At 43.4% G+C, this 127,229-nt stretch overlaps 2 protein-coding genes across 8 annotated transcripts; both read right to left on the reverse strand.

The window, feature by feature from the left end:
* Positions 1-8,186: 8,186 nt before the first annotated feature.
* LOC115098270 (protein-glutamine gamma-glutamyltransferase E-like) lies at positions 8,187-57,936 on the reverse strand. Of its 7 annotated transcripts, XM_029614763.1 has the most exons (7): positions 57,680-57,935; positions 57,302-57,555; positions 30,875-31,016; positions 28,568-28,886; positions 27,591-27,751; positions 9,585-9,718; positions 8,187-9,025 (listed from the first exon to the last, which is right to left on the reverse strand). In XM_029614763.1, the coding sequence occupies exons 4-7, from the start codon at positions 28,803-28,805 to the stop codon at positions 8,860-8,862; spliced, it is 699 nt and encodes a 232-aa protein (XP_029470623.1). In that variant the 5' UTR covers positions 28,806-28,886; positions 30,875-31,016; positions 57,302-57,555; positions 57,680-57,935; the 3' UTR covers positions 8,187-8,859. The 7 variants fall into 7 exon arrangements, with proteins under 7 accessions (XP_029470623.1, XP_029470628.1, XP_029470627.1 ...); XM_029614768.1 differs by lacking the exon at positions 30,875-31,016 and having other exon boundaries at positions 57,680-57,936; XM_029614767.1 differs by lacking the exons at positions 30,875-31,016; positions 57,302-57,555 and having other exon boundaries at positions 57,680-57,936.
* A 602-nt stretch (positions 57,937-58,538) lies between these two features.
* LOC115098269 (protein-glutamine gamma-glutamyltransferase E-like) lies at positions 58,539-113,151 on the reverse strand. The gene is made up of 13 exons (XM_029614761.1): positions 113,030-113,151; positions 96,433-96,606; positions 92,960-93,184; positions 91,413-91,531; positions 86,994-87,122; positions 85,015-85,192; positions 79,092-79,227; positions 75,232-75,335; positions 74,686-74,928; positions 69,656-69,982; positions 68,035-68,195; positions 61,070-61,203; positions 58,539-59,444 (listed from the first exon to the last, which is right to left on the reverse strand). Exons 1-13 carry the CDS (start codon positions 113,031-113,033, stop codon positions 59,273-59,275), a joined length of 2,106 nt encoding a protein of 701 aa, XP_029470621.1. The 5' UTR covers positions 113,034-113,151; the 3' UTR covers positions 58,539-59,272.
* Positions 113,152-127,229: the final 14,078 nt, after the last annotated feature.

A 127,229-nucleotide genomic window follows, 5' to 3' on the forward strand; every position in this document is an offset into this window, starting at 1 on the left:
GCCAAACTAACCTAGAGCCTGGCAAAACGGAGTCAAAAACCCTTCGACATAAATTTCACATTCTTACCTAAATAACTATGTAGTACAGCACACCCTGGAGCAGGGGTGAGCAAACAGAGCTGCAGTCACCCTTCCACCACTGCAATCAGTTGAACCCCCCACAAGTTTGGTTACATCTTTCATCCACACACACACACACACACTTTGTGTCCTAGAGAAAGACACCTACCCCCACACACACACTCTCACAGTCACAATCAGGCAGATGCAATATGGACACGTTAAAAAGTGCGTTCAAACTGGTCGCACAATTTTTTTAACACCTGGAAAATCAACTCTCCTGGGCGCCCGATGCAATAAGCAAATGAGCTGCTGCTCCAGAAAGGACGCGCTAGGGATAAATTGTGTGTCCTCGGCGCATCCATGGCATCGGGCGCCCAGGAGACGTGGCTGTGCATGGGTTAGGAAAACAGATACGCAATTTTAAAGTGACCGCTTTTTTCCTGCAGCAGCGATTTTACTGGCACAACATGCATGCACAATATGCACGGTCCTAAGCGTGTACATTGTGGGTGTATATTGTGTGCCCTGAATTTTTTTTTTTTTTTTATGCCAAGACTTTTTTTTTTGCACGGTGTTGCTTTCTGTGGTTCTTCCTACTTAGTATGGTGATGATGCTAAGTAGGAGAAACCACAGAATAAGTTTTTTTGTTTTTAAGCTGGGCCCTTGATGTGTGGGAAGACGTTACGCCTGCTCCAGGGCAGGCGTAAAATGTTACTGGTTAAAAAGTGCACCTTGGGCACAGGGGGATTTTTTTGCATTGCAGGGTAATAGCCAATAGCCTCATCTACACGGCATTTACATGCGATGAGCGACACACTTTTTGGACGCACCGATCCCCTTATTGCATCGGGGGTTAAGGATGTGCATCCAACCACTCATTAAGCTGTGCGCTAGGCTGGGCGCACATTATTGCATCGGCCTGAATGCGTGCGGGGCCTGGGTCTCTCTGACATGCACATTCCGCGGTTATGCTATTGCTCATGTGCGCAAACAGCGAATGCCCCAAGTCATATTGTACATATTGTATATAGGCTATATGCCACTTCTATATACCCACATTTAATATTTAATTTTAATTTTATCCATATGTTACAATGTTCCTTATATTGTTTAATCAACTGTTATCTTGTTACAATGTAAAAATAGGGCAGTTCCGGCTCTATTCAACCTGTTATCTGGAAACCGATGTGATATCTCGATCGAATGTCGGTATACAAAAGAAATAAATAATAATAATAATAATAATAATAATTCCAGCACTGCCAAGTAATCTCCATTGTAATGTCCCTTTATTCCACAAGTACAAATAATTACAAATATTAATGTGAATCCATCACTCATTGTTTCTTGGACTCTGAGGCTCAATTTCATCCAAAAATTTCAATGCCCGACAGGGCTGAGTTTTGGTGAAATTTTTTCCTCTTCAGGAGCTCCCCATAATCCTTACAATGGATACTATTTTATTGCACAAGAACATAAAAAAAAAAATGGCGTGAGCTATAACAGTGGTTTACACATGAAGGTGTAATTTTATCCTGAAAGACAGTTTTACTGCACTGTTTTTACACATTTTGTGCAATCAGTTTTTCCCCTCCCTGTCATTTATGGTGCGTGGTTTACCTCTGCTCCCTCCCCCTGCTCCCCTGTAGCTGTCACTTGCTGATTGTGCTGTAGGTTCTGTGCAGTGACCTCACTGAAGGCAGGAAACGTCTCCAATTGCACCGGTTGGCTGGCCCTGCAGTGGCTTTTTTTTTTTTTTAAGGGGGTTTTGTAAATGCAGCATAAAAGAAATATTTTGCTCCTTTTTGCTTATTTAGTCCAAATCTCTCTCTCCCCCCCCCCCCCCCCACCATTAAATTCTTCGGTGCAAAAATTAGCGAACGTGGATACGTTTGCAAATTTTTCTGCAAAAGCGTAAAGCAGAGCGCATGGGCATTCTTTCACGTCTTCTAGTTACACACACTTAGGCCCATGCCTGCTTTCTTACACTTGCAGTACAACACAGTATGGGGTGGATTTTCAAAGGGTTACGCGCGTAACATACGCGTATATCCCAGGGCTTTGAAAAAGGGGGCGAGAAGTGGGTGGGGGCAGGGTGCTGATCTGGGGTGGTCTGGGGGCGGGACTGAGGCCTCCGGCAGACGTAAATAGAACATAGAAACATAGAAATGACGGCAGAAGAAGACCAATCGGTCCATCCAGTCTGCCCAGCAAGCTTCACACTTCTTTTTTCTCATACTTATCTGTTTCTCTTGGCTCTTAGTAACCTTAGGTTCTATTTCCCTTTCACCTCCACTATTAATGTAGAGAGCAGTGATGGAGCTGCTTCCAACTGAAATGTTAAGTTTGATTAGTTGGGTAAGCGGCAGCATAGCTCTCTGCCGTTGAAGCAGAGATATGCGTGAAGTATTAGTTTTTCTTCTCCCCTGCCGTTGAAGCAGGGAGCTATGCTGGATATGCATTGAAAGTGAAGTATGCCTTGAAAGTCACATTAACTATCATCAAATATTGAAAAGCCTAATAAATGGTAATTGAATAAGCCTAATAATTGGTATTACCTATAGCCCATGAACCCATCCCTGTTTTTTTTTTTTTGTTTGTTTGTTTTTTGTTTTTTTAATTTTGGAGATGGCAGCCCTCCATCCTTCCGCTCCGTGAAGGTGGAACACCAACTACTGGCCACTGGCATCCCGCTCCGTGAATGCCTCTGTGGCTACTGCCGCTCCGTGCAGTGTTTTGCTGCCTGCTCTTTATACGCGTCCTCTAGACCTGATGGATCCACAATGTTTATCCCATGCCCCTTTGAAGTGCTTCACAGTTTTGGAATTCACCACTTCCTCCGGAAGGGCATTCCAGGCATCCACCACTCTCTCTGTGAAGAAATACTTCCTGACATTGGTTCTTAGTCTTCCTCCTTGGAGCCTCAGCTCGTGACCTCTGGTTCTGCTAATTTTTTTCCGATGGAAAAGGTTTGTCTTTGTCTTTGGATCGTTAAAGTTTTTCAAGTATCTGAAAGTCTGAATCATATCACCCCTGCTCCTCCTTTCCTCCAGGGTGTACATATTTAGATTCTTCAATCTCTCCTCGTATGACATTCGATGAAGACTCTCCACCTTTCTGGTCGCCCTTCTCTGTACCGCTTCAATCTTGTCTCTGTCTCTTTGTAGATACGGTCTCCAGAACTGAACACAGTACTGCAGGTGAGGCCTCACCAAGGACCTGTACAAGGGGATAATCACTTCCCTTTTCTTACTCGATATTCCTCTCTCTATGCAGCCCAGCATTCTTCTGGCTTTTGCTATTGCCTTGTCGCATTGTTTCGCAGACTTCATATCATTAGACACTATAACCCCAAGGTCTCTCTCCTGCTCCGTGCACATCAGCCTTTCGCCCCCCATCGAATACAGTTCATTCGGATTTCCACTCCCCATATGCATGACTTTGCACTTCTTGGCATTGAATCTCAGCTGCCATATCTTCGACCACTCTTTCAGTTTCCTTAAATCCCGTCTCATTCTCTCCACTTTTTCCGGCGTGTCCACTCTGTTGCAGATCTTAGTGTCGTCCGCAAAAAGATAAATCTTACCTTCTATCCCGTCCGCAATGTCGCTCACAAAGATATTGAATAGGACTGGTCCCAACACCGATCCTTGCGGTACACCACTTAAAACCACTCTCTCTTCAGAAAAATTTCCATTTACCATCACACATTGTCTTCTGTCCGTCAACCAGTTTGCAATCCAGGTCACCAATTCGGCACTCACTCCTAAGCTTCTCGTTTTATTCACCAGTCTCCTATGCGGAACCGTATCAAAAGCTTTGCTGAAATCTAAGTAGTTGACATTGAGCGCTCTTCAGGTGGGGGGGGGGGGATTTAGGTAGGGATGGGGGGCAGGTTAGATAGGTGAAGGGAGGGGAAGGTGGGGGGGGAGTGGAAGGAAAGTTCCCTCCGAGGCCGCTCCGATTTCAGAGCGGCCTCGGGGGAACGGGGAAAGCCATTGGGGCTCCCCTAGGGCTCGGCCGACCCTGGATTTTATAACATGCGCATGGCTGCGCACGCATGTTATAAAATCGGGCATAGATTTGTGTGCGCCAGGTTGTGCGCACAAATCTATGCGCTCGCGTAATTCTGAATTTCCGGGCCTATGCATATAAAGAGAAAAAAGCAGCGTTTGTTCAATTCCCAACTTTTTCCAAGCCTACTTTCCCAAAGGAAAGAAAGGTTTAAGATTGCTGTTGTGTGAGTGTCCCTGATAAGTTTTGTGCTTACTGACCTAGTATCCACAGCAAATGATCACGGCAACTCAGGGGGGGACATGAGGACTCTGACAGGGGTGGATGTTTTTCAGACCCATGCTCATCCATGGATTCTGCCTGTGTGTGTCCCATAACATAGGCTTCATTAGTTCTCGCTGGAACATCTGGTTTTTATGATGGATTAAATACATTATGATATATACATATATATTTAAAGATTTTAATTCAATCAGATTTTTTTTTTTATTTCTAAAGCCTTTTCAGCATAACCTGGACCAGCGTGTGTTAGTGCTGTGCTGCATGAAAAGATGGCAGTTTTCCCTCATGATCAGAGATGTGACAGCATCTTCACCGTATATTCGTGAAACAACTCAACAAACCAGGAGAATCTCCGCTTTTGGTGAATTGGTTTGATAAATGTTTATGAAGCAAACTTGATCAAATCTGCTTTGGAGTTTAGGAAAACTCCAAAAGTGAATTAATTTCTTCAGTTGTGCTGTTTTTGGTTTTTTTTCTATTTCAAATCGAATTTTCAAATTTCATTTGCATAGAAAAATATGCATGCATCCTTTGGTGATCACACGGAAAGGGATTTAAATTTTTGAGCAGTAGTGACAATCATCAAGGCTTGAACCCTTATAGACGGGGGCTCTGGCAACATATGATTCCGCCTATATTTTTGTGAATTTAGCTTTGCTCCCTAGATCTACTTTCTAACAACTTAAAAAAATGCTTCTCCCCTAGTCTTTTCCCTTCTTTTATCTCCTGACAATCACATCCCTCTGCAAACTTCCTTGTTCCATTGATATAAATTTTTTCTAGTGGAAATTCAGAGCTGGTATGCTCAACTCTTCCTATTGAGGAGAATGAATGAAAGATTTAAATGTTAGATTTTTTTTTTTTGACCTGACAGTTTCTTCCTGCTTCTTTGGACCTCCAGCACTGTGACCCTTTTTTTTTTTTTGCAACTATCTGGGAATATTTTGCATTTCTCCTTCCTCACTCCAAAATTACCTAGTTTTACCATTGTGGTGAAGGCCCTGAGCCAAGGACCATGCACCAGGGATCCTTCCAGCAGCCTGCAATCATGGGGACCCTAAATCCAGCCACCAGGTGCCATCCTTAATGATGACCATGACTCTCCCTGTGGCAGCAGTGAATGCTGCCTCTACAGCAAAAGACCTGACTTGGGGATTGAAGTGCATGGCAGCACATGGCATTTACCATCTGAGCCTCTGCACTGGTCCTATGTTTTTATTCTTTTTAAAGGTTATTAAATTATGAACGCTTATGAACTGCTCAAATGAATGGCACCTAGGCCTGAGGCCTTGACCAACCGGTGCCACTACTTGCAAGTTTCAAACCTGCCCAGCATCAACCCCTTTTGTGTGTCAGATTTATTCTGAGCTTCCCCCAAATTAATTGGTAAAAATGCAGATTTTCCCCCTCAGATCAGCCTGCTATGAGTTTTGATTTCAAACCGTTCTTGCACCTCTACTGCTGGTCTAGATGCTTGCATTACAGAGAAGCGCCCCCTGCTGTTCTAACCTGTAATACCAGTCAACGCTTAGAAGACATCACAAATACAATCCCAACCAGTTTGCCCTTCTCTGGCATTATCCTAATTTCATAGGGTATTACAATTTTTGTCAGTGCCACAGTTATTTGAGAGATTGTGGGTACTTTTGAAATAAAATGTAATTAAGGAGTGCTGAGCTGGGATTGGAAATTATTCCTCACATGGCTACAGAACATTTGTCCTAGCCCCGTGGAAATTTGGGCCACAATTTTTTTTTTTTAAATTCTGTGCAAGATTAAAATATTTCACAAACTGTATTTGTTTAAATAAAATACAATCATTGTCTTTTGAGTGATAATTAATTTTAAAGGTAATACTTGTTCATTGTAATTGCATTTTTTCCTTGCACGGGTTTCAGTTGCTAATTTATTTTGCACCCCTTGCTCAATGTAAACCAGCATGATGTGATTGTATCTTGAATGCCGGTACATAAAAACCTTAAATAAATAAAAATAAAATAAAAAATTACAGAAAAAATATTATTCAAAGATATTAATTTATAATTGTTTTGTGTAGAAGCCCCAACCCCTGGCATTCACCCTCCTGACTCAATGCTCCAGCTCGCCATCTCCCTCTTTCCAGGTTTGACTCCTGCCTCATCTCTTCCCCCTCTTTGGTTTGACCCTTGCCAGTGGAGGGAAAGGGAGGGAGGGAGGGAGAGATCAACTTCAACATTGCTAGCTTTCTCTGCCATCCCCCCCCCCCCCCAGTAAAATCTCCAGCTTTCTGGCAACACTCCCAAAGGTCAAACTCCCTCCCCTGACCATCTCTCCACTCTCCCCCATTCTCTCTCCCCACTTCCACCAAGAGCCCCAAGCTCACTGGCACTCTGCTCCAACAAACCCCTCAGCTTCCTTTCTAGCTCTCTTTGCCCCAGGCTCTACCCCCCACTGCTCTCTCCTGGCTGACACTGCTGCTGCTGCTCCTGCAGCCTCTTGGCTTCTGGCTTGCGCGTGCCAGTGTTGCAACCTCCTCCATCTTCCAGCTGCTGCTGCTTCCTCCTCCTGGTCCCTGGGCTGAATGCGGTGCAAGAGGGGAATGTTGTGCAGATTCTGCATTGCGCAGAATTCCCCCAGGAGTACTATACTCTCTATGCTCAGGTCAAGCTGTGGGTGACCAAATGCCATAACCTTCTCACACCTGCTTCCTGGCCCATTATTAACAAGAAGAGAGGTACGATTTCCTCCAAAGTGAAAGGAATAAGCAGTCATTGATAAAGAAGCCACTGAGATATATAGAAAGAAAGGTCAACAACTGGATAAAAACCATGCCAACAAATTTAACATTTTGTAATATTTTGTAGAAATGTGGTAGGCTGCTTAGATCTTTCATTATTATTGTCTGTGGGAATCACAAGTACTGTATGTGTTTTGATTTGTCCCTTTTTATTGTACAGAAGGAAGTTTTCAGTGTAACTCTAGAACACAGGGAAACTAGAGAATGGCTGGAATCATCTGCGACTGTGGAGTGACCGGTCTTGGTCCATGAGCAGTTGTCTACTTTCAATTGGTCATGTTCTGTCTTTTCCACATCAATGGACATGATTGAGTGGGCCAAGACCGGTCACTCCGCAGTCGCAGATGATCACAGCCATTCTCTACGACCAAGGAGCTTGGAAATAAAACAGCTGGTCATGTCCTGTCTTTACCGCACAAAGGGCTTGGACTGAACTTCTTCAGAGTTTGGAGAGAGCTCTCGCCTTAGGAAGTGCAACAATGTCTTGGAGCTCACAGATGAGGAGGAGGAGGAGGAAGGGGTAGATCATTAATCCTTTAGTTATTGCACAGCCTAACACGTACCTCTGCCCACCCCCCCAACTCCTCACATCTGTGTAGGGTGGTGTAGAGAAGTTTGAGGAGCTGCCGCTGGTGCTGTCAATATGGTATCTTGCATTGAAGTCTCATGTGAGAACCTGATCTCACCAGCATTACTGCTGAGGCAACAGGTGCTATCCCTGCCACAGAGATCACTCTTCCTCTCTCTTAGGGCCCCAGTACATCAGCCCTGTCACATGCCTGCACCCCAGTTTCCATCAATGGGTAGAAGGCTTGAACCCAAGTCTCCAATGCAGCAGTTCACGGTGTTGAAATGAGTCACAGAACCAGCCTACTCCACTTTAGTTTTTAACTTGGATTTCATAATGTATCTTTCTGTAATAACTCACAGTAACAGATACTAGCAATGAAACTAGGAGTGTGTGTGTGTGTGTGTGTGTGGGGGGGGTGTTCCTCTGTTACTGGAGTGGAGAAAGTACCTTGTGAGATCTCAGAGCTGGTAACACACAGGCAAAATATAAATTAGCCTTTATTTCTGTTGTAAAACAGCAAACAAGCCCAATTAGGAAATACAAATCAAAAGAAGCAACAGCTCTACAACTAGATCACGGCGAGCTCCTGGAGGGAGAGCTTTGCCATTCTCGGCTTTACACCAGGGCTTCCCAAACCTGTCCAGGGGACCCCACAGGCAGTTGGGCTGTCGGGATATCCACAAGGAATAGGCATGAGATACATTTGCATATACAGAGTCTCCATGGAATGTAAACTCGAATATCCTGAAAACCCAACTAGCTGTGGGGGAAGGCCCGCTTTATGGTATCTGTAGTCCTGCTTCTTCAATCTGAAATCAGCACTATAGGGTACCCTAAAGTCTCCCTCCAGGAACTGGATTACTTGGCAGCTGAAGAAAATGGAGGTAAAGGAAATTGATTTCTGCCAGACAATGCATTATTTTATTATATACCTATTGGAGACATCATGAGGAGCAAAATATTCCTCTGAAGGTATGGCCATTCATCCTACACAAAGAGACTACTAAAAAAAAAGTGCAAGAAAGAGTCAGGGAGACGTTTAGTAATGGTGCTTTGTGTGTGTGCAAACTATGCAAGTAAATAGTAAAGGAAAAAGCATCATTTCATTTGGTAGTGCAGAAGTGAAAAAACGATTGCCGCATGACTGAAGGATTATTTGACACCCATGCTTTCGGGTGCCACCTCGATGCAATGAAATCCCTTAACGTTTGAAAACTTGGTGCAGCAGAAGTCAATGAGCAGTTGCCGAGTGCCAGACCTGTAAGGAGTAATTTCGATTGGCATGATTAAGACTTCCTGGGGCTTCACACATCCCACCCTAAATGGAAACAAAAAAAAAAAAAAAGAAAATTAACATTAACAAAAGCAGAATCCCAGGCTTTATCCACCAGGACACCAAATCTGCACGAGTTCCATGTCTGCTGCAGGGAAATGTGACAGTCAAAGGGTATTAGGAGTTGGAAAAAGAATGAATTTGTTTTCCTGGCGATACCCCTGCAACCCATTCTTTGGTCTCTTCCTCTCAGGGTTTGGATTCCTTCACTGCATGCTCGATTCCAGCAAAGAGATCCCCATTCCAGGGTTTGGCTTCTTCTAGAGGATCACACGTCCTAAGGCTTATACATTTGGCGCTTTTCACAGGCAACGAGAGATTCCAATAGGACATGACTGTGAAACGAGTCCTTTAATAGTACTCCAAGCTTTTCCCTTAAATGGGAAAAAGACTTGTACTACTATTTTTTTTTTTTTAATTTAACACATTTCAGAGAAATGACCTCTTTTTCCCTAATTTCTTGGGAAGCAAAAAGGAACCCCTCCCCCACTTCCTGGTGAAATTCTCAGTTTAGAGTAAAAAGGAAGATGCCCCTTTTACCTACCTCAAGATGACCTGGTCTTTAATCAGCCCACTGCCTTCGGCCGTCAATACGCCCTCGGATATCTCCTTGTGCAGAGGATTCAGGAAGGAGACCTCTACTATCATTGTTTTGTTTACCATGGCCTGCTCAGTCACCTGCAGACAGAAAGAGAAACTTGCTGCTCATTTAGAGCTCTTGCCTGTTTCTGGTCCAGAAATGTACTTAATATTATCCATAACTTGATTACTGTTAACGCTGCATTTCCTTTGCTGGACACCACTTTCTCTCCCCTCCCACAAAGAGAGAGAGCATACAGGATATAGCAGAAGAAGAACCGAGACTACAGAAACATCATGGGAACAGCAGTCATGTGAAACGATTACAAAGTATCCTTTCTTGTGGACTGTGATTCAACTGTATCCCCCTTTTAATGAAGGAGTCTTCCATGTGAATCATTTGCAATTCACAAAGTATCTTTCTTGAAGTCCAGCTCTATTGCAAGTGTTTTATTGTTTCATTACAAGCACTCTGTATATATTTTGACAATGTTTTATGTCGATATCCATATGTTGTAAATGCATAACACCACAGAGAGTTTTAGAAGCAGTGTGAATGAGGAAAGATTGACCAGGGCAATTGATCAATATATGTGTGTGTTATTGTGCCAATTTTATTCTTTGAATAGCTTTGATATTCTTTGCCATTGTGTAATAAAGCTTGCAACATTAAGCATCTTTCAAATCATTTAAAACATTAGTGGTGTTACCCTATTTTAGGGTTCTCTGATGGATATTTATATCTATATATAGATCTATCCATCTATCCCTACACAGAGAGAGAGAGCGAGAGAGAGAGAGATTTAGCAAGCATACTAAATCAGCAGTGGCAAACATCTGGGCCCAAGGGTCACATTGGGGGGGGGGGGGGAAAGAGTGTGCCTTTGGGAGGGGGGCACCCCTGTTGAGTTCCAGCTTGAGAAGAGAGGGGGTGGGTCTCCTCAAGTTCCATGCTGTTACTGCTGAGGGCCGAAAACCAATTTTGCTGCCCTCGGTCAGATTAAAACCTCCTGCAGGTCGCGAGCCATAGTTTGTCCACCACTGCACGAGGCTGATGATTTACAGTGGAGCAGGGACAACAGCAATGGTCCTAAGGCTCAATGCATGCATCAGAAAGCATGAGGGAGAGGTAATACAATTCTGGTATTCAACCAGATGATACCCATCCCTTCAGCCCGTGTTTTCCTGCTACACTCGTTTTTGGACAGAGATAAATGATACCATAGTTGGTTCAATCCACTGTAGGCAGGGGGACTTTTTCCCAAAAGCTTGATGTACCACCAAAGTTCAACTTGGCATGTAACTCACATTACCATGCTGGTTTTAACACAGCTTAGTCTGCAGACCATAAATAGGCTGACTCAGTAACACATACTGTGAATTACCTGGTGCTAACGCGTGTTATTAGTGAATAGGCCCCATTAGAAGGAATAGGAGCCACGGTAAATAACGCACATTATTGAGTGGTAGCGCACTTTGGTCTATCAGTCTGAAAGGCATCCACTGAAATTAGGAGAATTACTAATGCAAAACTGGTTACAGGGGCACAATACAGTTTTTCACCTCTGAATTATCATAGCGAGCAAGTAAACAAGTAGGAATGACTCGGTGGAGCCTTGGTTTTCTTACAACCCAACCAGCTACATAAATTATAAACATATGGATATACAGTTGCAAAACTCCTGAACGTATTCAACACTCTGAAAGCCCACATCCCACCTATCGCTCTCCCTAGTACTTGGAACCACCTTGCATCAGTAACTCGAGCAGTGCCAGTATTCAAGGCTTAAATTTCTGGGAAACTAAACAAAAAAAACCAAACAAACCACATTTTCAACTGGAGATGGTGATTGCAAAGAAATACATAAACTAAAGATAAATGTGTGTGAAGAACTGGGGTCCCTCCTATCTCATAAAGAGCCTAACGCACTAAGGGGGACATTTACTAAAGGTTCTCTCTCATTTTGTGTCTATAGGAAAAACGCTTAGTAAAGCAGGCCCTAAGAGACGTCGATACAGTCTCTCAACTGCGGAGGATGAAAAAATACACATCTAACAGTATTCAATCAAGGCTACAATCATTTACAAAGGTGTCCGACTTGTTAAATTGAGAGTTAATTTTGATTCCAAGATGTGTTACCACCTCTTTGGGTTTTTTAAAGAAATCCTCAGAGCATGAGGCAGCACAGGAAGCAGATACTCCCCCCTGAGCATCGACAAGACCACAAACTTACCTGCATTTAGGTCTGTGGCAGACACCGATTCAAACTGGAAATGACGCTTTTGCACCCTACAGACATAAAACCACAATTTAATTCCGTAACTCGCTGTAAGGCTTGCTAGTGGCACCAGGGAGACATTTTACAGCATGAAGGGCCACACTGACACTGGAGGGATTCCGCATGTCAAGGCGTGAGTGCCAGAATATTGTCCCTCCCTCTACTGCTCAAGAAAGATGTAAACCAGGGCAAAACTGTCTCCCTAAAATCAAGGTCCGATAACTATCCAAGCAGTAAAGCGTGGTCCAAAGGGTTGAACACAGCTGACAGGTCAAGCTGCACCAAAAGGGCATCTCTGGCCTTTTCTTCTGCACTTTACCCAGCAATGTTAATAACACAGTTTGTGCCGTGATCAGCCCAGATTCCTGACTGAGCTGGATGAAAAGCATGATATTGAATCAAATAATCCAGCCCTTGAGAATACTCCCACTTCTCAGTGATTTCAGACAGAAAAGAAATATTTGACACCGGGTGGAATTTTGTAACACCCCCTTTTTTCAGAGGTACCCTTCTTAAGATCAGATGCAATCACTGTTTTCTTCAGTGAGACGGGTAACATACGCTGCTCCCTTGATGAAATGACTTCAAGAGAGGGATAATAAAACCCAAGGTGGAGATAAATACATAAGTATAAGAAAATATATGGCTACTCTCCTCGCCGACAACAATAATTAAATATAAATGCTGTTAAAGAGCGTTAATGGAAAGGGCTGGCTGTTCATGTACCTTCATAATGGGAACATGACCTCCCGTTTCACCCCAATCTAATCCTATGTTCCTGGTGATTCAATCACAGAAAGTATTTTTTGTTCCTTTTTTAAATGTATGCACTTAAGAAATAACTTCTCTCCAACAGTCCATATATACTGGAAATTCAGAACTTATCTTGAAAATATCCCCGTTCCCCAACACGGCATGTTTCCGAGAAATACTCCAGCTTTAGACGGAGGTGAAAGGCACTGTCCTCTAGGATTTTCTTTGTAAATGCTGGACTTACACAATTTAGCATTCAAATCTGTGGGCTTTCGAAATGTTCTTCGCCGTTTTGAAAGAGGAACAGTGCATATGCACATTATTTAACAGCTTTTGTATAAGACAGGTATCACATCCTGAAGCAGGAATTTTACCAGTTTTATTGTGGCGGAGTCAAGCTTACAAGTGGTAAACTTAATAGCAGCACCGACTTCTTCTAGTTGTAAGGCAGATCCTCTCCTAAAAACCATCCATGGGCTTCCTTGGCAGGGGAGAAAGTCTGCTTTCCTGGGATTGTCAAGACTGGCCCCCAGGTTACCCTGAACCTTCTGCTTCATTGCTTCCTGATTTAATGACCCTGCTAGAAGAGGAGCAGTGGCGAAGGCTTACAAGTTTTAAAGGCTGAATGGATCATACTAATTCTGGGGTCAAAATACATGGTCAAAAAATCCTTGCTGGAAAAGGGACAATTTGAAGACAAACTAACCATCTCTGAGCTACACAAGAATAGGCCAACAAGAATAATTTTCTTGACCGATTGTCCGCCAATGCTAATTTTTTTTTTTAATAAACTCCTTCTTAGCCTCCCTGATTTTCGACTTCGATGAACCCTACACTACTCTTTATTAGATACAGTTCTGCCAACTCCTTTCCAAATGATGAGATTTCTGTTTAAGCAAGAAGAGACCAGTATGAAACAAGACAGTGTTTAGCCACATTCACAGCACATATTCTAAGTGGGGCAACCTTGCTCCTTCAAATTCTCAAAAATTAGCATTCCATGGTTGAACTGCCTCCTTAGTGGAGGTGCCCTTAAAACTTCCTCACCAAGTCACTAAGACTTTTGGGCTAAGTCTGTCTGAGAAAGGTCTTCCAAATCACAAACAAAACTCTTCGCTATCACTAATGATGAAACAGACTGATTGAGCTCTAGACCAAACTGAATTGTACAATGATCCATCCAAGATACTGGAATTATGTAAAACAAATTAGCCTTGATCATAGGTTCACCCGCTATGAAAATCAAGTCTAAATGTCCCTGGCTATGGATAGAGGATTTAATAAACTGGGAGAAACTTATAACAGTTACGTAATCCACAAAGTTTTTAAACATGCCTTTAAGAGGAGAGTCCACAGGAGGTGCCTTTCAAGTTGAGGAACTCTGGATACTAGAAGAAAAGGAGTCAGGTTTTCATCTGAAAGGCATCCAGCTAAAGAGCTAATATCAATTGGAGCTACCACCAAATAATTAGCATAGGTAATTGCTGGTCCTCCTCCAATTCCATTTGGTCTGGACTAAGCTGTGGTTCAGTGATCATATCTCCCTCTCTCACCCAAGTTTAGGTAATAAACACCATGTATAAATCATACTGCAGAATCCAGTCTGAAAAGAGTGGTGCTTTGCTAACAAATCGATCTAGCATTAATCAAACCCATGCAAAGCAGTGGGTTATTGCCCACCTTGGTAAAGGTTGGAACAGGAACCAGGAATGGCAGCAGATATTAGAAATACAGAAATATGACGGCAGAAAAAGACCATATAGCCCATCCAGTCTGCTCATCCATCCAATTCCCATTGCTGCTTCAGAGATCCCCTGTATTTACCTCATGCTTTCTTGAATTCAGATATTATTTTCATCTCTACCACCTCCACTGGGAGACCATTCCATGCATCCACTACCTCTGTACAGAAATATTCTCTAAGATTACTCCTGAGTCTACCCCCTTTCACCCTCATCCCAGGACTCCTTGTTCTAGAACCTCCTGTGCATGAAAACCTCTGAGATATTTAAATGTCTCTATCATATCTTCCCTATATCGCCTTTGCTCCAAAGTATACATTTTGGATCTTTAAGTCTATCCCCATATGCCTTTAGAATGAAGACCACTGACCATTTTAGTAGCCACCCTCTGGACTGACTCCAACCAGATTTATAACCTTTTGAAGGTGCAGTCTCCAGAACTGGGACCTATACAGGGGACAATAGCACCATTCTGAAGAGCCTTGTCCTGTTCACCCATATTTCATCAGGGAGTCACTCCATCACCTTAATCATCTTTGTTGCCCTTCTCTGTACTCGTTCTAATTCTGCTAAATACTTGCTTAAATGGAAGTGATCGCCTTGGAAATGATAATCAGTGAAAGTGGATGGATTAGCTCATTGCAAGAGCAGTTTTTTTTTCTAGCAGAAGGGGACTGCTGTGACAAATGCTATGTAAAGTTAGTTCAGGAGAAAAGATGTCATCTTCAAAATCTAATATAAAGAGGATCATTGGTGTTTACACACCAAGTATGAAAATGTACTTCAAATCTATTTAGAGCAGAACTTCCCAAATCTGTCCTGTAACATCGTCAGACAAGTTTTCAGGACATATGCACTATGAATATCCATGAAATAAATTTGCATATAATGGAGGTAATTTTCAAAGGAGCTATGCATGACAAAGTAGCATATATCATAGCAATTTTCAAAAGCCCATTTATGCAAAGTGCATTTACGCATGTAAAACCTTTTGATAATTCAGTCTTATGAAAAATAGCAATTTTCAAAAGCCCACTTACAGAAACATAGATACATGAGTCAGAAAAAGACCGTATGGCCCATCCAGCCAGCTCATCCATCCAATTAATTTAGTATTATAATTCTCATCACTTCCTTAGAGATCCCCTGTATTTATCCCATGCTTTCCTGAATTCAGATACTGTCTTTGTCTCTACCACCTCCAATGGGAGACTATTTCATACAACCACCATCCTCTCTGTAAAGAAATATGTCCTAAGATTATGCCTTTTGCCCTCATATGACCCCTCGTTCTAGACCCTCTTTCCATTGAAAAAGGTACCTCCAGTGAAAGGAAACGTTTGAGATATCTGAATGTCTATCATATTGCTCCTATCTCGCCTTTCTTCTAGGATATATATGTTTAGATCTTTAAGTCTATCCCCCATATGCTTTAGAATGAAGACCACTGACCATTTTAGTAGCCACCCTCTGGATCAGCTCCATCCCGTTTATATCCTTTTGAAGGTGCAGTCTCCAAAATTGTTCACAGTATTCCAAGTTAGGACTCACCAGGAACCTATACAGGGGCAATATCACCTCCCTTTTTCTGCTGACCATTCTTCTCCCTATGCAGTCAAGCATCTTTCTGGCTTTTACCATCACTTTATCCACCTTAATATAATCAGATACAATTACCCCCAGATCCCGCTCTTCCTTTCTGCTTAGAAGAATTTTACCTCTCCCTTAGGTTTTTGCAGCTTAAATGCATTTTTTTCTGAATTTCTTTACATTAAATCTTAGCTGCCAGTCTCTAGACCATTCCTTGAGCTCCTCCTCATGTTTTCCACACATTCCTGGCTATCTACCCTGTTGCAGATTTTGATGATATTGGCAAAAGGACAAACCTTCCCTGACACGCCTTCCACTATTGTCATTCATGAAAATGTTGAAAAGGACTGAACCTTAAGGGACACTGCTAATCAGGGCCAGTGGAAGAACTAGGCAACCGCTTAGGGTGCCAGAGGTTTGGGGGCAGCCCAGCAGCCACCTACTGCTTCCATTGGACCTGCTCAGAATTGTGAAAAAAAAACCCTATGTCCTGATTGCCAACACTGGTGGGCAGCTACAGACTTAAGCAATTGGACCTCCTCCCTCTTTCAGCCCTCGAGGACCGGAAGAGGAAATGTGTTGTGGGCCCGCATGGGCAGGAAGAAGGATGCCCAATCGTTGCAGCTGGAAGGAGCGGCCAGAAGAAAAAACCGAGTGGGTCACAATTGCAACATCAGCCAGGCCACGTGGCTGAAGATAGGCAGCATCTTTGCTCAATAAGGAAGTCAGTGGAGGCCTGTGGAAATCCAAGAAGAAAGCTGCTACTACTCCCTACACCTAGGAGGGAAAGTGTAAAAAAAAAAAAAAAAAAAAAAGAGTGCTTGCGTGTGAGTATGTGTGAGTGCATGTGTGTGTGAGAACATATGAGAGAGAGAGAGCGCACATGTGGAGGAAAATGAGTATGTGTTTGTGTGAGACAGCATGTGAGGAGGAGAGAGTGTGTGGGGTGAAAGCCTGTGGGGGGTGGAGAGAGCAATTGTGTGTGAGAGCAAGAGGGGGAGAGAGGACATGTGTGAGTATATGAGAGAACATGTAGGGGACACAGAGTGTGTGTAAGAATATGTGTGAGTAAGCGAGTATGCATGTTTTAGAGCGTGTGTATGTGAGAGAGAGAGGAGAAAGTCTGTATCGCAGTCACTGCCTCCTCCCACTAATCCATGACAAGCTCAGACTGAAAATAAAAAAGTTCCCACGTATGGAGAGCGGGAAATTCTTTTATCCTTATTTTTAATTATTGGGTGGTGTTTGGTATGTCTGCAGTTTTGAAACATTTTAGTGGTGTTTGGGAAAGCTTTCAAAATTTGCATTAATCTTTAATTATTGGATATTCTATTCATCAGCTGTTTTGAAATTATTTTATTTGTATGCAACAGAGTGGACACGCCGGAAGGAGTGGAGAGAATGAGATGGGATTTAAGGAAATTGGAAGAGTGGTCGAAGATATGGCAGCTGAGATTCAATGCCAAGAAGTGCAAAGTCATGCATATGGGGAGTGGAAATCCGAATGAACTGTATTCGATGGGGGGGGGGGGGGGGGGGGGGGAGAAGGCTGATGTGCATGGAGCAGGAAAGAGACCTTGGGGTTATAGCGTCTATTGATATGAAGTCTGCGAAACAATGAGACAAGGCGATAGCAAAAGCCAGAAGAATGCTGGGCTGCATAGAGAGAGGAATATCGAGTAAGAAAAGGGAAGTGATTATCCCCTTGTACAGGTCCCTTGGTGAGGCCTCACCTGGAGTACTGTGTTCAGTTCTGGAGACCGTATCTCAAAGGAGACAGAGACAGGATGGAGGCAGTTCAGAGAAGGGCGACCAAAAAGGTGGAAGGTCTTCATCGGATGTCATACGAGGAGAGATTGAAGAATCTAAATATGTACACCCTGGAGGAAAGGAGGAGCAGGGATGATATGATTCAGACCTTCAGATACTTGAAAAACTTTAACGATCCAAAGACAACGACAAACCTTTTCCATCAGAAAAAAATCAGCAGAACCAGAGGTCACGAGCTGAGGCTCCAAGGAGGAAGACTAAGAACCAATGTCAGGAAGTATTTCTTCACGGAGAGAGTGGTGGATGCCTGGAATGCCCTTCCGGAGGAAGTGGTGAAGTCCAAAACTGTGAAGCACTGCAAAGGGGCATGGGACAAACACTGTGGATCCATCAGGTCTAGAGGACGCGTATAAAGAGCAGGCAGCAAAACACTGCACGGAGCGGCAGTAGCCACAGAGGCATTCACAGAGCGGGATGCCAGTGGCCAGTGGTTGGTGTTCCACCTTCACGGAGCGGAAGGATGGAAGGCTGCCATCTCCCAATTAAAAAAAGAAAAAAAACAAACAAAAAAATAAAACAGGGATGGGTTCATGGGCTATAGGTATTACCAATTATTAGGCTTATTCAATTACCAATTATTAGGCTTTTCAATATTTGATGATAGTTAATGTGACTTTCAAGGCATACTTCACTTTCAATGCATATCCAGCATAGCTCCCTGCTTCAACGGCAGGGGAGAAGAAAAACTAATACTTCATGCATATCCAGCATTGCTCTCTGCTTCAACGGCAGAGAGCTATGCTGCCGCTTACCCAACTAAACAAACCTAATATTTCACTTGGAAGCAGCTCCATCACTGCTCTCTACATTAATAGTGGGGGTGAAAGGGAAATAGAAGCTAAGGTTGCTAAGAGCCAAGAGAAACAGGTAAGTATGAGAAAAAAAGAAGTGTGAAGCTTGCTAGGCAGACTGGATGGGCCGATTGGTCTTCTTCTGCCGTCATTTCTATGTTTCTATGTATGATTTTATAATTATGATTAATGATTTATATATATCTTGATTTTATTGATTTGTTTCACGAAAAATGGAAAAACAAAAATGTCACCATTGTTACACTGCAAAGAGTCTGGTGTGTTGCGTATTACAATTCAGTTTTTGTCTGCACATTTCTATTTATACTTTATGTGGCTTTATTCTGTATTTGGTGAGGGTTTGGGTTCTGCATGCGAGACTGAGGTGAAGCATTCATTTAGCATATGGTTTCTCTGTAGGGATCTGTAGTAGCTTGGCCTGTTCTGTTTTCCTGATTGGAGGTGTATTGATACTTTAGATTCTGGTGTAATATTTGTGGTATTCCTTTTCATAGGTAGGGTTGCTATTGTTTGAGTGTTGGCAGATAGTACTGTGTTGATATGGGAGGACCATGCCCACACAAAACATGTTACAATAGGTCTAATGTCATATGAATTCCAAATTGTAGAGTTTTCTTGTTGGCATCACAACAGTGTATGTAACTATCACAACTATGTATATATTGTTTTTACCGCAGAATATCATTTTTCATGTAAAATCTGTTGTTATAAATGCATAATTTAAGATTGTGTATGGTGGGGGGGGGGGGGGGGGGGCACCAGGCTGTAAGGTTTGCCTAGAGCGCCTAATACCCTTGCACCAGCCCTGCCACTAGTAATGCCTACCTCCTCAGAGTAAATGCCATTTACCACTATCCCTTGTCGCCAAAGAGGGACAAGACTATAGATTGATTTAAAACACATTCTTAAACATTATAAAATGTAACTCGTCCCACAATAATAAAGATCTATACGAACTACAAACCTGAGATCAAAAAGTGATGTTAGATCTTCTTCGTAAAGAATGCCCTTGAACACATCCACCAAATATCTGGTCAGATACCCCAGGAAGCACTAACTCAAGCCTTAAAAACTTCAGCTACACAGAAAAGCATTGTAGCAATATCAGGAAGAGAGCAGTAGACACCCAGCTCCCTGAAAGAAGTGGCTGGAATTTTCATAATGCTACAAGGCCTACGTATCAGGGTCCATAGTGGGAGCACTCTTCACCCCGGTGAGCAATCCCCCATAAAACCACAGCAATAATTCAATAAGAAAGCAAAAAATGGGCTCCTCTATAGGAGGTTCTACAACCCAGATCTGTTGCTAAAAAGGGAATCAACCCACAAGAGAAGAAAGGAAAAATCAGCAGGCTCCAGCACAGGACTGCACGCTGAACACTAAGGGATGCAGCTAAATGGCTGGAACTCAAGGTTATAACGCATCTATCAATAAAGAGAAGAAAATGAAAAATGGAAAGAGAAAACCACCAAGAAAACACAACTTACTTAACTAACAATTGCTAGGAGTCGACAAAAGTGCCCCGCCCATGAAAGGGCACACAAAGGTGGCATGGTCCTTCGGCGAAGCACCAATAGCAATGCACCATCTTCACGGGGGGCTTTAACAAGCCAGCATATCCTTGTGTGATGATGTCGGGCTAGGTGGGCAGAGTCCAGTGCTCCGAGCCCTTCCCAGACTAAAGTGTTGGTACAGACAAAAAGCAAGAAGCCCCAAGGCAAGCACAGTCTCTCCGCAGTCTAGCTACAAAATACCACATGGCACTGAATGGAACGTCACTGCAATCTGTTATATTTTGCACCGTTTGGGCCTATACTGTGGTGTTCTGGATGTATGTTGTAGGTCACACACTAGAATAATGATCGTCTTTGGATGATAATTACTATCATGATAAATTAACAGACTGTGCCAATTATATTGTACTACTACTTGTGCTTAAATTAACGATGTAAGCCACATATGAACCTCACTAGCAATGAAGACAAAAGGAATAAACTGAATAAAGTCCATACTTATGAAAGGCGGTATCATCCATAGGTCAAGCAGATGATGGCATGCAGGTCATATGCAACCACACCCGCCGGCAGAACGTGCATTTGGGATATGACTGGATGTAATAAAGCAGGAAGAAAACCGCATTCAAACAACAAAACAAATCATCATAGGTGAGGTGCTCAGATCAAATAAAAGGAAGTACAAGGAAGTAGAGAAGACCAAGTACCCTTAATCATATATTATATGGAGCCCAAACATCAGTGATAAAAATGTTTTCCATTAAACATTTTATACCTATATGATCGAGGGTGCTTCATCTTTTTCCCTTACCTTTTCAGCTACTACTTTAGAGAACCAGAGTGCCCTCTCTTACCTCTATTTACTTTCCTAACAAAAAAGGTTCCTTGTCCTTATAAAATCTTCACTGCTCTTCTACTTCCCGTAGATTTTCCCATCCAGCTAATGACTCTTTGAGGTACCTCCCCCCACCCGTTTTAACAATTGTGTACTTTTGCGGAAGTCTAAGACCCTCGCCTTTGAATGAACCATCATTTCCTGCGCTCTAATACTGAACCACACCATCCGGTGATCACTGGATCCCAGATGCTCATCCACTGCAACATCAGAAAGATTGTCCCCTTTGGTAAATACCAGGTCCAGTATCTCCCCCTCCTGTGTGATTTCCAGTACCAGTTGTCAAAACTGGAAAATGTCAATGAACAATATTTGCAAAACATTGATAAATTCTCTTAAGGTGTGGAATATCAGCAGTTGTTAAACTCTTAAGTTTAACAACTTAAGAGTTGGCCCTTCCCAGTTTAACAACTTAAGAGTTGGCCCTTCCCAGACTCTTGTCTGGGAAGGGCCAACATTTTAGACTGAAAAAAACAAACTGTTTCAAAGATAAAAGGCATAGTTTATTATATCCAATAAAGATAAAAGGCATAGTTTATTATATCCAATAAACTATGCCTTTTATCTTTGAAACAGTTTGTTTTTTCAGTCTAAAATGTTGGCCCTTCCCAGACTTAAGAGTCTGGGAAGGGCCAACTCTTAAGTTGTTAAACTGGGAAGGGCCAACTCTTAAGTTGTTAAACTTAAGAGTTTAACAACTGCTGATATTCCACACCTTAAGAGAATTTATCAATGTTTTGCAAATATTGTTCATTGACATTTTCCAGTTTTGACAACTGGTACTGGAAATCACACAGGAGGGGGAGATACTGGACCTGGTATTTACCAATGGGGACAGTCTTTCTGATGTTGCAGTGGATGAGCATCTGGGATCCAGTGATCACCGGATGGTGTGGTTCAGTATTAGAGTGCAGGAAATGATGGTTCATTCAAAGGCGAGGGTCTTAGACTTCCGCAAAAGTACACAATTGTTAAAACGGGTGGGGGGAGGTACCTCAAAGAGTCATTAGCTGGATGGGAAAATCTAGGGGAAGTAGAAGAGCAGTGGAGATTTTATAAGGACAAGGAACCTTTTTTGTTAGGAAAGTAAATAGAGGTAAGAGAGGGCACTCTGGTTCTCTAAAGTAGTAGCTGAAAAGGTAAGGGAAAAAAGGTCAGCATTCATAAACTACAAAAGGTTGCAAACAATAGGCAACAATAGCAGTAAAAGCTGAGAGAAGTAGGGAAAGCAGTCTAGAAAGTGAAGACGCAAATTGAAGAAAAGTAGCTAAAACAGGGGGACAGAACCTTTTTTTTTTTTTTTAAGATATTTTAGTGATAGGAGGAAGTGCAAAAGTGGCATTAAGAGACTTAAGAGGCGAAAGAGAGGAAAATGCAGAGACATACGAGGAAAAAGCAGAATAGTTTAACAAATATTTCTGCTTGGTGTTCGCTGAGGAAGAGCCAGGAGTAGGACCATGGAAAATGGGATTGGAAGGGAGGTAAACCTCAACAATATTCTGAAGACTGCGTTTGTCTAGATAAAAGCGAAGGGACTGGACAGGGTACATCTGAGGTTATTAAGGGAACTTGGAGAAGTCCTGGCGGCTCTGCTGGCTGAACCTTTTCAATGCTTCTGTAGAATCAGGAGTACTTCCGGAGGACTGGAGACAAGCAGGTGGTTCTTCATAAGCCATGCGTCAATGGAATAGCTACTAGAGCAGAGAACAGTGCAGTTTCTGGAATCCAATGGGTTTCAAGATGCGAGGCAGCATGGTTTTACCAGAGGTGGGTCTTGTCGGACAAAACTGATCTGTTTCTTTAACTGGGTGACCAGAGGGCAGGATCAGGGGAGAGCACCGGATGTGGTGTACTTGGATTCAGTAAGGCCTTTCACATGGCTGCGCATGGCGACTTATAAATAAACCAAGTGTCCTTGGTGTGGGCCCCTAAGGTGACTGACTGGGTGGTTAGAAACTGGTTGAGAGGGAGATGACAAAGGGTGGCGGCATATGGCGTTCGCTCCAAGGGGAGGGGCATTAATAGTGGTGTGCCACAGGGGTCATTCCGTGGACCAGGTCTTTTCAACATTTTTGTAAGTGATGTTGTGGAAGAGCTCGAGGGACAAGCAAGAAGGTGTGGAAAAGATGAGGAACGATCTAGTGAAGCTTGAGGAATAGTTAGAGACCTTCATTTTTGGTTTTTAATTTTTTCCTGGGAATTTATCAGGGTTTATTTTCACAAGAATAAAAATAAGAGAAAAATCAGTGGAAAAAGAAATCGCTCATCATTTTTTCAGATGATTATCGGAGCTTAGTATGGTGGACAGAAGTGAGGATAGGCGAAAAAAAGAGAGGAGGGAAGCAGAAGGGAGAGGAGGAGGTATGGGACTAGGGGTGAGAGCAAGAGGGAGTGGAAATGGGGGAGGGATATTGTGCTGAAGGGGAGGATGGGGAGAGAGCAAGAAGGAGTGGGGATAGGGAGAGAGCTGGGATGTTGAAGAGAAAAAGGAGGGGAGGTAGGAAAGAACGAGGAGAGGTCTGGGGGCCAGGAAGAGAAACAATGAAGGCTCTGCAGCCCCCAACGTAATTTACGATTCTATATTGGGGGCTAAGTGGGAAGGGGGGGGTAGGATATGGGTACAGATAGGAGTAGTGGCAGGAGGGAGAAGAGGGGATGGGAGCAGGGAAAAGAACAAGGAGGGGGAAGAAGGGAGAGCAGGAAGAGGTGGAAAAGGGAGCACTTCTCCAACAAAAATGAGGGCCAGGCCTCTCTTCTCAGCCCCCTCCTCTTTCTTTCTGCTCCAAGCCCCTCTCCAACATCCCAGCTCTCTCCCCCACCCCCTCCTCGCTCCTAACTCCATGCCCGCTTGCTCTCGTCTCCTGTCCCAACCATCCGCTCACCGACCTTACTCTTTTCCCCTTGCCCCACTTCCCTTCCCTCCATTACCCTCACTCGCCGTTATCCACACCCCCACCATCCCCTCATTCCTTCACTCCCACCCCATCCCCACTGGTGCTGCCGTAATGCCACAAAAGGCCCATCCTCACCCGGCCATCAGCGTCACTTCCCACCCGAGCCCTCCTAAACAGTCACGGTCCTGCAAGGCTTCGGTCCCTCTTCGTACTCCGCAGCTGTTGGCTCCTGACGACACCAGCAGCCGTGGAGCGGAAAAAGGGACCGAGGTGCTGGGTGAGCGACTGGGCTAACAGGAGGGGGCAGCAGCAGGAGCAGCAGCGGCTGTCACGGCGGGACAAGTACACCAGGCCAAATGCTTCAGTAGGTATGGCAGCTGTGTGACGCCCCCTTGACACCTATGAATTTACAGGGGAAAATTGGTTTAAACCGAAAATGAAATTCCCTAGGAATGGCCTAGAGCAGGGGTGGCCATCTCCAGTCCTCAAGAGTCACAAACATGTCTGGTTTTCAGGATACCCACAATGAATATGCATGAGATGAATTTCCATGTCTTCCGTAAGCAAATATATCTTATGCATATTCATTATAGACATCCTGGAAACCAGGCCCATTTGTGGTCTTGAGGACTGGAGTTGGTCACCCCTGGTCTACAGTCTGGCAGCTAAGATTCAATACTAAAAAAATGCAGTCATGCAACTGGACTGCAAAAACTCAAGGGATGAATTTTCAAAGGAGTTACATGCTTACAAGTAGCAAATATAGTAGCTATTTTCAACAATCCATTTACATGTGTAAAACCTTTTGACAATTCAGCCCTATGGAGTGAGTTTTCAAAAGGAATAATGTGTCTAAAAGTAGCAATTTTCAGAAGCCCATTTACCTGCTTAAAGTCCATTTATGCACATAGATCTTTTTGAATATTACCTCTCCAAGGGAACTGTATGGTGTTTGCGGTGCTCTGTGCATAAAACAGGAGTGGGATCTGGGAGTGATCATAGTGGTCAAGGCAGGTAGATAATGTGACAGCAAAAGCTAGAAAGATGCTTGGGTACATAGGGCAAAGAACGGTCAGCAAAACAGGAGATGATATTGCCCCTGTATAAGTCCTGTTTACAATTCTGGAGACCGCACCTTCAAAATTATGTAAACCGAATGGAGTCGGTCCAGAAGGTGGCTACCAAAACAGTCAGTGGTCTTTGTTATAAAGTATATGGAGACAAACTTAAAGATCCAAACATGTATACCCTAGAGGAAAGGAGGGTTAGGGAGATTAGACAGAGACATTTAAATATCTCTAAGGTATCAATACACAGGAGGCAAGCCCCTTTCAATGGCAATGGTTTCATCTATCATAATTCCTTAATCTTGAGTTTCCCACTTATGTGTTACAACCACTGCAGATTGCTCAGAATTCAGCATCAGTATTAGGCAACATATCACTCCAGTTTTGCATGAATTACACTGGTTTCCTATCAATGCTAGAATCAAGTTTCAAACTGCTACTATTGTTTAACAAGTTCTTGGAGAATGCTAACTTCCCATTGGCGAGTACCCCATTGAAAATCTATTGTCCTCCATGTTTGCTATGTTCATCTCAGGTTGTCCCTTCCTTTAAATCAGTATATCTAGAGGAAACATGAAAAGGCAGATTGTTTTAATAGCAGGACTAGCACTCTGGAATACTCCACCTAACAACTGAGAAATTATTTTCTGTATCAAAAAGAAAACTGCTAAAAACTCTTTTGTTCCAGTTAGCTTTTAATTCTTGAAGCTGATGGTGACCCAGTGAAAAGGCTAATTATATGTCTTTGAAGTCTGAACTTTTGTTACTTGGCTGTTAACCATGTTTCTGGTCTGTGTTTATTATGTTTCGGAGTTTTATATATGTATTTTATTAGACATTTTCAAAACAGTTTACAAGTGGTATATAAATTTTTCAAATAGATGCATGGGCTCCAGAATTAGGGGTCACGGGATGTGGGTGAAAGGAGGCAGATTCAGGAGGAAATATTTCTTTACAGAAAGGGTGGTGCACGCATGGGACAGCAGAGGTGGGAGAGACAAGGACAGGATCTGGATTCAAGAACACATAGGACTAGTTAAGGGGGGAATCTCTGAGGGAGCGGTAGGGATTGAGGAGCTGAGCAGTTGGTGTTAACTGGCAAATAAGATAGCTGCATGGTCTTTTTTCTGCTATCACATTTCTATGTTTCAGTGCGCATAACCCGATTTTGCGCAAACTTTTATGCACGCTGGAGAGCGCCGTTCCAGAAGGGGATACTTAGGTGCATACTTTCTATTTTCAAAAGCATGCCTGGAAGTTAACCCATACATGTTATGCCCTGGAAAGAGCACCTGTAACTTTGTGAGGGTTATTTTGCTTGTGATGAAGTTTCAAAGTGAAGTCATATGCATAAGGATACTGATAATGTGGGGGTAAAGTCTGTGTACAAAAATTACACGCAGTCCTTACCCCTACTTGCACAGCTATAAAAATTATCTTCAGGAAGGGCAATTTTACAACATATGGGTATCATATAACAGCTACGTGTATAAGTTATAACAATTTTCAAAGTGAACTTATGTGCATAAGTTTGCTTTGTACGCACACAAACTCACACCTGCTCTTTGCAATGCCTAACTTGTGCTTGTGAATTTGCACAGATACTTTTTAAAATAAAAAGGTATGTGTTGAAATCCAGACTCTGTCCCATGGAATGCCTCTTTTTGGTGCACACAGAAGTACGCATGATATCTGATTATGTGCACAATTTTACAAGCACAAACCGCGGGCAATTCTATAACAAACCATTTAAGTGCATGAACAGCTTTGAAAATTCACTTCTAATGTGCATAAACTAGCTTGCACATATTAACAGTGCTTTTAACACGTTAGCACTTGTGATAGCCTCACTGTAAATCTGCAACAATTCTGCAATAGAGCAAAATACTGTAATAAATTGTACTATTCCTAGAATGTGAATTCCTGTGAGGGTTACTCAACAACTCTGGGAAAATGCGAGACAGTCCCAATGTATGTAGACTTACAATTTATCTGAGGAAAGCAATGGGATAGTAGTTTAAAACCAGATTAGCTCACCTTGACTGCAAAAATTTGACATCACTTGGCAATCCTAAAAGGAATTCACTTTCTGTGTATAATATCAGAATATCCTTAAGGCATACATTGGAACAATTGCTGGAGTTCTTAGTATAAGGTTAATGTGGAACCCAGTTCTGATCGCTAGTATTTTAGAATAAAAATCTTCCCTTGGAGTAGAGATGTCCAGTCCCTTCACCTACCATAATTTCTAAAACCATGCTTATCCCAAATGCTAAATTCTTGTATTACAAAGGAAAGAAGCTCTTCCAGGATACAAATGAATCCCCTAAGCAGGTTGGCCAATTGTCTTGTTTTTAGTTAAAAAAAAAAAAAAAAGTCCTTTGTTTCACCCTTTTCAGTAACAAAACTTCACCTAGTCTAATGCATTTCAGTGGGGCTTTATAAGACCCTCTTTCTTACCCCACATATTCCAAAATGTATCTCCAAACAGCATTTGAAGGTTGACCACCCTACACTGGACAACTACACAAAAAATAGCCCAATTTACTGATGTCAATACATTCCTGCCATTCAGTACCAATATTGGTGGTTTACCTTGAAGCAGAGCTTGGGGTTGTCTAGCACAATATCCCTGTGCACCACCACCGCGTCCCCTTTTTCCTGTCCGATACATACAGCTCTGACTTCAATCATGTTGTCTGAAGTCAAGCAATCTTCATAATCGCAATAGCCTATAGTTACTGGAATTTCTTTCTCTGTAAAGTGAAGCACATTCAGAATATACATCATTCCTTTCACGTTCCAGACTCTGCTGTAAGGCAGAAGAACCCAAACACCTCATCAGCTCAACTAATGCCATACAGCGCCTATGGAAACAGTAGAATGCCTCTGAACACATCAGTATTTAAACTATGTACCTCTCCAAAACCTTTTCACTGTTTTGGAAGCACTGGTATTTCTTGGCTTGTTCTAATTTCATATTCTAACTGGAACGCATTTCTTTATCTCTTGTGATGTCTGTTTCTCTGCAGTACCCATGACATATTATTTATTCTCTCTTTCTTTTTCTTTCATTCCTTGCAATATACCCCATGCGAGCTATATTCAAGATGCCGGTTTCCCTGGTTTTTATTAATCTCTGATCAATTCTCTGCTGTAACTCTTATTGTCTGTGAGTGGAGTGGAGTAGCCTAATCTATGAGTGGAGTGGAGTGACCTAGTGATTAGAGTAGCAGGCTAGGAACCAGCAGACCAGGGTTCAAGTCCCACTGTCACTCCTTGTGACCTTGGGCAAGTCACTTTACCCTCCATTGCCTCAGGTACAAACTTAGATCATAAACCCTCTGCATGAAACCCACTTTGAAGTGCTGCAAAAAGTGGAATATAAATATCTAAATAAATAAAAAAAAGAGTTATCCTCTCTATAATTCCCTTTTCCTATTGTAGGGAATACTGTCTCACTTTTCATAACCTCAGCAATCATCTAGCTACATGTAGGCTAAGTGCTCTTATGCTCTTCTCGTTTATGTTATGTTAACTTTTTCTGTTAACCTTGTATTAAAGAAAGTTACCTTCATTAGGCTCAAAGGTAATGGACCTTGTTTCATTTAAGAGTTCACGCATTCGTTTCCTGGTGTAGATGATGGAATGAGCGGTGATGTTCAGCTGTGAGGTATTGACAGTATCACTCAAATTTTTAAGGATCATTTTGACGTTGATATCCTGGCCAACTGACACGGGTCCAGCAAGCTTGACTGTTCCAGAAACAGTGGCATTTTGGCACAGTGGTCTATAGAAGGCTGTCTGCATTTTCAACACAACTTTGATTGTGGTTGCAAAGTCAATAGTTTTTAAGGACTCTTGGTTTGCAATGCCTTTTGTTCAGGATGGCTGACAATGAGAGAAACAACAGTAAACTAGATGCCCTTCTCTTTACTGCACCACTTTCTGCAGGAAGTTTGTCAACATACAAGTAACTGGGCCACACCATATTCATTTAGATTACAGGAAGTCAGGTTAAAGAAAAGAACACATTGTTCACCCATGAATGTTTAAAGATATCAGTGAAAACTGTCAATCATCATCATAGAATTCTGGCACATTTCCTGTGGATTAATATTATGTGTTATATGTACAGTCATCACTAACGTATAATCGATACCAATGCACAGGAATGCATGAATTTTGCAGCTTCCTGTGCTCTTTCATACACTAACAGCTGTATCCCTCATAGTTTATCAATAACCCTTCTACAGTCATGATGTACTTTGAAAACATAGAGGAGGATAAAACATCTGAGTGAAATCTTCCATGAGTCAGAGGCTGAGGAGGGTAGTGGATGGAAATAACTCCAATTCCTCAATATCATAAAAAAACAAACAAACAAACTGGAAACAGAGCTCAAATGAAATATGCAGGCTCTGAGAAAATGCTGGGCAGTCAATTGTGGCATCTCCAGCAATCCCTAAAAGAGGTCAAAGGCCAAGCTACCTACTGAATTCTTTTGACAATTTGGCCCATGAGACAGAGTAGTAAGGTGGAGTCGAAGATGTTGAGGCTGACTGATATTTTCTCAAAGCCCTACTAAACTTGTTCACTTCTCTTTTTAAAATAGTGTTTCTATTGAAAACATTAAAGATCATTGCAATGTACATTATACAAAATGAGTCTCAAATACCTTGTCTTATATGGAAAACTGGCAACAGGTCAATGAAGAGAACAAGAGCTTTCGCGAAAGCCCCAACTTACCCGCAGGCTCGCGGAACTTCACAGCTGCGCTCCCGCGAGCCTGCCGGTGCTGTGACTGTGGCTCTTCCGGTTTGCGATCACGAACCGGAAGTAGCAAGGGGGGAAAGGTTCGCGGAAGCGTAGCAGTGAAGCTCCACGAGCCTGCCGGAAGACTTGGGGTCTGTTGGGAACACTTCTGGCGCCGTTATTGCCGCGATCCTACGGTGATTGTATAAATCTGGGGGAGGGGGAAATCTGCGGAAATTCTGCATTCCGGCGTAGCGCAGAATTCCCCCAGGAGTAGAACATGCACTGCCAGCTGTATTATCAAAACTCAGTACTAAAGAACAATTCTGAACTAAGATTCTTCCCTTTATCTGTGACTGACCAGAAGGAAAATTGTTCCAGGCAACAATCGCCATGGTTGCCTTGCCACCCAAGATAAAGTTATCCATTGTACTAGACAGCTCTTTTTGCCTGGGGTGGGTCATCATTTCAAGAACGGACAATACAGGAGCTTCTCTTAACTGACCTCCCATGAAATATGTTCAACTCCTACAAGAATATCAAGATGTATAAACCTGGCACACAACAGCATATGAAGCATCTGGACAGCAAAGTTCATAGTGGTAAAGGGCAGAAAAAAAAGCGCAGGAAATGTTTAATTCTAATTATTTCCTTATTCGCAGCAAATGTACACTGGGAAAAGAAGACGTTTACAAATGTTGATATGTATCAATTGTAATGTGTAATCAAAGAAAAACAAAGTAAAAGGAATAAATGAAGGCAAAGTTCTTGGGTGATAATTTTACATCATAAACATGCATCTAAAATAATTCATAATTTCAAAATGAATGCTCTCATAAAAGAAAATAATTTTGCATTTGTTACTGAAAGTTCCAAACCTAGGTCAGTCTATAGCATTTAAAATTACATTACCATTGTACTATAAAATCCTTTTATGGCAGTAGGGCTAACTAGGTTCTTCAAAATATCAACTCACCTGTTTCTTGGCTGTTTTGGAGTTCTTTTAGTCTGTGGTGTTTTTAGTCTGAGATTTTCTCTTTCTTTATATTAATATAATTTGTTTACGCTTTTATACCTTTTTTTTTTATTTCAAATAAAAGCTGTGCACCTTTTCCCAGTCTCACCTGTTTGAAAAATCTTCCTTGCCAAGCCTTCAGCTCGTTCTATTTATGCTTCACAAATGGACTGCCTGCATCACCTTTTGATAGTCCCACACAGATTTACTCAGCTTCACAATGGTGGGTGTGGCTAAGTAGGAGGAGAGATCTAAAACGTAGAAATTAATATCTCCTAAGGAATGAAATAAAAACCAGGACAAGAAAAAGGGGATTGTTTTTCAAACTGAATTGACAATTTTTTTGGCCTAAGGCTGCTTATGAGATCATAGTGTGTGTATCTATGATTGTGTGTCCGCCAACAACTTTTGTGTTTTCAGGATGTGTCAGGGGACACCATCAGGGGTATTAATTCCAGGTCTATAAATGTGCATGCATGTTCCAAAAAGCAGGCCCCATGTACCTTCTTGTTATAGTGCTATTGTCAACTCTGTAAAAACCATTTTTAATGTCACAGAAATGATCAGCTATACATTTGGATATAACAAAAAATGATTTGTGTTATTGTCTTCATTTGTGCATGGATGAACCATGATGTAAAAAGCAAACCCAGTATATATAATTATGTGTTCTACCTCTAGTTTTTGCTTTCCTTTTACTTCCTGGCTACTCTAGCCCCCAAGTTCAGTCTCCCTGTTATATGTAACTGTGCTTTCGCCATCCTGTTATATGCTTTATTTTGTTAGTCCCTAAGTTCCATGTAAACCGGTTTGATATGAATCTTGTCATGAAGGTCGGTATAAAAAAATGTTAAATAAAAAAAAAAAATAATAATAATGTTTATGTGCTCATACAAAATGGCCACTAGTGGTACCACTTGTGCAAGTTCATTCTCCACCAGATTTGGTTTTAGTGATTTTATGTCCTTGCCCACTTCTTTCCTTTCTTTGCAAGGTCTTGTGGTTGAATATGACTATTCTTTCTTAATAAAGTAGGTCACACTCTACTGTTGATTACATCTAAAATTAATCTTGAACTCTCTCCAAAGACCTCACCTACTGCATACAGGCGTATCCTTCCTGTATCAAGCTACTAATTGCATACATAATTTTAAATCTCCCACCTCTGCAATTACAATGATTTTGCTGATTGGCAGCCCTTCTATTCAGCTGTGCCTCGCCTCCTGAGATTATGTGTCCTTTATTTTTTTTCATATGGTTTTGGTTTGCCAACTATGGAAGAGTTTTGATCAGTTGACTGGGACTTAAAAAGTAGGTCTTAGAAGACTTCAGGTGAGTCACAAACTAAAACCCAAATAAGAAAGTCAAAAAGAAAACAAGTTGCCGCTGGTATTCTTACTGTAAAGTGCCAACTGAGATTAAAAGAAAGATGTACCTTAGGAAGACAATTCTCAAAGTGATTTATGCGGGCAAAAAGCGTTTTAGCCACATTAATCAGCTGTCTGAAAATTACCCACCCACCCTCCATACAGCTAAGCCCTTTTGCAGCACTGCGCAAACTTATTTTTACCCATATTTAGAGGTGGCACTCCAGGGGGATGCATTTAGATCAGAGGAGGAAAGGATGCACGTAAAAACTGCATTTTCAAATTTTCCCATGTCCTTTTCCATCAACCTTCTATCTGAAAAAGAAAGTAGTAGAAATGACCATGGCTTTGCCTTGCACCCCTGTTCCAGTTTAACCCTTGTTTTACCTTATTCTTGCCTGTGTGATTTACCCCATTCCTGTTTCAAAGGGAAAGTGCACGTGCATACTTTTGCTTTGAGAATTTGTGCAAAAGCCCACGGGTAAAAAAATTATGCACAGTCTTTGTCCCAATGCAGTTTGAAACTGTTTCCTTTGTGCACAGAATGATATTTTCAACATGTGCACGGCAAAAACAGCAGCACCACTCATCGTGGATGGATCTTTTTACAATTATTTTTACATTTGTCCTGTTTGTCTGTCTTGAACAGATTATAAACTCTGCAAAGATTGTCTCGTGTAATTGTTCAGCGCTATAGAAATGGTAAATCATAGTAGTGGCAATGTGTGGGTTATTTTATTTTATTTTTTTTTAAGAGTTCTTTCATTCACATCCTTGCTAGGGCCCTGAATTTGTCTGAGTGGCTATGTTTGGAACAATGTCACCGATCATGCCACAAACACTGGATCTGATTGAGGAAAACTGAAAATGATCTCATATGTGATCAAGCTCAAGTAGCGAAGTAAATACTCATGAGGCAACCTTGCACTCCATGTGGAATGAATCATCATACTGCTCCGTTACACATCATGCAGGAAGCATCACCAATTCATCTAAATTGCACATAATGAATTTTTGTTTAAATTACTGATGAAATATAATGAAACAATGCTTAACCTTTTCTTAAAATAACCCTCTGCAATTCCTTCCCCTGGAATTATCTGAAGCAAGATGCAGCAGGAGGAATTATTTTGAGATTGTTTGTGTATGATAAGGAGTCCCATTATGATTGCACAGTGTGCTTATTAGGCATAAATTGCACTTTACAGTTTGTCATATTTGACACATTTTCTTTTTTACACATCCCATCTCTGTTGCTATTTCTGCCTCGTCTGTTTGATGTAGTGAAACTCAGAGATATATCAGCATTTATATATAGCAAGTTATACAAAATATTATTTTCAAAACTTTTTCCCCCATTTTGACTTGGTTTCCAAAATCTTTTGAAACCATGGTTCAGCACAGAATTATGGGGCAAGAGGCTCATAATATTTGACAGCTCCCATCCCTCTTCTCCATCTTATATGGGCCTATAGCTTCTGTGGCCTACGTCTAAAGACGTCATGGCAGTCTAATCAATTTCTCTTCTTTTTCTGTTGATACAGAGGTGTATCGCAAGAGTCGGCAACCTGTCTCATTCTGACAAAGAATGACTATTGTGCCTCAAACGTTTGTCTTCTACCTAGGAAAAAAAGAAGTCAGAAGTCAGGCTGAAAGTCTCATGTTAATGGGATGCCTTCTTCAAGTCAAAGTATTTGCTGTCATATTATCAGATTGCTCACCCTGCACTACGCACTCGACAGGACAACCATACTGCAGTTTATTTAGATGTTTCCTTTTGCATCTTTAACAAATGGAGGAATCTTTTATAATAGCAGTACTAGGGCCAATCGAGTGTCTCAGCTGTGGTGCTGAGCACTACCATGCAAAGATCCTGGGTTTGATTCCTGGGTCAACTCCTCCACGCTCTGTGCTGGCGATGCTGCAGAGGTAGTGCTCACAGACCCTGGGGAGATGGATTGTGCAACAGTGACACCTAATGGTCGGCTGTAGAGCCCATGATTGCAGTCCCCAGCTGAAGAATATTGCGGCAGAGGCTGGGCGGAGCTATAAAATAAGGAAAAATCCACAGGTACTTGCACATGAAGGCTTATGGTGCCAGATCAAAGCCCCAGGGCTCTACAGAATCTTCTGCCTGGACGGCCATCTCCCTTGAGCCAGCAGGTTCTGGGGCCCAGCAGGACTTCTTTGGCAGGGTGCATGGCAGGCAGTGGTTGGGGCAGGTGGAGAACAGCAAAGCAAGGGCAGAAGTCAGTCCAGATCAGCAAAAGATGATCAGTCCAAGGCAGGCTGACTGGGAGGCAAGTTAAAGCAGGACAGGGAAACAAGGCTGGGCAGGCAGAAGCATGGAGAGACAAGACAGGGTACCAGGTAAATCACTCAGGCAGGAACAAGGTAAAACAAGGGTGAAACTGGAACAGGGGTGCAAGGCAAGGCCATCAGGAGGCCCAGAAAGGAACTAGGGAATGATGGTGCTGGAGAATGTGCTCTGTGCTGAAGCTGCCAATGAAGCCCTGCATGCGCTGGGATCCCAGAAGAAAAGTTGACCCAGCGCCATGAAATATGGCGAGACTAATCTTGCTGCCAACTAAGGTTGCTCAGTAAACCTTCACTGAACTCGGAGAGATGGGTCTATTTGGTGCAATCACAAGACCACTTATGTGTCATGGCCAATTCAACTCTGCTTGTTGATGGAGAATAGCATACTTAAGCAGTTGGAGCAAGGTAATCTGAACAGGAAAGGAATCACTGCCTTAGGAGTTAAAGGCAATGATTTTTTCCTGAATTTTATGTCATTCAGTTCAGAGCAAACACCAAGAGGCAGGGCATTCCACCAAACAGGTGCTTGAAAGCTGAACTGATGCATGGCGTGTCACCTCGGGTCAAACTAAGATGGATGAAGGGATCATTAACAATTTCTACTGAGAAGAACAAAGTGTTTTCATTGGAGAATAAAGCACTAGCAGGTTTGATAAATATAAAGGGAAGCCTCTACAGATGAATAAAAAGATAAAGCAAAGGATTTCAAAATTGAATCTGGCATAATACAGGAAGCCAATGTAGCTTCTGCAAAACAGATGAGACATGATCAAATTTCTCCAGGCCAGAGATGACTTTCGCTACTGTATGTAGTAGAAATTGTAATGACCTCGTCTGGACCAGGGTAAGCCCAAATATAAGTTATTACTGTAATCAACGAGAGCAAATAGCGTTAATTAAGGCCTACAAATCTTGACAATCGAATGAATATAGCGCAAATGATGCATACAGCGCGAAAAGAAAAAAAACAAGGTTCGACCAGTGAGGAAATTTGTTGTAGCATACTTAGCTTTGAGTCAGGTTTTACACTAAGGGCAGACGATACCTCCTTGAGTGGAAAGGCTGTCCTTGACATATAAGGAGCCACAGAAGGAGCCAGCTCCCTTCTATTATTATTTATTACATTTGATTCACTGCTAATCAATCAAAGTCATCCTAGCTTCAGACATAAGTGGATTGACTTTGAGTTTATGGGACATCAGACATTGAGCAATGTAAGCGAGACACATATTGAAACACAGCAATTCTTCTAGACATCCAGGAGCGGTATTGAGCTAGCACTTGAATGCCATTTGTAAATATACAGCATCTATACCTGTCACCTTGGATTAGAGTGGCCAACGGAGCTAAGAGCACATTAAAAAGTAGCGGAGTAAGTACCGAATCCAGAGGAACTCCACAGAGTAAGGGCTTGTGTTTTGACAACATGGAGCCCCAGTCAACCTGAAACAATCAGTCCATAAGATATCATTTAAACCAGGCCAGAACGGTCTTTCCCAGACCTATGTCAGACAGTTTTATGGTTGATGGTGTTGAAGCCCGCGCTCATATTAATAAATGCCATTAGCAAGTTCTTCCCACAATTAGCCAATAAATACCATGAGCGAATACATCCCATTCCATGAAGTTAGCAAGTAGCACATTTAAGACTAATCGGAGAAAATTCATTTTCACTCAACGTACAATAAAGCTCTGGAATTTGTTGCCAGAGGATGTGGTTAGTGCAGTTAGTGTAGCTGGGTTCAAAAATGTTTGGATAAGTTCTTGGAGGAGAAGTCCATTAATGGCTATTAATTTTACTTAGGGAATAGCCACTGCTATTAATTGCATCAGTAGCATGGGATCTTCTTAGTGTTTGGGTAATTGCCAGGTTCTTGTGGCCTGGTTTTGGCCTCTGTTGGAAACAGGATGCTGGGCTTGATGGACCCTTGGTCTGACCCAGCATGGCAATTTCTTATGTTCTTATGTTCTTATGACTCAGCTTTTAACCTAATGTCATTTACTAAGGCCGCTAACTCGGTCTCCATATTATGATCATTTCAAAATCTTGATTGACGAGTAGGACATTGGCCTTTGTGACAAAATCATTGTGCTAGTCAACAATCAGTTTTTCTAAGTAATATTGGGAAAAAGATATTGGAATGAGTAACAGAGTTGATATAGTTATTTTTTAGACTGTAAGTAAAACTACTTTTAAGTGTCCTCAGTGTTATCCCCCCCTGTAATCAACTTTACATTGCAGGGTCTTCGCCAGTCCTTACCTCATGTATAATGTGTTACCCGTGAAAAGTCAAAAGTAAGTTGCAGTGCATCATTAAATCAGTGCCATGAACATGTGCTATATAGCTAACCTCTCAATCCACCACCTATCTTTTCACATTTTTCAGATGCACTTCACTGTCAGAAGCCTGAATTAAAGACATGGCATCTATTCACGCTCTTAGCCTCTGCTTACCTGTTTTAGAACAATGTGGATTTCCAAGATTAGCATAATATCAAATTCTTTATGTTAAAAAGAATTAAAACAATCCTGTAGTATTTGGGAAGGAAGAAAAATGTTTCCAGTGCAAGGGTTAGAAGTGTGTCTGTATTTAGAAGAGATAGTGTTATGGCAGATCAGTGTGAGTGGAGACTGTCTTTGGAGACGCCATGCCTCCATAGAGTCATAGATGACAGGTAAAGCCCATTATGACCCATCCATCCCTTCCTCTCCCTCGGCGTTCAACCAATGCTTGTTCCATGTGTTCCTGATCTCTGATTCTATTCTTGTTTCCACTGCCTCCGCAGAGAGCCTTTCCCATGCGTCCACCATCCTTTCTGTGAAGAAATACTTCCTTAGATTACTCCTGAGTCAGTCTAACCCCTTTAAGCCTCATTCCATGACTTCTCATTTCCAGAGCCCACTTTTCATTGATAGAGGCAACAGAATATTAATAATTATTTGAAAAGGAACAGAAAACAAAACTGAGACTATCGTGATGCCTTTGTATAGATCTATGCTACGACCACACCTTGAGTACTGTATGCAGTTCTGGTTGTCCCATCTCAAAGAAGACATAACGGACATAGAAAAGGAACAGAGAAGGTGGACAAAAATGATAAAGGGGATGAAAAAGCTCCCTTATGAAGAAAGGCTAAACAGATCAGGGCTCTGTAGTTTGGAGAAGAGTTGAACGAGAGGGGATATGATTGAGATTTAAGAAATCACGAGTGGGGTGGAAACGGTAAATAAGGAATGGTCATTTACCCTTTCAAACACCACCAGGACTAAAGGACACTCCATGAAAGTAGTAACTGGCAGATTTAAAACAAATAGTAGGCAGTATTATTTTCACTCAGCGCATTATAAAGGTATGGAATCTGTTGCTAGAGGATGTGGTCAAGGCAACTAACAGTGGGGCTGTAAAGAGTTGGACAAGTTCCTGGAGGAAATGTCCAGAACAGTTATTAGCCGGGTAGACTTGGGAAAGTCAGCGCTTATCCCTGGGAGTGAGATAAAAGAAATAGATCATCTGTCGGGGATCTGCTGGGTATTTGTGGCCTGGACCTCCCACTGTCAGAAACGGGATGCTGGACCTTGGTCTGACCCAGCATGGCACTTATGTATTTATTCCTTGGATGTATTCAAATATCTCCAACATATCTCCCCTTGCCTTTCTTTCCTCCAGGGTATATAGATCTTTATCTTATGATAAAGACCACTGATCATTTTAGTAGCCACCCTCTGGACTAGCTCTACAGTCTCCAGCACTGTACACACTTCTTCAAATGAGACTTCCACAGAGGTAATATCACCTCCTTTTTCCTGCTGGCTGCTCCTTTACTTATGGACCCAAGCATCCTTCTGCTTTTACCTTCACCTTATCTGTTTGGCCACCGTAAAATCATCAGATATGATCACCCCCCAGATCCTGCTCTTGTTTTGTGCACAGAACTTCACGCCTGTTCTGTACTGCTCATCTGTGCTTTTGCAACTGAAATGCACAACCCTGCATTTCTTAGCAGTAAATCTTAACTGCCAGGCTCCAGACCATTCCTCAGGCTTCACTAAATTCCTCATGTTTTCCACACCTTCCAGGGCGGGGGGGGGGGGGTGTCTTACCCTATTGCAGATCTACAGTTTTTAAAACTCTGTCTGAGCTTTACTTCCAAGATCTTGCTCCACCAGAAACAAATACATTTGCAAATGGTCCATAGCCAGGCTCTTCGGTTACAGTTTAAATGTTTTAGAAGCTAATGCTCATATCATTAGATGTCAAATACTAACAAGATCTCACATTTAAAGAAGGCAAAACATTGGAAGTACTTTTAACTTCTTGTTAGAGAATTATATTCTAATACTCAGGTTTCAAATGGTATCTCACAAGGATGCCTTACAACACAGTCAGCACATGGCAGTAAACGGTGCAAAGTTTCAAGATAAGAGCAATGCTTGTCAAGTTCAGGACTGGAAAAACAAAACATAGTTCATAGTGGAAGTCAGGGAAAGCAGGGGTGAAATAATTTTAAAGGAAGAATTCATTGCTTGCCTTTTCATGGAAATGCTTAAGGCGGGGATAAAACAAACAGGTACAAAAAAAAATAACTGAAGCCCTGATTGCAATATTATTCAAATAAAAAAAAAAAAACAGCACCACAGCAGCAATCTCAGTATTTAGCATAACTTAGTGTCCATTTAAATATGGTCAAGACATTGGATGGTAAATCGTTTTTGCCAGAAAATGCTTTTCAGGCTTAGAACATAAGAAATTGCCATGCTGGGTCAGACCAAGGGTCCATCAAGCCCAGCATCCTGTTTCCAACAGTGGCCAATCCAGGCCATAAGAACCTGGCAATTACCAAACACTAAGAAGATCCCATGCTACTGATGCAATTAATAGCAGTGGCTATTCCCTAAGTCAACTTGATTAATAGCTGTTAATGGACTTCTCCTCCAAGAACTTATCCAAACCTTTTTTGAACCCAGTTACACTAATTGCACTAACCACATTAGCTTTGGGGCTAATGTGATTTATAGAGACTCTTTGGGTCTTAATTTGCCATCATTTACTACTTTGCTACTTGTTGTCCTTTGGTTACCTTTGTTTCACAACAGAGATAGTTAATATTTATTTTTTAAAATTGGGACCGAGTCACATCTTTTCTGACTGGGTTTCCAGCACCCATTTCCCAGTCAACAAGGAAACAAAAAAATCCTCGCATGACAGAATCCACCCTAGCGAACCATTCCAGGAATATTCAGCCTTGTTTTTATATACGGCTCCAGACATCGACGACGCCCTCCCCAAAGCAAGAATATATATAGAAAGCACCCTTCTCCCCCTTAATTAATATCTTGTCACCTGAAATAGCTTCCCTTCCTATTCCTTTCCTTACCAGTGAGAACAGCAAATGAACGAGAGTGATGTCAACTAAATAAGAGCAGTTCTGAGTGTGGCACACCCACGCCTAGTATCACTGGCATCGCTTGCCCCATATCATCCATTAAGTGACTATTAGTCATCTTTTATTTTCCATTTCATCTTATCCTGCTTTCGCAGTTTCCCTTGGGGGTGTTAGGATTTGTAAGTATGTGGACCCTTTGACGGAGGCGAGAGGTGGAACCGCCCAGGGGGAGGAGCCTCACTGAGCCTCACCGTTGGGAGGCGGAGTCTCGGCTGCGGGATGGGTTGCAGCAGCGGGTAGAAAGAGAAGAGAGAGTGACCCCTGGAGGCGGGCCACGGAGCGGCAGCGCAGCTGCTGACGTCAAACTCAGCTCGGGAACTGGAGTAGACAAATATTAATGGTGCTACCCAAGTAGCGGGGGTGCTGGTAAAAGTACAGTCACTAAAGTACACTGGGTCCTTAGAGATGGTATATGAGAGGGTCCCGCAGTGGGAGGTCATGGTAGTGGTCCGCAGAGTGGTGTACACCAGCGAGGGTTCTTTTTTAGATGTCACGGCAGTGGTCCGCAGAGCGGGGTACACCAGCGAGGGTTCTTTTTTAGATGTCACGGCAGTGGTCCGCAGAGTGGTGTACACCAGCGAGGGTTCTTTTTTAGATGTCACGGCAGTGGTCCGCAGAGCGGGGTACACCAGCGAGGGTTCTTTTTTAGATGTCACGGCAGTGGTCCGCAGAGTGGGGTACACCAGCGAGGGTTCCTTTTTAGATGTCACGGCAGTGGTCCGCAGAGTGGGGTACACCAGCGAGGGTTCTTTTTTAGATGTCACGGCAGTGGTCCGCAGAGCGGGGTACACCGGAGAGAGTTCCCACGTAGAGAAAAACACAGGAACCGCAGCGTAGTACTCACAGGGACTGAAGGCAGTAGCAGGTCCGGAGAAGCCTCAGGGAGCGAGGCAGGCAGGAATCCGTGTGAAGGCCCTGCGAGGAGCAGATAGCCAAGAGACGAGATAGGGCCCCCAAGGAGCAGGTACCCGATAGTCTCCAACACGGAAGCAGGAACCGGAACAGGGTTGCAGAGAGAGTAGATAGTTGTAGCAAGTGAACCCGTTGCCAAGTCGCTGTCTGTCTGGGCTGGTGAGTTCAAGTATCCAGGTTGAGTGACGCCCCCGAGGTTCCCGCCACGACGTGGTTAAAGCAGGTTGGGGAGCGCACGCGCGCGCACCTAGGGAACCCCACAGGTAAGATGGCGGTCGGCGGCATCCATGCCACTCGAGGAGGCCCGAGAACGGAGGGTGGAAGGCCGGTGGTAGCTGGCAGAGGCCGCGAGTTCCCCTAATGGAGCTAAGGCAGCAAGCAAAGAGGTGAGCAATAGCGGCCGCATCCACCTGTGGCCATGGAGCATAACAGGGGGGTAGCGACGGGAAAGAAGATGCGAACGTGGGCGGGGTGGAGACACGGTGATTCTTCCTCTCCTTCCTGCTCCGTTGCGTGTCAAAGCCAGGGAAGCGCTGCTCGGTCAAGGGTTACTTTTTACATTTACAGGCTATTCCCCCCCCCCCCCCAGCAGTGAGTGATTCACCGAGCTGTGACTGACAGTGAATCACAACCTGTCTCCTGATTGCATCCAGGCTCACCTCTGACCTATGTCGTCGGACGTGGGATGATGCTCCGCCCATGCTCAGCGACGCGGAGACGTCACAGGCTGCCTGCCGTTTCCGGCCCCACAGTGACTAACATTTATTTATTTATTTATGAACTTTTCTTTACCGACATTTGTAAAGCACATCATGCCGGTTTAAAATGAACTGAAAGGAGGAAATTACAATAAACAAGGGGAAGGGAGATTGGACAGGCAAGAAAAGGGAGAGGGGAAGGGAGAAAGTAAAAATAGATGGAAATAAAAGGAAAGGAGATGGAGAGGCAATAATATAACTGAGTACATATAGGAACTGTGTACAGACTGTATACAATACAAAAGGAACTATATACATCTTATGTATCGCTATATACATCTATGGACATCTTATATCAGTAATGTCTGCTATCATCAGGATAAGTAGGTGGAAAAGTTAAAGGAGGATAAGGTTTTGAAGGGCTGGGGACGGAGCTAAGGGTGGAAGCAGGGGGAAGAGGGCAAGCAAGAAATGTTCAAGGGGAGCAGATCCTGGACGTGCTGTTAGGGGACAGTCTATGTTTGGTTCTCATCAGGGTAGGCCTTCTTAAAGAGCCAGGTCTTGACTCCTTTTTTGAAGTTGTGTAGGGATGGCTCTAGACGGAGGAAAGTGGGGAGGGAATTCCAGAGGGAGGTACCAGCGATGGAGAAGGCCCTTTCCCTGGTGAGGGACAGATGCGCAGATTTGAGGGATGGGGTGTGGAGGGTGCCTGCGAGGGCAGTTCGTGTGGGGCGGCCAGTGGAGCGAAAGCGCGGCATTTCATCAAGCCAGATGTGACTGTGTTTGTATAGTGAGCTATGAAGGATGGTAAGAGTTTTGTATTGCGAGCGGAAGGAAATAGGTAGCTAATGCAGGTCCTTTAAGATAGGGGTGATGTGGTCCCTTTTGTGAGTATTAGTTTTGCGAGTAATAGAGCGCATGCTCCTGGTGGCTATAACTATTTCGGTCTCAGATGTCTGGATACTGGCACTTTTCCTGGCCGTAAAGTCTACATAGGGTTTGTGTTTATAAACAATGGACTAAAATAATTTGAGGATGTCAGATACCACCATTATTGTAGATAGTAGTTTTTTTGTTTTATTTAAGAACTGTAGTGTGCCGTGTTGTGAATGTGCGCCTCACACTGCCTGAATGAAATTGGGGAAGGGGCAGAGCAGCTGATTGAAGTCGGTGGTGGATGGAAGGCCCCTAGCGTTGGTGAAGGACAAGATGCTGTGAGAGCAGCAGGATCGGGAACTGCTCTGAGGGTTGGGTCCTAGTGTGAACCGGACTGGTTCTTCTGCTCAGGATGATGGAATGAATGAACACATCTCTCTGATTGATGGGCTGGCGGCCTGTGGTTGCCATGGGAATGTGAAGCCATGTCATTGTGGCTATATCATCATCCTCATTTATTTATTTCATGTCTGGGTTCAGTGGCACTAAAGCATAGGTGTCGTTTTGGGGTGTGCTGATGCATACCGCCCTATTTCTTCCCTTCGCCAGTGTGCTCGCTAACGGTAATAGTACATGTAAGATTTTAACCTGGTTTTGCTTGCTTATAGTGTTTCTCTTAAGGGGCGCCATAGGTCTTGTGCTGGTATGCCCCTTTTGTCTACTACTGACTTCCCCCCCACCACCCTGCACAAAAATAGAGTATGCAATAAGAGTCAGCAGGCAGTCTCTTTGTGGAAAATTCATGCTGCAGCTTTATTTATCAATCAAAAGTACAATCACACCATAATGCATCTTAACTGACTATCTAAGGTTCAGCTTACAATATATATTCAATCAATTAATCAGTCATCCACTTGCAGCCAGCACAACTGCCCGGCTGCCATCGACCTGCCAGACCGACCTGGCCATGCCTGTCCACCATTATTTTCAACGCTTTATGCGTGCAGCCTGCCAGGCCTACCCAGCTGTCTTTCTGCTTGCATTTACCATTCTCACAGCCTGCCAGACCAACCCAGCCATGCTCTTAAATGCTTTTAAGAGTGCAGCGTGCCAGACCGACCCAACTGCTTCAGCAATCAGCACTTGCGTTTACTGCTCTCGCAGCCTATCAGGCCAACCCGGCTGTGCTCTTAATTGAATCTGGCCTAATTCAGGGAGACCTTAGAGGATTGTTAGGTTCCTGTACATTTGTCCGTTAATGCTCCCGTCACGCCGAACCTGCGATCTGCAGCATCTCCCATCAAGGGATAGGACAGCACCGTCATGGGGCCACCATCTGGATTAAAGCAAACTTGGAGATTCCCAGTAAAAAGCTAATTCTTCTTCCATGGACTTGGCATTCTTCACCTGAAATGTGCCTCCCCTGGCCCCTTGCATGCCATTCTAAATCCAAAGATAACTGCCCTGTCACGACTGCACAGCTTTAGGATCTGGGTATTCATGTATACCTACATGAATACCCAGATCCTAAAGCTGTTTATTTATTTTTTATTTTATTTTTTTATAAATTATTTTTTTATTTTATTTTATTTTTTATTATTTTTTTATTATTTATTTTTTATTATTATTATTATTATTATTATTTATTATTTTATTTTATTTTTTATTATTTTATTATTTATAAATAAAGCTATTTATTTATTTGTGTTTTTCTATACCGGCATTCCGTAAATGCCGGTATAGAAAAACCACAAATAAATAAATAAATAAATGTAGCTGTGGGCTCATTGCAGGTGAAGATACCAAAGTATCTGCATTTTTAAATGGTCTGCTGATGGTGCAGTGGTAGCCCTTGAGCTCTCTCTTGGTAATGCATGCCTGGGTACCCATCACCACAGTTAGCCCAGGTGTGCTTAAACTTGCAGGCATGCAGCCATGCACATTGGCCAAAGTTGAACTGCCAACAGGTATCTCGGCAGCTGCTGCTCGAGGGCCCAGCGTACTAGAGAGCTCACGCCGCTCTCTTCCATAACCCTCAGGCTCGAGGGCCCAGCGTACTAGAGAGTTCACGCTGCTCTCTTCCATAACCCTCAGGCACGGGCTGGGGTGTCCCAGTCAAACTTGACCCTGACTCCCGCTGTGGAGTCATCTCACTGAGCCATAGATCTATATCCCTAACTCCCCAAGTTGCCGATTTGCTACAAGCCAGCTTCTTTCTAAACCTTTCGTCGTAGTTTAAGCAGGCCCAACCGTTATAGGTTCTGTGGGCTCTAATTATCATATCGGAGCACCTCCATAGACCTGAATGCAAATCAGACCTCCTCTCCCCAATAATGGTGGCCAGGACGTGAAACCCCAAGATTTATTTATTTTATTTATTTTTTATTTTTATATACTGACATTCTTGTATAATATACAAATCATACCGATTTACATTAAAACAGGAGATGCAGGAAAAAAGTTACCTTTGTCAAATACATTTAACATTAATAACAATGAAAATTGTTAACAAGGGATAACAACTATGAAAAAAGAGAAAGGTAAACAAAAGTGGAAGAAACATAGAAGTTAAAAAGAAAAAAAAAAACAAACGAAAAAAGGTAGCCAGAAAGGGTTGCACGAAGGAGTGCACAAAGGGGAGTGCCCCTTCGGCGCGTGACGCCAGGTGGAATGGCGCCGTTTACCAGCTCGACGCTGGGCTGGATGACATCACAAGGGGGCGGGTCTCATGCGCACTGTTTTTCTTCATAGCGATCTCCATTCACATTTTAAAGCTGATTTTTTTCATTTTTTTTGAGCTTTTCTCTTCAGTGAAGCATCTCAAAAGTGCCCGGTGCTGGTGGGCAGCCCCCTCCGCCTCAGTGCCAGGTGGAATGGCGCCGTTTACCGGCTCGACGCTGGGCTGGATGACATCACAAGGGGGCGGGTTATTTATAGATTTGGATACTCGCTGTCTTTTTCTATCCCCTCACCCGCTTTTTTGTCTCTCAATTTCTCTTCGCCTGCCTCCTTGGGATCCCTCAACAATAGCTTAAACGCATCCGCATGTTTACCCTTCCATATCTTTTGCTTTACCTTATCTGGGACATGGACCCCCAAGGGTGTTATCAAACACAAACCCATGCTAGTGTTGCCCCCATATGCAGGCTCGACCCCGATGCCACCTACCAGTGGCTGCTACAAGCTGTAACCTCAGATTCAGAACTGGATGATGAATCATTAGAGCTGGAGGGCTCTGACCGCGAGGAATCCCAGACATTGAGTGCTCCTCTAACCCGTTTTCTCTTTTTACTGCCCAAGAGCTTAAATAGCACTTTCATCCCCTTCCTTACCTTGCTCATGTACCATTTGGCAGTTCTTCTCATCCTCCGCACCGCCAAGCCTTGCCCCTTTCTAAATTCCTATACCCACACACCTCGCTCACAGAATCGCCCCTTTCGTTGTCAGACCTGTAAAGAAACTCTTCGGTATCTCTCTGGACTGGTGCGGCATACCGGGTCAATACTTCCTGGTTCGCTGTGCCTTTCTGCACCCTCCTCCTTTTCACTGGTGGTTGCTCGTTCCGTTCTGTTGTGGCTTCCATCTTCTCGCGGACCCACTGTGTCCCGTGTCGCACCGCATCTCGTCTCAGCTTAAGGATTTCTGCTGGAGGTCGTCAGCTTTGCTGGCTGGGAGCCGGCCTGAATTCCTGATTCGCTGCACAGTCCCGACCTTGCCTACCACTGCTCTTCTTGTTTGCTGCACTCTTAGGCTTGGAGGGAACAGATGCAGTGGCTCTAGAAATGGGGGGCACCATTCCTTGCTAGGAACCGGGAGGAAGACACAGCGGAGGAAAGTGACCAAACATTTTTTTTTTACATGCTATCCCTATTGCGCGGGGCCGCCCAACAGAGGGGGCGGCCCCGCGCTCCTAGTTCCCAGCAAAGTGAACATTTTGACTTGTGTGCCGAGCATAAACTTTCAGGCCTTTGAGTTTGCCTTCCTAGGATGCCATTTTAAAGGAACTAGCCTTTCTGTGACCACATAACCAGCACTCCCTGTGCTTTTTCCCTGTTTCAAAATGGCCCATGAGTTTATTTAAGTCTGCGTAACAAGCCAGTTGGTGTTTTAAGCCTAGGTGAACTTTGGGCGCCCCTTGTTTAGGCATGTGGGGAGCCTATACAAGATTTTCGGGTGTCCTTTATGTCAGGGCTCTCACCCTGAGGAAGCTGCTTTTGGCGAAACAAGGGCCCTGTCGGGGCATTTGACATCATACCCGGGAGGAACACTGTACCGTCACGGTTTCAAAGTTGGTTTACGAATAAATAAAAACTGGTCATATTTGTTGCTGTATCAGTCAATTGTTTTCGTATTTTCTTGCGCAGTGTTATATTGATTTGCTGTTTGTTACAAATTGATATCTTTTCATGGCATGTAAAGGTTTAGAGTGTTTACAAATCTTTGAGTTAATTCACGTCGCAACATATTGAAAATTGATATCATTTATAACAAATTGTTATATGACCTTGGTATGTAAACAATCATTCTGTGCCACAATATTGAATCAGCATTCGTAAACAAGCTTTGTATAGGCAGGGACTTGTCTGTATATGAATGGCAAACATATATTTTTATAGGGACACATGTTAGGTTGATTTATGAGCTATATTTAACAGTACCTAAGGTGTTCATTTATCATAATTGTTTATTAATAAAGATTTGTTTTTTAATTGTTACTAGATCATGTACATTAGTGCTCTTTTTTCATTCCTTTCTGAGTGGTTTTTTTGTCTGTTTGTTGAGCACCTTGTACGATTTACATTTTACCTGCTCTTTTGTATCTCTCTGTCTATCTATAATGACGACGTTCTGCCCCTTCTTTCTGGCACCTGAGAACGCGGAGCCAAGTTGGCAGTGCACATCCGTTCTGTCATCCTTACAGAAGCAGAGCAGAGCCAGTAGTTGCATGGCTCCCAGGCCTTGGAAGAAGCAGAGAGCGTTGGAGCTGCTTCTCCTGAGGCAAGGGCAGTCACGTGGCTTTGATTTTTATGCAGCTTCCCGGCACAATTTAGGAGGCCGTGAAGGACAACTGCCGAGTAAAAAAAAAAGTCATGGGGTGGGATGCCTGTCAGCATAGCGCCTGCATGTACTATGCAAATCTTTCTCATGCATATTCATTGTCGATATCCTGACAACCTGGCCTGTTTGTGGCACTGGAGGACTGGAGTTCGCGATTCCTGTCCTAGGCCCTGCCCCCTCTGCTGCAGGTGACCACACTGGTGAGTGTGAAAGGGCCAAGAGGGTAAATGAAGGGATTGGGGGGGGGGGGGGGGAGGGGAATGAGTGATGGGATGTGAGAGGGCAAAAGAGAGAGTGAAGAAATCGGAGAGGCTGTGTGAGTTGTGTAGGGAAAAAGAGCAAGTCAGATGATCAAAGGTGCTGTGGGTTGTGAGTGAGAAGATTGGAGCGATTATGAGACGTGAGTGAGATGATAGAGAGTGGGGGGTCAGTCTGTGAGTGAAGTGATAGGAGGGAGAGAGAAGACAGGGAGGGAGGAGAGCACTTGGTGTTGCTCCCTTCCTTCCATTCCTAAGGAGGAAAGAGCAAACTCATGCTTTTTAATTTCAGGTCCCCATACCCCTGTCCAAGGAGACAGAGAAGAGCAGACAGTGCACCCCAGCCTGCTCCCACCCCCGCAAAGCAGAGGTGAGCCAGCCCATTCTGTCTGGAAGAAGAGGACTGTACTTTACTCGCCAAGGAGGGAGAGGAGGAGAGTTGCTGGAGCGAGTGGTTTTCCAGGGAGATCTGGGGTTCAAGGATCGCCCGGGTCAGGGGTTTAGACTTAGGGTTTTTAGGACTAATGGGGGGAAGGGGGGCAAGGATCACTGGGTAATTTATGGGGGGGGGGGCCTGGAGGATCAGGATCATCAGGGCACAGAAGAGGAGGGGTTAGAGAGAGAGAGAGAACCTGCATCCCCAGCCTTCCCTCATTACACATTTTAAGAGTGTGTAGTGTGTGTTTGAGGATGTAATGGTTAGAGCATTCATACCTGGCCCGGGTCCTGCCCCATTGCACAGGTCACACCTGGCCCTGGCACTGCCCATCTCACCGACCCTTCCCCTCCCCCCACCGTAGTTCCACTTCCTTTTTGTCTACTAATTAAGCCCTGCGGCTTTTGATGATTGATCCTCTCCAGTTAAGTTGTTCCCTACTTATTCCTGTACATTTTAAGCACAGGGTATTGAAGATACTTTTATTCTTAAATCATTCATTCATGGAATGAAAAGATTTATGGGGACAATTTTCGACAGCTCATAGTGCTTGCAGGCCTCCAGCCATATTTTAAAGAGAAACCCTATGTAGGGGTTTCCCTTTGAAAATGTGGGCTATCTGGTTACACTGGTGCTCTCTGAGCACATACATTTTAGGTGCAAATGTACTCACGGAAAATCCATGCGATTTTACCCAGCCCCTCACATTATGAAAAGCATGAATCATTTTACCGGCAGTGAGGGGAGAGCCGTTTTCAGTGGGGCTTTTTCGGGGAGTAAATGATTGTTTGCTCCCAGGAAACGTTAGAAAAGCATTCTCTTGTTTTTAGGTGCAGGGCTTAACTTGTAGACAAAAAGATAGTGTAACTGTGAAGGGAGATGGAATGGGAGAGGAGCAGGACCAGGGCCAGGTGTGAATTCTCTCTCTCACACACACACATATCTGAATCAAAGCCATGTGGCTACCCTTGTCCCAGGATAAGCCGCTCCAACGATCTCTGTTCTCTGCTTCTTCCAAGGGCTGCACAGCCATAAACGATCCATGCAGCCCCCGGCTCTGCTTTGTTTCCTCAGGGGAGCCAGAACTGATATAAGCCGCCAGCTCTGCTCCACTTTCTCAGGTCCCAGAAAAAAGGTGGCAGGATGCTGTTCTGGGTTGTTTTGCCAGACATTAAGCCCTTCGTAATGGGCACAAAAAGGGGTTGAATTAGCACACATTTGAAAGTTGTGCCATTTATCAAGGTCAGGGTTGGAGCTTTGACAACTGGCACTCCTGCTCACAAGTTTCAAATGTGTACTAATTCAACCCCTTTTTGTTCTTTGCTCTGCAGTGGCTGCTTCAGTATCACCCCTTCCCCTTCCCTTCCCTGCAGTACAGGAGGAGGAGAGGGGGAGGGGGGACAAGAGAAGAGGGGCTGGATTAGGGAGCAGAGTGGCAGAGAGGAGGGGCTGGATTAGGGAGCAGAGTGGCCGAGAGGATGCCAAGTCGCCAGAGGGACATCAGCAGAGAGTTTTTAAAGGGCAGAGCCCTGACGTCAGTGGGAAGGGCCGGCGGCATCTTCGCCGAAGGTGCGCGCGCGCACCTAAGGTAGGAAGTCAGCCGGGGATGGTGACGGCGGCGTCCTGCATGCCAGTAGGCCTGTGCCGGCACTAGGAGCAATGGAGGCCCTCCAGCCTCGGGGAATGGCGCCGGAGGGCTTGACCCTCTGGCAAGCAGTGGAGTGTACACTGTCAAAGCTCCTGAATCTGAGGGCTGTAGTTCCAGTATCCACGTCTCAAGAAAATATGGCTCAATATTCCATTTATTTCATTGTGCCCAAGAAGGAGGGCTCTTTTCATCCCATCCTGGACCTCAAAGGGAGCAACTGTCATTTGTGGGTGACTCATTTTCGCATGGAAACATTGCGCTTAAGGATAATGGCCAGGGTCAGGAGAATTTCCGACCTCCTTGGATCTGTCTGAGCTATACTTGCATATTCCCATCCAATTGGAGCACCAATGTTTTCTGCGTTTCGTCATGTTGGGGTGTCATTATCAGTTTTGGGCACTGCCTTTTGATCTGGCCACTCCAACCAGAACTTTTTCCAAGGTTATGGTGGTTATGGCAGCAAAGTTGAGAAAGGATGGGATTCTTGTGCACTCGTATTTGGTTGACTGGTTGATTCAGGCCAAGTCTCTGGAAGAGAGCTGACTGGTAACCCGTAAGTTGATCTCTCTGTTGCAGCACCTAAGTTGGGTAGTGAACTATCCAAGAGCAGTCTTCAGCCATCTCAGTCATTGGAGTATCTGGGAATGCATTTCAACATGAAGCAGAGCAAGGGTTTTCTACCAGAAGCTCGTATTCAGAAGTTGATGTCACAGGTGCGACTCTTGGTGGACACTATATCCCGACAGTGTGATCCTATCTACAGGTACTCGATTTGATGGTGGCAACCATGGAAGTGGTGCCGTGGGTGAGGGCGCATATGCGTCTTCTTCGGTACTCCCTGCTGTCTTTTGGAACCCGCAGTCTCAGGACTATTTGATTTCGCTCCTTCTTCTGATGGAAGTCTGCTGTCACCTCCAATGGTGGTTGTAAGAGGAACATCTGAGAAAGGGAGTTTCCCTGACAGCACTGGATTGGTTGGTCCTCACGACAGATGCGAGCCTCCAGGGTTGGGGAGCTCACTGTCAGGAATTAATGGCGCAAGGGCGCTGGACTCTCTCTGAAATATCAATTGGCTGGAAGCCAGGCAGTCCGGTTAGCATTCTTTCAGTTCAGCAATAGGCTGAGGGGTCAAGTGGTCCGTGTAATGTCAGACAAGCAACGACAGTGACTTACATCAATCAACAGGGAGGAATCAAGAGTCAGCAAGTATCGCAGGAGATAGACCGACTTATGGAATGGGTGGAAATCCATCTTCAGGAGATTTTGGCTTCGCACACTGCAGGAAAAGACAATGCAAGAGCAGACTTTCTCAGCAAGGAGAGTCTGGACCCAGGAGAATGGGTATTGTTGGATAAGGCATTTCAGCTGATAATGAATCGCTGGGGCCTTCCATTTCTAGACCTACTGGCAACGTCTCGCAATGTGAAGGCTCTTCAATTCTTCAGTTGCAGGAGGGATCCAAAGTCCTTGGGTATCGATGCTCTCATGTAGTGTTGCGATCGTCGCTGCTCGATGCCCTCACTCCGCCCTCCTTACCACTGTGGCAATACCCTCCGGGCCTGATGGACAGTTTGTTACCACAACGTCTTCTTGCCATCTTCCTCTGGCGTTCCCAGAGTGGCACGACGCTGTGGATCCGCCATGTTCCTGATGACATAGGGCGCGCGCTCCAAAGTATGTACCAGCAAGGGCGCGACCCTCGGGGGCGTCCCCTTGAACTGACGTCATCAGCTTCCGATATAAAAGGTCTCAGAAATTGCTAATGGATCGAGTTAGCAAAGGGTTTCGTTACTTAAGCTACTCTGCCTCCTTGGACTGACCAGGGGTACCCGCTCCTCGGGGGCCTCGCTCTCTTTTCTCTATTTCAGATTGCAGATAGGAACCGGTACTTGCTCCTCGAGGGCCCATGTTCCTGAACACTCTGAAGATTCTTTACTGCCTGGAAGCTATTACAGATACAGACAATTGTGAGTTACCATTGCTCTCTCAGAGCTTTCCCTGGAACCAGGTACTCACTCCTCGAGGGCCTAACGCTTTCCAGCTACTGAGCTTTCTAAAGACCTTATGTGAGATCTATCATCTAGTTCTGGCTATGAACACAGTATACCTGTCTACTCACTATCTATAGTTTTTCTACAGCTCAGCCACCCTGGGATTATGGTTCCAGTACCTGAGGGACTTCAGTCCTGCCGGGCATATTAACTCACTACTGCCACCTCTGGTGGTTCTACTACCTGCCTAATAAAAGTTTTCTGTGTCTGTCTTCATACTCAAGCCTAGCCGGTGGTCCCTCTCAGGATATCCTCCTGGGGGCGCTGTCATCTGCCATCAGCCCAAGGATTCACCTATCTACATTCCTCTACAGCTGAGTGTCCTCTCCTAGCACTCCGCTGGTAACAGATGGCTACTCCTTTTCTACCAGGAGTCTTCAGCAACCGATTCATAACAGCCTGCTAACTCCATCTCCTTCTGGAGCTAGTATACAACAGATTGCTACTCTTAGCTCTAACATAGAGCTTTCCTTATAAGATTACTAACTCCTCCTCTTCATAGGAGTTTAACTATAACAGAGTGCTAGCTCCTCCCTCCAGAGGAGCCCGCACATAAGAGATTGCTACACTCTAGCAGATCCACTACAGATTGCTAACTCCTCCCCTCTGGAGGAGCAGATCTATAACAGATTGCTAACTCCTCCTTCCACAGGAGCTGTTTCATAATGGAATGTTAACTCCCATCTGATGTCTCCGCCCATCCGGCATCAGATCCATAACATGTAGGTCTCGCCAGAGGACAAGCTGCTGTATGCCTTTCCCCCGTGGCCCATGTTGAGAAGACTAGTTTAGAAGGTTGAAGGCCACAGGGGGATGGTGCTCTTGGTGGCACCAGATTGGCCCAGGAAACCATGGTATACAGATCTGTGAAGACTCCTGGTAGACTCCCCCTCCATCTTCTGCACACAGGAATCTGTTGCAGCAGGGACCTGGTGTAGCTAACTTTCCCTGGGAGCATTGAAATGTTAATGCACGTGATGCTCCTGGGGCTTAGGCCTTAAAGTGGCCGATGTAACCCAAGAGTTTCCTTCCTCTCTCCCCCAGTAGTGAAATCTGTGGGGATCTATAGAGATTCTCTTTCCAAACTCCGTTTTCTCAGATGGCTAAAGGTTAGAAATGATTACACTACCTAGAATGGTGTGGATGACAGAAAGACACAGTCAATCTTGCTTCCTCAACAAAAACAGCTTCCTCAACAAAAACAGCAAAAAGTCATAGAGGGCGTGCCAGTTAGGCTTTTAATGAGCCAAAAGCTTCATTGAAAAGAAAGGTCTTAAGATGCTTCTTAAATGTTTTCAGGCAAAGGGATTCCACAGCACTGCAGCTGCAAATATTCTGTCCCGAGTCTGCCCGTATGGCATGGACTGTTGGAATGTCAAGTAAACTTTGCCTGGAAGGGCTCAAGTCCCTAACTGGTTTATACATTCAGAGTAAAGAACTAATTCACAGAAGCCTGTCATGCATATGTATTTTAAGCACATAAGCATCAAAATTCCCATTTTTTTCCTGACCCATTTATTTCTTCCAAATATTTTAGGTATTTTCCCCTCTTTGTATCTCTTAGCAGTGTAAATCCTTCATAAAATCCGGATTAACTTGTAGCATTACTTGGATATATGATTATTCAGCGTTTGTTGTTATAAATTGCCTGCCCAGAGGAAAATAGCGGCCATCACAAATTGCAATATTCTGAGCCTGTTGCAAGGGATGGCCAGGAAGGGCCTACTTCCCTGAGCAGTGGGAGGGAGGGGGGAAGGGAAGGTGCAGCCCCCGCCTTTCTGAGGCAGTCTGTGAGCTCAGGGAAGGGGAGGGTGGGTACCAGAAGCAAGCCTTGTCCTGGGTGCCATTTTGTCCGGCAGCTGCCCTGGATCCTTAAATATGCTCTGGATGTTTCATGTACTTCAACCACAATCCTGCTTATAAAACTTTTCCCTTGGTAGCATAAAGCTATAATAATTTATTTTGGGAGTCCATATGGGACCCGGCCGATTGTACAAACAATATTCTTCATTAAAAAGAAGCGCGTGTGGGAGATTTATTTATTAATTTATAATCCTCCCAATTACCAGACTGCTGTTCTAGGCGGTTTACATCATCACATGCACAAAAAAACAAATAAAAAAACCATCATAGATCTTATCTTATTACTGATTGTGTGATTCTTTGAAAGAAAATAACCCTTCGTTCCCCTCTACCGATCGTTCCCTCACTGATGACAGGAGACCGTGTAAAAATAACGACGACACAGAATCTGGTGGCATCTTCTAGAGCGGTGGTTCTCAACCTTTTTCCCCATCGTGACATGCCTGACAGGCCACGCTCACGTGTGCGACACGCCGCTCATTACAATTCTCAGCAGAAATAAAAAATAAAGGTCCAGAATTATTTTTATTGTTAAGAATGACACAAGGGGAAGATAAGTACACTGTCTGAATAGAAGTTGCATAAATAAATACATCCTCCACCAAAGCAGCACCAATTTCCAGCTCTCAAACAGTAACCACCTCACAAGGCAAAATTGAAAATATTACACCGGGTCTTAAAACTCCAATACTTCTCCTATTAGGAAAACAGACCAAGCCAGGTTGATATAGAGCCCTACACAGAAAGTACACGCCAGCAGAAAACCTCACCTGCATCACATGTGCTGACTCTCACTTAACACAGAATACATAACTAGAATCATACAGACAAAAACTGAACTGGAAACCGCAACAAGCCAGAGACTCTGTATGCAGTGCAACAAAGGAAAAAGAGAAACTTCACCAGTTCCTCAAAGCAAATTAAGAAATTTAAAATCAATAGCAGTAAAACCTTACTAACAAAAAGAACAGATTGCAAAATAGATGATGAAACTCATAACTCATATCAACAATTTCTAGATACCAATAAAATATTTCAAAAATAATAGACACAAAGCCCCACTAATGAAAAATAAGGATAAAAAAATACTTTGCTCTGCATACCTAGAATGTTGGATATCCAGGTGCCCTGAGATTGTTTTGATTTTGCAGGAGGAGGGATGGTTTGCTTGCAACTTTCTCCTCTCTCTCAGTCACACACAAGCTCTCTCTCTCGCACTGGCTCTCAATCACACACATATACCCATGCTTTTTCTCTCTTATTAATATAGGCTCTTAATCACATATTTACACACATGCTGTCTGTCTTTTCACACCTACACACTCACAGGCTTTCAATCACACACATACATGCTGTCCCTTTTGCTCACATACATAGACTGTCATTCTCACACTTGCACACATGCTGTCTCTTTCTCTCACTTACACACAGGCTCTCTCAATTAAATACTCACATGCTGCCTCACCTACATGGCTCTCATGTTGCGCCGGAGGTGGACCCTTGGGCTGAGGAGGGGTTGGCGAAAAACACGTAGGATCCCCACCGTCGGCAGGCGGAGTGGGCTGAAGGCCGGAGGCCGGCTAGCGCTTCACCAATATCAGCCCTCATTCCCCGCGGGTTGAGCCTTTGGGTACCGGGGCCGGCTGGACTTAGGTGGGCCTCCGTATGTCGTCGTTGATGAAATGTTTGAGAGGTCAGCCCAGAGGCAGCAACAGTAGAATAGAGAAGTCTGTACTGTTCGAGGTGGAGTCCCGGAGACCTGGGCGCCAATAGAACCAAAGTCAGACAGGGGGCGCCCGAGCAAGAACAGGCCGAAGCCTGAATAAGCCAAGTCCAGGACATAGACTGAAGAAGCATTGTAGGGCAAGCTGGAGTTAGGGCTGGCGGCAATCAGGAAGCAGTGGCAAGACAAGGAGAGAAACAATGGCGTAGTCAGACAATGCAGAGGTCCGACCTTGGAGAGAATCAGTAGTGTAGTCAGACAATGCAGAGGTCCGGGCTTGGAGAGAGTCAATGGTGTGGTCAGGCAAAGCAGAGGTCCGGGCTTGGAGAGAATCAATAGCGTGATCAGGCAAAGCAGAGGTCGAATCCGAGAAGACAATCCAAAGGTAGGTTAGGAATCAGGAACGCAGGAACGAGGAAACAAGGAACAGGAATCAGCAAGGATCAGGACCCAGGAACGAAGGAGAATCACCAGGAGGCAACGATAGTCGACCAGCGAGGAGACCTCTTGCAAAGGCAATCCTTAGAAGCAGAGCCTGGCCTTAAGTACTGGGGCTCTGCTGACATCATCATCCAGGGCCGTGGCCAATTCCCACCGTGGGCCTTCATAAGGCTCAATGGTGCGTGCGCGCACGCCTAGGGAGGGGCGCAGCGCTGGAACGCGGCGTCTCTCCGCTGGCCACGCGGAGAGGCCCGACGCGGAGCACAGGAATCAGCAGCTAAAACTGAGGCACTGGGGACGGCAGCCCACCGCCACCAGGGATGAGGAACCAGACACTGGATTCGTCTGAGAGAGGTGAGGGGGCCGGGCCGTGGGTCTGCCACGGCCGGCATGCGTAACATCTCAATCACACACAGACGCATGCTCTCTCTCTTACTTATACACTCAGGCTCTTAATCATACATACACATGATCTCTCTCACTTACACATACATGTTCTCAATTATACACTTACAGTCATGCTATCTCTCTCACAAAGGATCTCAATCACACACATATACTCTCACACAAACAGGTTTTCAATCACTCACATGCATGCTGTCTCACACACACACACACACACACACACACATAGGATCTCAAACACATATGCTTGCTCACTCACTCACTCTCTCATTAGTAACAGCAGCAGCCTCCTCCATTTCCTGTCTTAGCGGCTGCAGCAGCCTCATCCACTTTCAGCCCTCACGGCCTCAAGAAAGGATTGCTATCCGCCGTGGGGGGCTGACGATGCTCTTCTTTTGCTCCGCGCTCCCCTGCTCTTCTTCAGGACGCACCTCTCTTCTTCGGGCCAGTGATGCACGCGCTAGCATGGTCTCTTCTTCCCACGTGCGCAGCTGCTGCATACCACTTCCTCTTCCGGGTCGCGGGGGCAGGAAGAAGAGGCCATGTTGGTGCCGCTGACTCCAGCTCTCCTGCTGCGTTCCGCCCGGGCTATCAGCACTTTAAGCCTGGGCGGAGGATGACTTCCTATTTCGCTGGTGCAGGGGGGAGCAGCTGGGTCAGCGGGGCAGTGGGAAGTGTGGCGACACACCTGCGTGTACTTGGTGACACACTGGTAAGTGTGGCGACACACTGGTCGAGAACCTTTGTTCTAGATTAACAGATTTATTGGGGCCTAAACTTTCAAGGGCAAGAAAGCACTTTGTCTAATATTTCTGTTAGTCTATAAGGTGCCATCAACCTCTGTATTGTTTTTGCTATGACAGATTAACTCCACCACCCATCCGGATGTGTAAAAAGGAGACAGAGGCACATGCGTGTCTCTTCTTTGATTACCCACTATCTGCCCAGTTTAATGGTTGCAAATCTATTTCAATACCCTTATGGATGGAGGGGATGGAATAGGAAACCCCAAATGCTCTAGCCATAGCATATCTCACCAGGAAAGAGGACAGGCCCCGGCTGAGGATGTTACATCTTGGCTAATTAATGACATCAGCTGCACCGCCCTGAGTTTTGGTTCCAGTCTTACTGTGCAGGAACTGAATAGGGAGCAAAGGAATTCCAACCGGTAACTGGAATGCTGACGACCCGGAAGATCTCATTGTTCTCCAGGCACACATAGCATCACCTTTCTTTTGATTTCTATGTCCCACAGCTAGAAGCAAAGGGTGGATTAGCTGCGGCACAGAAACTGTAGCAAAGTAAAGAAACAAATTGTGGCATAGTCAAGAAAGTTGGCTCCCAGATCTCTCTGCACCCAAAATTTCACCAAGAATCCAGCCTGCCAGTCTGACATTGCTGCCTGGATGCCTTACCGTCATCTTCAACCTTCCTTCCTCCTTCTTCCGTTTTCTTTCTCTGTGAGTAAACCCTGCCACTCTCCCCAGAGTCTGCAGGCTTCTCGTGCCACCTTTCCCTCTCCTTCCTTATCTCTCCCTACGCTCCTCCTGGCAAGCTCTGATCATTCGTACCACCTTTCCCTCGCCCTCCTTATCTCTCCCTACGCTCCTCCTCGTAAGCTCTGATCATGGGCCAGCTCACTGGTTGTGCGGTTCTCCTCCATTGCCCCCCCCCTCCAGGCTTTGCACTTTCCACCTTGCTGTGCTGCATGCCTGGAACAGACTTCTCTGCGCATATTTCAATCCAGCATTTGAGGCTGCTTTTAAACCTTCAAACCTTGCTCGCCAAGTTCGTAACCTGGTTGATTTTTAGCCATTTCTCTGTAATACATTTCTCGAAGCCTCTTATTTCTCGGATACGTATGTCCTGACTAGACTGTAAGCCTGTCTTATGTGTGTTCATAGTACTAGGCTGCACATGTCTAGTCGTGCTATAGAAATAATAAACAGGAAGACAAATATGGCACAATTTGGTACCTGAGACATAAGAAAAACTGCAAGGCTTCTGCCCTTGATGGAATCTGATCCAAATGTCATTTTCCATCTGGTTGGCATCATTCCATATTAATGAAATGTGTGCCAGTTTGCTATTTTACTACTACACTGCTACTACTACTTAACATTTCTATAGTGCTACTCTATGTATTGTACGTAGCACTGCAAACGTCTGTATTTACAACATATCGGAATGGAATAGCATTATTTCTGCACGGACACCATAGCAAGTACAGTGCTAATATGCTGTAGTCCATAATGCACAATTCAGAAATAAACGTCAAGAGAGAAAACACACCGTTTTATTCATTGTAAAGGTGTAAAGCTGCCTGCTTATATTTTCATCTGGCAAGAATGAGAGGCAGAGTGGGATTTTGTTTCACTCCTTAGGCTTTAGAATAACCTATTTTAGAGAATGTGTAGTATTTATTTTATTTAGCACTGATGGCTTATATATATGCATCAATACATGGTAGACATAAATTAGCAAATATCTCACTGGAGACACAGGGAGTGCCCACTGCATACTGGGAGCTCCCTCTCCAAGCCTGATGAAAAACAATGTTGTAGGAATATCTGTGAGACCTAGGGTCAAGGGAGTCTGAAAAAAAGAGTTGTAACAAATGTAAATCCAAGTGTGAATCTCTGAATAGTAAAAGGAACCTGTTAAAACAACAACAACAACAACAACAAAACAAACCTGCCAAGGTAACACTTTCCTTCATGTTTGGCACCTGTTCCCATAATGCTTTCTTTCCTCACTAATCAGACGTGCAGGACAGAACAGAATTCTGCTGTTCCCCAAAGCAGCCCTGATTCTGTGTCAGGCTGTCACCTATTAGGATCTTCATCCCGATAAGGAAATTGGAGCATCGAACTGGATATAAAGAGGTAACGCACAATAAGCTGTAGGACATGATTATTTGGGTTGCATTAAAAAAAAACGAGAGAGGTTCACGTATTTCCAGCCATTTTGTTTTTTTGCCCCCCAGTACTTCACCAGCACAATGTAGACTACAAGATTTGGCAAGGTTTTGGAGCTGTCTCCACATCAACAGCCAAAAACGTCTTAATGTTCAAGAACTTGCTGCAACTGAAGTTGGCTGATAGCTGCTTCCTGCCTGCGCTGGTGGGATGGAGTTCAACGGGGATGATTAAAGTTTCTTTGGCCTTCACAGATCCTTTCCTAAAGCATGAGAAAGACAGAATGCTGTGAATTGCTGGTGAAAGTATTCTCCCCTCTCTCTCCCTCGCAGTCTGCCTGTGCTGCTGTCTGCATTTTTCTCTTCAGGCACTTTTATCTCTTGAGATTCCCAAACTCTTGAGCCAGGAATTCGTGGGACTTTGCATTTAACTAAATGAATGGTCTGCTAACTCTTCTCAGATGGGATATAGAGCAGGAGCCATAAAGGTTGATTAAGGAAATTTGTAAATCAGATTTTAAAAAGATGTATTATTTAGGTCCTGAGCCATTCTAAACACAACAGCGCCCTCTGCAGGCCATAGACTTCAATTTCTTTTTATGCTGCACTTCTGCAGTTTAAACATTAGGAGGCTGATGTACTACTCCACGGAATTCTCTGCAAGTTAGTGGCTGTTTTGTGAAATTTTGCTACGGGACCTTTGCTCCAAGCAAAAGCAAAAGAGCAAATGGGAGGGATGGGGGGGGGGGGGTGTCAACCAGTGCCATTTTAGAACATGGTGCCAGTGGAGCAGAAGTAAGTGGGGATCGCTACTGCCCCCCTCCCCCCAAGACCTGCCTCATATATGTTCGGGGTGGGCTTGGCTGGAGACTTTGGGGCTAATTCTATGAACAAGGGGGTGGCGCTTGGAGAAGCAGAGCTTATCAAACCTCTCAGGTTTTTCACTGCTTTTTTTGCCCTGCAAGGTGCTTTGGGGTCAGGGTGGAGGAGGGTCCACTAGAATCAGCAGGGATTTGATGCTGCCGGGGGAGGAGAGGGCTGAGACAGATCAGCAGAACCCTTTAAGACCATGCATTGTTATATAATATTTTTTTCTTGTGAATTCAGGCCTGTGCATCTTTTTTTTCGTGTGCCCATTTTCTAATTACCCAGTAATGGGCTACTTTGCATGATTTTGCATTGTACTAGCTCATTACTGAGAAATTGAAATACTTTCAAATGTAATGAGCTATGCACAAACAATTACTATTGCAAAGCCCACTTTAGCCAATTCTTTTTGCAAAAGAGGTTTTCACAGAAAAACTGCACAAAATATCTATTTTAATGTTTTCCATGTGAAAACCCCATTTGCAAAAACTTTGCAAAGCTTAATACATTAGCATCTAATTATTATACTCACTATTTTTTTAACTAAACAATAACCTTCTTTTTAAGGATGTATAATAAGTCAATTTCTTTGCCCCATGAACGATTTTTTGAGAACGTGGCAAGAGCTGCTTTTTCTACAGTAAACTTTCATTATAGGGTATAATGCAAAGTGTCTCATAAGTTTTCATGTAAAAGGGAAAACCCATTGGCTGGTATGACATCTGGGAGAAATGAGAAATCTGAGACACATGGCAAATTTTTGTGAAAAAAAAAAGTAAATTCAATTGGTCATTAATATAATATGCCGCTGAGAGTTTAGGACGAAAAATGAGAGAGAGAGCAGAGGTGTTTTTTCATGACTAATCCATATGCAGTGAAAACTCCAGTCTTTATACTTTTCACTTTTGATCTAATTGGAAACCTTTTCACGTACTGCGGTTTTCTCGGTTCTCGTTCCAAAAGCAGATACTGCTGCTGTTAGGAGAAAAGAAGTCAGAGAGAAGATGCCATGGCCACTTACTTTTCCGTAACCATTCCTTTAATCAGGCCGCTGCCCACAATAAGCAGCTCGCAATCTGTCACCTCCTCATCCAGAGGGTTAACAAAGACGACTTCTACTTTGCCCGGCTTGTTCACGGCGGCCTGTCCGAGAAGCTGTGGGCAGAGGGAGAACATATTCTGAGCACTCAGAGCTCTTTCCCTTTCTGATTTCAATAAATGTGTTAAAATAATCTCTAAGAGGACGTGGGCCTTGCATATATCGGGATGGCTCGAAAGCCGTTGATCTTATTCTCAGATAACCTCATAAGATGGCAGAGGCGGAATGAGGCATTTTAATAGCCAGGGCCAGGCAATCAGACCTGCACCTTCCCACCCTTGTCCTGATGCCTGTTCCTCTCTCCATCCACTTCCTCCAGCCCCTTCTTTCCCCGTCTCCTCTCTCCCCCTCATTCAGGACGATAGGAGGAGGCCGGCTCTCTTCCTGGTTTTTCAGCCCCTGCCAGCTCCTGCATGTGTTTGTCATTTTTCCGCACTCCCTCCAAGGGGGCTTTGTGCTTTGGTGACTGCCTCTCTTGGCCACTCCTAATTATGGCCCCGTGAAGTGGCCTGACAGCACCATGGACGAAGGTGCCAGCTGTCTCATCAGAGTGGGGAGTCTAGCTGGTTCACCAATAAAAGAACTAACCATAATCCAGGTTATGAGTAGCAAAAAAAAAAAAAAAAAGAGGAAATAATTTGCTTTTGATATACCAGAAATGAGAAAATGTGCTTGTTTCTTCTGAGCAGCGGAAGTGATTTCCACCAGAAGCTACAGACCATAATTTCCTTGGATTTAAAAAGAAATGTAGTAAATGACGACAGATGAAGACCAAAAGATCCATCCAGTCTGCCCAGCAAAGTGCTTAGAGTTGTAAATACTAGACATGCGATTCGGCCGAACCTTTTGGTTCAGACTTCGTTATCAGCCCGCCGTGGGAAATTTCGTTTCCCCGCGGTTCGGGATGATTTTTTTCGGCCGCCCCGAATTTGGGGGTTAGTGCGCGCTGACCCTGAAAAACGAATTGTCCTGAAAGTTTGGGAAAATCCGCTTCGTTTTTCGGGGTGGCCAAACCAGGACGAAGGCACATCACTAGTAAATAAATACTGCTCCAGGCAGCAATGTTACACCAAAATGACCATAGGTTAACTTGGTTCTTCACTGCCATCCTTCAGCCACTAGGGCTCCTCTGTCTTTATCCCACACTCTTTTGAATTCTGTTACCATTCTTGTCTACACCACCTCCTCTGGGAGGGCATTCCAGGCATCCACTCACCCTTTCTGTGAAAAAGTATTTCCTGACACTTCCTGAGTATAACTAACCCCTTGGAGCTTCATATTTATTTATTTAGACATTTTTGTATACCGACCTTCCTCACGAGACATCAAGTCGGTTTACAGTACAGAAATAAATATCAGTACCTCGTATACATTAAACAAATAACTCTAATTAAAATACAATAAACATAATCTAATAATATAAAATCATAATTACAATATAAAACCAAATCAAATTAAAACATACTTTAACAATAAAACAATACTAAACTGATACTAAGCCTACCTTTCCTTTTAAGACCTGGAATTTTCAATTTGCTAACTAAAACAAATTTTACTAGTCTCTGATTTGGCCCTTTTCACCAGCTAAAAGATACTAGCCTATCTTTTCTAACTCCCCCCTTTTTAAAATCTTCTAACTAAACTTTACTCAGTAACATAAAGTAGTAACAATAAAAGCAGGACTGTATAGTGATTAACGGTCGGCTAGCCTCATTTGAGTCATTAAAAGCCTGTTCAAATAACCAGGTCTTTAGGAGTTTTTTAAACTTCTGAATGCATGATTCTGATCTAATCTCAAGTGGTAATGCATTCCAAATTTTATCATCCTTAGTTCTACAGCTTTCTTTCCATTGCAAAACGTTTTGACTTTTGTGCATCATTAATATATATTTTAGGTATTTAAAAGTCTGCATCGTACCTCCCCTGTTTCTTCTCTCCTATAAGGTCTCCTATTATGTCTTTTGGTGCAGACCATGCACTACAACTGGATTAAGCCAATGTGCACCCATAGGCAATGGGGGGGGGGAGGGGGAGTTCTCTTTCCTCTCCTCCCTGTAGAGGAGGAAGGGAACCATCCCTCCTCCGTGCCTCTCCCCCCTCCCCCTCACCTTCCAGTCGAGGCACCAGCTTCGATGGCAGCAGGAATACAAAGATGAGAAAAAGGCAGCGCGGGGCCTTCCACAGCCCTTCTATACCGATGGGACCCTGCGGCCCTCCGCTCCCTCCTCCCACATGGGCTTCCTGTTACCAGGGACGCCTGTGCAAGAGGTGGAGCACCGCAGGGTCCTGTCAGCACAAAGGCTGGGGATGTCTCGCTCTCTGCAGCCTGGCATCCCTCTGGTTCTTGTCTCCATCTTTGTCACATTGCTTTGCTACCTTAAAAAAAAATCAGCCCAAGGTCTCTTCTCCCAGTGAATTTAGGTCCATGTTCAGTCGTATAACTGGCACTAAGGAGAGACATTTTTAAAAGCTAAGCTGGATCTTCAACTGGATAATAAGGAGTTACACATGTAATTTAACTGTATGGGCACAATGTGAATTTTCAACAGCTTTAAAATATGCATGCAAATTCATTGTTCACGTAACTTTGCATGCATGGAAAAAAGGGTATACCTTGGGGAAGGTGGAGGGACTTTCAGGAGCATGTGTATGACATGTGTGGATAACAAAAATATGAAAAATGCTATATGTGTAAATGGTAAGCTGTTTATGGGCATAGGTAGGCACCATCTAGTGAAACGGATAGCTGTGTGCGGATATGTTAGATGCATATTGTATATCTGTAAATCTGCAGTCAGGTGCATGACTAAAATGTAGGCCTCAGCAAATGGGATGATACAGGAAATACTGGAATATTAAAATATGTTCATTGGACAGCTAGTTCTCAGTATATAGGACTGGACATGCAATTGATTTTACTTCTAAAAGCTATTAGACGCAAGATGTGACAATTAACTTTGTGAGTGAACTTGATTTTTAATTTCAACTGATAAAGCTGGTAAATTTCTAGCTTTTCTAGCTGACCATTTTGAAAGCTCCCTTGGGACTGACTCTGTTCGGTTTATATCCTTTCAAAGGTGTGGTGTCTAGACTTGTACACAGTAATCCAAATGAGTTCTCTCCAGAGACATATACAGAGGCATTATCAAAATACAAAATTATTCAGAGTAGTTAAGTCACAAGCAGATTGTGATAAATGGCAGGAGGACCTTGCAAGACTGGAAGATTGGCCATCCAAATGGCAGATGAAATTTAATGTGGACAAGTGCAAGGTGATGCATAGAGGGAAAAATAATCCATGTTGTAGTTACATGATGTTAAATTCCATATTAGGAGCTACCACCCAGGAAAAAGATCTAGGCATCATAGTGGATAATACTTTAAAATTGTCGGCTCAGTGTGCTGCAGCAGTCAAAAAAGCAAACAGAATGTTAGGAATTATTAGGAAGGGAATGGTGAATAAAACGGAAAATGTCATAATGCCTCTGTATTGCTCCATGGTGAGACCGCACCTTGAATACTGTGTACAATTCTGGTCACCACATGTCAAAAAAGATATAATTGCGATGGAGAAGGTACAGAGAAGGGCGATCAAAATGATAAAGGGGAAGGAACAGCTCCCCTATGAGGAAAGGCTACAGAGGTTAGGGCTGTTCAGCTTGGAGAAGAGATGGCTGAGGGGGGATATGATAGAGGTCTTTAAAATCATGAGAGGTCTAGAACGGATAGATTTGAATTGGTTATTTACTGTTTTGGATAATAGAAAGACTAGGGGGCACTCCATGAAGTTAGCAAGTAGCACATTTAAAACTAATTGGAGAAATTCTTTTTCATTCAACACACAATTAAGCTCTGGGATTTGTTGCCGAAGATGTGGTTAGTGCAGTTAGTGTAGCTGGGTTTAAAAAAGGTTTGGATAAGAAAATGGAGAAGTCCATTAACTGCTATTAATCAAATTGTCTTAAAGAATAGTCACTGCTATCACTGGCATCAGTAGCATGGGATCTACTTAGTGTTTGGGTAATTGCCAGGTTCTTGGGGCCTGGATTGGCTTCTGTTGGAAACAGGATGCTGGGCTTGATGGACCCTTGGTCTGACCCAGTATTGCAATTTCTTATGTTCTTTTTCCTGCATGGTCAACAGATTTCAACATGAAGCATACGGGGCCAGACCTATAGATTTAAATTTGTATTCCCTGAAGGAAAGGGCAGATCTGATAGAGGCATTTAGGGGCCAATATTCAGCTGCTATCCAGCTGCACAACACAGGAAGATAAACTTATCTGGCTAACTTGGCTGAGATATTCAGGGGTGTGGCTATGCCACTAAATATATACTCAGTTGTTCTATAGTTAGCCAGATAAGTTTATCTAGGCTAACTTTAGGGAATCTGAATAGCAGTCCTACACTTATCTAGCTAACTAAGGGGTCATTTTCAAAAGCCTTTGCACGCGATAGCTAAATTGGGGAGGAGTCGGGGCAGAGTCCGCACCGGAAGGGGAGGAGTCACGGAGGTGCGATCGCTGCAGGCTTTCGCAGGCCCCCTCCCCGCCCCCCCATTACCGCAGGCCTAAGGGAGTTATTTTCCAACTCGGGATATGGCATTTTTGCATGCGAAAAGTACCATAACTCATGGTGCGATGATAATTTTTAAAAGGGGAGGAGTCGGGGTGGGATTTTTGTAAACGTGGGCTGGCTTAGCAAAGCCATAATGCATGATATTGCTAAAAATAACTATACCTTTTTCATTGGTGTTAAGCTATGTGATATGCCCATAATGGGAATTATGATTTTTTTTTTTTTGCAAATTGGGGCAGATTTTCAAAGGGTTATGCCGGAACATGGCGCGAACAAATCTACTCCCGCGCTCACCTTTTAAAATCTACCCCATTGTGTTTTGGGCATTTTTGGACTGAGGGAGATTGGGGGAAGAGCCTGAGATGAGAGAGGGAGAGGGAGAAGGAGCCTCTAGGGGGTGGCACCATAGTAAGCAGCTATTTATGCTACTATAGGAGGCCCACCTAGTAACTCGAGGTGAGGTTTAGGTAGAAGTGTAGGGGTTAGGGGCCACTTTGACATGCAGAGTGAGACGTACGAACAGAACAGTGCACTCTTGTGAAGATTTGATGTCCTTCAGAGTGAGGACACTCACACAACGATGAGATTAGTACAATGTTCTCTCAACCTACTTGATGTTACCCAGGTAGAGAGTCCATCAAGCTAGGTTGAGAGAACATTGTACTAATCTCATCGTTGTGTGAGTTTCCTCACTCTGAAGGACAACAAATCTTCACAAGAGTGCATTGTTCTGTTCGTACGTCAAAGTGGCCCCTAACCCCTACACTACTACCTAAACCTCACCTCAAATTACTAGGTGGGCCTCCTATAGTAGCATAAATAGCTAACTACTACAAGGGCCTTATAGATAGTCTCTCTCTCTCTCAAAAGGAAGTTCCATATTTTTCGCTCCATAAGACGCATTTTATTTCCCCAAAAGTAGGGGGGAAAATGTCTGTGCATCTTTTGGAGCGACTGTAGCGTCTCTCCCTCTTGCGCGCCGTCCCCCTCCTCCTCCTCCCAACTCAGCCCAATCAGCATGGTGGCACAGGTCAAATGCAAGAAACATTTTATCATAAATTACTGCGAAGGTCGGCGTGGTGCAGGTCAAACATCAGCTGTTTGAACTGCATGGGCTACGAGGCCACTCCAGTTCAAACAGGTGGCATTTGACCTGCGCCACGCCGACCTTCGCAGTAAGATGCACCCTGGGAACAGCAGACCGGCAGGGAGCTGTTTGAACTGGAGGGCCCTCTGTAGCCCACATGGTTCAAACAGCTGATGTTTGACCTGCGCCACGCTGACCTTCACAGTAAGATGCACCCCGGGAACAGCAGTCCAGCAGGGAGCTCAAGCTCTGCCGGCAGAAGACAATACATGGCATCAAAGTTTATGGTTAGTACAGGCCACTTCCTTCTCATTTGTTTAGATATATTAGAAAATCATGAGGGTAATATACTGCCTGTAATAGAGGACACATGACTCAAACCTTTACTTTTTTAGTTCATGGTATAGTTCAGTGATTTATGATAAAATGTTTCTTGTATATGAAGCATGTGGATTTTCAGAACTGATTAGCAGTTTTTGACATCAGAAATTAATGAAAAGCAAATAGAATTATTGCCTGTGCTGATTAAATGGCTACCTGTTGAAATATTAGGAGCAAATTGCTCTCCTAATCAATGTAATATAGCCCTGACTATTTATTATTGAATTTTGGAGCAGTCATGAAAGTTTAAAATAACTTGTGTAAGAGAGCTGTGTGTATGAGGGAGAGAGTCTGAGTGTGTGATTGTCTGTGGGTATGTGTATATGTGAGGGAGAGCCAGTGAGTGGGGGGGGGGCCTGTATGTGCGAGAGCCTGTGTGGGAGTGGGGGAGAGAGCTAGTGAGTGTGAAAGAGTCTGTGTGTGTATGTGGGGAGGGGAAAGAGCCTATGTATGTATGTGAGGGAGAGAAAACCAGTGAGTGTGAGAACCTGTGTGGATGTTCTCTGCCTTACTCTAAAAAAACAAAACCGTCCATGGGAAAAAATATCCCACGGACGGCCACCAGGGGGAGCTCCATAGAGAGCCTGTCATGGGGACAGAATTTTTGGTTTTTCTTATTTTCCTCCTCTAAATCCTAGGTGCCTCTTATGGTCAGATGCGTCTTATAGTGCGAAAAATACGGTATTTCTTTACAGGGAAGGTGGTCTGGTGTTTACCTGATGTCATGCTGTAACTCTCTCCCCCCCCTATCTTAAAAAGTTAATTGTGTGGGATAAGTGATTCCATTTTACGAACTTAACTCACATCTTCCATTTTGGTTGGTTGACTGGACAGCTTTTTACCTTGATGATGACAGGCGGGGTCTCCAGGGTAATATGTTTCTCCACCCACAGTTTTGCTCCATGCTCAATCTCGCAGATAGCAGTGACTTTGACGTTAAGTTGACCACTGGACAAATAGGTTTCATACTGAGAGTAAGTGATCTTTAACGGAAGTTGTTTCTCTGCAAAGAAAAATGCATTTGGAAGTGACGGGAATTCCAGCTAACAGCTACTGAAGCAGTATCTGGAAAGTGTATTTTTTACTCACTCACAGTGTATAGCCCTCCCCGCTGGAAGCAATGATATAAATGCAAGGTGGTGGGATGCTAGGATGGACATTACTGGGTGTGACTGGCTTTGCTAGCAGGCATTAATGGTTGGGTAATGCTCACCTTCTGTTTTAGGGCTGAAATGTAAAGGATTAAGGTGATTAAAACTCAATTTTCTGCACGTAGACGGGCTTTTGGAAATTGCCCGGGGTGGGGTGGGGGAGGAAGTGCTTGTGCGATTCACACACAAACAGTAGGAAGAGACTTTTTTGGGGGGGAGGGGGGCCGGAGTTGGTGTAGTGAAAGCATTTATATGCACATTTTCAATTTTCGAACATATGCGCGTAAATGCACACGTGCACGTTGACGCCGGCTCCCTAGCAGGCATGTGTCTGTGCGCGCATACTGCGTTGTGTTCCGACATGTGTATGGCTGCTTTGAAATTCAGGCTAAAGTCTGCGTGGACTTTCTACACAAGGACTTTGGCCCTGTGCGGGCTGTTATAAAATTACCCTCCCTGTGTTTTTTTTTTTAAACCATGACTTCCAATTCTGTCATCTCCCATTGGATGCTTTGGATTTGGCTTCCTACATAGTTGTGCTTCAAATGAGTGCATTGACATATTTTAACTGGATTTAGGTTCTCCTGGGGTGATAGTTGTGCTGCAGAGACTTCTCCAGGAGTGTAGTCCTAAAAGGTATCTCAGGAGGCTTTCTGTTATCCTGTCCCGGAGGGATGTATCTGTGCTTGGCTGCCATGTGAATTTCTAAAAGTACCTGGCTAAAATAGGAATTATAATTCCCGTCTCTTGCATTATTCACAGGAGGGGGTGACAGAATCCTCTCCTATTCCATGTAGTGTCACTGGGTTTTTTCTAATATTTCTGCTCGCTGTGAAAGATTCCTGTCTAAAGCTTTGAAGACTTGGCTAGTTCAGCAAGCTTTTGAAATAACGGTCTCTAGAAGGACACAAGAGATTAGATAAGATGTTTTATGATGGAGTAAATGATACAGGGATCTGCAGATCTGATATCTTAGCAGCATTATTGTAATTTGTTTTATTTGTTTTAGTGTATTTTTATGTTTGTTTTAACATTGTAAGCTACAAAGATCGTAGGAGTGTGTGGTTGATAAATAAATAATCTGTTGTGTATTTCTTTCCCATTCCACCAAGTGACTCCTTCTTTCTAGGGCATATCAACCAAAACATCACTTTTATTCTGACTATACTGGCCTATTCATGGAAAGGATCGATCTGTCATCTTCATTCTTTTCTCAGTGATGTACCTGGGAGTTGATGCAGTGATGAATGCATTCTTGCACCTTGGCATAAACAAACAAACTATTGGCTTACTGGACATTCATACACCTCACCTTCAGTAGGGCCAAGGGCAACAGATTGGGTGTCCTTCAATATTTCATCTAAGGTTCTTCTTGTATAGATGCTGGAAGCTGCAGTTATCTTCACTGTTATGTTTTTCGCCGTAGAAGTCAAGTTCTTAAGGATCAGACTTAGGCTGATGTCATCCCCGTACTTAAGCTCTTCAACGAGCTTGAATTTTCCAGAGATCTCGGACTGATCTGAGGCTGAAAACCGTGATGGGACCACAGGAGCATTTGCAGGGGAGGAATCATTTTTGGGGCCTGTTCCACAAATCTTTTCGTATGCCTTCTCGTAGAATTGTCTTTCTTCGGCAGAACCTGGCAAAGAGAGTAAGAAAGCGGTGCCAAATCCACTGCTTCCACTGTGCAGTCCTCAGCTAGAACAATATCAGACTTCACTGTATTTTCAGGGCTGGAATTGGGTGGTGCGAGTATGCTAATGGCATTCAGACAGAATTATTGTCTACTTTGGCATAGCAGGTAACATTCACTCTCAAGAACTATCCTGGCATCTACTTGAGGCTTCTAAAAGGCAGCATTTTTTGCTAGGGTTTTACATTTGCTAGGATTTAGGTTTCAATGCCAAATATAGAACAAGGGGATTCAACTGCAAGAAGTTTTCCATGTCTCCATGCTTTGGAGGAATGGTGGATTTGGATTTAGTTTTAATTACTTGCTTTTCCAAACCTGACCTCAAGGAGAGTTACAATTTAATTATTTAAGAACATAAGAAGTTGCCATACTGGGTCAGACCGAGGGTCCATCAATCCCAACATCCTGTTTCCAACAGTGGCCAATCCAGGTCACGAGTACCTAGCAAGTACCCAAATTTGATTTATAATTTGTTTGAGCATGAAAAGGCGTCCTAAACAAGAAACAATTAGGTAAAGCAGGGGTGCTCAAACCAGTCCTAAGGGCCCCCCCAAGCCAGTTGGGTTTTCAGGATATCCCTAATGAATATACATGGAAAATATTAGCATATGCAAATATTTACTAGGACCCGGGCATATGCAAATATTTCTCATGTATATTTATTAGGGGTATCCTGAAAACCTGACTGGCTGGAGAGGTCCATAGGACCGGTTTAGGCACCCCTGAGGTAGAGTGGCTTACAATGTAAGTTGGTACCTGAGGCAATGGAAGGTGACGTGACTTGCCCAAGGTCACAATGTTGTCATTGAGAGAAGATCTGAAACCTGGCGGCCCTGGCTCTCAGCTTGCTGCTCTAACCACTAGGGCTATATACCCCTCTGCTGGTGACTTTATTGCCAATGATAATCCAGGTAATCGAGGCCAAATAACTTGAGACTTAACCATCTATATTCAAATGACTACAGCTGGTTAAATGCTGAAGTGATAAAATAAAAAAAAGATTGCAGGCCTAAAGCCCCAAGTAGGCCCTGTCCTCCCTCCCACCTGAGCTCCAATTGCTCGGTCCTGCTGGGCTGAGCCTGCCACCTGCTCCAAAAAAATGTCCTGTATTGGCTGGTTTACTAAAAATAAAGGCTGGGGTCAGTGATGGTCTCTCCCCTCCCCCCATCCCTCGCTCCCTGGTCCAATTAATTTTACAAAACACTCTACCTCTGAGGCCCCGCTCCTTCCCCCCATCCCTACCCCCTACCCCCCACCCCATCTCTAACCCTCCCTCCCTTGCCGTAGCTTTCTCCAGCCCTGGTCACGGTAGCCTCTTACCATGAGCCGGGCCCGACGCTTCTGGCGTAGCTAAGCAGTCACACTGGAAGTGCGGGCCTCCACCATGCCCTCGGCGGAAGCCTGTGCCTCCGGTGTAACTGCTTAGCTACGCCAGAAGCGTCAGGCCCGGCTTGCGTTAGAGGCTACCGTGACCAGGGCTGGAGAAAAACAGAAATATAAGGTACAGCGAGGGTGGGGTGGGGGGGCCCCCGAGTGTACCAGAGAACGAGGGCTGAAGGGAGGGGGAGAAATGGTCACTGGCCCTGGCCTCTGTTTTTTAGTAAACCAGCAAATACCGGGCATTTTTGGGAGCAGGTGGCAGGCTCAGTCCCAAAAAAGGGGGGGGGGTTGGTTGGGGCCTTTCAGAACACTTTTTTTTTTCCCCTTTAGCATTGCCACTTAACTGGTCACACAAAACCAGCTAACTTTACACCTGCTCAGAAACTAGGTTAGCTAGATATCTCAGCCCCTTCCTGAAATGCTCCCCAAATGCCCCTTTTTATCTGGCTAAATTGTAGCTGGATTTATCTAGCTATAATTTAGATAGATAAGTGTCTGAATATGTCACAATTAGGGATGACAAAGCCATAGCAGGAAGACTAAATGTATTCTTTGCTTCAGTATTCACTGAGGAAGATGTAACAGAGGTTCCCTTACCAGAAATGATATTCAAAGGTGATGATTCAGAGGAAATGAAACACATCTCAGTGAACCTGGAAAATGCACTAGGGCAAACAGGCAAACTAAAGAGTAGCAAATCACCTGGACCAGATGGTATACATCCCAGAGTGCTGAAAGAACTGAAAAATGAAATTGCAGACCTGCTATTGGAAATTTGTAAGCTATCATTAACATCATCTATGATACCTGAAGACTGGAGGGTTGCCAAAGTAATGCCAGTTTTCAAAAAAAGGATCAAGGGGTGATCCAGGAACTATAGACCAGTGAGTCTGATGTCTGTGCCAGGCAAAATGGTAGAAACTATCATAAAGAACACAATTGCTGAACATATAGATAAGCATAGTTTAATGGGACAAAGTCAACATGGATTTAGCCAAGGGACGTCTTGCCTCACCAAATTGCTACATTTTTTTGAGGGCTCAAATAAACATGTGGATAAATATTGTTACAGTTGATAAAGTATATCTGGATTTCCAGAAAGCATTTGACAAAGTCCCTCATGAGAGAATTTTTAGGAAATTAAAAAGTCATGGGATAGGGGGCAGTGTTCTATTGTGGATTGCAAACTGGTTAAAAGATAGAAAACAGAGAGCAGAGCTAAATTGTATATTTTCCCAATGGAGAAAGATGAATAGTGGTGTGTCCCAGGGATCTGGGGCCAATGCTTTTTAATATATTTATAAATGACCTGGAAATGGGAACAACAAGCACGGTGATCACATTTGTAGATAACACAAAATTATTCAAAGTTGTTAAATCACAAGAGGATTGTGAGAAATTGCAAGAGGACCTTGCAAAACTGGGATATTGGGCATGTAAATGGCAAATGAAATTTAATGTAGACAAGTGCAAAGGGGCCGATGCAATAATGTTCATGGAAAGCGGGTGCTGACTTTTCAGCGCCCACTTTCTTAATGCACAAATGGCGCTCACAAAAGGGGTGCCATGCAATATGTAAATTAGGGGGTCGCGCTAGGAAGGAGGTGCTAGGGTCGCTTGCGTGACCTTAACGCCTCCTTGCTAACGCGACCCCGCGGCAGCTGCCGGTTATGAAGACCGACGCCGGTAAACTCGGCCTCGGTTTTCATAACCTGCCTGTCTGCCAGTAATGAAAATGGCCTACTGGCAGACAGACATGTTATGAAAACCGAGGCCGAGTTTACCGGAGTCGGTCTTCAGAACTTGGCGGTCTGCCGAGTTAATTTATTTTATTTTTTTTACTTTAAAAAAGAAGTACAGAAAAGCATTTTTTTCTGTTTTTCTGTACTTCTTTTACCTGCGCTCAGCTATTAATGCCTGCTCCAGACAGGCGTTGATAGCTTAGCGATAAATGTGCATCTGAGACGCACATTTATCTTTTTGCATGCGGAGTGAATGAGTAATAGGCTCATTTGCATGTGATGAGCGCTATCTCACTCACTCCGCGTCGGATGCGTGTTAAATAGGCACTAATCCCCTATTGCAATAGGGGGTGGATAGGCGCCTATTTATCCCGCGTCCAACTGCGGGTTATACAGTGCGCTCGGTTGAGTGCACTGTATTGCATCGGCCCCAAAGTGATGCACTTAGGGAAGAGTAACCCAAATTATAGCTACAAAATGCAAGGTTCCACAATAGGAATCACCACTCAGGAAAAGGATCTTGGTGTCATCGATAATAATATATTGAAATCTTCTACTCAGTGTGCAGCAGCAGCCAAGAAAGCAATTAGAATGATAAGGATTATTAGGAAAGGAATGGAGAATAAAACAGAAACTATCATAATGCCTCTATATCACTCCATCTTGAGTATTGTGTGCAGTTCTAGTTACCCCAACTCAAGAAAGATATAGCAGAAATAGAAAAGGTACAGAGAAGGGTGACCAAAATGATAAAGACTATGGAACAATTCCCTTATGAAGAAAGGCTAAAGAGGTTAGGAATTTTCAGCTTGGAGAAGAGACAGCTAAGAGGAAATATGATAGAGGTTTATAAAATAATGAGTGCAATGGAATAAGTAAACATTAATCAGTTGTTTACTCTTTCAAGTACCAAGACTAGGGGACACACAATGAAGTTATTGGTAATATATTTAAAACTAATAAGAGAAAATAGTTTTTTACTCAATGCATAATTAAGCTCTGGAATTCATTGCCAGAGGATGTGGTGAAAGCTAGTAGTGTAGTTGCACTTTAAAAAGGTTTGGACAAGTTCCTGGAGGAAAAGTCTATTAACCATGATTAAGATGAAATTGCAGATATCCGCTGTTTATTCTTGGGATAAGCAGCTTGGAATTAATTTATCCCTTGGGATCCTGCCAAGTACTTGTGACCTGGATCGGCCACTGTTGGAAAAAGGATACTGGGTTTGATGGACCTTTGGTCTGACCCAGTATGGAAAGTCTTATGTTCTTATGTTCTAATTGTCATTTAGATGGAAAACTTTTGAGTTATCTGTCTAAATGGCTTTTGAATATGGACCTCTAAGTATTTATAGGCTTTTTGTAACTCTCCATGGACTGAACCATTAGGATGTATAATTAAATCTGACAAATATATAAATAAATGAGAACAAGCAGTGGGACTCATAACCAAAGAATCCAGTGAACCATGACAAGGACATATAGAGTTATCCACCATTCAACAACCAGAGCATAGACTTTGTCTTACCTTCTATATATTTATAATTGAGAGTGATGTCTTCACGGGTGTTAGAACCCACAGCCTTGGTGCTCATGGCTTGACCAACTGTCTTTGTATTACATAGAAGTCTCTCCTTTTTTTCCTTACTGTAGCACATCCAGATGACGCAGTCTGCATTTACCTCCGCAAACAGGAATGGACCATCAAAATCCAAGTCTACATCCCCTTCTTTGATGGCCTTGACAGACATGGGGCCACAGCAATACAATCCTGGCATTCATATAAAAGAGCAAGTAAATTGCACAGATAAAGCAGCATACCCATGCCACTAATCAATTAACTGATGTTTATTCCTAGGTAGGTTCTTTTAAAAATAACCAAAGACAAATATACAAAACAGCCTATACAGCCCTTTTCATGGATTTTAAGTTGAGAAAATAAAAGATGTCTTTCGAGCCTTCCTTTTCTTGGTCTGGCTCATAAAACTGAAGTTTAGGGGCCCCATCAAAGGGAATGAATTCCATATTATGCACTGTTTTGGCATTTTGTGTTGCTCGAAACAATCTTTGTTACCTCCGCTTTGCTCCTGGGGTGTTGCGTCCAAAGCCTGCCAGCCACCATAAGTGGATCCCAGATCATCGCGGTTGAACCAGCATTCATTCCATACATGGAAATTCCTGTATGAGGTGAGGAAGAGCACACCAGCTGGCTGAAAGGCACAGTCGCAATACTTACAGCATCAGAGAACAGGAGAAGTATGAGTCTAGAACGGGGGCAGCGGGAGGGTGGGATAGGGTGGGGCATCAGCCAAGTTCCATCCCTACTTCACCCTCAGCTCTGCCCCAAACTCTGTCCCTGCTCCTACTATGTTTACAGTTAATGACGTTCTATCGTGCATATATTCTTTGCATAAATCATAAAGAATTCCCAGACCTACCAGCATAATGTTTTATGCTAGAAAACCAGACACCATGGTAAAGGAGAAAATGACAAAAACAGCATTAGTAATAGAAGTGTCAGTACTAAGTGACTATTCTGTACTATATACGGAGAGGGAGAAACTCATCAAGTACCAAGAGAAGTAATCAGAGAACCAAGCTATGTGGCTAAAGATATAGAAACTGTCTAAATTGTTTGGACGCCACTCACTGGATTGAAAACTTCCGAGCTCACCTCAATATGTTGCCTGTATATGTAACAATATAACAAAACCTCAGAAAGCAGCCGTTTGGCATAATGCAAATATTAAAAAGCGCACTAGGAGTAAATTTTAGAGGATCAAGGGGCTTAAGAGAGGTTCATTCTTGTCCCTGTATGCACAAGACAAACCCAATTCTATAAATACATAGTCTCTACCCATAGAAACCCCACCCCCCCAACAGCTCCAACAAAGAGACAGAGCAGGATATTTCCCTGTACATTTCACCATACAAAATATAAATATTCAAACTCTGGTGATGTCTAAGCGACAGTAACACAAACTCCCTCCACCACCAGGCACTTTGTGAAATAATACAAAAGTCTGCAAAATGAAGAAAACCACTCAGGACACATGTAGCAAACCTGCCATACCATAGCAATACTAACTCACAGGACTCGCACAGTATCAACCCTCCCTATGAAAGGACAGCTCTACAGCACCAATACACCTCCTGTTGTGAAAACACAATGAACAAGACTACCACAGGTCCCTATATTCTAGCAAAATATCTCAGCTTGCCTCAGTAACATTTGCAGAACACAGAAAACCTTCACCAAATATGAAATAGTTGACCAAAGATTACAAATGGTACCCCCTCCCCCACAGCCTCCAGCCTCAGATTCCCCATTAAGAAAGCTTCCAGCTTCAGGATTCCCCCCTTTCAAAATGAACTTCCAGCCTCTTGGTCCCCCTCTCCCCAAACAAGCTTCTGGCCTCAGGGTCCCCCCAAGCAATCTTCTAACCTCAGACTCATTCCCTCTTTCCCCATCAAACCAAAATCTTATCTGCCTGCCTTCCCATTTTCTTTCTCTTTACTTGCTCTCTCCTGGAGGTGGCACCATGCGCCTCCTTGCAAGTCTCGTGCTGATCTGGCATGGGTGTCTGCATTTTCACACTGATCTGCACATCCTGCAAGATCAGCACGAGACATGCAAGGAGACATGGCAGCAGCCCTTCTGGGATGTCCAAAATTTGGTAGGTCCAGGGCCCAGGTGGCCCACTCCATTCTAACGCCTATGGTCCAAAACTCTGACAGAAGATATGGGAAACTCAGGCTACTTTATTATTAGTGACCCATGAGCATGGCCTCTCCTCACAGCAGAAATAGAATTTGAATAGGTCATGGGAGTTGGGGATTAGGAAGGAATAATGGTCTGAAGTATAATTTATTATAATAATTAAAGAGAATTAATGGGGTTAAAAGGAACTCACTGTGGAGCTTCCCATGAGTGCCCAATAAAATGGAGGGTGGAAAGAAAAGATCCTAAGATACACTAAGATGTGCCATACAGAAGCCAGGTCCATCGACCCCAGCATTCTGTCTCTGATGGTGGCCAATCTGGGTCGTTAGGAAGTACCTGGCAGATCTCAAGAGAGTAGATTCAGTTGCCTGTTGCTCACTCCCAGTCATAATCACTTGCTTTCCTCACCATTTATCCCTGGGAATAAGCAATAAAGTGTACAAGACAAGATTTCTTGTTAACAAGGAGTTCTGCTCCTAACTCCTAGTTCTATGCTGGAATCTCACTGTAAAGACCAGAGGGCACATATCTCTGTGGAGGAGGGTCACATGGCAAATCCTTGGTTGGGAGGTTGCAGATCACAATTATGGATCATAAATTTCAGTTCAAAGTTCTAGTACCTTCATTGGTCCTGGGAAATAGTGCATTTGCTACAGATTATGATAGCATTTTCTAGACCAACATCAGAACAGTCTAAAGATGATGGTTTGTAAGATAAATGCCAGTGACCCTAAACAAGTGCATATTTGAAGTAAGGCACACAGCCATGCACACAGACTGAACCAAAAAGTACAGGCCAAGCAATACAAAGACGGAGTCTTCAGCCACGTGATGATCTGGGCAATTTCATATGGGACTGTGATTCACGCAGCAGAGAAGAAGCTGCAGTTGTCCTTCCATTATCAGGCATCTGTCTGTACCTCGCAATATGCTGGACCACCGAGGACATGAGAACTGTGAACATGTCCCTGTTTAAAACTTTGTATCTAGCCATAAAACTAGCTATGAATAGGAATTGTATAGCACATGTCTGCTGATGAACTTTATTACCCGGAGTGAGAATATTCATATGCATTTGGACTCAAACAACATCATTTGTATTCCACCAATCTTGTGTCTATAGAATCAACATTGGAGCCTATAGAACTGAATATGCAATGAGTTCCTGAACAGAGAAAAGGACTCTGAATTATAACAAAGTGTATTTTATTCCACAGAGTAGACTGCAGATTTCTTCCGAGAACTTTGACTGTTTCAGATCACTACACCTGTGAACCTACAAGTAAGACTGAGTTCCATGCTCAGCACAGTCTGCTGCATTAAATTTGGAGAAGCTGTCTTGCCAACATATCACTTGAAAGAAGCCTTCTCTTCTTTATCCTGTTCTTGCCGACATATACATCACTGAGATGTCTGCAAAGCCTCTGGATTCTACCTTTCCTGTCATAAACCAGTTGGGGATTTGCTGGATTTTCACCATGGTATGTTGAGATAGGTCTTGGATTTCTGCAGGAGTATGACCCATCAATGGCGAAGGGTGGCTTAATTACTTTCAGCTGGGTTAATTAGTTTGGCACTGAATAATTGACAAGTGCAAGCTGACTTGGAGATAATGCATGAATTCTGGTAATTTTTCATATTAGTGCTTTGCTCTGTAACAACTTTTAAACAAAAGAAAATAAAGTATATCCACCATATTACATCTTGTAAACTTATGCTGCTACAATAAAATTGATTGATTACCTCAGGAAAGTGTAAGCAACTGCTCCCTTAAAACTAATGAATTTGTATCATCAGATTATCAGTTAAATCTTTTAATCTACTGGACTATCTACTCTACAGGTGTGCCTGAGCTTTCAAGACTACAATGTCCCTTCTTCACAGGTGACCTTGACTATTTGCATTTCCTGAATAACCAACATGACACTCAAGAAAACTGTGACACCCCCCCCTACATCTTGCACTATCTACATTTATAAATAAGTCAATAAGTCAAAAACTCCCTCAGAAGTGTTTCATAGATCACAAACCACAGTCTGAGAATACCAAATTGGGATTTGTAAAAATCATATGAGGGGATCACAAAAAGTGAAAGAATAAAAAATCCCTGGTCAGGAGGCTTGGAGAGTGCGATTTGTAATTTACAGATTTTGGATTATCCCAGATCCTAATGTTAAATGCTTCTTTGCTAAAGATGAACTGATTCTTACCATATGCTGTCTCCACCTATGTCCAGAGCATTTCCGGTGTTGTCATAATATTCGTCAATCCTCAGGTTTTTGTCAACATCATGGGCAGAGTTGAAGTTTGTTATAGTGCGGGCTGGAATCCCCAAACATCTTAAAACTAAGAAACGAGGTGTAGGAGGTTAAAAAAAAAGAAAAGAAATATAATCATATCTGTCTATCCTTTACTCCTCCAGGTTTCAAATTAAAAGTTTATATATGTACAGGATTCTGAACTGTGTTCAACATTTTTTAAAGCTGCAGCACTGGTAAAACTTAATTCAGTTGGCAGCAAAACAAACTCATTTAAGAACCCACTTTTTTAAATTAAGATTTTATAAAATTTCTGCAGTGGAAACAGGGCCCAACATTCATAAAAGCTCTTTTTCCTCATTCCCTCCCACCAGTATGAATCTGAGTCCAGTGGAAGCAGAAACCACTGCAGACAAAGCAGGAACTGCTGAAGAGTTGAGTCTGTGAAGGAGATCTTCATAACAGGGGTCGCTGACATAAGAAACATTTTATACCATTTATTCCTAAAAATATGTGCAAATATTTATTTGGTCAAATGAAAAGAAAAGAAAAGAAACCTAAGAATATGACCAAAAGTTGGATTAAAATGAGATAATATTTCTTTTTAAAGTAAGCCTTCCAGCATGTCTAGAGAAGTCATATTGCAAATTAAAAAATGATGTCTATTCATTTTTTTCAGTTATTTTCAAATTAAGGGCCTGATTTATTAAGGCTCCCCCCCCCCCCCCCACCATAGATATACAATGGGGAAAAAAATTCACTTACTCAGGCCCAAAGTCTTTCTTATTGGTGATAAAATAAAGATGTTTGACTCATGCAAGGAGTAGTTATTAGTTAATGGTTAGAGCAATGGGTCATAAAGTGAGGGAGTTAGGGTTCAAATCCCACCTCCTTCAATGGTGCTCCTTGGGCAAGTCTCTTTATCTCCTGTTGCCTCTGGTACCCTCTTGCAGGTTAATTTGAATGCATGAGCACAGATACGCTGGAATTTTGAAGTGTGGGGGGAGGAGGAATAGCCTAGTGGTTAGAGCAGTGGGCTACAAACCAGGAGACCAGGGTTCAAGTCCCACTGTCACTCCTTGTGACCTTGGGCAAGTCACTTTACCCTCTGTGGCCTCAGGTACAAACTTAGGGGGTCATTTATCAAAATGCAGTAAGGCATTTTTGCATGCGTTAAGAGCTTATCACATGCAAAAAGCCCCGTTAATGCATGCGATAGGCCCTTAACGCATGCAAAAACATGTTTACGCATGTGATTGCACCATATTGTATGGTGCGATGCAAATTCAGAAAATAGGAGGAGTTAGGGGCAGAGAGTGGGCTGGGTTAGCCTGTCTGTGAAGAGCTGCTGTGACCGTGTGGTAAGGTGTCATTGCATTTGTGATGTTTTCCATAAGGCCTATTTTGGGTGAATTAGAGAGAGAGAGGGCACCTGGCCATAATGTCATGGCCCATAGGTAGGTATTTGTATCCCTATGGTAGACCCACCTAGTAACTCAAGGTGGGGATTAGGTAAGAGTGTAGGGGCCACTTTGACATTCTATGTGACACCTACGAACAGAACAGTGATCTCTTGTGAAGATTTGCAGGCCTTCGGAGTGAGGAAACTCACTTCAAGATGAGATTTGGGCAAGGTTCTCTCCACCTAGCTTGCTGTTACCCAGGTAGAGAGTCCATCAAGCTAGGTGGAAAGAACCTTGCCCAAATCTCATCTTGGAGTGAGTTTCCTCACTCCGAGGGCCCTCAAATCTTCACAAGAGACCACTGTTCTGTTCGTAGGTCATTCCCATAGGTACCTACCTATGGGAATGACATTATGGCCAGGCTCTCTCTCTCTCAGAATCTGAAAATGATATCGCAATTTGCACTAACTTAGCTCTTTGCACAGGTAATTAGTGCAAATTGCGATAAATGCTATATTAGCATAAAACACACCCCTTTTGCTATCGCATGCGGTACTTACCGCATTTTGATAAATCCAGGCCTTAGATTGAAAGCCCTCTGGAGATAGTGAAATACCTACAATACCTGAATGTAAACCAATGTGATATCTCAGATCAAATGTCAGTATATAAAAATAAATAAATAGGTTACTCAAGCAAACCTACTTCATCTTCCATAGGATTTTGCCGGCTTTAATGCACATATGTAAGCAGGATTTTAAAACATGGGTGCACAAGGGGCCTTGCTAATTTTACCAATTAGTCCACCAATTCATCCAGCCCCTCTCAAGGTCATTCAGATCCCTCTGGTTCTTCATCCCGTGCACCCCCCCCCCCCCCCAGTTGACTCGGACCCCTTACCCTGTGCTGTAAGCCCTAAAATGCGAGATCTGCAGACTTGTTCCTCATCAGGAGGAGCAGTAAAGTTGCATGGCTAATAAGTCGCCACGTGCTGCGGCCGCCAGTTTCATAATACGGAGTTACGCGCCTCCACCCCAGAGCACCCATTCCACGCACATATACACACATAAATCATGGCTTTTTAAATCCACGTTGCTCACATGCAGGCTACATATGCGCGAATGTGAGCATTTATAGCTTGCGCACCACTTTTAAAGTTGACCCTTTAGTGGGTAGTTTGCAACATCAGGCCTAAGTTAGCTGGTAAATATGCGCATAAGTTGTTACACAAATTTTCACAGTGTGCTATCAAAATTATCCTGACAAAACTGCACTTGGTTGCACCTGCTATTTGGGGTGTGTTGTTTTGCTGACAGAATTTACTCACCCGCATTTTAAAATCAAAACGTATGCATGCAAGTCCCAACCCCCATCAAGACTCCGCCCCTGGAATGCCACGTTTGTCTTCTACCTCTCTGCCGACTTTTGGATGCTCTAGGCGTAAACTTCAAAATTTATGCTGACGACATTCACTTCTTTAGTCCATACAACCTCTCCTGGTCCAGCGCTCTGTCTTTTGTCACTCTTTGTCTAAAATCCATCAATTCTTGACTTAGTCAAAACTGCCTTAAACTCAATGCTTCCAAAACTGAAATCCTGCATTTATCTACTCTCCCCCAGTCATCTTGCTGTCCTTCTTCTTATCTCAGCTTTGATAACCACTCCATTGCCATATCCACCAAGGTGCGTAACCTAGGCATCACCCTAGACTCTGAACTATCTATGGTTCATAACATCTCTTTTGTTGTAAAAACAAACAAACCTCCTTTTATAAACTTCACCTACTAAAATGTTTAAAACCACTGTTATTCCCCAATGACTTTCGCCTTGACTTACAGGCCTTGATTCTTACTGGACTCGACTATTGCAATGCCTTATACCTAGGTTTAGCAGATTCTGCTTTATGTCCACTTCAATTGATACAGAATACTGCTGCTCAAGTTCTCGCCGGCACAAAAATCAGAGATCATATTACTCCTGTTCTTCTTTCCCTACATTGGTTTCCCATTTCACAATATATACATTATAAAACCCTCTCTATCATTCATAACCTTCTTTATAAACCATCAGCCATCTGGCAATGCGTCTCTCTCCGACTATATCATCCATCAAGACAGCTTCGCTCTGGGCTGGATTTTTAAACCTACACGCGCGGGGTACATTTGTGCGTGCTACCCGGCGTGCACAAATGTACACCTGATTTTATAACATGTGCGCGCAGCCACGCACATGTTATAAAATCCCGGGTCGGCGTGCGCCAAGCCCTAGGGGAGCCCTGATTGCTTTCCCTGTTCCCTCCGAGGCTCAGAGGGAACTTTCCTCTGCCCTACCTAACCCCCCTAACCTTTATTTCAGAAGTTGTGCCTGACTCTGGGCAGATGTAGGTTGTGCACACTGGCCAAGTGCTGGCTTGCGATGCCCCGGCACAGCCGCTGTGCCGGAAGCCGCTGTTCCACCCCGCCCCTTTCATAAAGCCCCGGGACATATGCGCGTCTTGGGGCTTTGTGCGCGTCGCCGGGCCTATGCAAAATAGGCTCGGCACGCGAAGGAGCGGTTACGCGCATAAATCCTGAGGATTTACGCGTGTAACCCTTTTAAAATCTGCCCCTCTGTGAACAAATGCTTGCTTGAAGTTCCTTCTGTCCGAATTGCTAGACTCGATCTCACCAGATGCTGCGCCTTCTCCGTAACTGGCCCCACCTTATGGAATTCCCTCCCGGCTGATCTCAGGCTCCAATCAAACACCAAAGAATTTAAGAAATGCCTAAAGACTCACCTTTGTACCATTGCTTATAAGCAGCCTCCTGCAGACTAAATTCCTCTCAGCTTCCTTGTCCCTCCTTCCCCCCCCCCCCCCCGCCATTGTGACTTCCAGACTATTCTAATTTTCTTTTTATGTTTTATGCTTTTTATTGTATTTTGCTTAATGACTTTTATGTGATTTTACTGAGTTTTCTTTTATTATTTATACTATTTATATTGGTTTGTGATAAATTATGTATGTTTTTTGTAAACCTCTTTGTCCTACCTCCATTGATTAAGTGGTATAGAAATCTTTTTAAATAAATAATAAACAAGCAGCTTGTAGGAATGTATGTGCTAGTTTGTAAACCTCATGAGTACGCAGGCACACTTTATTGGGGGAAAAAGGGGAGGGCAGTTTAGGGCAGGGCTCAGAAATACACATGCAAGTTGCTATTTTGTAAGAGGTATATGCGCATACATTATAAAATTTGTCCGAACACTTTTACACCTGCTAATGGACTTGCACAGTTGAAACCGGACTTGTCTTTTGTCTGTAGTTTTTGGGCGGGAGGTCTGGATGAATTGGTGGGGCTTCAGGGTGATGTGCTAGTGGGTCTAAATGAACTGGTGAGGGTCTGGGTGAACTGGTAGAGGTATCAGTGAGCCGGTGATTCCACGTATATGTGCAGCTAGGTGTTTTCAGAACAGTGTATGAGCACACATTAAAATGCACCTGCCTCTGCATTTATTCTGGGTCATTGCAATTATTTTGCACAGAAAATATATGCGTGCAGTTTTTAAAAATGGGTAGATAGAGTATATGTGTTCCTGCATTACAAAGATATGCCCGTAATGAAACATATGTGCATATTTTTGGGGCAGAAATATGCAGTATTTTGTAAACTGTATGGCAGGAGCATAAATCTACCTGGGTCCACTTACATGCACACATTGTATACCATATGCATGCAACTTTACATATGTATTGGTGACCTAATTTTCTAAAAGGTCATTTCTGGAGGTAAAGCACTATTTTATCTGCAGAGATCCCTTTTAAAAGTTACTGTTTTACATTGTGAGCTGTTTGTGCTAGGATACAGCCTCTAAAATTCTACTTCTACTATGAGTACTTAACATTTCGATAGCCTACACAACATACACAGCGCTGTACAAACACACAAAAAGACAGTCCCTGCTCACTAGAGCTTACAATCATAAGACAAACATAAAGGACAAGAGGTTTGGTTAAAAGAAAAGAAAGTTAGTCAAGACTAAACGCAGAGAATCAGGCATAAGATTTAAAAGTGGCTTCAAAAAGGTGGGTCTTTAGATGGGATTTAAACACGGCGAGAGAGGGAGAATGATGCACCAGTTCAGGAAGACTATTCCCAGCACACGGCGCAGCCAGGTGAAAAGCACGGAGTCTGGAACTGGCAGGAGTGGAGAAAGGCACGGATAGGAGTGACTTATCTGATGAGTGGAGTGCACGAGGAGGGGGTGTAGTATTCCAGGTGAGGCATCACTACTGACTTGTACAGGTCACCTCCTTTAGATCCCTTCTCATTCCATCTTCTCCTCCAGTAGGGGGTCCACTAAGTTACCAATTTTTGTATCTTTTGCAAAAAGACAACCTTTTCCTTCTTAACCCTCTGCAACAATTGCTCTCGAAGATATTGAAGAGAACCCACCCCCAGAACAGGCCCCTCAGGTTGAAAGCAGCCACAGACCTGTACAGGTTACCCCAGCATACACCCAGCATTGGGCGTATTTGACGGGTGTGAACCCTGAGTTGCTCCACTTCTGAAGGATTGCTACGCTTCCGTTCCAGCTGCCGGGGTGAACTCCACCTGTGTACGTGTCACTCCAGTTTCCTACGAGCACCCCGTTGTCGTCTTGGCTGTTGACCTAAAAACAAAAGAAAGGGGTTTCATCTCTGGAGAGAAATTCTGAAATTACAGGAGCACGCCATTGCAGCTCCACATAAGGAACTACATTACTGTACAGACCTCAGAATCCCAAGCCCTCACTGCCATAGCACCGATGGATTCAAATACAAATACCATGTTAAAAAACAATAACAGAAAACATAAGATCATAAGAAATTGCCATGCTGGGTCAGACCAAGGGTCCATCAAGCCCAGCATCCTGTTTCCAACAGAGGCCAAAACCAGGCCACAAGAACCTGGCAATTACCCAAACACTAAGAAGATCCCATGCTACTGATGCAATTAATAGCAGTGGCTATTCCTTAAGTAAAATTGATTAATAGCCATTAATGGACTTCTCCTCCAAGAACTTATCCAAACCTTTTTTGAACCCAGCTACACTAACTGCACTAACCAAATCCTCTGGCAACAAATTCCAGAGCTTTATTGTGCATTGAGTGAAAAATAATTTTCTCCGATTAGTCTTAAATGTGCTACTTGCTAACTTCATGGAATGCCCCCTAGTCCTTCCATTATTCGAAAGTGAAAATAACCGAGTCACATCTACTCGTTCAAGACCTCTCATGATCTTAAAGACCTCTATCATATCCCCCCTCAGCCTTCTCTTCTCCAAGCTGAACAGCCCTAACCTCTTCAGCCTTTCCTCATAGGGAAGCTGTTCCATCCCCTTTATCATTTTGGTTGCCCTTCTCTGTACCTTCTCCATCGCAACTATATCTTTTTTGAGATGCGGCGACCAGAATTGTACACAGTATTCAAGGTGTGATCTCACCATGGAGCGATATAGAGGCATTATGACATTTTCCGTTTTATTAACCATTCCCTTCCTAATAATTCCTAACATTCTATTTGCTTTTTTGACTGCTGCAGCACACTGAGCCGACGATTTTAAAGTATTATCCACTATGATGCCTAGATCTTTTTCCTGGGTGGTAGCTCCTAATATGGAACCTAACATCGTGTAACTACAGCAAGGGTTATTTATCCCTATATGCAACACCTTGCACTTGTCCACATTAAATTTCATCTGCCATTTGGATGCCCAGTCTTCAAGTCTTGCAAGGTCCTCCTGTAATGTATCACAGTCTGCTTGTGATTTAACTACTCTGAATAATTTTGTATCATCCGCAAATTTGATAACCTCACTTGTCGTATTCCTTTCCAGATCATTTATATAGGAGAAGGATTGGTTCTTAAAACAGATACTGGGGTAGATATTCAAAAAGCCATCTGTCTCAATGGCTTAGCCTCATATTTAAAAGGCTTATCCAGCTAAATTCTAGCCGGATATTGAATTATCCCACTAGAATTTAGCCGGGTAAGTCGGGGGGGCATTCCTGAGGTGGGAGGTAGGTGTTCTGGGGAGGAGCAGAGCTAGCTGGTTAATTTAACCGGTTAATTTAACCAGCTAACTCAAGACGCTCCATTGGGCAGGTCTAAAATTAGCTGGATACACATATCCAGCTACCTCTAACTTATCTGGGTATATTCAGTGGCAAGGCTATGCCGCTGAATATCCCAGTTGAGTTAGCTGGATATGTGCATCTGGTTAACTTAATTAGCCTCTCGGAGGGTGAATATTTACCCCACTGTTTCTAAAATCATATACAAAAAGGAGTTCAATTGACACAAGCCCTCCAGGTATAATCCCAGTAATTGTGTGTGTTTATATGAGATTAGCCCCCCCAGGTCAGAGCCCCTGGGCAGGATACCAGTGTGCATGGTCTGAACCTGTAACATTCTAAAAGCCCATCACTTACCATAGCGCTGATCACCCTTCCTACATATGTGGGGTTGTTTCTCTGTGAGCAGTCTGTGTCTTTTTCTTGCTGGTAGTACAAGCTTCTGTCCAACATGGCAAGGCACACATTTAGAATGTTTTCTTGAAACTGTAAAATGGAATCCAAAATAGCAAAATAAAATTAAGGCATTCCACAGGCATGTTTTGAGGTGACAAATATTGACCAGAGTAATCAAAGACATTGCCAGCAGGGTCCATGTGGATAATGAGTTTGAAACATTTTGCTAACCCCATCTTAATTTCACCATTTCTCCCTCCCAGCTTTGATTTCTGGTTCCAATTTCTGCTCCCCAGGCTGGTCACAGAGTCAGTGTTCATAGCCTTACTGGGGGAGAAGAAGCATCAGGCATTGCTCTACTTAACATTTCCATAGCGCTACACGACATAGTGCTGAACAAACATACAAAAGGCAGTCCCTGCTCACTAGAGCTTATAATCTAATAAGACAAACATGCAGGACAAGATACTTGGGGTATTTCATAAAGCAAGACAATGGTTAAAAGAAAAGAAAGTTAGTTAAGACTAAAATCAGACAATCTGGCTTAAGATTTAAAAACGGTTTGAAAAAGGTGGATCTTTAGATGGGATTTAAAAACGGCAAGCGAGGGAGCGTGATACAGCAGTTCAGGAAGACTATTCCAAGCACACCGTGTAGTCAGATGGAAAGCACAGAGTCTAGAATTGGCAGTAGAGGAGAAATGATAACATCTAGGGATGTGAATCATGTGCCCGATCGTCTTAACGATCGAAATCGTCTGGCAGGAGAAGAAAATCGTGTTTGGCAAGATTTTTTAGTAAAAAAATCGGTTTTTCCGATTAGTGCGCACTAACGGGAGTTAGTGCGCGCTAACAGGAAGTTAGCGCGCACTAACCATTGTTAGTGCGCACTAACAGAAAATGATACAATTTGACACTTTTCAGGTCAGTTAAGGTCAGTTTAGGAATGAATATGTATTCCTATTGGCTGCCTCTTATTTATTCATGTTGCCAAGGTTCCCACTGACAATATATGGGGGATGGGAAATGGAAACGGTTGGTAGCTTGACAAAAAAAGTAATGTGATCAGTCAATGTGACTAGAACTTGTGCCCTATCCCTGATAACGGGAGTGTTGTGATCTTCCTGCACTCAGTGCCATATCCCTGATACTGGGAGTGTTGTGATCTTCCTGCACACAGTGCCCTAACCCTGATACTGGGAGGGTTGTGATCTTCCTGCACTCAGTGCCGTATCCCTAATACCGAGAGTGTTGTGATCTTCCTGCATGCAGTGCTGTATCCCTGATACCGGGAGTGTTGTGATATTCCTGCACGCAGTGCCCTATCCCTGATACCGGGGGGGTTGTGATCTTCCTGCACTCAGTGCCCTATCCCTGATACCGGGAGTGTTGTGATCTTCCTGCATGCAGTGCCCTAACCCTGATACCGGGAGGGTTGTGATCTTCCTGCACTCAGTGCCGTATCCCTAATACCGAGAGTGTTGTGATCTTCCTGCATGCAGTGCTGTATCCCTGATACCAGGAATGTTGTGATATTCCTGCACGCAGTGCCCTATCCCTGATACCGGGGGTGTTGTGATCTTCCTGCACTCAGTGCCCTATCACTGATACCGGGAGTGTTGTGATCTTCCTGCATGCAGTGCCGTATCCCTGATACCGGGAGTGTTGTGATCTTCCTGCACGCAGTGCCCTATCACTGATACCGGGAGTGTTGTGATCTTCCTGCATGCAGTGCCGTATCCCTGATACCGTGGGTGTTGTGATCTTCCTGCAGACATCCCGGTATCAGGGATATGGCACTGCATGCAGGAAGATCATAACACTCCTGGTATCAGGGTTAGGGCACTGTGTGCAGGAAGATCACAACACTCCCGGTATCAGGGATAGGGCACTGAGTGCAGGAAGATCACAACACCCCTGGTATCAGGGATAGGGCACTGCGTGCAGGAAGATCACAACACTCCCGGTATCAGGGATACGGCACTGCGTGCAGGAAGATCACAACACTCCCGGTATCATGGATACAGCACTGCATGCAGGAAGATCACAACACTCCCGGTATCAGGGATAGGGCACTGCATGCAGGAAGATCACAACACTCCCGGTATCAGGGATAGGGTACAAGTTCTAGTCACATTGACTGATCACATTACTTTTTTTGTCAAGCTACCAACCATTTCCATTTCCCATCCCCTTCCTCAGTGGGAACCTTGGTAACATGAATAAATAAGAGGGCAGCCAGCCAATACATATTCATTCCTAACTGACCTGAAAAGTGTCAATTTGTAGGGATGTGAATCGTTTTTTGACGATTTAAAATATCGTCCGATATATTTTAAATCGTCAAAAATCCTTAGAGCCGCGATACAATAACAATTCCCCCGATTTATCGTCAAAAAATCGTAAATCGGGGGAAGGGGGAGGGGAAGGGGGAGGGCGGGAAAACCGGCACACTAAAACAACCCTAAAACCCACCCCGACCCTTTAAAATAAATCCCCCACCCTCCCGAACCCCCCCAAAATGCCTTAAATTACCTGGGGTCCAGAGGAAGGGTCCTGGTGTGATCTTTTACTCTCGGACCTCCGGTGCGTTATAGAAATGGCGCCGGTGCTACCTTTGCCTTGTCATATGACAGGTCAAAGGTAGCGCCGGCGCTATTTTGTTTTTTGTCCCCCGACGTCAGGAGCGTAGGAGATCGCTTCCGGACCCCCGCTGGACCTCCAGGGACTTTTGGCCAGCTTGGGGGGGCCTCCTGACCCCCACAAAACTTGCCAAAAGTCCAGCGGGGGTCCGGGAATGACTTCCTGCACACAAATCGTTTTTCCATACGGAAAAACGATTCGCGTGCAGGACTTTTGGCAAGTCTTGTGGGGGTCAGGAGGCCCCCCCAAGCTGGCCAAAAGTCCCTGGGGGTCCAGCGGGGGTCCGGGAGCGATCTCCTACGCTCCTGACGTCGGGGGACAAAAAACAAAATAGCGCCGGCGCTACCTTTGACCTGTCATATGACAAGGCAAAGGTAGCGCCGGCGCCATTTCTACAACGCACCGGAGGTCCAAGAGTAAAAGATCACACCGGGACCCTTCCTCTGGACCCCAGGTAATTTAAGGCATTTTGGGGGGGTTCGGGAGGGTGGGGGATTTATTTTAAAGGGTTGGGGTGGGTTTTAGGGTTCTTTTAGTGTACGGAAAAACGATTCGCGTGCAGGAAGTCGTTCCTGTACCCCCACTGGACTTTTGGCAAGTCTTGTGGGGGTCAGGAGGCCCCCCCAAGCTGGCCAAAAGTCCCTGGGGGTCCAGCGGGGGTCCGGGAGCGATCTCCTACGCTCCTGCCGTCGGGGGACAAAAAAACAAAATGGCGCCGGCGCTACCTTTGCCCTGTCATATGACAGGTCAAAGGTAGCGCCGGCGCCATTTCTACAACGCACCGGAGGTCCGAGAGTAAAAGATCACACCGGGACCCTTCCTCTGGACCCCAGGTAATTTAAGGCATTTTGGGGGGGTTCGGGAGGGTGGGGGATTTATTTTAAAGGGTTGGGGTGGGTTTTAGGGTTGTTTTAGTGTGCTGGTTTTCCCGCCCTTCCCCTCCCCCCCACTGGACCCCAGGTAATTTAAGGCATTTTGGGGGGGTTCGGGAGGGTGGGGGATTTATTTTAAAGGGTCGGGGTGGGTTATAGGGATGTTTTAGTGTGCCGGTTTTCGATTTACAAGATATTCACGATATTTAAAAAACCCAAACTGCGACGATCTGATTCCCTCCCTCCCAGCCGAAATCGATCGTTAAGACGATCGATCACACGATTCACATCTCTAATGAAGAAGACTATTTGCATTCTACATTTTAATTTTATAGAAAGCACTGCATTTGATCCATTTGTCATCATCATACCCATGCATGTAATTTATTGATGTTGCATTCGCTACTGGCAGCACAATTTCCATAATTTGCAAAGGAGTTATGTGTCAAAGGTAGCATATATCGTAGCAATTTTCAGAAGCCCATTTATGTGCGTAAACTTTATTTACAAGCATAAAACCTTATAAAAATTACCTCCTTTGAGTTTACAGGGTGCACTAGAAAACCCTGAGAAATCTTTCTATTTGCCATAAATACTTCAGCTAAAGGGGATGATTGATATTCAGTATGACTAATACATACAGTATCACTGTTTTCTGATTTTTATAGGAGAGAGAATCTGCGACATTATAGTCAAGTATAAAGGAACTTGTCTGTGTAGATTTCTGGAAAGGCATGACAAGGAGCTTTGTCTAAATACAGTGGGAACTGGAACTTGCTTGCCACAGACTTCCCTTTATATCTGTTCATCTATTTGTTGCATAATACCAAGATCTTGTGAACGTCAATGTTCTTTGTTCTTCTTACCTGGCCATAGTTCCATCCCATGCTTGTGATATAGCCTACATTGCCCTTGTAGATGAGTCCAGATTCGTTCAGAACATACTCTTTCCGCTCAGCTTCATTAGCCATGTAGACCGAATCATCTGGAGATCCAGAGTCAGAGTGCTGTTAAATCTAGTACCGTATTATCTAAACTCATACACATTACTGCAAAGTTTTCCATTCACAAGAAACTCTCGATTGGTCTGCTTGTTCTGCTCTTCATCCTTTCTCCAACCTCTTTCACACCATTTACTTTATTTTCCTCTATGTAATGAGTTGAATGCATTTATGGCTTTTGGTACAACATGCTTTCTTACTGGATTTGTACTGTGTTATTAAAAATAAATGATGCTAATTACTTATTCCCATTTGACATTTACACTTGTCCTATCCCTAGAGTGGTTAACAATTCTAAGAATAATTGAAAGCTTCCTTGAGTCTATGTAATGACTGTTCTTACGGAGGAACATTTTCAAATCCATTTAAATTTATAAATCGATCATCTGAAAGTTGCCCTCATCAATACCTCTGAAGGCATGCCCGGTGTTCCACAATGTACCTACTTTTAATTGCATTTAGAGGAGGCTGGGGGAGGAAGATCATGCACTTGGCTTGCATTTGCAACTCTACATGCGCTATGTTCGCACAAAAAGGAGGTGCAAACGGCTAAAATTATGTGCAGGCTTGCACAATGAGCTTAATTTTAGCCACAGTAAAATGAGATGATCCTGGTGCTATGTTTAGGTCGGGGAAAAAAAAAATGTTGATTTTCAAATGCATGTGCATGCGCCTTGATCCACTACTTGTACTACTTGCAAGAACAGGAGGTGCAAACTGCAAAGTACTCAGGTTTGTTTGATTGTAAGCTCCATGGAGTAGGAACTGTCTCATATGTGTATCTACACATCTAGTATTTCTTAGCTGCATGCATTTGACCTTAGAAATGGTAAGTAGTAGTAGTTATAGTAGTAGTAGTAGGTACTTTATACGCATATAACTTATATGCAATTTTAGTTTCCCATTGAAGATTACCTAGTACTACAATGTCCTGATCTTGCAGCAAGTAGCAACACAGATTACTAAAAATTGCCCCATGAAGGCAGCTCTCCCACAGGTTTTTCTATATCGGCCCGTCTCTTGGGTTCCTTCCCCGTCTCCGTCAAGTACTTTCTCTGCTTATCCGTCTCCTTTTCCCACTGCCAAACCTCTCAGACTCAGTTCCTGCCCTCTATGGCTAGGCCTGCACCCAAAGTGCTACACGTGTTTAAAATGTGTGTTTAGCCTGTGCTGAACGCACATTTTAACTGTATATGTGTGCATTGTAACTCCTGATGCATTAGCATAACATTATCACTCTGCATTGGGAGTTAGAAAAAAATTAGCTTGTACATTAGGAAACTGGATTTCAGTGCATGGTTTCAATTCTCAGCAAGACTGTTATGCTGATGGAATGAAGCCTTTTAAGATAAAGAGAGAGAAATAATGATGATCTTTAGTATAATGGAAACAATAAAAGAAGCACATATTACCTGGACTCCATGCATTGAAGAGCAGTATGAACTTCCCCAGTTGGATGGGTGAACTTGTTTGACCAAAGGTAATATTAGCTATTAGGTTGTAACATCCAATGATAGCATTAGCTGGGATGGAGATAGTAATGGTCAAAGTATTGGAGCTACTGAAGTTTTGGACTGCGCTCCAGGAGCCTGGACTTGCAGAGTTAGACAGAGGGAACGTTGACTTTGGAACCGTCACTTTGGGAAAGAAAAGTGAACAATATTTTTATGTAACTTAATAATAAATCATTGTAGACATATAGCAGTCTGATTTCTGAAGCATCAAGTCAATTAGTTCATAAAGCTCTATGAGCTCGCTAAAATCAATAAAGCACTTGGATAGAGATGATGCCTTTTTAGTGTTTTTCAGACAGAGCTGAAAGTGCTAGAGCACAGATTTCAGTCTGTCCGTCTGCTTAGGGACATGATAACTTCAGTGAACATTCACAGATTATGTCCAAACTTGGGAGGGAGGAGGCTCATTGACCTAGTATGAAGCCTATTGAAAAAGACCTTGGTCTGATAAGGTTGAGGTCATTTTTAATACGTTCAAAGTTGAAAAGTACTAGAAAATCCATGCATTAGCATGGTTTTTACTTCTGAAATGTTTAGACTAAAGCATGTTTTGCAATGGAGGTTTTTAAGACTGTCAGGGTCCTTTCCATAGGCAACTGGTTATCTTTCAACAAACTGAATAGGTTACAAAACCTATTCCCAGCTTTACCCAGTACTGCTGTGGGTAACTTCTAATTTAAGTTATTAAAGGTTGATATAACCGATTGTGACACATGGGTCTGACTGATAAGATAATAAATTGAATGACAGGAAATCCTTTAGGGGAGCAACTCTTAGGGCCGGATTTTAAAAGCCCTATGCGTGTAAATCCAGAGGATTTATGTGCGTAGAGGGGGGTTACGTGCGCTGGGCCTATTTTAAAAAGGTCCGGCGACACGTGTAAAGCCCCGGGATGTGTGTAAGTTTTGGGGCTTTACTAAAGGTGCAGTTCGGGGGTTGGGGCGGCCCAGAGGCGGGGCCAGAGGCCTCCGACAGAGCGGCCATTGCTGCTGTGTTGGAGAATCGCGTGCCGTACAATAGTACAGTAGGAGGTGAATCAGAAAATACAGATGGGCACAGTTTGACTGTTGTATAATGCCTGGCTGAGATGAACGGTGCTGCAGTATATCTCAGAACCTCTGCTAGAGGTAGAAATGGTCTTCAGGCCTGATGTGAGAAAAATAATACTTTCAATTTTATGAATAATTTTGCGATCATTTGGAAAAAATTGTCATATTTGTGAAACAGTTCACAGTAAATGTGTTTAGCCAGAGAATTTCCACACAGAAGATGGTAACAGTGAAATCTGCCACAGTGACTCACTAGATATTAAAAAGGAGAAGGGTTTGCAAATGCAGTGGTGGGAGATTTTTTTTTTCTAATTTCCACCTGTTTCAGTTAATTTGGTGGCAAAAAATGTTCATCAAAGTAGGCTTTTTTTTTTAAACAAATCTTTCTGCCATTTTTGTAGGATATTTGTTTTCCCCCATCTCCTACTGGAGCTGCTGAAATATTGTGGGCAGTATATTGGGGGTCAACAGAATGAGCGCTACCGGAGAGCAAGGTCAGGGATGGTGTCTAACATATGCTGGCTTTAAAAATGGTGGAGGGTACAACTTCACTCCATAAGGTCTATGATATTGTCAACTAACATTGTACTCACTTACCAAAGCACTTTAATGCAGCTAGCTTTGTGATGCAACATTAATGCAAGGAATGTCATGAAATCCCATCCAGTCTATAACAGATTATCATGTTATTTTTCTCTGTGAGGTGAGAGTGTTGGCAATTACCTGTACATGAGGTGTGATAGAGATTACCTCTGTCAGGGGAGCGTTGTGTAGAGCAAGGGTTCTCAATCCACTAGCCAGTCGGGTTTCAGGATATTTGCAATAAATATGCATGAGATAGATTTGCATGAACTGCCTCCATTGTATGCAGGTCTGTCTCACGCATATTCATTGCAGATATCCTGAAAACCTGGACTGACTGGGTGTATCTCAAGGACTGGGTTGAGAACCACTTCAGCTGGCAGATCATTCCATAACTTGGGTGCTACAAAGGAGAACGCCTTGTTCCATGTAGATTGGAATTTGGAATAACCAATAAATTAGTACCAGACAAGCGTAATATACATCCTGGAACATGCCTGTTTACAAGCTATACCAATGAGCAGGGATGATCAGTGTTAAATAATTTACAAATAATAACTATTAATCTAAACTGTGCTTTCCATTTAATTGAAAGCCAATGAAGATTTTTTTCAAGACTAGAGTTATATACTCATGTCATTTTGCTCCTGTCAATATTCTCACCGCTGCATGTTGGAGCAGTTACAAAGTTCTACTATAAGTATTAGGAAGGCCAAAATATAGTCCATTGCCATAGTCTATTTGCCCAAAAGTTAATGATTGCAACACAGAGCTAAATAATTCCTTAGATAGAAAGTGCTTCAAAGGCTTCAAGATTTTAATTGAAAAAAAAAATCCCATCTGTTCTGCCCTGCTTGATTTGAAGTTTCAGTGTTAACCCAGTGCCTATGACAATTCCCAATGGGCAACTGCATACTGGCATATTGTAATTCAATACTATTGGTCAGAGCTGAGATTCAGGCTTGCCTATCCAAAGAAGTATTAGCAATGTTTAATGATAAAAAGTTTGTCCTCAACCAAGTACTAACAATATTCGTACAATGGTTGAAAAACAACTCTGGAAAGACGGCATTTTTGAAAGGTTTGTAAAACTGCATGTCATCTGCAGAAACAAAAAATGCTAATTTTAAGGGTGGTAAGACATTATACAGTGGTTGTAAGTAAATATTGAATAGAGTAGAAGCTAGAGAAGACTCTTGAGGTACACATGCCAGTAATGTTTGCAAGGTAGAACGCGGCTTTCCAATTTGGACTCATCATTGTTTATTAACTAAAAAAAATTTAAATCACGCAAGAACCATTCCTCCCAGGCCTATTTGAGCCAACCTGTGTAATAAATGTGTGATTAACTATGTCAACAGCAGATGACACATCTAGTTGCACTGGAACACCAGAACTTCCTTTATCAATCTCACGATGCAAAATGTCTAATAAAGCAAGCAGGAGCTTTTTTTCTCTTCCGTGCATACTCATTCTGGATATCCTGAAAACCCGACTGGCTGGGGGGTCCCCAGGACATGTTTGGGAATGATTACTATAGAAATGACTTGTCTGTGTGTTGTGTTAGAGATTCTGTCTGTGCAGAAGGTTAACAGGCCTATTTTTTATCCTGCCACGTAACTATGTAAACTCTCCTATTTGTGGGTTGCGTTGGCTTGGGCGTACCCATCCGTGAGTGCTCAGCTGTGACATACATATGATAGGGGTAGACTGGCCATTGAGAGGTTCTTGTTAGATTACCTGTCTCAGCAGTAAATGTTATTTTCTCTTTCGGCTGCACAGCTCTACTAAGGGTCAGGGTAGCCTTGCAGTCCTGTCCTCGCCTTAATATCAGCTCCTGGCTGTGATAGTGATCTGTATGATGTTCACTCCGATTAGAATGAAGTTGCAGGTCAATTTTGGTGAACTGCAAAGCTGCAAACAGAATTAACAGAAAGATAAACAGGTTTAAGAATAAAGAAAAGAGACTTGGGTATTGGGTTTCATTTAGCATAATATATTTTCAGTTAGTTTACCATTAAATAGGAAATATGAAGGATTTGAACTGGTCTCTCCAAGTAATTTGGTTTTTATTATAATTTTCTCATTAAACAGAGGCAAAGTTCTTTATATTGTGAGTGTTGTAAACAGAGCTGCTTCATGTATTCCAATAGCGCACCGGATATCATAGAGAGAAAAAAGTTACTAAAGAGATTGAAATAGCAGGGTCTTTTCAAAAAAATGATTTAATATATCAACAAAAAAAAGGAGATGCATGTCTAGCAATAACAAAGCAGTTAGGTAAATATGTCAGAATATATTAATAATACCTAAATACCTACAGTTCCTCAATGTAAGAACATAAGAACATAAGAAATTGCCATATTGGGTAGGACCAAAAGTCCATCAAGCCCAGCATCCTGTTTCAATAGTGGCCAAACCAGGCTGCAAGTACCTGGCAAACACTAAGAAGATCCCATGCTACTGATGCAATTAATAGCAGTGGCTATTCCCTAAATCAACTTGATTAATAGCAGTTAATGGACTTCTCCAAGAACTTATCCAAACCTTTTTTTAAACCCAGCTACACAAACTGCATTGACTACATCCTCTGCAACAAATTCCAGAGCTTAATTGTGCTTTGAGTGAAAAATACTTTTCTCTGATTAGTTTTAAATGTGCTACTTGCTAACTTCATGGAGTACCCCCTAGTCCTTCTATTATCTGAAAGAGTAAATAACCAATTCACATTTACGTGTTCTAGACCTCTCATGATTTTAAAGACCTCTTTCATATCCCCCCTCAGCCATCTCTTCTCCAAGCTGAACAGTCCTAACCTCTGTAGCCTTTCCTCATAGGGGAGCTGCTCCATCCCTTTTATCATTTTGGTCGCCCTTCTCTGTATCTTCTCCAGTGTAATTATATCTTTTTTGAGATGTGGTGACCAGAATTGCACAAAGTATTCAAGGTGTGGTCTCATCATGGAGAATGCAGAGGCATTATGACATTTTCTGTTTTATTCACTATTCCCTTCCTAATAATTCCTAACATTCTGTTTGCTCTTTTGATTGCTGCAGAACACTGAGCTGATGATTTCAATGTATTATCCAATTTGAAGTGCTGAAAAGTGGAATCTAAATCAAAGAAATAAATAACTATTCAGCACTTCATCCATCTTCTTCCTGAATCTCATGGTACGACATACTCCTTAATTCTAGATTCTGAGCTGGGAGATCACTAAATGTTTGTCTTCTTTTCAGCTCAGCTGGGAGATCTTTAAGAGTAATGATTCTCAAACCTGCCCCGTGTGACCCACAAGCCAGTTGGGTTTTCAGGACATCCACAATGAGAATGCATGAGGTAGGTTTGTATGCACGGCCTCTATTGCCTGCAGATTTATCTTCTGCACATTCATTGCTGACATCCTGAAACCCTGATTGACTGGTGGGTCCCCCAGGACAAGTGTGGGAATCACTATTTTAGAGGATTTTGGGGCAGTGAAAAAGTTTGGGGAGGGGGGGGTCTTGAGGGGGAGGGGAAATAAGGATTTCATGTGAGGTTATTTAAATGGTAGAGGGAGATTGACTTGGATATTTTTTTTAATAGGCTGGTAGAGGTGAGGAGGGAATTTCACTGCTTGACATTTGTAATTAAGTTTGGGCAGGTGGGCTTGAGGGATGGGGTATCCATGCGTGGTATTTGTGTTGTAATGGGCAGAAGAGAGGGGGCGGGTCTGCTGCTCCAACTTTGTTGTTAATGTTGGGTGGCTGGGCTTGAGGAAGGGATGTCTACAGGACATTTTAAAATATTTTACTTAACCTCTTAGTTGAGGGAATTTTTGTGGCATGGTTTAAAACAGCAATTATTCATCTTAAAAGGAAACCCAACGTGGACGTGCAGACAAATTATCTGGCTAAAGTTAGCTGAATAACTGGATAACTTCTCTGGGATATTCATCCCTTTGTAGGTCACTACCAGATAAATAGTGAATACACTAATAAATTTAAAGGACTGAAATTATATGCATCCCATAGCAACCTAAACTTAACTAGGAACTGAACAAAATTAAGATGAAGGCAGCAGTCCAGCAGTCTTTTGCATCGAGTGTCACATGATGATTTTTTACCTGCCAGGGAGAAGTTGTATATGTGCACCCGGTGCAAAGAGCTCCTGTTTCTCAGAGAACGAGTCAGATCTCTGGAGGCTAGAGTGGCAGACCTGGAGGAGCTGAGGCAGATAGAGAGGTATATAGATGAGAACGTCAGGGACATAGTAGCCAAGTCCCAAGTCCAGTCTGACAGTCCTAGTGCTGCCTTGGAGGAGGAAGTTCTTCTGGACAGGAAGCATCAACCTGGTGCAGCAGGAAATGATCCTGTAGCAAGGATCTGCTCTCCAACAGGCCGATTCAGTGAAGTCCGCGGGAGAGCGGACGAACGCCCGCTCTCCCGGCGCGCGCACCGGCCCCTCACCGGTGTGCATGATGCAGTATTCAAATTAGGTGGTGCGGTAGAAACAGGGAAAAGGAGGCGCTAGGGACGCTAGAGCGTCCCTAGCGCCTCCTTTTAGCCCAGAGCGGTGGCTGTCAGCGGGTTTGACAGCCGACGCTCAATTTTGCCGGCATCGGTTCTCGAGCCCGCTGACAGCCACGGGCTCGGAAACCAGACGCTAGCAAAATTGAGCATCCGGTTTTCGGCCTGACAGCTGCCGGCCCAATTTAAATTTTTTTTTCTTTTTCTTTTTTACTTTTTACAACCTTCGGGACCTCCGTCTTAATATCGCCATGATATTAAGTCAGAGGGTGCACAGAAAAGCAGTTTTTACTGCTTTTCTGTGCACTTTCCCGGTGCCGGCAGAAACTAGCGCCTACCTTTGGGTAGGCGCTAATTTCTTAGAGTAAAATGTGCGGTTTGGCTGCACATTTTACTTACTGGATCCCGCGCGCTTACCCAATAGGGCCATCAACATGCATTTGCATGTTGAGGGCGCTATTAGGTGCCGCGGGTTGGACGCACGTTTTCCTCCCCTTACTGAATAAGGGGTAAGGGAAAACGTACGTCCAATAGCAGGCTAACAGTGCGCTCCGTTGGAGCACACTGTACTGTATCGGCCTGCAAGTGATGCATTGTCCTCTCGTACCGAGCATGTGTCTCCTAGGGCTACTACCCAGGACGGAAGGATTAGGTTGGCCATCATAGTTTATGATTTGATTATTAGGAATGTAGATAGTTGGGTGGCTGGTGGGCCACCTGGTAACATGCCTACCTGGTACGATGTTGGCGGACCTCATGCGTCACCTAGATAGGATTTTAGACAGGAATGGGGACAGTAAGAAAATCCATGGGTCTAGCACTTAACTTTCAAAAGGGAAACTTTGACAGAGGAAAATATAAAAAAAAAAACCTGAAAGGTGCAGCTAAAAAGGTAAAGAGTGTACAACAGGCATGAACATTGTTTAAAAATATCATCTTAGATATATTCCACACATTAAGAAAGGTGGAAGGAAGGTCAAAAATTGCTAGCATGATAAAAAGAGAGGTGAAAGAGGCTATATTAGTCAAAAGATCTTCATTCAAAAATTGAAATGAGGATCCATCAGAGGAAAATAGGATAAAGCATAAGCATTGGCAAGTTAAATGTAAGACATTGATAAGACAGGCTAAGAGAGAATTTGAAAAGAAGTTGGCCGTAGAGGCAAAAACTCATAATAAGAACTTTAAAAAATATATCTGAAGCAGAAAGCCTGCGAGGAAGTCAGTTGCATTGTTAGATGATTGAGGGGTTAAAGGAGTAGTTAGGGAAGATAAATCCATCACGGAAAGACTAAACTAATTCTTTGCTTCAGTGAAGAGGATGTTGGGGAGATACCATTTCTAGAGACGGTTTTCAAGGGTGATGATTGAGATGAATTGAACTAAATTATAGTGAAACTGGAAGATGTAGTAGGCCATATTAACATACTGAACAGTAGTAAATTGCTTGGACCAGATGGTATACACCCCAGCGTTCTGAAAAACTAAAAAATGAAATGTCGGATCTATTAGTAAAAATTTGTAAACTATCATTAAAATTGTCTATTGTACCTGAAGACTGAAGGGTGGCCAATGTAACCCCAATATTTAAAAAAGGGTTCCAGGGGAGATCCTGGAAATATAGACCAGTGAGCTTGACTTGAGTGCCGGGAAAAATTGTGAAACTTTTATAAAGAATAAAATCACAGATCATTGAGATAGACATGGTTTCATGGGACACAGCCAGCATAGATTTACCCAAGGGAAGTCTTGCCTCACAAATCTCTTACTATTTTATGAAGGGTGACTAAACATGTGGACAAAGGTGAACCAGTAGATGTGGTGTATTTGGATTTTCAGAAAGCATTTGACAAAGTCCCTCATGAGAGGCTTCTAAGAAAACTAAAAAGTCATGGGATAAGAGGTGATATCTTTTTGTGGATTGCAAACTGGTTAAAGGACAGGAAACAGAGAGTAGGATTAAATGGTCAGTTTTCACAGTGGAAAAATGTAAACAGTGGAGTGCCTCAGGGATCTATATTAGGACTGGTGCTTTTTAATATATTTATAAATGATCTGGAAAAGGGCACAAATGAGTGAGTGCTTAAATTTACAGATGACACAAAATTATGCAGAGTAGTTTAAATCTCAAGCAGATTGTGATAAATTGCAGGAGGACCTTGTAAGACTGGAAGATTGGGTGTCCAAATGGCAGATGAAATTTAATGTGGACAAGTGTACGGTGATGCACATAGGGAAAAATAACCCTTGCTGTGGTTACACAATGTTAGGTTCCACATTAGGAGTAAGAGCTGCAGTTGGCCTATGGCCAATGTGGCCTCAGCCATAAGCTCCATCCACCAGAGGTGCCATTGCAAGAGAAGCATCGGTCTCTTTCCTCCCCCTGCACCAGCAATAAGGAGCACAGCGGCTGCATAAAAAACCTTCGGTGTCCTCCTCCCTTTTCCCGCCCCGACAGTGAAGATCGGTGCGGCCCATGGTGCCGCCAAAAGCACTGGCATCAGGCTTCTCCTCCCTCTTCCTGCACCGGAAATAAAGAGCAGACTGGCCTGCGGGAGTCGCAGAACGTATTGGCCGCTTTCTCTCTCTCCCAGCATTGGCAGAAGATTCTTGTGGGCCATGAGCCTGTGAAAAGCATCGGCTTCTTTCTTCCTCGCCCAGATCCGGCAATGCGAAGCAGCTCATCCCACAGGGCCTCATCGGCTCCTCCCGTCCCAGCAGTGAGGAACAGTAAGGCCCGTAAGACCTCCCTTCCTCGCCCCCCACCCCCCCCAGTGAGGAGCAGTGCACCCTGCGGGGCACAAGAAGCATTGACCTCCCTTCTCATGCTCCAACCCCTCCCCACAGGGAGGTAGGAGCAGTAAACCTGGAGGCGGGAAGAAAGGGGAAGTCTGGTGGGCCCTAAAGGCTGAAGGAAGAGGCTGCTGACCCTTTGCTTCCAGAGGTGAAAATAAAAAGCGTGCGTATGTGTGCGTGTGTTTGCAAGATTGTGCATGTGAGAGAGAGAGCATATGAGCATGTGTATATGCTTCACCATGTGACAGAGCATACAAGTGTATGAGTGAACATATGAGAGCGCATATGAGTGTATGATTATGCATTTGAGAGCGAGCATAGGAATGTGTGTATGATTGCGCATGTGTGAAAGCGTATGAACATGTGTATGATTGCGCAGGTGGGAGAGAGTGAATGAGCATGTGTGTGTATGATTTAACATGTGGGCGAGTGAACAAGTGTGTGTGTATGAGCATGTGAGAGAAAGCGAACAAGTGAGAGGGTATTTTTGAACATGCAAGAGAGAGCACACTGTTTGTGTGTGTGTATGATTGAGCATGTGAGAGAGAGAGCAAATGAGTGTGTATGTGTGTGTGTATGGTTGACCATGTATGCAATAACTCCCTCCCCTCTTCCTGCTAAACCATGACCATCTCAGGACATCTAGAAATCAAAATTTCCCAGGTATGGACAGCAGGAGATTTATTTAATCCTTATTTTTAATTATTGGGTGTTTGATGTATCAGCTGTTTTGAAATATTTTATTGTCATTTGGGAAAGTTTAACATGAATTTTTAATTACCAGATGTTCTATTTGTCAGTTTATTTGAAATATTATCATTGTTATGAATATGGTTTTACTATTATGTTTTATATTTATTGATTTTATTGTTTGATGTTTTATGAGGAATGGTGATGTTTCTGTTTTTCCATACTTGTACTATATGTAGAGTCAGGCTTGTTGCAGTTTCCAGTTCAATTTTTGTCTGTATGTTTCTATTTACACTATATGGTCTGTTTATTTAGTATTTGGTGAGGATCTGTCTGCGTTCTGCATTTGTGAACAAGGGGAGATGTTCTGCTAACATGTAGTTTCTGTGTTAGTGTAGCTGGGTTTAAAAAATGGTTTGGATAAGGTCCTGGAGAAGAAGTCCATAATCTGCTATTAATCACGTTGACTTAGGGAATGGCTTCTGCTACTACTGGCATCAGTAGCATGGGATCTATTTAATGCTTAGGTACTTACCAGGTGATTGTAACCTGGATTGGCCACTGTTGGAAACAGGATGCTGGGCTTGATGGACCTTTGATCTGAACGGGTGTGGCAACTTCTTATGTTCCTATTATCTATGGCAGCCTGGCTTGTTCTATTTTTCTAATAAGAGGTGTATTTGTGTTTTAGGACCGGTGTAATATTTATAGTGTTGTCTTTTCATAGGTAGGTTGTTACTGTTTGAGTGCTGGTAGTTAATAGTATTTTGGTATGGGAGGTTTATTATATGGTAATTCATGGTTTTCTGAGGGCCAAGCTTACACCCAACACGTTACCATAGGCCTAATACCCTATGGGTTCCAAATACCTTTTTAATTTATTTTTTTTTGCACAGTTTTCTGGTTGGCATTACAGCAATACATATTTTTGGAAAGTGCTATTTTTACCTCAGAATGTCCTTGGTCATGTAAAATCTGGTATTATAAATGCATAATTTTTAATTGTATGTGGAGAAGGTATGAGTAGTTAAATCACAAGCGGATTTTGATAAATTGCAGGAGGACCTAGTGAGACTGGAAAATTGGGCATTGAAATGGCAGATGAAATTTAATGTGGATAAGTGCAAGGTGATGCATATAGGGAAAAATAACCCATGCTAGTTACATGATGTTAGGTTCCAAATTAGGAGCTACCACCCAGGAAAGAGATCTAGGCGTCATAGTGGATAATACATTGAAATCATCGGTTCAGTGTGCTGTGGCAGTCAAAAAAGCAAATAGAATATTAGCAATTATTAGAAAGAGAATGGTGAATAAAACGGAAAATGTCATAATGCCTCTGTATCGCTCCATGGTGAGGCCGCACCTTGAATACTGTGTACAATTCTGGTTACTGCATCTCAAAAAAGATATAGTTGCGATGGAGAAGGTACAGAAAAGAGCAACCAAAATGATAAAGGGGATGGAACTGCTCCCTATCAGGGAAAGGTCAAGAGATTAGGGCTGTTCAACTTGGAGAAGACAGGGCTGACTGGGGATAAGATAGAGGTCTACAAAATCATGAAAGGACTTGAATGAGTAAATGTGAATCTGTTATTTACTCTTTCAGATACTACAAGGACTAGGGGGCATGCCATGAAGTTAGCAAGTAGCTAATTTAAAACAAATTGGAGAAAATTATTTTTCACTCAACGCATAATTAAGCTCTGGAATTCATTGCCAGAGGATGTGGTTACGGAAATTAGTGTAGCTGGGTTTAAAAAAAGGTTTGGATAAATTCCTAGAGCAGAAGTCCATAAACTGCTATTAATCAATAAGGATTAGTAGCTTGGGATCTATTCATTTAAGGTTTTGGGACTTTGTGACTTGGTTGGCCACTGTTGGACACAGGATAGTGGGCTTGATGGACCCTTGGTCTGTCCCAGTATGGCATATCTTATGTTCTTATGTTCTTATACTACAAATATTACGATCAGGTTCAGCAGGGTCTATTATTAACCCCAAACTATGCAGAATGGGCCCGAACCCCAACTGACATCCTACATCTCTAGTTCTGCTCTCAGGCTGATGCAGTAACTTGTATGTAAAGAAAATGGTGTAGATATTAAAAGGTTGTGCGCGTAACCTTTTGAAAATCCGGCCCAATGTGTGCTGGTTTTTAGTACACATTTTTAACGCCCAGATTAATTTTATTTTAAAATTCCAATGCAGTAGGCTAATGAAATGCAAATGCATCGGGAGTTTAAAAAAAAAGTGCGTTTAAGAGTAAAATGTGTGGTTGACATATGTCTAACGCACATTTTAACTTGGGAAGCGGGAGAGGCATCCCTGACAGCCATAAATGCTGTTACTTGGATAAATACAGTAGGTAGCTATTGCCAGATATCCAGATAAGTCAGTATTCATCCAGCTATCTGGCATGGGTGATCGCTACTTAGCCGGATAAGAATTTATCCGTCTAAGTAACAGTAAACTGCGCCAGATAGCCAGATAAGTGCTGAGTTGTTTGGCTGTCTGGCAGCTGCTACCACTGACTCAGATAAATCAATACTTATTTATGGGCATTTTTAAACTTTTTTGAACATTTTCTTCCCATTTTTTAAGGGGTTTAAGTGCCACTGCAGTAGCACTGGAATCTTACCTCTGGCTCTGATCCGGAGTTAGGTTTCCAGTGCTAAAAAAGGCACTGGCCAGGTGTAGTCTCTCTGTATCGGGGAGTCCCTCATTTGCATGGGATTTCCATGTATGGGCGCTAAGCAGCACTCCTGTTTTAGAAATGCGCAGTTTTTGCACGCAAAACTCCTTGGCTGATCGCACCTTTCTACATCGGCTTCTCTGTGTCCACAGAAAAACTCCTAATAATAGGTGCAGAACGGAATTAGGATTTGTCTCCCTACTAATCACCATGCAAAAAAGAATAGTCAGATACTAGCATCAACACAATAACAGCAACACAAACTCCTTCCACTACCAGGTTCTCTGTGAAGTAACACAAAACCCTGGAAAAAACACACTAGGCACCTAAGGTAACAAACCTGCCATACCAGTCCAGTACTAACACTTGGAACTCAATCAAGTACAACCTAACATATGAAAAGACACAATGCAAATACTGCACTGTGTCCTAGAATAATAATACACCACCTACTGGGAGGAGCAAACTGGGAAACAGAACAAACTGGGCTGCTACAGATCCCTACACAGAAAATACACAGACTAGCAAAAAAATCTCTCCTCAGTCACAAAGCAAAGAAACAGGCAGACCCTCACCAAATACAGGACAATGATCCCAGACTGAAAACAGAAAGAAGCAGACAAAAATTAACCTGGAAACCCCAAGAATCCAGACTCTGCATGCAATGCAACATTGAAGAAATAGAAACAGAATGCATTGCCTCCTGAGCTGCACTTTTCCCAAAGGCGATGGAGAAAATCCAAGCCTTTGCACAAAAGAACGAGCAACATAAACTCTTTATAATCCTGGGGAAGGAGGAGAAATAGCGACTATAGCTTATGAGGTATCGTGCCACCAGGCCAGAAATGAAACCTCACCAGGGACAACATGGTCTGGCATTAAAATCTGAGATATGTTTCAGATGCTGTACTTTCTGTAATCTGTACCTTTACTTATTACCGTTTTGTGGTTTCTTTGCCTACCCTTTTAATTATTCCATATATTACTTTAGCAATGCATGTTAAATTGTCAGGCCAACAAAGTTATCTGAATCTGCTTCAGGGTTACAGATCTTCCTCGTCCCAGATTCCACAGCCTTCAAATGTCCGGAAATGCTGGGATATCCTCACTGATCCCTTATTATTCTGCAAGGAGCAATCCAAGTCCTCCAAGGTGGGGTTAAAGGGCCGGCTGGAAGCAGATATGCAAGCCTTCCCAGCTTACTTGGCTGTAACAGATGGACGCACACAGACCTTCTAATAGAGCGGACCCTGCTGCAAGGCCAGATCTGGCTCTTTTTTTTTACCCCTTACAAGTGTAAAGCAGGTAAAATGAGACTTGGATTATGGGCCCCATGTGTACCAGAGTTAATTTATTTTATTTATTTATTTGTGGTTTTTATATACCGGACTTTGAGGAAAACATCAGTTCAGTTTACATTATACTTCAAACTCAGCAAACAGAGACTTTACATGGAACTAATACAAAAAAACAGTGGATAAAACTATACAATTGGCAACAAGGTTTGATAAGGAAACTTAATTAGGAGTTGTAAGGGAAGAAGTGATGACACTGAGAAATTGTTTTGAGGGGGGAGAGGGGAGGAAGGAAAGAGGGTGGAAGAGGGCGGAGGAAGGGTGAGGGGGAAGGGGGAAAGACGTAATGCAAAGGATGCAAAGCAGAGGCGAAAAGGGTTGCAATGGTTGCATAGAGGGAGGGGAAGATGGGTTGCATGAGTTACATGCGGTAGGGAGTGGAGGAATTAAACAGGTTGCAGGGAGCTATTTACAGTAAATGCATTGGGGCGGTTATACAGCAGGGATGTAAAAAACTATTTACAAAATGTACAGTAGAGTGATTATGTAGATAATGGCATAAAGTTGAATTTCCAAGTTGGTAGCGACAGTGATTGATATTTATCATGTACGAGATCATAGAGATAGAGCAAGAGAAACTGATGGGAGCAGGTACGTTGGGGAGAGGGGCATTAGGGGAGGGGGGAGGGAGAACATAACAATGCGTGGTGGGGAGAGAAGATAGTCAGTGGAGAGATTATGGAGAGAGGCGGAATGACGGAGTTTTGGTGATAAGTACTACCGTATGTGAATGCTTTAGTGAAAAGCCATGTTTTGAGTTTTCTTTTGAATGTTGCATGGCAGGCCTCTTGGCGTAGATCAACTGGCACCCCTGTCTCTTCTTTTCTAGCTGTTGCCAGGAAGACCTCTCTTCTTTGGTGTTTGTCCTCTCTGCAGTCTTGGACAACTGCCTTCTTTCCACCCTAGCCTGTCTGTGCCTTCCTGTTTTTCATTCGGTTAGTCTCCTTTAGGATGTCTTGCCAGGGGAAATATTCATCTTCTCAACCTTCGGGGTTCCTGAGGGATCTGTCTTTGGTTGGTTTGCTTTTCCTCTTTGTATCTGTAATTACCTATGCGTATTATCATGTATGCAGTGATGACACGCAACTGTTTTTCTTCTTTCTCCTCATCTCTGTTTTCACAATCACTTAATTGCTGTCCACTGACTGAAACTGAACACGAAGAAAACACATTTTTGTTTCCATTCTTTTCTGCACTTCATCAAACCTCAGCTCCCTTCCTGTGCTAAAAAATGTAGGTGTGAGCTTCCATTCTGTTGTATCTTTCGCTAAACAAATATTTTTGCAATAGTCAAATCTTGCTATCAACTACTTGTAATCTCTCTGCATTGTCTGCATTCTTGCCACTGGCAGCCCTGCTCAGCTATTAATCCAAGCCTCCAAAGCAGTTTGACTGGATTAGTGCAGCACCCTTTTCAGTGGTCTCCCATTATCCATCCTGTGGGCTCTCCAGACGGTTGGCTACCTTTCATAGATCAGCTAACCCACTTTTGTTGTGCCAAGCACCGAGATGGTACTCAAAATTATAATGAAAACATATCCATGTTTGTTTTGCTTGAGAGAACTGCCCTCAAGGCCTTGTTGCTATGTACAATATTTCAAGCATATGATATTATTAAAACGCCTTACGGAACTTCTCAGGATCCAAAGCCTTTCTCTCCATGCCTGCAGTGGTACGAAATCTTGAAATGCATCTAACCATCTCATCATTGAAACCAAACGCTGTAATTTGGTTTCCATAAGGACACTGTAGGTTAGCAAGCGTAGATGTCTTGCATGCATGCAAAGCAGTAAAATTTGTCTGCTTTAATCTTTGATGAATGCAATGTAGCTTTTTACAGAAAAACAAAGAAAACACATTGCAGGAGGAATTTATTTTATGCACTTATTTATTTAGGGCATGTATAAGTCATCTACTGCTAAATCTATAGGTGGCATACAAATTAACTTACATAATAGTTGCACAATAATACAGTAAGTAACTTATAGTTGCTTACTGTATTATGGTTACTGTATTACTGTTACTTATAGTAACAGTAATACAGTAAGCATTACAGTAATACAGTAATACAGTAAGTAAACTTATAGTTGCTTACTGTATTACTGTATTACTGTTACTGTATTACTGTTACTTATAGTAACATAATAGTTGCACAATAATACAGTAAGTAACTTAATTGGAATCTACCTTTAAAAAAATAGGCAACAGAGACCGCTAAACAGATTCATGAAAATGTCTGCCTGAACAAAAGGATCTTTAAAATTGTAATAGGTAGTCAGACGCAAACTTTTCCAGCAACAAATTCCAGAAGGTCAGAGCATCTACTTAGAAAGCCCTCTCCCTGGTCTCAGCCAAGAAGCGTGCCAGTCACAAAGAAAGAACATCTCATACCCCTTTCCAACCTCATCGCACAAAATGGGTTGGATCATGCACACAAAGCTGAGCCTGTATCCGTGCAAAACAATCGAGCGTTCTATGCACCAGCACTGCAACTTTATGGTTTACTCGCCGGTGGATCGGCAGCCAATGTAGATCACCCCAGACCGGGATAGTACGGTCTCTCATATTCCACCCCGAAATAAGCTGCGTGAGCGGCAGAGTTTTGAAAGAGCTTCAGCGCCTTCATCAACGTGACAGGTAATCCTACAGTTTGCAAACAGCAGTCCAACAAAGGCAAAATTAAAGCTTGGACTACTGATCGAAAGTCCAGAGATCTTAATAAAGGCCTAAGGCCACAAATTTGTTGATAAAAGGTCAAGTTTGAATCAATTAAACTCCCAAGATTTTTGTGGGAGAAACAACTTGTAGCTTGATGTTTTCAACAAGAGAAGGCGATGGTATAACATCAATACTAGACTGCTGTAAAACCAGTATCCCTGTTTTAGCGAGATTAGTAACTTAATAAAAGACTGCAGATAAAGGTCAAAATGGTGCATCCATTCTGCCCAGCAAGTTTTTCTTTTAGGATAGTAGCACTAGCAACTACCGCTCCATGCAGGCCAACTTCAAGCCTTCTGTTATGGATAATAGCAACGGCCAGACAGTACAGACTACCCCCAGGCCTTCTTTCAAGGGTAGTCACAAGCTTTTTGTGTGTGAGCCATAGCTTAACCTCGGATAGGCAGAGAGAAACTATATTAGTAGTTTCAACCCAGGATGGTAGCACTGGAATACAAAATTTAATTGTATGCCATCGTCATGCAATCTATATCCTGTGCAAATCCTGGCCAGTAACTTGCAAATCTGCAACATATAGATGTTAAATAAAAGTGCAGGCAAAGCCGAGCCTTGTGGAACTCCAGTGCATACAGGATGCCATGAAGAGCAACAACAGCCAATCCTCATTTGCTGGCATTGCTCGCAGAGATTTGATTTAAACCGACTCAGCACAGTGTCAGAGATCCTGCACTCTCTTAAACAATAGAGGAGGATTTGATGGTCGAGCATATCAAACACAGCTGAAATGTCAAGCATAATGAAAACATGAATTCAGGTTTATTCACATACCATAGAGGGCCTTATGGTTTATTTGCCAGCACAGGTTCAGCCTGTAAATGGCTGTGCCTGACTGTGAATAAAAGAAGGAATGCTGTAGCACTGGTGCAGTCAGGGCTGATCTTTGTAGGGTCCGGGCCCTTGGGGCAAACTAACTACACCTGGGCTCAGGAATGCTGAAATTAAGTGTTGGGGATGGAGCTACCTTGGTGATGTAGCATCCCTCAAAGTGCAGAGCCCAGGGCGTTTGTCCTCTATTCAGGGTCCCTGCCTACCCACCACCAAGAATGACTCAGGGTGCAGCAGTGGCAGTGAGAAAGTTCCTGCTCTCAGCTCAAGTGTCTGCTGAAGAGCTTTCGTGATTAGATATGTGATCCAGGGCTTCTCAATCCTGTCCTGGGGAATAAGAAGATAAGATATGCCATACTGGGTCAGACCAAGGGTCCATCAAAGCCAGTATCCTGTTTCCAGCAGTGGCCAATCCAAGTCACAAGTACCTGGCAAGCTACTATTACTTATTGATTAATAGCAGTTTATGGACTTCTCCTCTAGGAACTTATCCAAATCTTTTTTTAAACCCATTTAATAACTGCCGTAACCACATCCTCTGGCAACGAATTCCTATGCGCTGAGTGAAAAAGAATTTTCTTTGATTTGTTTTAAATGAGCTACTTCCTAACTTCATGGAGTGCCCCCCTAGTTCTTCTATTATCCGAGAGAGTAAATAACCGATTTACATTAACCTGTTCCAGTCTTTTCATGATTTTGTAGACCTTTATCATATCCCCCCTCAGTCATCTTGTTGTGCCTGTCGGTTGCAGATGGCTGCGACCTCTGTTGCTCACCTCCTTTTTGCCTGCACCAGTAATTGTTGGACAATTGGTAACCTCTGGCTCTTCATGCTGCTCTCATCAGCGTTCCTGGGACGGCGTGGGCAATCCCGTCCACCATCTTGAATCGGGGATTACCTAAGGTACGCGCACACATGCCAGGCCCCATCTTATACACATCATGGCGGGAACCTCGGGGGCGTCCCCTCTGCATGACGTCATCTGCCTGCGTGTATTTGAACCAGCCCGTCTGAGCTACCTACGAGTTAGCAAGGACTTCCTTCCTGCTGAATTCCACTCCGTCGGAGATGCTTTACTTCACTACGCTGAACTCGTTCCTGACCAAGAGACTTGAACGCCTTAGGTACCCGCTCCTCGGGGGCCTTGTCACGTTCTGGCTATCCACTCCTCGGAGGGCCTTCCTGCCTGGAGTCTCTCTACATCTACTCTGGGCTTTGTCTGGTTCAGCCTTGTGACTTCGCTACCTCCGGTGTACCCCGTGCCTTGGGCCACTAATGTGATCGCCTCAGCACCCTTCTTTGCATACTTCAGAGCGAGTACCATCTGCTAATCAGCTCTGCTGACTTCCTGTTCTGCTCGCAACATCCTCCTGTGATTCTCGGCATACCCCGCGCTGCAGGCCACTATCGGATCGATACAGGAAGTTCCATCAAAGGAGGGATTCCCCGGCGTACCTCGCTCTGCGGACTACTACCAGGGATATTATCAGTGAGCTACCCATTCCTCTGGATTGTGTCTCTCTCTTCCCATTTGGTAGGTTATCCTACGTTCCTGTATAATAAAGTCTCTTTGCTGTTGTGCCCGTCTCAGCTGAGGCCACGCCTATCTTGGTGAGTCCCCACAGGGCTCCTCCCTGTGGGTGGAGTCAGCTCTCACCCCGATCTAGGGTCTACAAACATACTCAGTTATAACACATCTCTTCTCCAAACTGAACAGTCCCACAGTCCTGGGGACCCCAACTGGCTGTGGGGTCCCCAGGACAAGGTTTGAAAAGCCCTGACTCAGGCAACGCATCCGAAAGTCAGTGCCGCATCATCCTCTATCTCACAAACGGAGTATTAGGCATAAATCTGGCACGTTTTGAAGCGTTTCCCTTCCCTACACTGCATTCTTCAACTGCAAAACCTGTTATTGTGTCCTTTTGGAGTCCCTTCTCAACCGTTCCATGTCTGACCCTTTTTGGCTGTCTTTGATATTGGTTGACATAATACGAATAGTGAAATCAAAGCAAATATTTTAAAATGCATGCTTTAAGGCAAAGTCACCTTACATTGCTTATATTTTGTCAATGAGCATTTTCATGCTCCAGAATATTTAACTTGGTTCATATCCAGTTATTAAATGTGTTAATGTTTTAACTGCACTGTCGCATACGCTTGGGCAGGAAAGAATACATGACAATATCTACACTAAAATGCATTCATTTGCTTACATGCTGCTTTTTAGCACTTCAGAGCAGATTATAGTCAAGTATGGTGGGTATTTTATTATCCCAGAAGGTTTATAGTTTATGCATAATTGAAGCCATCGTGACCTACCCACAAAGAAACACAAAGAAGAGCAGCAGGATTCGAATGCTGCAGTCCCTTGTTTATAGCCTGCTGCTTTAACCACTAGGCTACTCCTCCTCTTGGTAAAAGCTTTAAGTAGTCCAATATACCAGTTTCAGTGAAAGGCTGACAGAAATTAAGAGTAAAATCACAAATGATAAAGTAAATATTATAAATCCTTGCAGTATCAAATCCTATTTAAAGGAGCTGAGGTGCAAGTGAGCTCAAGCTATAATACAACTACTACTACTACTACTATACAGGTTCACATAAGATACAGTCCCTGCCCCGTGGAGCTTACAGTCTAGTTAAGACAGACAAACTTGACAAATAAGAGTTAGGGAGAGGCAGGGATAAGATTTAGTAGTGTGCTATAATGGGTCCCAATTCTACTCACCCATTATGATATTTCCTGTTCCCTCGCTACCTGCTGCCTTCTGCCTTCTTCAGTTTGCAGACACTGAGAGGTTTATCTGGTCCTTCCAGTATTTGTAATCAAATCCCCGTAGGCTCTCCTTCTGTTCAGGTGACTTAACCAGCCTCCTGGGTGAGGCTTTGCATTTTTGCCAGATTTGGTTCTGCGTATATTATATTGGATTTTTGTTTTTTATTGTTGCCTCATCAAAGTTCCATTTTAAACTGGAAAGCGGCACTGAGAAAAATCTTCAGTCCTTTTATTTCCAGAGACCTTACCAGTGACTGAGAATTATGTTAAAGTGTAGCGCATCTGTGTTTAGAGAGGGGACAGAGTGGGCATGATCACCCTGGCCTATGAGCTTTAATCCTCACTCAAGGTAGGATGTACAGCCTTCACTTTTTCCTAGGTCAAGAGTATGCATGTTTTACATATGTTGACCAGAAAAGCCAGATTAAGACAGACCACTTGTTCACTTGACACAGATTTATTTTTTTGATGGAATGTTTTTGAGTTTGAAACAGCCTTGATTACCACCCTACTGGAAAATGCTAGATACTGGTATCCCAGCGGAACAAATGCAGAATAAATAGTGTTTTTACAAAAATGTACTGAAAAGGAGGTAGACTCAGGACTGGGTGAACTTCTTCAAAAGAGGTTTGATGAACAAAAGATCTTTGAAGAAATCCAGAGCAGATGAAAAATTTGGTTTGGGTTTTCAAAAGATTTGAAGCAGATTTTGTTGAAAGCAGACCCACTTTGGAGTTTTCAGACTTAGAGGCTGAGGTACTAATGTGCACTTACATTGGCCATTAATATGCATAAATGCAGTGTTTATAGCGCATATTGATTAAATGCAAATAGGGCACATCTTTTCACAAATTATAAAGTATACGATCAGTATCACAAAATCCTGAAGTACAGTTACGTTTTTTGCATCAATGTGTTAAACAGTTGCATATATGTTTTTGCTATACTAATAGATAATGAACTATTTTGCATAGTTCTGCATCTCATTACCTCTTTAGCATGAACTTTGTGTTAAAACTATAGAAAGGTGGTTTCTGCATGTTGAGAATGCTGGTAATATATGTTAGCTACTTGTGATATTATTTAATGTGTATTAACACACTTTAGTACATTAGTCCCATAATCTGAATTTTCTCCAAATCTGCCAGTCAGGAGTAACATAAGTGTAGCAAGCTACTATAAATCAAGTTCTCGGCCCCATGAGCTCATCATGTATTGGAACCTTTCAATGTGGACTGAGCTGCATTTGGATCTGAGTGATGTGTTTTGAACCTGTCAAAAAGGGGTTTTCAACCCTGCAGAGACTGCAAGCCACCACAGCCAAGGTGAAGGAATATCAAAATAAGTCAAAAACCCCTGTGTGTTCTCCTATAAATGACAAATGTTCTGCAAGTACCAGTATCCAGCACTCACAGTGGTAACAAGTTGGGAAAAGGGCTGTACTATTTAGCCTGCCCAGAGAACAGCATTACATAGCCAGCAGAAGATGAAGCCAAAGGAATGCTGGGAGACCATTTAAGGAAGAAAAGATGCAAATTGGCTCTGTTTGAGTGTGAGGGGTAGGGATGACCAGGAGTTGGAGTCAGGAGCCAGAAAGAGAGGAATGTATGTGGCAGCTCTGTAATCAGTTTTTTCTCCTAATTATCAAGAGGGAGAGACAGAAGTCTGAACTCTGAGGAAACAGAGAGACAGAGATCTGTTCTTGCTTCCTAGCCAAGATACATGTAAAATCCCAACAAGGACAGAAGAGCCAGGATCTGAGAGACTGTCTATCCAGGTTTAGGAGCACATGGCTGGATCACCACAGACTGAGTTAAGTAATCTAAACTTTGCACAGAGAGTATCTTAGCAGAGGATAAAGAAGGTTTATTTCCTTGCCTTTGTCACAAATTCAGTATTTCATCTTAACTGCTTCAGCCTTTCAGCCAAAGTCAAGTATAAACCCTAGCTGGCAGGTACAGCCACATGAGATAGCGCTGGGAAGTAGAAGTTGATGGACCATGGTCTTTCTGTAAGAGACTGAAACTAGGCCCGCTTTCTGTTTGGCACCAAGTAAACCATTTGGGGAAGCTCCCCAGGAGAGAGAGACCTTCCACTCACTGCAGTGCTCGTCTATTTGGTTTGTCATATAGCCAGCTCCATCTTCAAGAGGGACATCTTCATTTTCTTGATTGTTTTTTCCACATAATTTTGTGTTTGGGACAGGGCGCACTCTTTATAAACTAGTGACATTGGAGTACATCTGTTTCCCCTGCCTCCCCCCCCCCCCCTTTATTTTGAGTACTCAGGGATAAAGACATTTCTGAAAGCTGTGTACTTTACTGCATTCCCTGCCCCCACCTATCTCTATTAGTGTTGCCTATTTTTTTACTATCCATATCAGTATGTTGGTTGCCCTGGCTAACAGGCCATACCCAGTGTTATTTTTGTATTGCTTGATTTAAAGTAAGAAAACTGCAAGTATATTTTACTTCACTACTGTCTTTTGTTACATGTGCCATCCGCGGCAGACCTGTGGCACGGCCCCCTCACCTTTCTACGTTGACTCCAGCTCCTGGTTCTTCCTTGTTGGCAGCGGTGGGCCGTCAGCTCCATCCTTGGGCCTCCCCTGGTGCCTCCAGCCCTGCCGCAGTTCCTGGCATTCCTGGCCCAGCCACCACTTCTCATTGGGCCTCTCTGCATGGTCCACGGAGAGATGCTGCTACTCGCGCCGCACTCCTCCCTAGGTGCGCGCATGCACCCTTTATGTTTAAGTAGAAACCACAGTGGGAACCTAGCCACGGCCCCAGATGATGACGTCAACTCAGCTACAGTATTTAAATGCAGGCTCCACTCCCTAGCGTTGCCTTTGCAATAGGTCTCCTCGCTGGTCGAGTATTCATTGCCTCCTAGAGATTTGTCTTGTCTCATCGTTCCTGTTCCTCATGGTTCCTGGTTCCTGTCTCCTTGTTCCTATCTTGCTTCATTCCTTGGATTGATTACATGGACTTGACCCTGCTTCGCCTGACCATGCCATTGATTGACTCTCTCCAAGCCCAGACCTCTGCTTCACCTGACCATGCCATTGACTCTCTCCAAGCCTCGACCTCTGCTTCTCCTGAGCACACCATTGACTCTCTCCAAGCCCGGACCTCTGCTTCACCTGACCACGCCATTGACGTTCTCCAAGCCCAGACTTCTGCTTCACCTGACCACGCCATTGACTCTCTTCAAGCCCAGACCTCTGCTTCACCTGACCACGCCATTGACTCTCTCCAAGCCTAGACCTCTGTTTCACCTGACTACGCTATTGCCTATCTGCAGACCCAGACGGCTGCTTTGCCTGACTACGCTATTGCCTATCTCCAGACCCAGACCACTGCTTCACCTGACTACGCTACTGCCTATCTCCAGACCCAGACTTCCGTTTTGCTTGACTACGCTTGACTATCTCCGTGATCAGACCTTCGCCTTACTTGCCACTGCCTTCAGATTGCTGCCAGCTCTGACTCAAGCCTGTTCTTCAACGCCTCTTCAGCTTACTCCCTGGATGTGTTTTACTCAGGCTTCGGCCTGCTCTTGCTCGAGTGACCCCTGTCTGCCTCTGTTCCATTGGTGCCCGAGTTTCCAGGACACTACCTTGTCCAGAGTAAGACTATACCATCTCTCACCTGCTGTCTCTGGGCTGAACAAACTCATACCTTGACTTCATGCAGAGGCCCACCTAAGTCCTGTCAGCCCTGGCACCCAAATGCTCAAACCCATGGGGAATGAGGGCTGGTATAGGTGAAGCTCCAGCGGCCTCTGCCTATCAGCCCACTCCGCCTGCCGACGGTGGGGACCCGTAGGTCCTTACCTACGGGTTGCATCAACCCCACCTCGGCCCAAGGGTCCACCTCCAACGCAAAACTTTTCCCATTTAATGTTCTAGTTGGATTTATTGTTCATTACAGAAGACTAGTAAAAGAGATAATTACTGTCTTATTCTGGTGTGATGATTTTATTTGGTCTCTGGTGCCACAAGTAAGAAGTTGTTTGGGAAGGCCACAGAATTGTGGTATCAGGGTGACCGGGACCCTGTCTCATTCCCCACTCAGGTTTTGAACCCATAGATAAACCATATTAGTTAGGCATATGAATCATTTTTATCACGAATTAAAATATCGTACGATATTTCTTAATTCGTCATATATCGGGGAAATCGATAAACGATCGCATTTCCCCCAAAATTTTCATCAAAAAATATTTTTTCGGCTTAGTGTGCACTAATGCCCAGTAGCGTGCACTAACAAAAATAACAAAAAATAACAAAAAGTAACAAAAATTAATGGTTTTTATTAGTGCGCGCTAACAGGAATTAGCGCACACTAACTCCCCATTAGTGCTCACTAACTCCCCATTAGTGCTCACTAACTCCCGTTAGTGCGCACTAACAAAAAAACGTTAAATTTTGTTACTTTTTGTTATTTTTTGCTATTTTTGTACTAAGCTGAAAATGATTTTTCACTAAAAAAAAAAAAAAAAAATGCCGATCTCTCGCGGCCACACAAGCCCGAAAGCGCAAACGATTGGGCACCTGATTCACATCCCTAATCTTAGTACATATAATTTCTCATGAGGTACTCCCCACCCCAAGCATAGGGGTAATTCATAGTCTGGATCAAGGGGGGAGGGCCACACAAGAAAGTACTTTTTCACAGAAAGGGTTAGCAGATGCATGGAGCGACCTCTCGAGTAACAGAATTCAAGAAAGTATGAGAAAAGGTCAGTAAGAGCAATGTCAGAAATCTGTAGTAAAATAGTTAGGGAAATTGAAACATAGAAACAGAACATGATGGCAGATAAAGACCATACGGCCCATCGACATGTCCCGCTCAGGTTTATAGTTTCTCCCTCCCCTCAGAGACCTTCTGAGACAGCAGGGCTGTTGCATGTGGCCATCATTTTTCTGTAACGAGATATGTCCCCAGATTACATCTGAATTTACCCCTTTCACCCCCATCCTATGAACCCTCGTTACAGAGCCTTCAATCCATTGAAAGATGCCCACCTCCTACTCATTTATTCTTGGTGATATTTAAATGTCTCTATTATATCTTCCCATTCCTTCCTTTCATCCAGGGTACACATGTTTAGATTTTTATTTTTAAATTCTTTATTTTCAAATTATTGAATTTTGCCCAACAATATAATCTTGTACAGAAAATTCGATGCATTTACAAATAAAATATATCACAGTAATTGGAATATAAATATAAAGCATATATAAGGATTGTCTGCATCTAAGATATAAGAAATATGGAGAGGCAGAAATTAGAGTGTCATACTAGCAATTCAAAAAAGAAAAGGAAAACAGGTTATGTCGGTTAGTTGTGCAACATATCTACTTATGCCAAACCACTAGTGGATACTTCTAGGGTACGCGCAACCAAAAATGCTCTAAGTTGTTCAGGCTCATGAAATACATAATTGACATTCAGATATCATACACAGCATTTATACGGATACCTTAGAATGAATCGAGCTCCTTTTTGGAGAATATAAGAAAACATTTTCAACGTATTTGAGTAGCCTTAATCACATCTGGATAAATCCAGATTTGACAACCATAAAACAAAGTGTTAGAGCATTAGGTTGGCCTTCCACCAATTCCACATTGGTGCTCATGCTCACCCAGAGCCTTGCGATGAAATTGTCCCTGCTGCACATTGTTCTTCCAGTAGGGAGTCTGGTTCTAATCCCTCTGTGCCTCCTCCAGGGCTCGTTCCTTCTTTTCCTTGTTGACCCTGAATCTCTCTCGGGTTTTCACTCTGGCCGTTTGATTCAGTCTCACCCTGAGACAATGCCAGGGAGGTTTCCACAGCCTCCGAGGCGAGAGGAAGCATGCCAGCTCTTCCTGGGTGAACAGGCCTGTTCAGCTCCCCAGGACTCAAGGTGATGTCATAGGTCAGAAGGAATGGCGTATGCTCCACCATCGCCCCCCAGCGACCAAACTCTTTGGTGACAATGTTGCAACTCCTGCAAAAAACCCCTCGATGCGGGGCTGTCGGGAGTCAACAGAGGATGAGTTATCACATACTCCTCTTAATCTCCCCATGTTTAGATCTTTAAGTCTGTCCTCATATGTTTCATGTTGAAGACCATTGACCATTTTAATAGCTGCCCTCTGGACTGACTCTATTTGGGTTATATCCTTTTAAAGGTGCGGTCTCCAGAACTTTACACAGTACCCCAAATGAGCTCTCACCAGACACTTCTACAGATGCATTATCACTTCCTTTTTCCTGCTGGGTATTCATTCCCTATGCATGCAAGCATGCTTTGGGCTTTTGCTATTACCTTGTCTACTTATTTGGCTACCATAAGATCATCAGATATGATTCACCCTCAGATCCCACTCCTGTTTGTGCACCAAAGAACTTAACCTTCTATACTGTACACTCCCTTGGCATTTTGCAACCTAAATATATAACCCAGCTGTGTTGCTTTGGGAGTGGCTGAGGCTTGAAAATTTGCCTGAGGACAGAGTGGGTAGAATCTGGCTGTCCCTTCACAAAACATGTATTATTTGCACAAAGAAAACAAATAAAACAGGACTGCTTACTTCAGTAAGTTTAGCAAAGAAAACTCACAGCAAAAGTTAGATGTACTTTATGTAGTCTTAGCATATTCTGTGCTTCTGTTTTCTCTCCCAGGATCCTCTGTTCCCTCCTGGGCCTGGCTAGATAGTTATCTCCATGTTAAGCAAAAAGCCCTGGGACCAGGATTCCCTGCTGAGGTATGACTTAAGGTGGATTGGGTCAGATACCAGGAGGCGGGTCCTTTATGTATTCTGAACCTGCCTTCTCTACACTCCTTCACACTTGCATTTTTTATTTTAATGCATTTTAAATTCCAAAACAAATAGCTACTCGGAAAGAAAAAAATAATAATTTTGAAAAACAGAATAAAGAAAGCAAAAGCTATACAAGAACAAATGAATACAATGATTACTTACGGAAGCCAAATTAAAGGGAAGAGCTATTAAAAAACCAGGGGGAAAAAAGGAAAGAAATACAAATAAAATGTATTCCAAGTTTTATTCTTAACATGTTTTAGACCTAAGGTGTACTCAGACTGAACATAAACAGCCATACTACTAACCCATCAGAAAAAGGAAGCCCCTTTATTCCTGGATTTCTAAGAATCTTTAAGGAAATGTAGTTGAGAAGACTTAAAAAATATATATTTTACATTAGATAATATTATTAAACATTTGCAAGGAAAGCAAAGAAAAAATCTTGCCCCTAAGGCCAAAACCTTACGACACATGGACAAAAATTTCTTTCTATGCTTCTGTGTACAGCTACACAAGTTTGGAAATATCCATATTTTGTAGCCCCTCAATAAAGTTGGTGAGTGCTGAAAATTAAGATGCAGTATTAAACCTCAGTCATGTGAGAATGCAAAAGTCACAAGCAGAGCATCCACCACCATTGATTCCAGCATCTCGGAAGGATCCAGCTTGGTAGTATCTTGACTTGTCTGTTCTTGCCTTTCCCTCTTAATCTCTACCCATTTTCCAAGGGAATAAAAAAAGGCCTTACTTAGGGCTGGATTTTCCATTCTCGCAGAGAATGGTGAATCCAGCAGTAACGGGGGGCAGGCCTGCGAAAGCCAGCAGCGATTGCACCACCGTGGTGTTATCGCTGCTGGCTTTCGCACCCAATAGCACCACCGTGAAAGATGGTTCTATTGGGCACGTTACTGGTGATGATAACGGTCCTTACCTTATTGCCGCCAGTGAAGATAACACCGCGTCCGCCTCCTCGCAGGCCAGACTCCTCCCCTCCCCGCCCTGACTCCGCCCCCAGCAAGCCATCCCTTTTCGCGTGCGATAGGCTTAGAAAGGCTTAGAAAATGACCCCCTTAGTGGGTATGAACCTTTGGGAAATGTTGAGAATATCACGCATATAAGACTTGAAAAGTTCAACAGAAGAAATCAATGATATCGTGGGAAAATTGAAAACAGGTAAATGTAAATGCCTCAGCATTTTCTAGATTTTCAGTTCTGCAATGTATGACCATTTCTTCTTGCCCAAAGGTTGCTTGCACAATTATATTTGATCAGTAACTTTTTCCAGATTCTCTGTTTTCTCTACCTGAGCAGACAAGGAGACTTCCTGAGACTTCATCTGTAGTTTTCAGACTTCTCCTTATCTCCAGTTTTGTGAAGAGGAACCATCTCTTTCTGTCTCCAGTCCTTTGAAACCACTCCTGACTCTAAAGAAGTGTTGAAAAGGTAGACAGTGAAGCTGCAAGAACTTTCCCATGGTACCTTAATACCCTCACACGTACTCTGTTTGGCCCCATTGCTTTAGCTCTTTAATTTTGCTGTCTTCTCACAGTCTTCTGAAAATCATTCGAGGTTTACCTTGCTTCCAATCCTATCTGTAGCAATTTTCTGTGGTCCTACTCCATGCCCTTCCTCAGTGAACATTGAACAGAAATATTTGTTTAAAAAGTCCTCTTTCTTCTTTTCAGCCTCTACATCAGGGGTAGCCAACTCTGGTCCTCAAGAGCCGCAAATACATCTATTTTTTCAGGATATCCACAATGCATATGCATAAGATAGATTTGTATACAGTGGAGGCAGAGCATGCAAATCTATCTCATGCACATTCATTGTGGATATCCTGAAAACCAGGCCTCTTCATGGCTCTTGAGGACATTGATCACCTCTGCTCTACATGTTTTCATCTTCTCGTTTGGGTCTAACAATCCCATTTTTGCATTTTTTCCTATCACTAGGGAAGTCCATATTCAGAAGCATTTAGCTGGATAACTCACAAGTTATTTGGCTGAAGTGCTGATTTTTGAGTATTTCCCCCACTTAGTTTAGTCGGCTATCCTGTTATTTGGCAAAATTTTAGCCAAATAACTTAAGGGTGTTCTGGGAGGAGTTAGGTTAGCCGGCTTAGGCCTGGATTCACCATTCTACCGCAGAATGGTGAATCCAGCGAAAATGGGGGCGGGGGGTGAAGGGGGGGAGGCGGACCTTCGAAAGCCAGCAGCCATCGCACCACCGCGGTGTTATCGCTGCCGGCTTTCTCACCCAATAGCGCCACCGTGAAAGGTGGCGCTATTGGGCGCGCTACTGGCGACGATAACGTTTCTTACCTTATCGCCGCCAGCGAAGACACCGCGGAGTCCGCCTCCTCGCTGCCCCGACTCCTTCCCTCGCCGCCACGACTCCGCCTCTAGCAAGCTATCGCATGTGATAAGCATTTGAAAATGACCCCCTTAGTTATCTGGCTAACTCTGATAATCCTGCCTACTCAGGTCATGCTGTAGAGCTGTCCGGATAAACTGATCCACCTATCTTTAAGACAGTTGTCTATTTCCAATAGTGTGGCTGTACTATTTATTTATTTAAAACCTTTTATATACCGACGTTCATAAACATATCACATCGGTTTACACATAACAGAGGGATAAATATATTGCAACTGAGGGTAAAATATAAAGTTACATGTAACAGGGGTATAAATAACTTGGAAGAGTTGAGGAAAATGGTCAGGTGACCTAGGCGAGAGGAGTTAAATAGAAAGAACAGTAAGAATAGTATCATTGTTTGTATAGTTCTGGAGGAGGGTGGTAGAAAGGGAAGGAGCTATGGTGGGGGGAGCTAGTTTAAGTGTAGGCTTGTTCGAAAAGCCACGTCTTAAGCTTTATTTTGAAGGTGGCAGTGCAGTGTTCTAGGCGGAGATCTGGTGGCATTGAGCTCCATAAAGTTGGACCTGCTACAGTTAGTGCCCGTTTTTTGGTAGATATGAGTTGGGTGAAATTGTGGGCGTGAATGGCTAAGGTTCCTTCGTAAGCAGTTCTGGAGGGTCTAATGGAGGTGCGGTATTGGAAGGCTTTATTTAGCCAGGTAGTGTTTTGGAATATGCCTATGGAATATGGAATATGCCTCCAAAGTGAGCCAGATAAATTTATCCGGCTAACTTTGCAAACTGGCCAGTGACAGAATATAGACCTCAATATATCAAAAAAAGTTTTATCATCCTCTTTTACTATATTAGCTATTTTCGTTTCCATAAGAACAATAGAGATGTTTTTTGTGGGTTGCCATCATTCATGGCTAGCACCTTTGTAACCACGTTTTAAATTGCTTACATGAATATATATTGAAAACCATGGAATGGAATGTAAAATACTCGGTTGTGGCCTCATATGAACAAAACTTGACCACCTCAAGGGAAAGCTCAGTAAAACTGAATGAATACCAATGTCAAAAAGACCCATCTAAAAAAACACAGAAATCTCATTTAAAATATCCACCCTCAAACCGTGCGATTGTTGTTCATGAAATCACATGTTGAGAAAAACAATGGTGTAAGGTGATACATTTATCCAACTATCATCTTTTCTACAACCATTAACTACCAGCCTATTGCTCACCTCAAAAGAAGCATTTATGTTTGGCTTTCTTGTTACAGTGCAAACGTTTATTGTGTGACTTGCACATTTCATCCTGCATCATAAAACTGTCAAAAACTCCACCGTGGATATTTGCTGGTCTGCTTTTCATTTACGCACATGGATGGCATTTAAAAAAAGAAATGTGACAGACTACCACTGAGAAGAACCTTTTCAAATCCATGGGTTTCTCCTGGTGGTCAATCATGCAAGCAATTTGCCAGGCTTGCCTCTGTGGCAAATTCATTTGTGCATATGTAGTGCTAAATCCCCTTGAAAATGTTTAACTTACTCTACGTGCCCCCTTTCTATTTGGCAACATCCTGGTTTTAATTTCTAAGAATACTTCCTCTTTCTCAAAAGATTGGAGGCTTTTAATCCAATCTTGTGACATTGCTTGTCATGTTTCTACATGACCTATTATCTTCCATGTTTACATGGTATCAGCCCTGTGGCTGCTGTTTAACCCATCAAGCATTCTTTTGAAATTCAGGATATCTTTCAAACATTTTACTGTGTCACGTCCTTCTTCTTATTAGCCTGAGGGGAAGTTGAGGTGTGTGTGTGTGTTCACGTGTCATCACAAAGTTTATTAATCTGGCTACCTGGAGGATGTATTTGTCTGCACAATTGTAGACTTATAATCCCTTCATTTTGTTTTCTTTAGGTAACATTAAGCAGCTAATAGACCCATGCAAATTAATTTTTTTTATGTATAAGTTTGGAGAATAGTGATGCTGCAAGTCATAGGCAAATCTGATATTCTTACAGGTTAAAAGGAATATCCAGTCTAAATGTGGCAGGGTGATGGTACCCTACTTTATGAATTACTAAATGTATGTATTTATTTATTTATTATTTATTTAAAATCTCTTCTATACCGTCGTTAAGTTATATACCATCACAACAGTTTACAGAAAGGCACATAAATTAATGTTGATAAATGTACAGAGTTATACATTCTAAACAGGTGCCATAAAGGTCTGGTTACATAATTTCATAATAAATACTTTTTGATGAATGTGATAAATCTTGTCCTTTTATACATGTATCATTTATATTTACAAGTATAATTCTTATGAACTGTGTATTTCCTCATATGTTAGCAGTGAGATAAAATAATAAAAAAAACCCCCCCGCACATATAGAGATAAGTGCTGTGTGCAGAGCTCTAGTGGCTGTATTGGTCCTGGAGAAAACTGGAATTTTTTGTAGGCTGTGATGCTTTTTAAAGAGCCGGCAAAAACAAGATATTGTCGTAATGAGCTTTGGAGGCCTCCCAGGCCTCTTCTTCTGATTGGCCATCAGATGTCACTGCTCCTGTCTTATAACACACTTTGTAAGGAGCCATCCACACCCCTCACCATAGCCATTCCACCTGGAGAGTCTGGATTGGCTGCCTGAAGACTGTTTAGCTCAGTCATTTTAAGACACTTGGGGTTCAGTTTGAGAAAGCAAGAGAAGAGTAAGGATGATTCAGCTTTAGACTCTGGTGGGGCCTCCCAGCTTCACCCAAAGGAGTTTCTGTGAGAAGTGACAGCTCCCAGTGCACTCCCTGCCTGTTGGTCCTTCTCCTATTAATTTAGAAAGAGATTTTAAGTCTGATACCCTTTAGGGGCAAAAAGGCTCTCCCCAGGGGACCAAAGACCTGTGAGCCTACTCTAAACCCTAGGTGGGCAAGCACCAGTGACGGATCCTGCTGCGAGAGACAGGGAGGGCAGAAGATGGATCCAGTTTAACCTTTAAAGTATTTTTTGGACTTAAGAAGAGTGGGAAGGTTTTTGGATCCCCTCCTTCCCCATGGGGATTGCAGAGCTGAGAATTTGCCTGATCCCACTGACTTTTCCCCAAGAGAAGTCCCCCAGAAATATCAGTGAATATAGGATGAAAGAATCACTAAGGAAGGAAGGACAAGAGCAGGAGACCCCCCAACCGGATCTCCGCCCACCAAGGGACCAGGACGGGCTGGGTGTCCGAGGTGAAGATGTCTAAAGGGAGGATTTTTGGCAGTAAAGTTGACCCCCTTCACTAGGATTCCCTCACAGCCCCTGGGTACGCTGCGCATATTAAAATCACAATGGGACTACCCAGATGCCTGAAAAAAGGACACCGCCCTACCTAGAGTCACACATGTACCAGCATTCAGATGTGACTTCAATATTATGGATGGATGGTCTTTAATTGATGAGTATTAATCAGTGAACTTTTATTTAACACCCAGACCTGGTCCTGTCTGAATTCTTACAGCCTCTCACCTCATGAGAAGCACCAATGGACGACACTCACACTGGGAACTTTTTAACAACGTCTGGGCCACAAGCGAGAGCTTATCCCAATAAAAAGAATCCCCCCCGGGATTGAAAGTCAAGCATAGGATGTAATATGCTGCCTGGAGCAACCCTGAAGAAATAAATGAGTTGTGTGCCCTAAGGAGCAGCATTCCTCTAAAAGAAAGGGTCACATGATGTCAAGGCAGGTAAATGTTAAACCTGCCCCTTATCCTTTTCCAGAGGAAAAGAAGTGGTAGAGTTAGGGGGGTCAGGATATGAAGCTTCAAGGGGGAAGACTCAGGAGCAGTGACAGGAAATATTTCTTCATGGGAAGAAGGGTGGTGGACGCCTGGAATGCCCTCTCGGAAGAGGTGGTGAAGACAAGAATAGTAACGGAATTCAAAAGGGTGTGGAATAAACCCAAAGGTTCCCAAGAGGCTGCAGGATGGACATGAAGAATCGGGGTAACCTGTGGTCATTTCTGATGTAAAATTTCTCCATTAGGGTAACCAGCACGGAGCGCTTTGGGGGTATGGGAATAACCTGGGGTAACCTGCACAGAGCTGCAGGTTAAACCCTAAACACCTTGCTGGGCAGACCAGATGGACCTTTTTGTTCTTCCATCATTTACTCTAATGCTATGTGATTGATTTCTGCTGAAATGATCCAGAACAGGGTTCTGCCACTTCTCTTCTGGGATCTCGGGAAACCCATGGGTAAATCAGTTCCGGTAAGGACGGCTGCAGCTGAACATTGGCACAGTGGGACACAGAGGATCACTGGGGTCAGGAGGAGGAAGTGTTTGTGAGAGAGTTCCTGGCTCCGCCCCCTTCTGACAGATCACACCTGGCTCTTTGCTTCCTCATCCTCCCCCACCACGCTCCACAGTTCTGCTTCCTTTCTGATTACAAATTTCAGTCCTGCCCATAGCTCTTCTGCAATATCGCTTACGAAAATGTTAAATAGAGCCCGACTGAGGACTGCTCCCTGTCATACACCAATGGTGACCCTTCTTTTCTTGCAGTAAACTCCATTTACCGCTTCCCATTCAACCAGTTTCTTACCCAGCTTTCCTCTCTCCACCCAATCTGACATTGCCTTTCTCTTTGTTTTTCACATTCTTCCATCCCAGCTGCCCTACTATGGTCTCTCAGTTTTGTTTGTCTAATTATTTGTTTCATAATTTATATTATGTATTCTTTTCTATGTCTGTACCTCCAAGGCTAGTGGTGCCCCTTAGGACCCCAGACACCATACCTCAAATAAGGATTTCTCTCTTGTTAATTTAAATGTCCAGAATTAAGGTGGTTTCCAACTCAAACTTTCACTGATTAAACACGCAGAAGTTGATGAACAGGTTCCTTACAGCTCTTGGTATTTACAGAGTCACATTTACAGGTGAGACCTTCATTATATACGTGACTTTACTCTTCCTTTCAATT

The sequence above is a fragment of the Rhinatrema bivittatum genome, chromosome 8 (genome assembly GCF_901001135.1).
Source record: "Rhinatrema bivittatum chromosome 8, aRhiBiv1.1, whole genome shotgun sequence".
Classification (NCBI taxonomy): domain Eukaryota; kingdom Metazoa; phylum Chordata; class Amphibia; order Gymnophiona; family Rhinatrematidae; genus Rhinatrema; species Rhinatrema bivittatum.

What these genes read in the sequence shown, in the direction of transcription:
- LOC115098270 (XM_029614767.1), bottom strand. Translation starts at nt 28,805, where the DNA reads ATGCAGACAGCCTTCTATAGACCACTGTGCCAAAATGCCACTGTTTCT. An exon ending in TACCTTTGAGCCTAATGAAG is followed by an intron (nt 27,752 to 28,567) that starts GTAACTTTCTTT and finishes TTCACTTTACAG; the next exon opens with AGAAAGAAATTCCAGTAACT. An exon ending in ACCCCAAGCTCTGCTTCAAG is followed by an intron (nt 9,719 to 27,590) that starts GTAAACCACCAA and finishes TTCTGTCTGCAG; the next exon opens with GTGACTGAGCAGGCCATGGT.
- LOC115098269 (XM_029614761.1), bottom strand. An exon ending in CAATTATAAATATATAGAAG is followed by an intron (nt 69,983 to 74,685) that starts GTAAGACAAAGT and finishes TCTCTTTGCCAG; the next exon opens with GTTCTGCCGAAGAAAGACAA. An exon ending in CCCCGCCTGTCATCATCAAG is followed by an intron (nt 61,204 to 68,034) that starts GTAAAAAGCTGT and finishes CTCTGCCCACAG; the next exon opens with CTTCTCGGACAGGCCGCCGT.